Source organism: Dipteris shenzhenensis, chromosome 20 (genome assembly GCF_047967505.1).
Source record: "Dipteris shenzhenensis isolate YYH24624 ecotype China chromosome 20, Dip_SZ_1.0, whole genome shotgun sequence".
Classification (NCBI taxonomy): Eukaryota; Viridiplantae; Streptophyta; class Polypodiopsida; order Gleicheniales; family Dipteridaceae; genus Dipteris; species Dipteris shenzhenensis.
Window position 1 is genome coordinate 30,115,726 of NC_141615.1, and position 144,179 is coordinate 30,259,904.

At 41.8% G+C, this 144,179-nt stretch overlaps 3 protein-coding genes and 1 long non-coding RNA gene across 6 annotated transcripts in view; 3 read left to right on the forward strand and 1 right to left on the reverse strand.

Annotated features, from left to right (window-relative positions):
- Positions 1-1,889, forward strand: part of LOC147889516 (uncharacterized) — a 4,530-nt gene extending 2,641 nt beyond the window's left edge. Inside the window, exon 3 of the mRNA XM_087391266.1 lies at positions 1-1,889. This exon is cut by the window's left edge and continues 1,612 nt beyond it. Within this exon, the coding sequence (XP_087247392.1) occupies positions 1-947 (947 nt within the window). The 3' untranslated portion in view covers positions 948-1,889.
- Positions 1,890-35,661: 33,772 nt separating this feature from the next.
- Positions 35,662-43,461, forward strand: LOC147889517 (uncharacterized). Of its 2 annotated transcripts, XM_087391752.1 has the most exons (4): positions 35,662-35,826; positions 39,148-39,254; positions 42,746-42,824; positions 42,927-43,461. In XM_087391752.1, the coding sequence occupies exons 1-4, from the start codon at positions 35,824-35,826 to the stop codon at positions 42,972-42,974; spliced, it is 237 nt and encodes a 78-aa protein (XP_087247878.1). In that variant the 5' UTR covers positions 35,662-35,823; the 3' UTR covers positions 42,975-43,461. The 2 variants fall into 2 exon arrangements, with proteins under 2 accessions (XP_087247878.1, XP_087247877.1); XM_087391751.1 differs by lacking the exon at positions 35,662-35,826 and having other exon boundaries at positions 39,139-39,254.
- An 8,482-nt stretch (positions 43,462-51,943) lies between these two features.
- Positions 51,944-53,635, reverse strand: LOC147889518 (uncharacterized). Its single transcript, XR_015542833.1, has 5 exons — positions 53,494-53,635; positions 52,748-52,861; positions 52,517-52,597; positions 52,206-52,427; positions 51,944-52,123 (listed from the first exon to the last, which is right to left on the reverse strand). It is a non-coding gene; the product is annotated as an uncharacterized LOC147889518 (long non-coding RNA).
- A 1,490-nt stretch (positions 53,636-55,125) lies between these two features.
- On the forward strand, positions 55,126-109,513 carry LOC147889519 (ran guanine nucleotide release factor, putative (Mog1/PsbP/DUF1795-like photosystem II reaction center PsbP family protein)). 2 transcript variants are annotated; one of them, XM_087391658.1, is made up of 7 exons: positions 55,126-55,300; positions 55,799-55,834; positions 55,924-56,061; positions 57,775-57,864; positions 57,974-58,021; positions 92,507-92,583; positions 108,804-109,513. In XM_087391658.1, the coding sequence occupies exons 1-7, from the start codon at positions 55,211-55,213 to the stop codon at positions 108,943-108,945; spliced, it is 621 nt and encodes a 206-aa protein (XP_087247784.1). In that variant the 5' UTR covers positions 55,126-55,210; the 3' UTR covers positions 108,946-109,513. The 2 variants fall into 2 exon arrangements, with proteins under 2 accessions (XP_087247784.1, XP_087247787.1); XM_087391661.1 differs by having other exon boundaries at positions 57,778-57,864.
- Positions 109,514-144,179: the final 34,666 nt, after the last annotated feature.

A 144,179-nucleotide genomic window follows, 5' to 3' on the forward strand; every position in this document is an offset into this window, starting at 1 on the left:
GCTTCAACCTCCCGTCCAACAGGTTGATTTACAGAGGCCTCTGCGAGCTCCCATACCGCATCACTCATACCGGTTCTTTGCTCGCCTCTGTGAATTCCGAAATGGAGCTCCTCCTTCTGCAGCGGCTGTATCCCAACGCCGAATTGCTTCTTCGATATCGACCCGATGCAGGCTGTGCTGTCATTGAGCACCTATTCGTCATTTCCAAAACCCTGAGTCTTCGCGTTGTAGGCGTGGCTCTTGATCTTGCATGGGATCGCATTTGTTGTGACGATGGGATCAGGGCTGCACGCAAAGCCTTCGAAGCTGCATGCTCGCTGGGGCTTCCTCCGCTAAGATTGCTCGACGTGGGCGATGTGTTCGAGCGCAATTTGGATGGAAGGTGGCTGGAAACCGCAAGCTCGATGAATCTGGCGGTGGAGAAGTACTTTCCATCGGCCATGGGGGTGGAGGTGATTGCGAAAGTAGGGCGAGTGATTGTGGAGGAAGCCTTGACGCTGGCAGGTGCTGTGAAGGGTGGGGGGGAGAAGGGGAGCGAGGTGTGGGTGAACGAAGCTGTGAAGGAGGTGTTGGGGAGGCGGGGAGCTGGGGAGCAGACGGTGAGGGTGATAAGCAGGGGGGGGGGAAGCTATGGCGAGGTGAATTCATTGATGATCAAGGCGAGCTCGAGGAATGGAGCGATGGCGGAGCAAAGCGGATTGCGAGAGGGAGATTGGATCGCCATAGCCGGAGCAGCAATGCGAACGCGAGCAGTGGATGAGGAGCTTGATTTCAATGGCGAAGGGGAAGCGATTCCATCGTTCTATGTGTATTCGACAGCAGGAGGAGGAGGAGGAGGCAGGAGCTATGGCGACAGCGATTCTGAAGCGAGCAGCTATGGCGGAAGCGATTTCTCAGTGGCTAGCAGTGTTGTGACGAGCGAAGACGAGCAAGAAGACATGGATTGAGCGCTGAATCAGAGCTTGATCTCTCCGCCATAGCCATTGTCGAAGCTCGTACGTCTTCCGCGATAGCCGCAGCTCAAGCTCCTCGACCGCCATAGCCATAAGCTTCTAGTCCGCCATAGCCACAACCCGTTGTAAAGCTTGAATCCTCTTCCATTGCCAGAAGTTAACCACCATAGCCAGCCTCCCCGTTGCGAATATCCGTGTAAAGCTTCCGTCCGCCATAGCCACGCCCTTCATGCTTTACTGTTTCACCTCTGCATTGCCCCCATCAATCAATCATACAGGCTTTCCTGTGTATGTATATTCACCCCCATCATCTCAGAGATCCTGTAAAATGTCAATGCGGAGTTCAACTCGGTCGCCCTGTCTGCCTGCAAGTCGTCAATCTGCATGCTTTGATCTCCGCCATAGCCACCTTCCTCGTAATAAGTTTATCTACTCTTCTCTTATGAATCTTTTGTTCTGCCACCTTCAACCATTGCCATGTTTTCTCAAGATTCCAGGAAGCAACGATGGCGAGCCAGTCGCGGTTTTTTGCAGTCTCGGCGGAGTTGATTCTTGTTTTGTCGCCTCATCTGAGCAAACGCAAACACAGTACACTCTCTCCTTGCAATCCTTCATCTCTCCCCCCTCGCCAACTTTCTGTGTCTCTCCCCTTTTTCCTCCAGCTCCATACTGCTCAACCTCCCCCCTCAGAGGCTTCGTGTATCACCCTCCAAGCATCAGCAGCAGATGCAGAGTTTTGTGCATCCTCCAAGCTTCCTGTATCTCACCGTAGAAGCATGATGAGCAGCCGATCCAGAGTTTGGTGCAGCTCGAGTTTTGTTTTTGTTGTGCGCCATCGCCCCTTCGCGTTCAATGTACATTGTCCTATACATATCGCCCTTTTGTATAGACTTGACTTATACGTTGCAGTTCAAATATGAACTTCTACTTTCTTTACATTAGACTCCCTTTTATTTTTTTGCCTTTCCCCAAAAATTAACAATTATAGAAATTACTCCTCGGGAATTAAAGGACCTACTCTGTATTTTATTATGAATTCATTTCTTTTATAATGAATTCTTTTGTCCTTCCGATCTTCTTTTAATATAGGCCGAGCCAAAGCAAACAAGGGACGCATGTAGTTTATCCCCACATTGCTCCTATTTGGGACACATGCACTTTCGTTGCACACTACTTGCATATTCAATCATGGCTTTCTTATCTCTACACTATCTTGATCAAGTTGATGAATTGAAACTTTATTATTCATTTTAATGGATATTAGAAATTTAAATAGATTTGGGAGTACATCTTATGTTATTGTTTGTAATAGTGTTCCAAGGATAACATATTGAAAGGAAGCATTTCTTCATAGAGTTATTCCCATGTAAATAGAAAATATGTATTACCCTTGTAAATAGCACATTTTTGTTCATTGCATCAAACTACAATTGCTAGCTTGTTTTGTGAGGTCAACATGCTTCTCAATGATTTTGCTTGCATGGAACCAGTTTGTGTTAGGCACTCGGCACTCGCTTTGACATGACGAAGCTCTGAAAATGTATAACCAACTTATGCATGACTTTTGTACTAGAGGGATCTGTCTCTTGAAGACGCCCATTCGTTGACTTAGAAAAGTTGTTCTTTAAGCTTTATTACGCTAAGGCTAGTTATCAATTAGCAAAATTTTGAGTCTTAAGTAGGTGGCATAGCGTTGTGAAAGGGGGGAAATCCTCAATCTTTTATCAATAAAATAATAAAATCTATGGGAGCCTTTTTATCTGTTTTTAGACAAACTGTAAAATTGTAATTCTCAATTATCCCACTTTCATTCATTTAGCAAAATGTTTTTGAATATATATTAGAGGATTAATACGTATGAGATAGAGGGGCATCCATTATTCTCATGACATACCAATCTAAATATACTTTCCAAACTATGTTCCCCTCATTTTGCACATAGATACCCAAGTTTAGTCTAATTATTGATGTCCAAGAGCTACTAGACCACTGACACCCTGGGGATTTTAAAAGAAAGGAGATTAACCACTTTTGAGGAAAGCATATATACATCACTGAAAAAGCAAAAAAGACAAATCTTTCCAAAACTTAGCTGCTCATGTTTTCCCCATGTCCCTACTAGACCACTCACACCCTGGAGATTTCAAAAGAAAGGAGATTAACCACTTTTGAGGAAAGCATATATACATCACTGAAAAAGCAAAAAAGACAAATCTTTCCAAAACTTAGCTGCTCATGTTTTCCCCATGTTTTATTCTACATTCTTTATCATAAGAGCAATATCTAATAAAAGCACAACAAAATAAAACTGTTAGAGAAGATAAAGAAAACATTGTGATGAAACCATTTCTTTATCTTTTGTTGAATGTACTTAGATATTAGATTGTCATGTCTTGCTACCACAATTAAAAAGCAAAATCCAAATATGGATGCTTTGGGAGGAAGAAACAAAAAAGAGAGCTCAACTAATGGGCCCAAAATCTTGGAAAGATATGTTTTTCCCATGCCTTTATCTAAGCATTCATCGGATAACATGTCTAATAATAACTTAATTATCCATAAATAACTAATAAAATATTTAATTCTATGAGAATTTGTATGTATATTTGCAAAGAGGGGCCCGAACATCCGAACACCACTCTCTCTCCCATCTAATATTTTAACAAACATGGCATTGCTAAAATCTTAGATTGGATGATTTCACATTAAAATTCTTACACTAACAATTGTATCCCTCTCCTCCTATGTACTTGTGCAACTTTATTCATGTGACACATCATTTCATTGAGCCAAATCCAAAGCAAAAAAAGAAAGATACAAAGCTATAACTAGTTATACTTTTGGTTTGGTTTAGATGCATCAAAATTAAACAAGGACTTTCGAGTTCATTATAATAATATATAGTTTATAGTCAAGCCACATACAAAATATGTAATCATCATCATGTTATGCCAAATACAATGAAGGTGAGTTGTGCCTAAATTACTATTGAGAACATTATCCATTTTTAAATGAGATATCCTATATAAGTTTACATGAGAACATACAAAAAGTTGTTCGAAAGTAGTATTGAATGCTTGCCTTTTGCCTTTCACCTCTATTTTTAGAAAATAGGATATTCACTTTTCAATATAATAGATAACACACCAAGTGTACTTCTTATATGAGAACATATAAAAATATGAACACGTCAACTTCAGAAGTACTATTGAGTGCTTATCTTCTGTCTTTCACCACTAGATTTTTAGTCAATATGATATCCACTTGTCAATACCTAGATAAGATACAAGTGTACTTCTTGTATGATGATATTAAAAAAAATCAACGCATTAACTTTGAAATCGCTAGCACATTCTTATTGTTTACCTTTCACTACTTGCTTTTTAGAATATCCCCTTGTCAATCCAATCAACTAATTGAGCTTCTTGTCTCCTTCTTGTATGATTCCATTGTAAGAAAGGACACACGACTTAAGGCTATAGGCTGATGACTGTAAGGAGGACTTAATTTCTAGATTCTAAAACAGGTCCAAGCCTATTTTCTTACATAAAAGAATGCACAAATTTTAAGGGATTACATATATTCTATTAACAATTATTCTGATTTTAAGCTAGCAAACAAAATGTCTACTTTTGATGTTATAATAAGCACATTGGCATATTTCTTTATGCATTTGATGTTTTCCAAGAAGATCAAATATGTTCATAGACTTCTCTACTCATGTTCACATGAAGATTTCAAGAAAGAAATCATGAAGTATTACGTTATTGAGTTATAAGTTGTATCTTCAACCCATAGCATGAGACAACATGATAGACAAGATTTATTAAGCATGCTCTATACAAAATTGCTTAACAAAATCTATGATTTAAGTTCCTAAGAGTGAATAATTAATGAGCATCTTGTTCAAAATGTTTTTATAACATTACTTTACTATGTGAAAATGATAGCATTAATTACATTACAGACCAACTCCTAATGTGACTTTGAAAAGAAATAAAGAAATGAATATCCATTAATATATGCTTTCATAAGGACGCCGCTTTTCCCTTTACCTTTCAACGAAGAAATAAACCTTGTTTTAAGATGTTGACCCTAAGGAAAAAAGAAATATAAGACTTGTTTTCACATTTCAACAAAGAAATAAGCCTTGTTTTTAGATGTTGACCCTAAGGGAAAAAAAGGGCTGAGGAGGACAACTCAAAGATATGTAAGCATGCCTCATGAGTATAAGCCTAATGTCACCTCTCACAAAAAGTTTACATACGAATTGCTATGTGTATTTATCATAAGAAATTTTTGAAAAAATCCAATGACCATGAGCAACCTATTAGTCTAGACCCTAGTAGTTCACACACAAGTCAGGTCCATATGTTATTAATGAAGGCCATAGTTCTAGAAAGCACACCTAATGATGAGTCATGTTCAATACTTCAAGATTTGTTGAATGGAGGGTGTAGTGTGGAAGCAGCAAAAGGCGCCATCAACAAATGTTGGATGGAGCAATGTTTTTTTTTGCTCTCATTAACATGTTGAACATGATTTTTGAGTTCTTTTTAATGTCTTTTCTCTCATTAATGTATATGAATATTATTGAAGAGTTAGTTTTTGTACTTAAAGGGCCACAAAGGTGTATATGTACACAACCCCTTTAAAAGAATTGGTCATCCGACGATGTTCTTAGGATCATAATTACTTACATTGTTTATGTGCTTTTCTTATACTTAAAGGGTGTATTTTTACTCAAAGAAGGTGTATATGTACACGACCTCTCCAAGAGAACAAGTCATTTGTTCGTGTAAAAACATAATTACTCTATGGAATTGGATGCTAAGAATCATACAAAGTAAAGTGTTCATGGCAAGTATTTAGTTATAGCAAATATAATTTTTAGTTTAAAAGATAGATTAATCATAGCATCATTCATTATTAGCAAGCATAATTTTTGTTTTCAAAAAATAACTTAAGCATAGCATTATTCATTATTAGCAAGTACATTTTTTGTTTTGAAAGATAGAATTAATCATAGCAAATATTTGTTTAATCATAAGGAGTATGGTATTTGGTTGATTACAATAACTATTTTAGTGCACTTCGCAAGCATTTGGTTATTTTACTACATTTTTGTTTTGAAAGTTAGCTTAAAAGACCGCATTGGTAGAATATCCATCATTTTTGGACTTTTCACTACCTTATGTGGTAATACTTGTAGTGTGTGTACTTATGTTTATGGAGATTCATTTGGGGCTTTATCTCTCACCTTCTAGTTTCTAGGAAGTTCCAAATAGAATGATATTTGCTGAAACATTTAAATCAAAGATTTTTTTGCTTGGTTTTGTCATAATCCTCTATTTTTAAAAGTGAATATCTTTGTGTTTATTTCTTGGATTGTGCTTGAGAATCCCTCTTTTTAAATTTCCCCTTGTTTTTAAATCGAGAAATTTATTGAATTTGGGAACAAACTACTTTATTCCATAGTTCCACTTGTGGGGGTTAAAGGCCACTGTGCCTTAACCTCGGCTATGTGCAATACTCAAACACACACACACACACACACACACACACACACACACACACATACACACACACACACATGTATGGATGACATAGAAGATTAGGGTGCTTTGCACCCAATAAAACTTGTGTGGTTCTCTTCTGGATCTCCCTCTCTCTCACCCTCTTCTATTCTACTTTCGTTGAGAGCACTCTCAACTGGTATCAGAGCCCGGGTGGTCTATCTGATGCTTGTGGGTTGTCTAAATGAGCCGTGTGTGCGCCTGGAGCCTAGAGTCTACTACTACAGCTCTGTGGGAGGGTAGAGCAAGCCTATGGGTACTTGTTTGAGCTGTCCAAGTGGTATTGGAACCTTGTAGAAGCCTGCAAGTGATTTTTGGTAGTCTCGGAGTTTTTTTTGCAAGCCCATGTGTAGTTTTGGTGCAAAAAAGACGTTTTCTAAGACAGAGTGACGAATTTTTTGTCTGGGTGAGCCGAGACTTGTATAAATACCCCATAATGGAATGAAGCCCACACTCTTTGGGGCATTGTGTTCAATTCTGCTTTGGTATTCCAAGAAATTTTCTCCAAGTGTCCATGCTTCCTTGCACTCCATGTCCAAATGCATGTCCTAACCTCCCAACTCCTCCACCCCTCTCCTCCAACCTTGCAACCCCTCCTCTCCCTCTCCTCATCCCAATTCCTCCTCTTCTCAACTCTTGTGAGCACTGTCTCTATGGGAAGCAAACTAAATCAACCCATAAAAGAAGGGAAAAGAAAGAATTTAAAAGGCTTGATTTGGGGCATTCAGACGTATATGGTCCCATGCCTAAACGGTCATTAGGCAGGTGTGAATACTATGCGACATTCATTGAAAATGCAACTAGGAAAGTGTAGGCTTATTCTATCGAAAGAGCGATGTGTTTCAGGTATTTCAAAAATGGTTGGATTTGGTTGAAAATCAGTTAGGTAGAACACTTAAATGCCTACTGACTGATAATAGTGGAGAGTATATCTCTCATGACTTTCAACATTTCTATACACATGGGATCAAGAGGGAGCTCACGTCTCCTCATACTCAAGAGTAGAATCCAGCTGTAGAAAAGATGAACCGCACTATTACATAGATTCAGACTATGCAGGGCATGTGGATAGTAGGAGATCCACTTCTCGTTATGTGTTCACCTTTGTAGGTGGTGCAGTGTATTGGATGTCTCACGCATAGAAGTGCGTTGCTTTGTCTACCATAGAGGCCAAGTATGTTGTAGCCATAGAGGGTTGCAAGGAGGCTATATGGCTTGATTGGCTAGTGGGAGACTTGGGGATTCATACAGGTGTACCAACATTACATAGTGATCCCATGAGTGCTATTCAACTAGCATGGAATCTGGTCTTTCATGCAAAGACTAAACACATTGAGGTCAGGTACCATTTCATCAGGGAGGTACTAGAGAACAAGCGCATAGAGCTTATCAAGGTTCATACAGATGGTAACCCTACAGATATGCTGGCAAAGATTCTACCTAACCTGCAGTTTGAGTATTGTCATGTATTGATGGGCATTGGATAGAATGATCACTAGCTGTTCTCCCTCAAAGGCACATTGGCCTTTAAGTGGGAGGTTGTGGGGGTGCCTTTAGCCCCGGTTATGTACAATACTCAAACACACACACACACACACATATATATATATGGATGACATAGAAGATTAGGGTGTTCTACACCCACCATTTTTGTTGGCTCTCCTCTCTCACACTCTTCCATTCAGCTTCCCGTTGAGAGCACTCTCACCACCACGAGATCTCCCCATTGTATTGTTGTATATTTAGGCATCCTTGATAGCTTCTTTAAATTGTTTGGGACAATTTCTTCTCACCTCACCCTTATACTTGTCTTTTAACCCCTCACAAAATTTCTAACTCTTTTGAGCTCATCAAGACCCTTTAATTTAAGGGATGCCTCTCTATAATTGGCTATATATATGATTAGAGTATTGTTACCCATATTACAATTATCTCAAGCTTCCCATGCCATTTTAAGCTCATTTTCAAGAGAAAATTCTTTTGGAAATGCTTGTTCAAACTCAGCTGAATACTCTAGAATTTTATGACTGCTCTATGTCTTGGCCTATGTACCTGATTTCCTTCATTACTGCTCTTTCTTCTTCTATTAGTGGCACTCTATGTAGGCCGGTGGTTGCATCTTCCTTCCTCTAAAGGTCATTCTGGCTATGTGATTGTACTAGCATAAAGGACCTGCCAGCATCTGCCTTAGCTTAGACTATGTCACGCTTCTTCTTTTCTCCTTGCCAAGGACTTCCCCCGATCCTTGCATGCACTATGCCAACCCAATTGTATTTGCATCCATTTTTTGCTTATAGAATAAGTGAATAATTTGATTCCGACATGTAATCGTATTTAGTAAGAAACATTATACTTTCTAGAAACCATAAGAAATGTTTCTGTCTTACAGTGCTCCTACAGGTGGTTGATCATGTGATGAAGCTTGGTTCTTTGTGGCATTCTGAACTCTTCTACCATCTTTTGTGAGGTACATTTCATTTCTAACCACACGGGTGCATTTGAATACCATGGTAAATTGAACACTTGAGAAGAACTTGCTCCATTACCTGAACACTTGGTGCTGCAAATCCCCCAAACTCTTGCAAGCGAGGAAACTGCTCGTTAGCCTGCATATTTATCTCCCACTTCCACCAGTGATAGTTGTGGTATCCCTCCAATTCCATCTTCTTTAACCATACCAGGATCTTGGATACATTGTCATCCAAATAAAACTTGAAATCCACAAATAGAGACAATTAAGCCACAAAGTATTGGCTTACTCTTTTGCATGCTTTAGGTCAGACTCCACTACTTGCTCTTCTAGCTCCTCTAGCTTCTGGGCCTTAAAGTGCAATGTCTAGGATGGTCCAAAGGAAACCTTTCTCTTCCCCATGCTTTTTTATAGGGTTTGCAAATTAGAAACAACCTATGTTTCAGAGGTGGTGCTTGCAATATCTAATGTTGGCAATGGTCGGTTTGTGCATAGAAGGCCTCACATGTTGAGATTTGAATCAATGAAGTCGATCCTAAATGTGCTCCAACTGATTTGAAGGACCAAGATGATGGTGAATTGATGCAAGGAATTAATCATGTGATACTTAAACCATCTCTTTGATGTGATCCACATGTGCAAACTGTCACTCCACTGGTTCATGTACTCCTATAAATGGCTTCATGTGGAATTTGTTGATTAGTATTGGGGACTTGTTGCCACGTAGATCCGTGATCTGAAAAGTCCCCTGTTTTAGGTCCCCCACAATCCAGAACGTGATACCTCAATTAAAGTTTGCTTATGAATCTTCCCAGTCTGGAATTATATACCAATACCAGATCTCCCACTCTAAAGAGCTTAAACTTAATATCTTGATTCACCCATGCTTTACACCATTCTTGAATGACTTGAAATGTATACTGGCTTTGAATCTAGCCCTCTTGCAGTCGAAGTAGCTGCTCTTGTCAGAACTGCACAGATTCTTGTGGGCTCATCTTTTACGTTGAAATCCACAAACTCGATGCTATGAACTCCATTGGGACAACAACCTCCAAACCTTATACCAATTGGTTTAGTGTCATGCCTGTGGTTACTTTAAAGGCTGTTCTATATGCCCACAGCCCTGAGTTAAGCTTTACATCCCAGTCCTTTTGACTCTCTAATACAATCATCTTCAAGGTCTTGTTGCCACTCTCTGCCTCCTCAGTTTCCTTGTGGATGATATGTCTGACAAAATATGAAGAGGGGAGAGGAGAAGAGTGGAGATGAGGAGAAAGTGAAGAGCTAGAGAGCACACCACAAATGACTAACTATACACTAGATTTAGTTGAAAATGTAGAATATATACAAACCCATTTAGGTTAGCATTAGGGCATCTAACCCTTTTCTTTATAGCACCCTATATCTGTTAGTGCTATGCACATGTAATCACATGATGTTGAGCGTAGTCTCTCAACACCTTCCCTCAAGATCAACATCATGAAGTTGGCCTTCCCTCAAGATGATGATTCTGGGGAATCGAAGAAGGACTAAGCATTACATTCCATCACACCCCTTTAATAGGAATTTCCTTCCTCTGAGTCAAACCAAGAGCTTGTCGGTGTTTCTCGAAAAGCTCTTTACCGAGTGGTTTGGTAAAGATGTCTGCAACATTCTCTTTGCTATCACAATGCTACAGTGTGATGTGACCAAGTAACACTCTTTCTCTAATGAAGTGCTTTCTGACATCAATGTGCTTTGTCTTGGAGTGATATACTGGATTCTTGTCCAATGCTTGAGCCGATTAATTATCACAGTATATTGTTGTTGTCTTTGATTCATCAAAGTAATCTGTTTTGCCAATAGTCTTTTGAGCCATATAGCCTCACATGCACTTGTAATGAGAGATCTATATTCTGCTTCAGTTGAAGACAAAGAAACAGTTGGCTATTTGTTTGACAACCATGATATAGCACCTTGACCAAGTAAAAATGCAGATCCCTGTGTCGATCTCCTGGTCTCATGATCTCCGGCATAGTCACTGTTATAGTATCCATGAAACCTTGGATGACTTCCTCTATATTCTATTCTAAACTGTCTTATACGGTGTACCTATGATGTATCTCAAGACTCTTTTGCCTACATTCCCATGAGACTGCTTTGGATTTGTCAAAAACTGTGCTAGTGAGCTTACTGCATAACATATATCTGGTCGTGTGATAGTCAGTTTTATAAGAGATCCAATGAGCTACCTATAGTACTTGTAATTGATTATAGGCTTTTTTGAATCTTTTGTAAGTTTCAAACTCTATTCCGTGGGAGTGGTTGCGATCTTGCAATCTGCCATATGAAACTTCTTCAAGAGATTGTCAACATATTTGAGCTAACTCATAAAGGTTCTGTCTGAATCTCTCCATAACTCAATTCCAAGACAATAGTGCATAAGTCTGAGATCTTTCATGTCGAACTCTACAGATAGTGATTGCAATTCAAAAGAGGATTTTAGTTATCAAGTCGACCAACCAGATCAAGATCCTTGGTACATCGACAGTGGTGTATCATCTCATATGATAAAGCATCAGGAATGGTTCATAGAGATGAAACCATTAGAAGGTCAGAAGAATGTCATTTACATGGCAAGTAATACATTGAATCCAGTTCAAGGGAAAGGCATTGTCCCTATGAACAATTTCACTGGTACGAAAGGATTGGTGAAAGATGTACTCCATGCTCTGAAGCTCAGCAAAAACCTTTTGTCAATAGGTCAAATGACATAACACAACTACTAAGTCATCTTCGACGGAGATGAATGCACAATCAGAGACAAATCCAGACGATTTTAGCTAGTAGGAAAAGCAGTCAAGGAAGGACGCTTGTTCAGAATGCTAGCCACAGTACCAAATTCGCATGCCATGTCAGCTCAACTACAACTGATGCCACTATCCACAAAATGGCACAAGAGATATGGACATGTCAATTTCAAGAGCTTGATTGAGCTCAGAAATCAGAATATGGCAATTGGAATTCCAAAACTTTAGTTTCTTGGAAAATTTTGCGAAGCAAACAAAAGCGAAGTACCTCTCGAGCAAGAGGTATTCTTGATTTGATTCATACAGATGTATGGCATTATGCCTAGACCCGCAGCATCAATGGTTCACTTTACTACTTGACTTTCATCGACAGCTACAACAGATATTGTTGGGTCTACTTTCTGAAAGAGAAATCTGAAGTGTTTTCCAGATTTCAAGAATTCAAAGCCATGGTAGAAAACCAGACAGGCAGAAAGATCAAAGTCATGAGATTAGACAAAGGAGGTGAATACATGTCTTCAGCATTCATGAACTTTTGCAGAAGTCATGGCATTCGAAGACAATTCACTTGTGTAGATACTCCTCAGCATAATGTAAGAGCTGAAAGGAAGAATGGTACTTTAGCAGACAATGATAGAGCAATGCTTAGTGAGAAGCATCTTCTGAATCAGTATTGGGTAGAAGCAATAGCCACATTAAACTACTTGCTTAATTGACTTTCGACCAAACCGATTTAGGGCATGACACCTTATGAAGCATTCACTGGACATAAGCCATGCCATGGGCATCTTCGCATATTTGGTTGCATAGTATATGCCCACATACATGAGACCATTGCATAAAATTGGATGCAAAGTCACACAAATGCATCATAGTTGGCTACAGTGAAGAAAGCAAAGCATACAAGCTGTATGATCCCATCAACCAAAAGGTCATTATCTCCAGTGATGTAATCTTTGATGAGGAATCTGAATGGAAAACCTCAAAAACATAGGAGATAAACGCATCGATTACACAATCATCTACAAAAAAGGTTGATGAGGAAGAGCAATAATTGCCAAAAGCACCTCGAGAAGAACCCAGCAACTCATATGGTCTACTAGGGAAAGCAGACCTCCATCCAAATTGACATCTGCTTAGAAAGGCAAAGCAATTCAGGTTGAAACCACCAACTATGCTCTTATGACTACCATCATGGCTATAGAAGAGCTAGTGTACTTCAAAGATGCAGTAGACAAGCTAGAATGGCAAACTTCTATGAATGAAGAAATGGATGCTTTGTACAAGAATAATACTTGGGAATTATGTGACCTTCCATAAAGAAAGAAGGCCATAGCAAACAAATGGGTATACAAAGTGAAGTACAATCCAGATGGAAGCATTAAAAGATACAAAACCAGACTAGTTGCAAAAGGATTTGAGCGCAATATGGATAGGATTATGATGAGGCTTATGCTCTAGTAGCAAATATGGATTCGATACGGTTCTTGATATCAGTAGCAGCACTCAGCATATGGAATGTGTATCAGCTCAATGTCAAGAATGCATTTCTCAATGGTTACCTAGACGAGGAAGTCTACATGTAACAACCAGTAGGTTATGTTAAACTAGGAAAGGAGAATCAGGTTTTCCATCTCAAGAAAAGTCCCTACGACTTAAAGCAAGCATCCAAAAGTTGTACAATAGAATCAACAAGTATTTTGCTGATCTGAGATACATGAAATCCAATGCAGATCATAATATCTACTATAAAGTTCAAGGAGAAGACATTACTATTGCACTTTTGTACGTAGATGATCTGATTGTGACAAGAAGCAAGGATAGCTTCATCAAAAAGCTAAAACAAGATACACAGTATCAATCTTTTGCATATACTCGCTTGCAAGGAACATGTTCTCAGGTTCATTTGCATAATGACTATGACTAGAATGTCCACCATGATGATTTCCTCTTCTGCGGGAATTTCCTCGATTGTTGCTGGGCCTTGGTCGCACTACTTGTGGCAATCTCTTTCATAGTGTCCAAACTTATGACCGTAGTTGCACTGAGTGTTTGAAACATTGGTGGATGCATTTCCTCATCCTTGGAATCTTCCTCAATTGGAATGATTTCCTCTTTGCTGATTTTGATGTTTGCTAATGCTGATTCTGACTTTGATATTGATTTTTTTGCTGATGATGACCACTTCACTAGAATGATCTACCTCTACCTCTGCCTTTGCCTCTACTTCTATCTAAAGCTGTGAATGCTTGATCATTGGAATGACCTTTGCGTGGATGAATGGCTTGCGTCCTGAGTTCTTCACCAAGTAAAACTAACTGAAGTTCTTCCAGTGTCAGAATTTGCCGTTGTGAATGGCAATACTCTGGACTAGATTCTTGTATCCCTCTCGTCCATTCAGAATGATTTGAACCATTTCTACAGGATTCATGGTCTCTCCTATTGTGCTGCGAGTTGATTGTTGTAATCCTTGATTCTAAGTACATAAGTATGACCAGTTTCACTGTTGTTGCAAAAAATCTGGTTTATCTGGTTTCTTAGTGTGAGAATCCTGGAAGTATTCTTAGACTCATAGAGAGCTGCGAACACATCTCATGCTTCTTTCAATGTCTTGACGATGTTGAGCTGTCCTAACATGACATCTTGCACATTTTGCTTGATCAGATGATATGCATACTTGTCTTTCTTGTCCCATTCTACCTGTGCTAGGGCAATGACAGAATCTGCTACTACTGCAAAAACTGTTGGTGTAGCTAGAGGTCCTGTTGTAGATCCTGCTATTGGTGTTGTGACAACAAGTGGAGTAGAGCTACTATTAGCTGGATTGTCCAATGGTCTGGTTTATCTGGTTTCTCAGTGTGAGAATCCTGGAAGTATTCTTGGACTCATAGAGAGCTGCGAACACATCTCATGCTTCTTTCGATGTCTTGATGATGTTGAGCTGTCCTAACATGACATCTTGCACATTCTGCTTGATCAGATGATATGCATACTTGTCTTTCTTGTCCCATTCTATCTGTGCTAGGGCAATGATAGAATCTGCTACTATTGCAAAAACTGTTGGTGTAGCTGGAGGTCCCACTGTAGATCCTGCTATTGGTGTTGTGACAACAAGTGGAGTAGAGCTACTATTGGCTGGATTGTCCAATGGTCTAGGTGTAGATCCATCGACATACTCCCATTTGTCCTGAAGTACAAGAATGGTCTCCATTTGATATTTCCATGTGCCATAATTGGAGTTGTCTAGCTTAGTAGATGCCTCCAGATTGAGGTTGCTAGTCGTAGACATGGACCAAGAAATGTACTCAATGTGTCTGTGAAATCACTATCTGAATCAACTGCAAAATACTGACTGTATCAATTGTAAATTGAATTGTCGGTGAAGATAGAACTACAATATATATTCTAATCTGTTACAAGGCTTGTGGCAAATGATGCTAGGAATAGCCAAGAGGCTTTACATAGCTTGAATAAAGTGCAAAATGCTCAAAAATAGCCAAATAGGCTTTACAATGATGGCATGTGTGTGTGAAATCAAATCATGTGCAATCTACCCCCACTAAACAATCAGTCAATGTCTCTGAACACTCTGAAGTCTGCTCACTAAACTGTGGAATGTCAGGTTCAGGTAATGTGATGATGTGAAATCGCATGTGAGCGAATGGATTGACTTCGAGTAGGAACTATTACGGAATTTTTTGGCATGGCTTCGATTGGGTGCTTTAGAGTTCTCTTCGCTATGGATGATCTAATCTACTCTGAACTAGATCTAAAAAAACCATCGAGTGATGCAAAAATAACAAATAATTTATTTTCTTTGTTCGTTTTAGTTGCTAGGTCAAATGCATCGATGTAGAGGCTGATGTGCATGAAGGAAGTGGATTTTTTTGATGAGGCTCAAAAGTGAGTGAAACTTGCGTTGAAATATGCATGTGATATGATGAGCATAGAACATAAAAAATTGAGCAATTTTCTTGTTTGGAATGCCCTCAAATTCTTCCTGAATCAAGAGATACGACTTGATCTATGTGGAAGGGCAAAAAAAGGGAGCAAATGTGCTTAATGATGATGTGGCACTCAGGGGGGTCACATGCAGTGACTATGTTGAGCAAGGACTGTGCTTGTGGAGCATTGTGCTGATGTGGCAGGTGGATTCACATGCAGTGTGTACGATTTGCCTGTAGAGGACAGTGCCACAAGGTGATGTAGTAATTGACTGGTCAACCCTAATGGCATGGCAAATGATGTGGGTGTGCTGACATGGATGATGATGTGGCATTGCTGATGTCAGCCTAGTGACATGGTAGAATGATGATAAGCTAGCTGATCTAGTAGGCAAGAGATGATGTGGCCTCGTGCCCGAGGTGGTTACATGGCACTTAGACCTGGTTTTGCTAATGTGGGAGGATAGGGTGGCACGTGTCAATGATGGCCACGTGTCACTAGAGTGGCCAAGTGATAAGGCTATGGAATCTACTAAATTTTGTCAAAATCTAGTTAGATTATGTCGACTTATTATTTTCGTCGATCAATGGCAATGGAGGCAGTAGGGTCGCTGGAGTCGGTTAAGTTGATAATGGCAGAATTGGAGCCGTGTTGATGGTAGAAGGATTTGGCTCTCCATCCAACAACAACGACCTAGCACTCAGCCTAGCTCACGATTGGCGCTTCACCCAAGCTCATATCAAATGATTCCTTCAAGCCCTCCAACGCCTAGCCGACTAGTGCCCATGATCCACAATAGCCTGCAAGCACCTCTACAATGAAACAGTAGTTAAAGATCGATGAGCATTGGAGTTTCGGATCGATGGGTGATGGTGGGTGAGAACTGCTATTGTAGAGGCAGCCATTGATGGAGGAGGCTGTTGCCGCAGTGGCTAGTAGCAAGAGGGCCTAAAAGAGAGATAGGAGGACTCAACCTGCTTAAGGTGCTCGTTTGGTAACAGCAAATCCAAGGGCTTGTGGATTATAGATGTTGGTGAGGCACTTGAGGCAGCTGTCCCGTGGCTCATTTGCAAGAGGTGGTCCATTCATGCACTATTGCAGCCCGTGGCTTGTTTGCATGGCTTGTGATGCAGTTGGTTGTTCACTGATGGCTGGATGGCTGAAGCTCTATTGTCAATAGTTTAGGGTGTTCATTAGGAGTCAGTTGGGAGCTGTGATCGTTTGATGCATAGGAGCCGTTTACATTTCATGGTTGGAGGTTGCGGGCATGGCTGAGCCTCTGTTGCTTAGCCTATGAACATTGATAGCTGGCCGCTGATGTGTAAGAGCGGAGTTTACTAAAGCGTGGATTGCTTGCTTTGGCTATTGGCACCGTTGAAGAAGGAGTCATCCTTCTTTATTGATTCTCATTGCTTTGTTGAGCTGCTTTCTAGAGAGCCTAGCTATAGCTCTAGATATTTGTTATAGTTGTGGATGACTTTGTTGAGGATTCCTTGCAACCAAGAGCTTGTAGATGGATGCACCTTTGCTAGCTATTGCTTAGATTTAGGATTGCAACTCAGACGCTTGTAGATAGGCTAAGATCTCAGCAATCTCTCCAATTACCTCTCAGCAATCTCTTTCAAAGTCGGCAAAAGGAAAATCTCTCTCTCAAAAACATATCTCTATAGCACTCTATATGTGTCAGTGCTATGCACATGTAATCACATGATGTTGAGCGTGGTCTCTCAACCACGTCGTGTCCATTTTATGCACTAAAATATGTGCCTCTATTAATTGTTTCATTGTGGCATTCAGAAAATGAGTTCCTTGATCCGATATAATTCAATTGGGCAACCAAACCTTGTGATGATGTTCCTATATATAAACTTTGATGTGCTTGTTGCTGTATTGTCCCTTAGCACCTGCACTTCCACCCATTTGGTCAAGTAGCCCGTGGCCATCACTGCATATATGTTTCACATATACTAGGCTCCTTGTTTAAATGGTCCCTTTAAATCCAGGCCCCACTTTTGGAAAGGCTCCAATGGTAGAATTGGGTTCAAAGGCATCCTGTCGGCGTTCACTCAATGACCGTCCCTTTGGCAATACCAACACTACTTTGTGAATTCATGTGCATCCTTAATAACTATTGGCCACCACAAACTTGCTTGGAAGACCTTTTTTGCCGTAATTTCTCCAGCAAAATGACCGTCGGATACTCCCTGATGTGCCTTTATTGGCACTGAATTCTGTTCATGTTTTAGAACACATCGTCGTAACACCTGATCCGCTCCTCGTCGAAATAGCATCCTGGCAATCACTACAAAAGGTTGGGTTTTTAGTGCCATCCTCTTCCTTTGATCTAGGGACATTTATTTCGAGAAAACCCCATCGGTCAAAACTTGTATCATGTTATCATACCAAATACATGCCCCAAATTGGTTCTACTGCAAACAAATCTACATCCAATAAATCATCTGAAATGCCCTCCAAAGGTATTCCAACCTACTAAGGTAATCTGCCATCAAATGCTGGCTTCCTGGTGTATGTACTACCATGTAGTCAAATTCTTGCAAGAGAAGGGTCTCACCCAAGCTGCCTTAAACCAAGGCCTATACCCAACAACAGAGGGTAATGCACGTCTTCTTCCTCCATCCATAGGATTACAAAATTGATGTGAAACACCATACCTTGCATGTGTATCAGCTGATTCTAGATTATTCCTATTGGCTGAATTCCCCTTTGTTCTGCCATGAAAACCTAAAATGGGCCAGGCTCCAACCCAGAAAGTCACAACCGCCTAAACATATATTGTGGTAGAATGTTGACTCCTGATCCCCCATCTAGCAACACATATGTCAGATTCTAACCTTGAAACTGAACTTTTACTGCCAACACCATATAATCCACATACTTAGGTTCCACCCGACATATTATTGGTGCTTCCTTCTCTAGGCGACTTGGTGGTATAAATTCCTGAGGTTGAAACTCTGGGCTGGGCCACATCAGATCCATCACTAGCCTTTTCCTAACTTCGGGGACCACCTATCTTTACTTCTTCCTTCTTGAGGGCCATCAATAGTCCTTCAAAAAAGCTATCCAATCTGGGAGTTTAGTCCTGACTTTGAACTATAAGGCTTTCTTTTGTATCCTTCCTTGGTTTTGGTCTGGCTTCAGGAGAAGAGAATCCTACTTGCTATTGACCATCATTCAGACCTCTTCCTGGTCCTTCCACTTCAAAGATTTCTCCTTCTTTGATTTCACTTCCTCTGTAAGCTCTCGAACTAGACCCATGGATTGTGTGACCGCATACACATTGATATTTTCTAGTTGAACCCACAGCAATCCGCCCTGCTTTGTCGACATTGAGCAGTCGCACTACTGCCACTCGTAGACATGGATTATGGATTTGGCTTGGCACATAGATGTATCTCCCCATTCTTCAATCAGTACTGCATTTGTTTGTGCTTGTGGTTGGTCTTGTGGGGGTGGTCCCCATCTTGGCGACCAATGCGTGATCTCCAATCCTTTCTCCATTTTATGTTTGCACCACAGTGGGCAATCTGGGCCTTATCTATGTCCGTTTTCCCAGGCCTTGCAAGTTCCACTTTCCCCTCTAGTTCTAGTTGCCTCTCTGATTCCACTTATTTCTTCGCTAGATCTGGGCTACGATTTATGTTGTTACTAGGTTAATGGCCACTTAAATAGCGCCAATTGTGGGCGAGTTACCTATTGTACCGAATTCATTTGCACATTTGGGTTATACCAACAGACCCTGGTTGGGTGATTCTTCATGCAAATCTTGCACTTCGGCTGAGCGGCTGACTTCATTACTCCTAAGCCCTTCAGTTTCTCACCCAAGAGTTTCTCTATCTCACTTGTTTTCTTCTTTGATTTCCTCTTCTCTTTTTTGGACTTCTTTGTCTCTTTCTTGCCACTCAAGGTACCTGCAGCTATAGCTTTAGTAGATCCCCAAACATCGTGTCGAAGCCACTCACCTACCATTGGGTCTCAAATTGTGCCACTTGGCTATCCAGATCATCCTTCTTTCAACCCCCTAAACTCCATGAACTTGCACTTTAAATTTGCTGCATTCGGATCCATTGGGTTGGCTGGTAGAATCGATGGTGTTGATGGTATTGGCACTTGCAATACTACTGGAACTTGTGGCACTACTGGCACTTGCGCCACTACTGGAACTTGCGGCACTGCTAGCACTTTCAATGCTAACTAGATGATTAGATTAACTTGTATTCTTGGATTTGTGTAGGCTTTCATATTCCATGGAGTAACTGAGTTTTCTCAACTTACCGAGATTATTGGATCATCTGGATAGAAATGTTTGTCATTAGAACTATCTTTCTAGATCTTTCTGCTTGTCTGGATTGAATAAGTTTGCAATATTCGATGCTTTAATAGTGAACTCCTAAAATGGGTTCAGTTCGGTACTGGGTGTTGCTATGTCTTTAGGTACTGAGTATGCTTCCTTTTGTGCTAGCCTCTCCTTTCACCTCAATTCGACTCAATCCAACACTTCCCAAAGGGTAATGGTTCTAGTTCTTGCTTCGGTTGACACTGGATTTAGATACCACAGACTACTATGCGTATTACTGAGCTGCTAATTGACATCAGGTTCTTCGGCTGCTTCTCCAACTATGGGTTCCAATCCCTCTACTAACATGTTAGCATACGATTTTACTCGTCTTCAAATTCTATGGTCATATTTTTTTGTCCAATCCCTCCAACTTGAAGTGGGTCATACCATAAGCGACGGTTGGTTTGCCACATAGCCAATGTCACAGTTTTGATTACCAAAACCATAGCGCACTGCAAATGCTCGTCCTGCAAAGCCTTATAGCAATGTCATCCTGAGACATCCTTGAGACATTTTTGTCCACCCTAGAGGGTTCTGCTACCTTTACTATTGGTTCAACAGTACGTGTATCTGCATCTGGTATTGTAAAGGCTCTTATCGCGACCGTGTACGTGAAGCATTGGGTCCAAATTGATCTGTGGAATCTGACATGCAGACCGTCACCCATTGCTTTTCATTCCACCCATATTATCAAATTCCCTTCGTGGATGCTTCTCCTTTATGCCGTATCAAATCTTCATCAATCTCATAATAAAAATGATTCCACCACATAATTGTGGCTGTTATCCTTCATCTTTTGCCCAGAACATTCCTTGCTTCAGCGACAACTATGGTCTTGGAGTTAGCAAGGTACACGTACAGTAGGGTTTCCAGTAGTTTGGGGTTCATCTTTGGAACCCACAAAAGTATTCTAGACTAATAGAAAATCAAAGTGTAGTGCTACACCATATACAGAATCTAGAATGATATTATGGATAGCGTAGAAAATAAATCATGGAAATTTAGAAACTCACAACACTCTTTGGATTTGCAAAGAACATATCAACAAATACGGAAGAAGTAATTGTCATTCTGAAATGTAAAGTGCTTATAACAACAGATCAAAATCTCTCTCCACACTCATAATCTCTTAACATTACATTTTGGCTCTCATATGTTTCCAAGTGTGGGATTGAAGAGGTACACCCAACAAGTGATGACCCTTCGTATTTGTAAGCACTTAACTATGCATAGATACTTCTAAAATACTATCTGGATATTATTCACCTATCACTTCCAAAATCCAGTTCACTTTCCTCCATAACCTCAACTTCTTCCCCTCTCTATGTCTTTTTTTAAAATTGTTTTTCTCAATTCCCCCATGACCCTCCATGCTCCCCAGGCTCTCCATGCTCCCCAGGCTCTCCTAGAAGTTGGAACATGCACAAGTTTTGATCCCTGGCATAAATCTTTTAGGAGAGTCCTTGTTTTTCTTCACAAATAGCTATCTAATAACATAAATTTTTTCTCATTTCTGCATTCTCTTTCTTCATTTAAACTAAGGAACCACATGGTGTGATGCAGTTTATCATGGGTTGTAAGAGAACTAGATAGAGGCTGTGAGATAGGAAAGTTGATACACCCAAGAAAGGTATGGGGAGGAGGTTGAAGGTGATGGAAATTAATGATACAATATCCAAATGCCAATGGAAGACATATTTGCAATGAATGCACAGGGAGAGAAAACATCAGGAAAAATGCCTCCTTGTTGAGTAGCTAGCCTTGGAGGCAGTAGATCCGAGTAGTGCCATCAAAATGAAAAACACAAGCTGTGGTTTCAAAACTAGTGGGAGCATTTGAGGCATCAACATCAAGTGATTTGGGGGAGTACTAGGTTCGTGTCCTCGGAAGCTTAGCCTACACCCAAGGATTCATAGATTATCCATTCTTCCAATGCCCCCATAGTTGCATGCCTAAGAGGTCATACTCTCTAGCTTGAGGGATGGCCTCAACAATGTGAAAGGGGTGCATAGATTAGATAAGCTAGCTACAAAGAGGCCAACATTTGCCATATTATTTTCATATGAAACAAACATCATCTGAAACAAACATGAAATGCACAACGTTGAAGGTGTTGTCCATTAGAAGAACTAATGTGATTCTAATAATTGGTTGTCAAGTGGAAGTAATGTAGTATAATGTGAGAAGCCAATGGGCAGCAACTAATTACAAGAAAAGGAGAGACTACCTAGTGAGGAAGTCATCACTACAGTGCATTGTTATGGCACAATAACATGAGTTTCTCCAAACAAAAAGTAAGAAAGTCATCGTCATTGCAGTGGCATTATTCTGGAGCAAAATATGAGATTTTCTCCAAACAAGAAGGGTGTCTGTAGGTTGCAAATTGGATGCAAGCAACAAGAGGAGCACACTATATACATTCTTGGCACATCTAAGGTCAATATAGTCGTCAGACTTCTATGGCTATCTTTTTTTCTAAAAAATCCTTATGCTAGTACATTTCCATTTGTGTGTGTGTGTGTGTGTGTGTGTAGTAGACATTTACAACACCCCTTTCCATAGTGAAGAGTAGACAAATTTAGAGTAGGAAAGAGAAATGTTTACTAGATAAACTTTGAAATAAACATCCACAAAAAATGAAGTAGCATCATTAAAGGATGAACAATTTTTTCTAAAAGAGGAAATGTGAGCAGTAGAGCTTTGATAAGTCGTTGGCAGCATCACTTTTATTGAAGAGGGGAGTCTGCCTACCTGCCACCATCTAACAAGAAAAACGTGGTAAGAACTAGCTAAAGCTTAGTTGGGAAGACATGTGTCATAAACACCCCTCCCTTGTTATCGGAGTCACAATAAAAATAACCACTTAACAACGGACTTACAAAGCAAGTTGTAAAAATTATGAGTGAATAAGTTTTGTATGGAGTAGTGGTGTGATAACTGAGGCATTTTTGTAGACTGAAGAACAATTTAAGTTTTATGAACAAAATTATAGATATGAGAAAGAAAATGTTAAGAGAAATCCTTTAGATAAAAATAAGGGGAGGGATAGTGCAATGGAGGGGTTAGGTGAATGTGTGATAGGTGGGGAAGAAATAAGTACAAGGGGGAATTTTGCAAGGAGTTAAAAAGGAAGGAAGGGGAAAAAAGAGAGAATTTAAAGCATAAAGAAATAGTGTGGGGGTTGGGTTAAGGGAAATAGAGAGATAAGGAGAAAATTGGGGGATAGGTATAGGTATTATAAAATAAATTAGAGGGGAATGTTAGCATAAAACTAAGGGAGGGAAAGAAAATGGGGTAAGGACGCTTGTTGAGGAAACTAAAAAAATTGGGAGGGGGACATTAGAACAAAGAAAGATGAGTTAGGATTATAACAATTAAAGTGGGAAAATGCCAAAAAAAGAGAATTTTGAGGGTAAGGAGGGAAATAAAAAAATAGGAAAAAATGCTAAAAGTACTTTGGAACTAGGGGGGTTGAGGAAAAATTAAAGTAAGAGTAGAGGAAAAGAATTGAAAAAAAGGGGCGAGGGGCCAATTAACTACATAAGAAGGGAGAGGGAAAGGTCAGAGGGGGTTGTGAAATAAGAGTAATCAAGTGAGAAGGAAAAGGGGGGGGCAGGGGGGGTAAGTGAAGTAGATGAGGGCCTTAAATAGGAGGAAGTGGTAGGATAGGGGATTGGACCTGCGAGTCCATGGTCGTGGAAGGCATCGAGTTGAGTCCTACGCTCATCGGTACATGAGTCGTGAGGTGGAGGCGAACAAGGATCGAGAAGGCATCTTTTGGGGAGCCTTAGAGCTGCAGTCATTAGCCACGGTCGAGGGGGTGGAGTGATGAGGCAGAGGTAGTGAACAGAGGAGCTGGGGAGGTAGTGCCCTGCGAGCCAAGGCAACGCATAGAGGTGGAGGGCAGAGATGCAATGATGAGGCAGAGGTGCAGTGATGAGGCAGAGAGCGGGGCTGTGGGGGCGCTGAGAGAGAAGCAATGCATAGGGCAGAGTGCCAGTGTAAAGAAGAGGGGCAACGAGGAATTGGGAGAGCAAGAGCTCAGTGTACGGGTTAGAGCGCATGGAGGCTTGAGAGGCTTGTGGGTAGAGGTTGTAGGTAGTGGGTAGAGAATTACGATTAGGAGGGTCTTAAATAGGCTAGTCTTAGTAGTTAGTTAGGTAATGGGAGAGTCGAGGATAGGAGAGTCGAGATGGGAGCTAGAAACAAGGAGCCGCCATCGTGGCGCACGTGGGAATTAAAAGGGGTAATTTAGAAGAGTGTATTTAGGCTAATTTCAATTAGGAAAAAAGCATTAGTGTAGCTTCTAACTAGACCTAATCTATCGTAGGGTAAGGGTTAAGCTAGGTAGAGTTTTAAAATAAAAAATAAAGATTTTAAAGTTAAAGAAAATTTTGAAAAGTACTGGAAGTTTTAGAAAAGAAAAAGTAGATGAAATTTAATAGAGAAACTAAAAGGAATTAAGGATAGGAAATAAAGAGAAGAAATAAAAGGAAAAAAGGTTAAATTGGAGAAAATAAAGGAGGATTTTGAAAGGGATTTTTAAATGAGGATTTTAAAAGGCAGGAAATTCAAATTGGAAGGGGGAAAAAAGGGGGGAAGAATAAATGTGAAAGGGGAAAGAAGTTGAACGTAAAAAGGCAGGGGGGGGGGAAGGATGTATGTATAGTAAATGTGAAGGGGGGAATGAAGAGGAAGTGTGTGTATGTGTGTGTGTGTGTGTGTGTGTGTGAGAGAGAGAGAGAGAGAGAGAGAGAGAAGAGAGAGAGAGAGAGAGAGAGAGAGAGAGAGAGAGAGAGAGAGAGAGAGAATATTCGTTTCCAAGCCCGATGGTTGAAATAACAACCACCATGTTGGTTCTAGATGGGGATCTATGTAAGTGTGACACATTGAATGTGCTATGCATGCAGTGTGGTCTTAAGTCCCAATCCTAGCACATGAAAAGAAACCCCCAACCTAGCCATAATAGCTTGTGTTGCTAGTTGCGAATCTTGACTATGCATAATAATAATCAGTCACTTGAGATTGTTTGCTTTCATAACTAGGGGGCCAATGCATAATTGGGTGTTGCCATTTTTTGTGAAGTTCAAGTTGATGATGGAGAGCCAATATTCGTGCGTCCATTTGTGTGAGGGGTGTGGATGAAAGGCCACGCAATTCAAGGCGGAACATGTATGATTGTCAAAGCTTTGTGGTGGCACTAGAGGTGGCAGGTCATGGTGACTGGTGTTTGTAGTTTACAATGTAGAGAATAAGGAAGGATTGCCAAGGTATTGAAGTAAGTGCACACCGTGTGGTAAGGCATGCATAAATGAAGGTCCATGAGTAGCAACAGTGGACATCAAACTATAGGTAGGTGCGTAACATAGATGTAGGTAGAGTCGCAAGGGGGGTAATGAGTATAGGCGATGGGTTTGGAGGTGGACAGAGGAGAAAGGTGTTTAGGTTTAAATAGGCTTGGAGGGTGGGTAGTTAGGGAGTCAGGGAGATAGAGAGATAAGTAGAGTAAGGGGTGGAAAAGCGTGTCAAGAGTTTGTAAAGAATGTAGAATGGTGGGGAGATGTAACGCACGGGGGGTTGGGTTTAAATGAAGGTTTTTTAAAAAGAAATTAAATTTATTAAGAAAGAAAATAAGGGCTTATTAGGAATAAGAAATTGAAAAAATAAAATTTATAATATATAGAGGGAGGATAAAATTAGGGAAAGAGGTATGAAGTAAGAGAGGGGGGAAAAACTTTGTTACGAAAAATTTAAGTTAGGGAAAAATAGAAAAATAAAATGAAAGAAAACAAGGATGGAAAAATAAGGAGTAAACTAGGAAAAAATTAAAGATAAAAAAGGAAGTAAGAGGTTAAAATCTAGGAATAAATTAAAAGGAAATTAGTATTAAAAACTAGGTAGGAGAAAATAAAGAAAATAAACAATTGAAAATAGTAAATAATTTAAAAATATAGGGAAGAATTAAGGAAAAACATGAAGAAAAATTAGGGAAGATTAGGAGAATTTAGGAAAATCAAAGAAATTAGGGGAAAAAAGAGGGAGCAAAAAAAAGGACAAAATTTAGGGAAATTTTCATTAAGGAAAATTAGGCAAAAAATAGGGAGAAATAATTAGGCAAAAATTAGAGGGAGTGTCATTAAGCTAGGGAGTGAAAAGGAAAAAATAGGACTATGAAAAATTAAGAGAAAACTATGAAAATTAATAATTAGGGGGAATATAATGAGCTAGAGTAGGGGAAAAGAGAGGGGATAAGTTGGAAAAGGGAGAGGATTTTTAGGGGAAATTAGGTAAAAGAGGAGGAAGAAGGGTAGAGAGAGAGTGGGGGGAAATTTTGAGAGAGGGAGAGGTAGTTTTAAAAAAGGTTTTCAAAAGGACTTTAAAGGGAAGAAAAGTAATTTGCAAGGACAAAAGAGAAAATGAGGCTTGTGTGTGTGCATGTGCACACGTGCGTGCGCATGTGTGCATGTGCACACCTGTGTGCATGCATGCTCAAGATACCTCACTAATCTCAATCTATGTTACAATTTGCTTTGATTTTAGCACCGTCTGTGCTTTATCACAAACTGCTCACATATGATTTTAGCACCGTCTGTGCTTTATCACAAACTGCTCACATATGATTTTCCACTTGTTTTTTGTTATTGCTAAAAAATTTATGTTAGCTTAGTGTTTTGAAAACTAGTTATTAGTTTTAGGATAGTCTTTCAAGTACACTGTTACATCAAACTTGGGCACTTGTACTTCCATGATTTTTCTTTTCTTTATACTCATGATTGGGTATTTTGGTCTCCAGTAGACGGTAATAGAATCTATCTAATCTCTCCCTTCATCTCTCCATTGGCCCCCCATACCCCAGCTCTCTCTCTCTCTCTCTCTCTCTCTCTCTCTCTCTCTATCTATCTATCTATCTATTTGTTCACTTGTCAAACTCACATATTGGCCACAAGCATTAACCCTGGGGAGATCACACTTGTGCAATAAACTATGACTTATGAAGATTCAAGCTAGCCATGATACTTTTTCAAAAAAAGTGTAAACCTACCGACTTCTATTATAAGAAAAAAGTAGGAAGAAAGGGGGGGTTAAACCCCAAATAGACTCTAAGCAAAAAGTGGCCAACAAAAAGGACTAACTGCTAATAGCCTACATAGATATGCTCGATTTACATATTGAGGAAACAATCCCCCATGTCTTTTATGTTGAGATTAATGCATCAAGGTGTCTAGAGGGGTGGAAATCTACATTACATTGATTGGTTGGTGTAAATTATGGATAGGATTTGGATTGGATGATAGAAGCTTGTGAGCCTATATGATAGGTGGTACCTTGTGGGTCTATTGTGGATCACAAGGAGCCTTGTATGTGAGGTTGATAGCTGATGTAGACACTTTGTGCTTTGGCTCTTATCTTGCATCTCCTCAATCTCTCTCCTCCCTATGTTGTGTGAGCTATCTTCTTCCACTTGAGCACTCCCTTGTTATTATTTTTTTTCCAAAGAAAGGAACCTTCTATTAACTATTTTATGAGGTGTTTGTGACCACTCGTACTATGTGGCTCTTTTTCAACTATAGTCACTTTATGATTTTTTCCTTAGCCAATATCTCCGATTACAGATGTTTACCATTTATCATTCTATAGCAGCTTCCTCAGTTCCCACATTATATACTGCAACATTTCTTTTGCCAACAAATCTGGATATATTGCTAAAGGTGGAAGATTTCTGAAAGGGTTCCATATTTCATGGTTGTCTGTTGCCACTCCCTTATTATTACAACTAAGTATGTCTTCCTTTTATTTGCTTGCTAAGTATGTCTTCCTTTTGTTTTTCATAAAGTTTTTGTTTACCTCCTTTTTCTTCTCTTTCATTTTCCCTTTTATTTTTTGTGTAGATTTTTTGTCTTTAAAACAACAAAAAATCTAAATTTGTATGATTGGACTTATTTTAGTCTTACAAAGGTATATATATATATATATATATATATATATATGAATTTCTGTGTTATATCTCTATTGAAACTTCTCTAGTTGCTCAGTTGACATTTCCAATGATTTCTTTTCTATTTCTATGCGTTATCATTTTTTGAGAATGTGCTAAATGACATACTCTTAGAAGGATTCGGCTCAATATCTATATGTTGACCTCACTAGTTGAAAACCTCTCAGTTGCCCCTCTTGTGTAGCTCCTTGATACTATCTGCTATGGAGCTAAGTTGCATTAATTTGTTTGTATTTTTTTAAATTAAAAAAATGCTCATATATGCATTTTTAACGATTTAAAACGTTTCAAACATTTTTTGCTATTTTATTCAGACGAATAACTTATTCCTAGTGAGTTCCTAGTATAAACATGCAGCCACTGCCATTTTTTGTATTCGTACAAATACAGCCACTTGCCTTGCTTGCCACCTTAGCCACTTGCTTGCCAGCCTTGCTACCTCTTGCTTGCTTACCTGCTACCTCCTGCTTGCTTACGGTACTTACCAGCTCTCTTTATAGGTACCTTCGAAACCCTTGTTTGCAATTGACACTCATCTCTCTTGTGAGAGATGTGTGTTGTAGTCTTTCGTTAGTAATTAATGTTTGTTTTGTTTTGTTTAGTACTAGCAGTCATCTGTCTTAGGAGAGTTGTGTGCTGTGGTCTTTTTTAATTATTTAGTATTTGTTTTATATTGTATTTTAGTGTGTAGACAGATTGGCACTCATCTCTCTTGTGAGAGTTGTGTGATGTATAGTCTATTTTTGTTAATTAATGTTTTTGTTTGTAATGTAATCTTTTTAATGTTTGTTTTCATTTTATGTTTGAGACTGGCACTCATCTCTTGTATGAGAGTTGTGTGTTGCAGTTTCAATTTTAATATACATAATTGTTTTTTACCTGAGGCTGGCACTCATCTCTCTTAAGAGAGTTGTGTGTTGCAGTCTCAGTTTGTATAGAAATGTTTGTTTGTAGGAACTCTTGTATTGGCACTCATCTCTCTTAAGAGAGTTGTGTGTTGCAGTCCAAGCTTAGTGGTGTTTTCATAGATGCTTATTCTGGCACTCATCTCTCCCTTGAGAGTTATGTGTTGCAGTCTAAGTTTAGAGATGTTTTCAAGCACACTTAGTCTGGCACTCAATTGTCCCTTGATAGTTGTGTGTTGAAGTCTAAGTTAGATATCATGTGATGTGCTCTTAGACACTTAGTCTGGCACTCAACTATCCTTTGATAGTTGTGTGTTGTAGTCTAAGTTAGATATCATGTGATGTGCTCTTAGACACTTAGTCTGGTACTCAACTGTCCCTTGATAGTTGTGTGTTGCAATCTAAGCTAGATATCATGCGATGTGCTCTTAGACACTTAGTCTAGCACTCAACTATCCCTTGATAGTTGTGTGTTGCAGTTGAAGCCTAGTGTTAGATGGTGAAGTCCACGGTTAGGGTTATACCTAGGTCATTTTTTGTGTAGGTTACACACTTAGTTTTTGTGTTTTGATTTTCTGTAGTCTGTTACATGATGTGAGCTTGACTTGAGAGATTATACCAAGGTCATTTTTGAGACTGCTTGCATTGTTAGTTATTATGAATTAATGAGCTTGTTATTGCACTCACTTGGCATTGAATTCTTTTTTGAATTCTGTGTTGCAGCTTATTACATATTAGATGACTCACGTGGGTGAGAAGAGGAAGTTTTAGCAACCTAATCTTAGTAAGGCTTAGAGAAAGGTGCTGAAAAATGAGAATGTACACTTCTTAATGAATGTTGATCAGGACATCATTAAGACAGCTTTCAACAATGGTGAAAGCGGTGTACAGAATTTGGTGAGGATAATGGCAAACCATGGAGGGAGGACCTTATGTGATCGATTTTCAGATGTATTTACAGTAGAGTCTATATACCAGTTCATGCACCACTACATGTTGGAGAGTCGATGATGCCTCGATCAAATAGATCGAGACATCAACTCCTGTGACACAAAGTGGGAGGGTCTTGCTGTAGAAGCCAGGGTCACGTACATCAAGAATGTGTGGTGAGGTTTCAAAGGCAAAGGAGTCGCCTCATCTTCCCTTCCATTAATGCACCCACACTCCCAAGCACAACCGCAGCCACAAGCACCAGTGCACCCACATCCCTAGTCACAAGCTGCATTGCACCCATCGTAGCCACAAGCACCACTATAGCCACACCACGCATATGCACCAATGCATCGACCACAGCCTATCTTCCCCCGTATCCCTTTCTTCCATATCCACAAGTAGTTCCTCCCCCCGATCCATGTCTCCCACCACATGCACGCCCACATTTTGCCACTTCTTTTGCTTCTCCATTTGTGCCTCCCGCCTTATACACAAACCAATTTCCATCCCCTTCATACTCACCTGCACCAAGAATGCACAATATATCTGCACAAGCAAATAGATTTCCATCTCCTTCATTCTCGCCTGCACAAGCACCACCCACATCACATGGCTTGCATGATTGTGCACCAGTGGCAAGACCCATGCAGCCCATACTACTTCAGCAACGAGACATTCGATTCATGCCTAGTGCGGCTATGGACACAGGCACACGTGGAACAATCAACATGTGTAATCTTCTTGTCGCTCCATTTGATCTGCACAAGATTTATGCATGTAAGGTGCTGAAGCTTTCTATGCCCACCAATGCATTGGAGGCCAGAGCCTTGGAAGAAGCCACGTGCTTGGGCGATGTCATACATATGGACATCATCCGAGCTATAGGTCTAGTCGATGACGATAATCCAATGATACAATTTTCGTTTGCAAGATTTCACCACGTTGCTCTAGAGTGCCTCTGCACCAATCCCCCACCTTTCGATGTTGCACAAGATGTGTACGCTATGTCTCATCACATCTTGAAGATCATACACATTTGTGCACCATCGACCAGTACTAGACCCGTAGAAGTGACCTTGATCTCTCGAAAGCAAGTTCTTACAAACCTCTCAAAAGTTACTTATGACTTCTGGATTCTGTGATTGAGCATGCATTTGATATTATGGATGTATTGCAAATGCAGCTCATGCAAAGGAGTGTGTATTTGCTTCCATCTCTTATCGACCAAATATACCACTTGTTGCTTTTCCCTAGGTTCAAAGCACACTAATTCTTACATCTTCTTTTATTCTTTCTACATTTTTCCCGAATAATGATGATTGTACAAAATGTACACACTTACTGCCTGGTATTGCATACCACATCTTTTTCTCGAGCCAATTCGCCCATCGTCTATCAACAATAGTATCGACTAAAGCTTGATGCACTTCCAACAATCTAGCGAGAACTAGAAAAGAAGTGGCAAATCTAGTTTGACAAAATTGCCTTAGTTGCTTCACAGAGTGCTCTCTAAATACTGCATGCAAGTATTGATGGCTCTTTATAAAACTTAGTACGGCATTAGCATCTTGTAGCTCTGGTTGCACAAATGGCAATTGTCCAATATCCTTCAACAATGAGTTGAGAGTATGAGTGCCACATGGCACCCATGTTAGAGTGGGATACTTTGCCATGACCATCTCACCTGCGGTCTTGTAATTTGATGCATTATCTGTTACTAATGCAGTAACATTTTCACCGCCACCAACTTTACAAATTGCTCTTTCATATATTTTTACAATATATACTGAAGTTTTTTCTTTTAGAGACGTATGAATACTCTCCAAAAACATTGTTCCCTTGGGAGTAATGCACATTACATTTATCAAGGGTTTGACCTGCTTGCTAGTCCATCCATCAAAAGCAAGAGTGCACCCATATGTAGGAATAAAATCAAATATCTTTTTTTTCAAGCAGTTTGCCACAGTTTGTTTAACTCTATCAAGATGATCTGTACACATTTTATTATAATCTAGCAAAACAAATCCTGGTCTAGCACATGACTTCAAGATATTACAAAATGTCTCATCTCTCATCACATTGAATGGTATACAATTTTTACAAATGCTTCTGCCCATCTTAAGTGCTCATCATGCATTTGTTGTCGAAGAAATCCATCCTCCATAGATGATTGTTCTCCCTTTTTTCTCTTCTTTACCTGACATACATTAGCCGCATCAAAACTCACCTGTGACCCACTTGCTAGCAAATCTACATCACCTTCATGTATTGATACACACCTTGCATTTATTGGTGCTTCTCCTTCAACCATCTCATCAACCTCAGGGCTCACATCTTGTTGACTTGGACGATTCCTTATCAAGGTCGCGGATTAACCACTTTCTTCACTTTCTCTAAATACGATATGCATAACGAAAGAACATCAGAAGGAGTGCATGAGGAAGCTTCAACATCACTGCCTATTCCGAGAAAATGTTGCTTGATGTGAGTAGAACCGCTTATGAACTTGTGTCCACCATATTTACACTGCACGAAAGAGACCGAGGCATGTACTTTTCATATCTCCGTCACATATGACCAAATCTTGCTACACACCATGCTTTTGAAGTTGTAAAAAAAGTGTAAGAACGAGTAATGAAAATTAAGAGACACGGATTCATTTCTATTGAAAGAATACACTCAAACTGTAAATCATTCATTCACATTCTATTGAAAGAATATTAAATATTCATTCAAAAGAAAGTGTAAGAACGAGAAATGAAAATTAAGAGACACGGATTCTTTTCTATTGAAAGAATACACTCAAACTGTAAATCATTTATTCACATTCTATTGAAAGAATATTAAATATTGATTCAGAAGAAAGTGTAAGAACGAGTAATGAAAATTAAGAGACATGGATTCATTTCTATTGAAAAAACATTCATTCACATTCTATTGAAAGAATATTAAATATTGATTCAGAAGAAAGTGTAAGAAGGAGTAATGAAAATTGGGAGACATGGATTCATTTCTAATGAAAGAATACACTCACTATAAATCATTCATTCACATTCTATTGAAAGAATATTACATATTCATTCAAAAGAAAGTGTAAAAATGAGTAATAAAAATAGAGAGACATGGATTCATTTCTATTCAAAGAATATACTCAAATTGAAAATCATTCATTCACATTCTATTAAAAGAATATTAAATATTCATTCAAAAGAAAGAGTAAGAATGAGACAAGTGTTCTAATAACCTTTAAAACTTTAAATTCATACACCTTTAAAACTCTTTGTATTCTTTCACATTCTATTGAAAGAATATTAAATATTCATTCAAAGAAAGTGTGAGAATACAAACACAAAGTAAAATCATATTTCTCACAAGAGATCTAAGGAACTCAGCAAGGAGATCCTAGCACTCCCACAAACAAATTTCATAGACACAAAAACACCAAAAGCACATTTCTCACAAGAGATCTAAGGAACTCAACAAGGAGATCCTAGAACGCCCACAAACACACAAGAGATCTAAGGAACTCAACAAGGAGATCCTAGAAATCCCACAAACAAATTTCATAGACACAAAAACACCAAAAGCACATTTCTCACAAGAGATCTGAGGAACTCAACAAGGAGATCCTAGAACTCCCGCAAACAAATTTCATAGACACAAGAACACCAAAAGCACTTTTCTCACAAGAGATTGAAGGAACTCAACAAAGAGAACCTAGAACTCCCATAAATGAAGACACAAAGGCCAAAACCACAAACCTCACAAGAGATCTTAGGAACGAACTCAAATAGAGATCCTAAACCTCCCACAAACAAAATCCATCTTATTTCAGACCTTCTAGATTGCTTTCACAACCTTGAAGGACCTTTCTTCTTTCTTTTCCTTGTTTGATCTCTTATGCTCGGCTAGGGAACCAAGCATGGACAAGAGAAATTGGCAAACAGTGACCTTATATACAGAAACATAGCCACATATTCGTCCTAATATAGGTTTATTCGTATGAATAAAATCTATTCGTACGAATATGCAATGATGACGTGTCAATTTATGTAAAAAACATGACATGTCACCACTTTTTTACCCGATTTTTTCGTTCATTTGAATCATTTGAGCGATTTTCCCGCATTTTTCGAATCACAAATTCAAATTCTTCTACTTAGCTATGTAGACATGCCTCATGCTTTGTGAAAAACCAGTTGCAAACGTGATACAACTTGACATAATTTTTGCGAGAGTTGGCGACGCTGTGAAGGCTAAGGGTGCTTGACCTTCCCATCACTTGACACATGGCATTACCCTTCACTAACGTTCCAAAGTCTCTTTTTAGTCAATAATAACATTGACTTGTCCTTTTTAAGAGCTATTGGTCATTTTAGAAGCGGCCATTTCTTCTCACACACATAGGGGCCATAATTCATCCATTCCTTTAAGCCAAGTGGGGCAAGGTGTTTGTGTTTTTTCATAATCATTTTATTGAAGCAATTTGCTCCAATGGCAAAAGAAATTGCATCATTGAACTTCCTTAAAACTTCTTGAATGCCATTAAGCACAAGGATCTTCCCCCCTCCCAACCACGATGGTAAGTTAGGGAGATTGGGCACTCCTAAAATATAATGTCATCCAAGCTAAAGGAAGGGCTACAAGGAATAACACCATTGGAATGGAAATCACAAGAACTTTACCCACCAATTCATTCCTAATGGCTTTTGTAGCACATAAAAGAAAGGAAGAACCCTCTTCCCATGAACTTGATAGAATACGCACTCGTCGGAATATCGGATTCATATATCGAGAACTCACCCAACACCACCATCGATAGAATGCGTTTGGTGAAGAACAAATAGACCTTTCCTCCTGTGATCTTTTCAAGCTCGGACTAAACCGCCTCCAAAGGGATGTCGTACACAACTAGGTCTTTCTTACTTGCATCAAGCCACCCTTTACGATCATCTTCTTTGTTTCTCCAATCCACTTCTGCATGCATCATTGTAAATCTTCATCATCGGCTAGAGGAGAGAAGCCCCCCTAGAGCTTCCAAGCTAGAGCCTCAATGTATGAAGGTACATTGGGCTCCTTTGCAACCGTCCCATCACCCTTCACATTGGCATGCACAATGTTGTCCCTCTTCTCAAGCGATCCACTCCTAGAAATCACCTGATCCTCGAGAACCTCAACAGGGATCTTCACCACGTCGCCTTTTGGCACATTGACTAACACCTACAGATTGACCCTCCCTTCACGACTTGACCAGCATGCACAGGAATCAAGGCTTACATCGGGGGTCATTTGAACCAATTTTAATGGGAGATCCCACAATCCTAGCTCTTCAAACTCTTATGAGTTGAACAAGCACTTGCAATTCAACTATGTAACCACTATGTATCACTCCTACTTAGGCCCTTTTTCGCTAGCCATGATACGCAAGGTGGGTTCAAACCACTCGCCCGGACATTGAAGAGGGCCTTCGGCCTACTTGACCCAGTAAGTTAGCATGGCTCGGATGTCTGACAAAAAGAATCATGTCCCCATATGAAGGCCGCCCACGAGTGAGGGGCTGGAAATTTTTTACCGCAAAATGTTTCCATGCATAACCTGCACCGCTTGACCCAGGAAATCTCCAGTAGACCAATCATATTTTGTTGTAATTCGATGGCGTGTCAGATGAGCGCTAGGTTGTGAACCACCCCACCGGCCGGCCATCTTCTCACTTTGTTGCCTTCTAAGGAGGAGGGTAACCGCGTCTTAACTATGCACATGACATGGCTCTAGTATTCAATTTTACTAAATAAAAATTTCGCTAGAGTATTGGCTCTTATATCAACCAAAGAGGATTAACTTGGTCTTTTTTTGTTGCTCAGCCGTCGAGAACCGTGATAGCAATCTGAAGCCTGTGATCATGGTAAGAGCTTTAGTCATGGATCCGACGTCATTTTGCATTCAGTCCTTCTTTGGAAGTTTGATTGCCATGGATCCGACTTCATTTTGCATTCAGTCATGCTTTTGAAGTTTGGTTTGCCTTGAACAATTTAGGGTTTGCTTAAACTTTCATGCCCGTGTGAGGAATAGTGTGACTCCATCGATGTTGAATTTTCATGCGACCTGGAGATCACAGCGATAGTATGTGCCGCATTGAACTTCATAAAATGTCACGGCTTGAGATAATCGCCGATATAGGATAAAGGTGTGTCGCACTGCGACGTAGCTTCCTTTTTCGAAGGCTATTTTCTAGAGCTGTCACATTCAGCTGTATCATGTTAAGCTCTGAACCCACGAAGAAGGTGATGCTTATAGATCGGTCCATAGGTTAGACGATGGCTACGTAAGGGACTTTCTTTTGGTGATTGAGCGTTTCTGAGCGGGGTAACGGATTCCCCCGTTAACTAAATTATGCTCTTGCTGTTACATGATGACTTGGGTCGCGTTCATGGAAATAAATGAAGACTATAGAAAGCAGATAACGAGGAAAAAGAAAAGCAAATTCCATTGAGCTTCTTATTTAAAAATGCTTTTCTTTTGCGATGAACTCAAGGCCATTTTAATCCCTTTCAAGAGTATTAGTCTCAAACAATACCAACTCCCTTTGAATTGCTGGTTCAGTCCATTTTTGAACTTCAAAGCATGCATATTCACTTTCTTGAACATCCAACTTAGTTGGCAGTTTGTAGAAAGTATAGTCCTTGACAATTTGATTTATCCTTGCCTTAGTCTTTGGTAAGACGTATAAAGTTGCATTTCATAGTCAAATGAAAGAAATTTAGTCTTCAAGATGTAAAGTTGGGACGTTCTGGCTTGTTGCATTTGTTTCGACTAGATTACAGCATGCTCTTTTATTTTGAGAGTTGCAATTGAATTCCACTCAAATAAACCAAGCCTCGAGCTTCGAAGTATTGCTCTAGATTGAGCAACTAATCCATCAAGATATTGGCATCCAATGGTCGGTAGGTTGCCAATTGAGCTTTGTGTCAAGTTGATTGAGAAAGGGGACTAGATTGGCTTGGTCTGTAAGGTTCACAAATTGGTCAGGTTGGCTAGTCTTGGACAACCAGCCTCTATAAAAAGGGAGGTTTATGGGGGGAAGTATTATATTGCTACGTGCACATCACTAGCGGTTCCTATCGGGAGTGAAATCCACATGTAGGGGGCATGCTTATCCCTAGTGTTTATTACTAGGATATACAGTTGGAAGTGTGTGATGAAAAGGATGGCGACACCTCACAAACCCAAACCTTTGACTCCATTCTTCTGGGGTAAATGCCATCCATGTGTACCCATGTAGTATGTGTAGGCTGCTCTCAAGGCTGCAATGTATTTTGGTGTATATTATGGGATCCTTCCCTTGGAAGGGTTGGTGGAAATTGCCCAGTGAAGACCAAATTGTCCCATTCCCATTCCAGTATGCTAAGGCCAAAGTGTTATTGGTCTCATGAGTTGCATACCCTTGTTTTATAAGGGCAAGGAGTTCCCGATTCTAGATTCTGTCTCGTCTTAGAAAACAGTCCATTGGACCTTTTTGACACCTTCTTTACGTTGCTCTATGTTAGGTCTCCATTGATGAAGACTGGGCTGACTACATCCTCCTCCTTCCCGATCATTTTGAGGTTCAAGGCTTTGTTTTTCCTCCTTGTATCCTTCTTGAAAGTCTTTTGGATGATGTTCAAGGGTTTGTGGCCCTTTCCACCTATGACCAAGATTGAGCCTTCTTGCAGTGCTCCTCCATCTTCTTGGATTCCTCTAGACTTGCCCTTGACCAGCTTTGAGCTCTAGACTTGCCCTTGACCAGCTTTGAGCTCTAGACTTGCCCTTGACTAGCTTTAAGCTCTAGAGTCCAAGCATAATTTAAGTGCTGCGTTTTCATCTTTCAATAGTTCCAATGGCTTGAATAGAGTGCCATTGGCTTGCCCTATTTAAGTTCTGAGAGGAAGAGAGGGAGTGGGGGGGAGATGTGAGATGAGCTTAAGTAATTAGGGAGAGAAGGAGAAGATATTAACGTGGGGGAAGGATGGGACAAGAAGAAAGCTTTATTAACTTCTACGAAAGTAAAAAAATGTCTATGAGACCAAGAGGCTCCCCATGAAGGAACTAGAGGTGTCTATTGCACACCCCCAAAAACAAAATTAAAATAAAATATTGATGATTGGAACTACAAGAAAGACTATGTGTAGGGAGTAGTTCTTGTCATGTCGTAACATGAGTACAATGAGAGTGAGGGTCGAGCTATATAATCTTCTCCCCTATATAGGGCATTTTTATCTTGATGTATTCCTTTATACTTCCAAGCATTTTCTAACTACCCCCTAGCATTTCCAGTGCTAAACCCCAAAAGTTTAGCTATTTCCCTCTTTGTTACATAATAGGTTTTAGATTTAAACAACCGGTTTGTGTCTCATTTAGGCTAGTCATTTCCTTCAACATCTCAATTACGGCAATGGAACTATATTGCTTATGATGTCCCTAAATCAAAGATCAAGTTATGTCTGGTTTAAGAAAGGAGGACGTTGTTGGTGTTTTAGTTAGACTGGGCCTTCACTAGCCAATGAATAGTATTTAATCAATGGGGCTTTGCTCCGCTTGATAGGCTCTTGGCTGATTTAATCTTATTACCAATTTCTCCTCAATGAGATTTCAATTAAAATAATTGTGATAGTATGAGTGTAGGCAAGGAAAATATAAAAGGAGAAACTTGTTAGAAATCAACCGGGGCAGCGTACTTGATATAGCACCATGACATTTCCTTTTCCACTTTATAAATTTATCTCATAAAGCATTGACAGATGTGGTGAAAAGCAAGAAGAATTTATCGATCCACTTTGCATGTATGGCTAGAAGGTTTTTAAGTCTTAGTACCTTTGTGAAGCCTTGGACTTTGACCTATTTGTAACAAGCACATGGACTGCATTGGCTTCTACACCCTGCTGTTCTTTGGCTGCTTAAATGTGAATGAATGATAAGTTATCAGTTCTAGATATAAAAAAGGTTGCAAAGTTTCAAGCATTGAAAACTCAATTCATTTCTATTGGTTGAAATCTATATTGACAATTTTTGGCCCCTCACATATGTGGAATTAATCTCTCTCTCTCTCTCTCTCTCTCTCTCTCTCTCTCTCTCTCACTCACTCACTCACTCACTCACTCACTCACTTATAGAGGAAGTTGGAAGGGATGTGAGAGGGGTTCTTTTTGTGGCATATGGATGGTTGTTCTTATGTTTTGGTATGATGCAGGCTGAAGCAGCAGCTGCCATATACAGTCCTGTGCCTGAGGGACTGTACCCATTATTTGCTATTTTTCTTTTAAGCATCGGCCTCATGATCTCTGCATATTTTTTCATGTGAGTATCTTCCTTGATCATATTCCATGTTTGCATGTCCATTTGTTTCTTGCCTTCGTGAATGCTTATCAATTTTTATGTCTGTATCACCATAGGGAAATTTGAGAGATGCCGGATCTGTCAGAAAGGCTTTATATGTATCTGATTCTTGAGTCTTTCCTTTTATATAATGTGAGGTATCTGCTTGTTGAGAAGGACAGGCTCTCATGAAGGTTAACAGTAAGGTAGCTTGTGGACTTACAGCTGCAAAGATTATCAAAATATCATTCAACGCTGAGATCACTCTGGAGAAGCCTCAGTATCTCTTTTGTCATGTGGAATGATTGGTTCCTCTCCAGCAGAAAGGACAGCAAGCAGATTTCTATAGGAGAATCAAGTTGCCGTTTCGATGGTAGTCTGCTCTATGGTTTTGTGGATGAAGCTGCCTGAGTTTTCCAGCTTATCAGCTAATATGTGTGAAAATGGCTGCTAGGAATAACCATAGACAGAGCAAATACAAATAAACAAGCTGGGAGCTTTCCTCCACAGACTCAGGTACCTATCCCCAGTAAGGGAAGGGTGTGCAGAGGTTGCAGTCATGCAGCACTCAGATTTTATATGAGAGCCTGGTACTTTTTTGGTGTACCTCCATCCCCTGAGGTTGGGGCAAGGGTGTGGACAACTACACCCTAAGAAAGGGTGCATAGTAGAGACTAGCCCATTTCTCAAATTTTACCCAGGATTCCTCTTCCAGGAAACTTAGAAGTGTTTGAAACCAAGGAGAGACGTAGAATTAAAGGTTTACTTGTTGGTAAAAGAAAAGTCACTCTCACTTTGTCAAACAGCCATCTACTATATTGTCCCCATACCAGCATCCCCCGCATGTGTGGCATTTGGGGTCTTACTGAGCCCCCCTGCCATGCCCCTCTAGGATGGCCTCCTCAATCTTTTGCATATTTCTACTGGATCCTCTCAAGTGGGCAAGCGCGCCCAGCCTCTCCTTGGGCTGCTCACCAAGACTAGGATGCCTCTCTCAAGCCCAGTCTTCCTCTGTCGTATCACCTATATGCACCGATGAAAACTACATGGAGCATCATCTGCGAGTATTAACCCCCTAGCACTAGATCCAGGAATTCAGTACCTGCAGATCAGGATTTATCAGCCAAAGTATACCACATCCAGTCACCTTAAATCAGCACGAGGGGAGGGCACTTGCATACCTTAGTTTGAGTTTCAGCAGAAGGGGATGTCACGGGCATCCACAGCCCATGGCCATGCTGGACTGCCATGCGGGGAGCCAGCTCAGCAGCAGCCTACGCAAGCAGCCATGCAGGCAGCCATGTCAGCAGCTGCCACGTAGTCAGCCAGCAAGGACAGGGTGCAGTTACAGTCACAGCAGAGGCACCAGCTCAGCAGCACCACGTCAGCAGCCAGTGGGCTGCCACCTGGACTGGTCGGTACCACGTCAGCAGCCAGTGGGCTGCCACCTGGACTGGTTGGTGCCACGTCAGCAGCCAGTGGGCTGCCACCTGGACTGGTCGGTACCACGTCAGCAGCCAGTGGGCTGCCACCTGGACTGGTTGGTGCCACGTCAGCAGCCAGTCGGCCACATCAGCCCAGTCAGTGGTGCAGCAGCAGGGTCGGCCCTGCTGGTCGGTATTTTTGGAGCTCAAGGGGGCCTATAAAAGAAGCTCCGTTGGTCCTCATTCATTATCCACGCCTCAGGCCTTCAAGCCTTCAGAGCAGCAGAGCCAGGCCTCCCCGCAGTAGACCAGCAGGGTAGCCTCAGCCTCTTCATGGATTTAGTGAGGATTCACCTCCTCTAGGTAATCTAGTTTATTTCCAGTTTTGCTGTCGAGGATTTCAGCCCGTCCATACAATTGTATTCTGCCCTTCGGGCATTCATACATTTCAATTCTATTCTCTCCCTCTGATTCTCTCACTCACATCCACAGCATCACTGTGTATTGAGAGCATCATCTTGCAGTTTGCAGTTAGTGATCAGGAGAGAGAGTGAGGATAGTTTATCTTCCGCTACATCTACATCTCTGGATTGATGATACTCAAGCCTTTTTTGCTTGGGATAGAATCACCGTCTTCTAAGTGACCCTCGCTGAAGGCGTCTCTTCTACCCCATGCGACCCTTTATGAAAGCACCAACAAGAGGTGATATACAAGGCCATCGCCAGATTGACTTGGTTCACCACCAACGCTCTCCCTGCCAATGATAGTCTGGCCAAACTCTAGTAAATGATCTTGCACTGAACTCTGGGACGATGTGTTTCTTTGCTGAAATATCAGGCCCACCTGACAATCCAAGTGTTCGTCGTCTGCCCTCGGGGATCCACTAAAAGCTGAGGTCAACACCCCATTCCTGGAGCTCCTGGGCGCCTGTCTAAAACCAACTGGCTTATTCCAATTGATCTTGGCTAGCCAAAGCCTCTCTAGACTCTTGATAAGCCCTCCACAAACAAGATTGTTGTATCACTTGCAAACTACACCAGCTCATCCTGCGGGATCAAAAGGCGCATATCCACCACTAGGCCTGCAGCTTGTGAATAGAGGAAATACCAGATCGCCTCTGCCACAAAAGGGAAAAGGAAGGGGGATAGAGGACAGCCCTTTGCACCGATTGAAGAGTGAGAATGCCTCCCTTGTGTGCTTCCCAATGAGAACCCGGTTGGAACTGCTTGGGTAAAGGGCAGGACTCCTCCCACACCCATTGGTCCAAAAAGCCGTGCCTCCACATGATGCCCTTAAAAATACCCATAGGCTGGTCCTTCTCACATGCCTAATGTACTATCTCCCAAAAAGTGAAGATGTTGTCCAGGATACTCCTTTCCTGAATAGAGCTCTAGAGGCAGCCTGTTTGCTGCCCACGTGGCAGCCCAAATACATTCGTCGATGTGGCAGTCTTCTCTTCTGCCCACATACATCTTCGAGATCTGCCCATGTGGCAGTCTTTGCTTCTTGCCACATAGCTTCTGTCCAAGTCTTGGCCCTTCTAATGGTCTGACTCCTCCTTTTCCTCCTCATATGGGGGCTCACAGGTGGACTGTTGACCAGTGTTCACGAAAAACCGAGGTTTAATGTCTGGTGAATGGCAAATTTTGGAAATTAATGAAAAGATAAGATCTTAAAACCTGCAAATTTCAAGGCTTTAATTGAAAATTTGGAGGTTTTACAATATTAAAGCCTTTAAAATTTTCAGCTAGACGGTTTTTGTATTTGTTAAGGAAAATGGTTTCTGTGAAGACTGGTGTTGAACCCTATATTCCAACAGATCTATGCTTTTTTTTGTAATGCAGTATATGAGTTCCGGTTATTCTTCAGTATGCCCTTTGTTTTTGCGACGAGTATTACATTGTCTGGAAAATATCTTTTTGCCCTCAATTCGGCCTCGTGCGTGGTTATTTAATAAGCAATTGTTTGCTGGATGCTTTACCACAGTTTGCCATTTCTGTAAATTCACAATCGTTAATTAACTAACAGGCTCTTGCATTGTCAAGCAGTTATGAAGTCACTACATCAAAATTCAGTCGCAGTATCTTGCACGAACTGACTACAGGCACCGTGGCATCTTTCTTCCTGGTTTGTTCATTGCTCTGCTGTAATGAGAGTAATAAAGTATAACTTGCTCTATTTGGTTCAGTACTGTGTACTTATGTACTGAGATTGTTTATTTTGTGGCAGGGATTTGGTTCATTGTTTCTGCTCTTGTGGACTGGTGTATATGTATAGAGTTAGGAAAAGATCTATTGAGGCAGGGATGTAATTTATAGTATGCCAGCATAGTACAGGGGCCTTAGGAGGATTTAACTCTTTTGAGGATCTTTGATACTGAATGAGGATTTAACAAAAATGGTTGGGAAATCTAGATGTATCCTGGTGGACATCTTTACAACGTGCAGAGGGAAGGATTGACTATCTTACAGACCCTGACTTGGCACTGGACCTGTAGGTTTTGCTCTTCTAGCTTGCTAGATGAAACCTTCAGGTTTGGACTAAAATTAAATGAGATGATTTGTAGTGCACTTACGCATGGTGGGCTGATGTGTGAAGTTTAGATGTAGTGAGGGATAAGCAAGGATGTGAAATGTTTTTAATGTCTCTCAAGGTTGGGAGGGATATTTCGGGAAGGATTGACTATCTCACAGACCCTGACTGTCACTGGACCTGTAGGTTTGGCTCTTCTAGCTTGCTAGATGAAATCTTCAGGTTTGTTGAAGTTTAGGTGTGGTGAGGGATAAGCAAGGATGTGAAATGTTTTTAATCTCTCTCAAGGTTGGGAGGGATATTTCTAGTTTACTAAGGGTTTTACCAAATGAATATTTTGTGAGAATGGTAGCTTTTCAAATTCCTTTTAAAAGATTTAATGTCTCGTAGAAATGCTATGTAGTCTTACCATTCCTGCAGGATGGTTTAAGACTGTCAAGCCAAATGCCTAGGAGATTGCAATATGCCACTCACATGCGGTAGAAAAAGTGAGCAATCTTCTCCCACATGCGCAAGGAAAAATGTAATGGGTGATCATGTACAAAAGTAGCCAAGAAGGCACTCATTGGCAACAAGAAGAGATTTTAGGCACATTAGACAACACATGTTTAACTAAGGTATTCTATTTACATTGCAATGATGTATTGAATTTAGAATATGATGCATTCACCTTGATGTTGATCTCAAGAGGTTCAACTTCACCTTACCATGGAGCACAATATTGGAAGGTCGAATGATAACTAAGGGAAGGATAGGATACAAGGGAATTGAGTGTGTGCACAATGATATTTGGTATGATGAGCATGCATACAAGCTTGTTGAAGGAACACAAGTGAAGCTTGCAAATGTGCAACAATCATCACAAACAATGCTTCAAAAAAGAGAGATAAGAGAGGAGATAAAGAGTAGGAGATGGTGTAACAAACAATACAAGCTCAATAGTTGCAATTGCCCTTCATAAAGACACTCATGCATGTGATGCGTTGTTTGGATGTCAACAAGGTCCTCAAATGGGAGAGCGACCATTGTTGTGAGATGATCCAGTACATTTAGTTATCCTATCTACAATTAAAATCTCAATTTCAAAAGTAATTTTATTATGTTTAATATTTGATTTTGAAATACTATTTTTACTAGTGTCTTCATTGGACGCAAAAAATTTCGTTTAATTTTTGGTAACACCAATTTCATAGAATAAAATTTAAAGAGACTCTATTGAGATAAAGAGGCCAAGATCATCTCAAACTTGTAGCAATTCTTCTTATCTTAATCTAATTATGAGGAAACTATTAATTGTGCTTAGACCTAAGTGGCATCCATTGTTAGGGACAAAGCATGGCTCAAATAAAGGGCATGCTTTTCTTGTTTAACATTATTTTGACATTTTCATTCTAAATTATCCTAATTTTGGTCTAAGTTGCTTTCCACACTTCTTTGCAAAGGCAATGTAATGACATCTTCAAGGCAAGAGGCAAAGTAGATTTTGACTTCATGGGGTAGGCAAGTCTAAACAATTGTATATTTTACATGTTAGCATGCACTTATTGTTCTTGAGTATGGTATAATATAGGCATACCATTGCATTGTAAGCCCTAGGACTTTAGGTGAGTGCCAACGTGCACTCAAGCAAATCCAACATACAATTTTCAAATGAACTAATTATACATGTATTTCCTTTGGATTTTGAGAGTAGGAAGCAATAAAGTCTTCCATGGAGTCAATTCCATTCATGAAGATGTAGCAAAGTAAATGCATGTTGGGAAGAAGTTTTCTTCTTTGGGAAAGAGGAATGTATATTGGTATCATGCAACGTAATTGTCCCAATGGGGATATCACGTTGTGGCCATCTTCAAAGCAATACACCACCACGATTTCAAGACATGGACTTTATTATTGTAGACTCAAGGATAGTGCAATTGTACCAGGAGAAGACTATACAACCTAGGCATGGCCTTGAAATTCATGTTTTGTTTCAAATAGGCACGGATATCTTGGTTTATGCCACTTTAAATTTTTGTATTTTGTTTTCAAAATATTTGTGTTCGGAAAGCAAGGAGGGATAGGAGGAGTTGTTGAGAGCACATGAGACAATTGAAAAAAGAATAGTTGCCAATATCATAAATCAATTTATACATAATCTATTTGTTGATTCCCTTATCCACGATATACTCTACTCACACACTACTACATGACTATGAAAGCATTATATTGACTATTCTAACACTTCCCCTTTAGTTGAAGATTTCAAGTCTATAATACATAGGATTTCCTTGAATTCTAAAATTTCAATTGTGGCATTGCCTTGCAAAATAAGTTTGCCAATTGACCTTCAAAGAAATGGTGGATAGGTCAAATTTCTCCCCCTTTGGTTGATGCCAAATGGGACGATAGGAGATAAGGATTGCTTGGACTTCTCATATCTTTTGGATTCTTTTTTTCTTTTGTGGGAAGAAAAAATCTTGGATTAAAGAGATAAAGGAAAAAGAATTATAGCTTCAAAGAAATTGTTACAAAGGCAAGGCCCGAAGGGCTCTCACGTCTTGGGTGCCACGTGGTGCATTATGCGCTTACATGGTATCAGAGCAGGTTTTGGAGGCGCCTGTCATGTCTGTTGACATGTGGCAAGGTGCGTAGTTTCTGGAGTCTAGACACTTGGGTCTGTGCGCTTGTGCAGTGGCATTGTGATCTGCATGAGCAGGCGTTAAGTGCGACTCATCGCGGAGTGCCGTGATTCATGGTGAGCTATGGACAACACTACAAACTAAGTACTATAAAACTATAAAACATCCATGATCTTAGCTTTCAACATGATAAGGACTTTGGATAGAATCGAGATTTTGTTAAACACCAATGCATCCCTATGGTGCCACAAGGAGCACAAAACAACAACTTGTACCAAACTCCATAGGCTATACTGCAAGTCATTGAATTTACCCTTGTCTCATAGCACCATAATTTTCCATCTTACTTCCATATGAATATTCACTTTCTATAACCACTGTTGGATTCCATGCCACCAACCTTTAACCACATTTCAACCCCAGAGTAGGTGGTAATGTGATTCAACTTGCGTCCCACAAAGCAAGCATAGTGGATTAATAGGCTTCCATTTAGATATTTTGTCCTTCGTAGATAGTTTCTGGATTAACACTCTCCATAACATGAAATTGAGCTTGGCCGATGGCGTGCTCTTCCATACATTGTGCAATCTATGTATCCATACTTTAATTGAGTACAAGGGCACATAGGATCTCCATCCATCACGAACAATGATTGCTATTTGCTAAATTCTTCACATTATATCGCAGTAGCTTTCCCTTGGACTTACCTAAAAGCCTTTGGAACCATATTGCTTCGCAAGCACATTTTGGTTAAACCTATTAACCTCTAATGGCTACACTAATTCAAAAAATTCTACAACTTTATGCTGGAACATCGGATTTGCGTCAAACTTTTTACATTAGGTTTGTAACAAAAGTTAGAAGATTTCAGCGCTTCGTTGAAAAAATTCATTGGTGATTTAATTAAACCATTAACCTAAGCTAAACCCACTAATGTAAATTAATCTACATTTAAATTGAAACCCCACAAGTTAATTAAACCTCCCTCTCCCCTCCCCTTCCCTCCTAGCCACTCCCCCGCCCTACACCCAGCCACTCCCTCGCCCTACACCCAGCCACTCCCCAGCCATCGTCCCTGCCTCGAACACTCCCTCTCCTCCACCGCGTCGCCCCCCCCTTTTCACTCCCTCTACTCAGGCTGGCTTCTCCCCTTCCCACAGCCCCCAACCACCTCTCCTCCTGCCTGCACTCACCTCCCCATAGACCCCAACCCCCACCCCTCCCTCACCCTCGAAGGTGCTGGACATCATAAGTTTTGACCATCACAAATTTCCAATCGTGATTGTGTCCATGGCTTTGGCATCACAGATTTCTAGCCTCCAATTGACCTTCCCTACTTCATAACTTTGATTATAAAACTACCCTCCATCCGCTCCCTCGCCCTCGACGGTGCCCTCAAGTGCAATCGGATCTCTTGGGTCTTTTGCTATAGTATGCAAAATCAAGCATCGGGCGTAGGGACAACGGAGGACACAGCAAAGGGAGGGAAATAGTAGTGTCGAGGCTGGAGGTGGATATGCGAGGAGTGAGCTTGAGGCTAGAGGTGGATATGCGCAAGGGACAGCAGAGGCAGGGAGAGACAGCTGGAGGCGAGGGATATGCGTATGGGACGATGGAGGGAACATCAGTTGGAGGAGGCCAAAAGGTAGCTTGCATCAAGCATGGAGAGGAAGGTAGTGGGCGATGTCATATCGAGATTTTTAAGGGATCTTAAACCGCCATCTAGAAAGATCGTTAATGTTTTGGTTGTACCTCGGATTATGATCACTTCCTTTTCACTAGACAAATTAATGGATTTTTTTCTCTCATAGACCCCCTATTTTGCATTTGTTATCAACAAAGAAATTGTATCTTGCTTCTTGCTTCTATGAGGAAGCATATGAAAGCATAATAAGCATGAGTACTTATGACACTGTAGATATTTTAAATTGGTTGCTTCTTCAAAAGATATTGCTTCCTTGATGTTTGATAAGAGCCAACACTAGAGACCTTGATCTCTCAATTGCTTGTCCTTGAAAGAGTCTTTTATTTCTTCCACACCCATTTGGATTGAGGTTTTGACATTCACATAGGTGGGTTGACCTTTTATTTTGAGGAGGGCTTGATGTTCCCTCACTTGTTGACTCTGATGTATCAAGTTGTTGCTAACCTAGCGATACATCCACAGTTGTCCATTCTTCATACATCTCTTCATTACTTCTCCTATTTGTTCAATTACACCATTCCACTTTGGTGTGTCTAGCGTAGTAGTCTGCCTCAAAATGCCATTACACTTGTAGTACTCTCAAGCATTTAAGTGTTCTTCACAATTGAAGCTTTTGCTATTGTTTTCAAGGCCTTAAATATCTCAAAGGTTTTAGATATCTTCTTCATAAAACAAACAAATAATTTTTTGGTGTAACCAACATTGAAAGTAACAAAATATATGTTGCTTGCCAATGAAGGTGTGTTTAGCATCGATCTTGCAATATTTGTGTAAACCAAATATAATGGATCTCCTTCCCTCATTGATTGATTGATTAAAAACAGTCCCCCATGTTGTGAAACATCCTTCACAAAATTTATAATTTTTTATCCTAGGTAAACCACACACCAACAATTGTGCACCCTTTTTGCCAGATGCATCAGTACTAACCTATATAATGCAATATCTATTATGTGCATTCCCTTCAGCTGGATTGCATCACTGCTAAACTCTACAATGTAACGTCTCTAGCATCATGTGCAAGAATTCCATTTTTGGTGAGAATTATGTACATTTCCTATTGATAAAGTGAGTCTTGATTTTTTATTAATTATCCTTAACACAAATATTAAATTCTTGGTTAGTGGTAGTACTTATATCACTTGACATATTTGTAAGATTTATTGTGATATCTACAATGTCTTTTGTTGGTAATTTTCTAGCACCATCAAGCTAAATATTATAGGATTATTATCCAATGGCTTGATGGCTTTGAACCAATCCTTTTTTAAAGATCATGTGGATAGATGCTCCAAAGTCAATGTACCAAAGGTCAAAATCACACTATCTAGTAGCTAAGCACACTAGCAATGCTTTTTGTGATGTCTAGTACATTCTTTAGTCAAGATTAGCATCTTTGAATGCTTTGATGTCATCTAGCACAATTGAGAATGGTGAGCTAAATCCCATAAGCATAACCATACTAGGGGAGAAATATGCTAGGGTATATTTTTCCTTCCACCTACAAAATCAGAGAATGGAAAAAAATGTGGCAAAATCAAGGATGTGGAGGCTTAGATCCCAATAGTCATACTAGAAATGTAGATGATTCAAGAATCGTGCCATTTCTTTGATAGTATCATTGTATCTGTGTGTCAATGAGTTGGCATAATTTGAATGATGTGATATGAGTGAATCTAGTGTGAAGAAACATGAAGGGAAGCAAGGGTATGCATGGAGATAAGGGTGTGAGTAAAATGCATATTGTATTTGACATTAGGGCCCATACTACATTGCCTCCATTAGGTCCATTTCTTTTGGCTTCTTCCGAACCAAAATTTCCATGAGTGCATCAAATTTGATTTGAGTCTAATGATCACTATAATCTTTATGTTCTCATATGATGGGATTAAGGTCCTTAGGATCTACTCCACAAATTCTTCATCATCAATCTTTGATCCAATATTTATGATCTTGTCCTTGACAATATTCACATAAATTAAATGTTCAATGATAACTTCAGCTTTTCCCATTTTCATGGTTTCCAATTGTGACTAAAGGTTCAATCTATTCACTAATGACCTCCCTTTAGAGATGGTTGCCAATTTTGGTTCATGTGTTTCATCCTATTTCTCTCAAACAATGTGCTTCCATTGTTCTAATCCAATGTGAATCTTCTCTTCTTAATGATGGAGTTGGTGTAGTGTTTTTCTTTGTCCATCTCTTCATTGGTGGTCATATTCTAGCATGGCCTCTTGGTAATCCATAATCTACAAGCCTATTGGCTTGGCTTTGATACTTTACATTGGACCACCAAGTAGTGGTACTATAATGGATTCAAGTATTGGTACTATAGTAGCCATAATCTACAAGCCCATTGGCTTGGCTTCAGTTATTTACATGGGACCACCAAGTAGTGATACTATAGCGGATTCACTAGTCATTTGCTAAACCCTAAAGATCAAGGTTGTGGAAACAACACTAGGAAAAACAAGTACATTATCATGGAGAGTTCGAAATAAGGAAAGGAAAAGTAGCCTATTATAGAATCAAAAGGTGAATGCAATTATCCCATCGATAAGCAAGGACCATGGTACATTAATAGTAGAAAATCATCCCCCATGACCTATGCATGAACAATCATAAAAAAGGATCTCAACTTGCTAAAAAAGTAGTGAAAGAAGGTACATTATTCAAAATGATATGTAAAGTTAGCTGAGTAATCAGTCTAGGTTTTTTTTTTAAATATGGCACAAATGATATGGACATGTGAACTTTAAGAGCATAATACAACCAATCAAAATATGGCAATTGGTATTTTGAGACTCAAAATTTATAGAGAATTTTGTGGAGCATGTTGCTTTGGAAAATAAGCAGGAAGTAGGTTTGGTAGAAGCATGACTAGAGTAAAAGGTGCTCTTTATGTCATACATTCTAATATACAAGGTTATGCACAAGCCAAAATCCTCAATGATGTGCTATATTTTTGCCTTTATAGATGACTATAGAAGATATTATTGGTTCTACTAACATACGAGGTTATGCACAAGCCAAAATCTTCAATGATCTGCTACATTTTTGCCTTTATTGATGACTATAGGAGATATTACTGGTTCTACTTTATCAAAGAAAATTCAAAAGTTTAAGACAAATTCAAAAGAATTCACAGCTATGGTTAAAAACTAGACACTCATAGCTGCACCTACCCTATTTCACACAAACACAATGAGTCTACAGTGAGGTCTACAATGAGGCTAGTACTTGGAGGAGGGGAGTGGGTTATGGATGATGGATAGAGAGTGAGCGTGCAAATGTGAGGAAGAAAACGTCAAAGGGAGAGCTTGCCTAAAGTAAACAAGACTGCACAAGTGTGCGTGGGCACTGCCTCCTAGTATAGTGGTAAAGCAGGTGCTTCTAGATGCAAAAGAGAAAGAAAATGATTTTTGAAAGGGTGTTGGCTATTAAAACACAAATTTTGTGGGATGATGTCCATAAATGACACACAACTTAATTAAATTTTCTAAAAACTACACGAGGAGGCAATGCTAATAAAGGGGGGGTGAAGAGTGGCAAATTAGGCGGTTGGGCATTCACCCATTTGAGCTAGCTGCCTGTGTTTGAATCCCTTGGGATGTGTAGGCCTTGAGTTTTAATATTCCACTATAGCACTTCCTGAGGAGTCAATGCTAATGAAGTTGGGGTGAAGAGTGGAAAATCAGGTAGTTGGGCATTTGCCCACTTGAGCTGGTTGCCTATGTTCGAATCGCTCGGGATGTGTAGTCCTTGAGTTTCAATCTTCTACTATAGCACTCGCTCTAAGGATGCAATGCTAACAAAGGTGGGGTGAGGAGTGGCACATCAGGCAGTTGGCCATTTGCCCACCTATGCTAGTTGCTCATGTTCGAATTCCTTGGGATGCATAGTCACCCAAGTTGACTAAGTTCTGCTAGGCCCGAGCTCGGGTTGGTGTGTGCACGTCTTACAGAAGGTTCCCTTTCACACTTTCTTGTTCTTTAAATGACCTTCTAGTAATGATGTGAACATTTTGTAGTATTTGTTGATTGTTATCATATCCGTTTCAAAGCATGTTGGAAATAGAAGCGTAAATTGCATGGTGCCTGCTTTCAATAGCAAACAAAAAGAATACAATATTTTTACATAACATGATGCAAAGAAAGACATTGTTGGGTTCGAGAGAAGAAAATGTCTTTTTTTTGCAAAGGTAATAACATTGCTTGAACCGCATAAACTAATATAATTGGAACATGTGCGTATGCAAGGGTGTATTAAATGAGATCTTTTAAGGGCATAAACAAGAAATGGACGTTGGCGCACTGCAAAAAAAGTATATTTCACTTTCGTAATAGTTTCGCAAAAGATGGGTGAACACATGCGAATGTGTATACCGTTGCAGTGAATACTAGAAAGTAAGCTGCATGTACAAAAACATAAGTGGGTGCTACTAGTTTGATGGTACTCGTTTGTAACTTCGAAGGTGCCCTGCTCCTCAAGAATCGGTGGCCTTATGTTTATAGTTATTAGGCATTTCAACTTAAGGTTGCATCCTTTGTCACGGATTATCTGCCGAACTGAACAAGTGAGGTCAAACATGAATATCTTGAACGTACATGAATAATTAATGGCAACATCAAGAACAAAATAAAACCCCACCTTTGGCACAAGCTTGCTTAGCAGTAGCAACAAATGCGCTCTTCAATGTCTTCTTTGTGTTCTTTCGAATACCTCCTTCTTTTGTTGGAGCCAACACTGAAGGAAAGCTTGTTGTTGAACGAGGTGGAGGCACATAGGTCTTTATTAAACAACCTCTCGAAGCCGAGATAACTTCATGCTGGGCGAGTGCTCAAACTGCCTCTTGCATTGGTGGGCCAAGGCCTTTCATAAATTAAAAGAGGAAAAAACTCACACAAGGGAGATTAATGAAAAGACATTAATAAAAGTAACACCCAATTTTTACTTTGTACCTTCCATCGGGTTGAAATGTTCATGTGTAGGCTTTGCACTTGGAAGAAATCTTTTTGAGATGCCGATGTCTATAAGGATTTCTGCAATGAAGAGAATATATTAAAGAAGCACCAAGAAAGATGGAACCATAGAAATAAAACAATAAAGCCATGAAATGAATAGAGAAATAGAAGAACAAAAAGAACAACTGCTATTGGTATGAATGGATTTTGGAACTTGGTCTGCCACACATGAATTCCTTGGCTGGGGTTTGGACTCGTCTTTAGGCGTGGTCTTCAGTGCCCGTAATGCTTCATCGCTTTTTTCGATTGCAGGGCTCTTTAATTTGCATTCGTCAACTGCCTCTATAATGGAGGAGGAAAACACAAATAAAAGGTAGGACAATCCAAACAAACCTTCGATGAATCAAATAAATCTATCTAAAAATGAACGTTTGCTTCTACGGATATTATCCTCATGGTCGCGATATCAGAATGGTCATAATGCAGCATGTTATTGCCAACAGATCCACTCTTCTCGACACTACTGGCTTGCATGGCCCTTTTGGGAACGATTTGCCGATTGGCAAGCTGTGAATCACATCCAATTATCTAGATTCGAAGGTGGCTCAGGGAAAAGGTCGAAAGAAAAAGGGCAAGTAAGGAACACAGGGCTTACCATACGGGTAAGTAAGGATTGTGAATCTGGTGCTCAATGTACCTCCTGTGTCCCTTGCCACTAGTGTTTGCATTGCCTGATTGTAGGCCAACGACAGTTTGCGAGAACGAGAAAGACATGAAAACAATAAGAAGTAGAATGAGACGGAAGGAACGTAATGATCACCTCGACCATTTGAATCCACATTTTATCTCAAAACGTTCTTGGATTCTCGGCCATATTCATGAGACCTTCACATAGTAATCCCAAATGTAAGATCACGAAAAATGAAGGAATATTTGGATGGCAATTTGCAAAGCAAAGATCAAGTATTACAGACCTCTTTCGAATTCTACAAGTACTTGTATCCATAAATTCTCCAGATGCCTCTGAATCATCTTCGTAAGCATCCTTTTGTGGTCGTGACATACTTGATAGCAACTCTTTCCAAGACGATCCACACGCCAAGACAGATGCATAGAAAAGAGCACGACAAAAAAGTGACGAGCCCCCAGCATGCATGCAGTGAGCATTTTATACAAGAAAGCAAGGATTCCCATTTTGGAGATGGCATACGCCGCCCATCATTTTCCTTTGCTTCCTACCATACCTCTCCATAACTTTCCTTTTCCACAATTCTTTAGAAGACTGGAGTGCCTTCTACAGAATCTACTCATGCACCCAAATCCCCCAATGTTCGCGGTATAAGCATTACACGTACATCGTGAAATCCTCTCGGTATCTCCAAATTGGAACGACACGAGATCCATACAATCCGCATAGTAGGAGACGAAGCACAGATGGACACCTAGCCACACGGAGCTATTCGAGGTCGATCACTAACGCAAACGAAAAGTTCTACGGTTAAAATAGAACACTAACTCGCAAGGGGTAACAGGAGCTTAGGAGCATAACCTTTTAGTTGCAGGGATCTAAACGAAGCAGTGGAGGCGCTGATTGAAGAGGCAGAGCAAATGGGAGGTGAGATGGAGATGGATCACAAGACCTTTCCTTTGTCAATATTTCTTTCCCACAGGGGGTAGTAGGATAATTCTCGATCAAGAGCGACTGGCAGTGCTTTTTCCTGATAAAGAACTTAAAACTATTTCGAATCTTCGATACAACTATAACCCTGTGAAGATGGTAATCGACCGGAGGAAGAGATGAGAAGAAGAACATGCAATCATGCGCTAATAACCTTGCAGGATAAGAGGGAACAAAAGGTCAATCAACACCTGTCACAAAGGGGCCATGCGCGATCCGCCAATAACCTTGCAGATAAGAGGGAGCAAACGATCGACCAACACGTGTCATGAAGGAGCCATGCGCCAATCGCAAACCAAACAATTCCTAGGGAATGCATTTAAAAATTGGCTATTTTCGCTTCTGTGAACGACATTGTCTTCACTTAGGCCTTTCATGTGGCAAGCCAAAAGTGGTGAAACAAGGTGAATGATATATCTATCATTCATTAGGCTTGCCTGTGTATGGGTGAAATGCCCAAGAGAGCGCATAAAATTGGAGGCCCAAGGGAAGGAGATTAAGAGTGTGCAAAGAGGAGTAAATGAGAATGACCCAAAAGTCATACAAGGGGACCCCAAATCATCAATACTCTACAAGTGTACCAACCACAAATGAACACCTAATAAGAGCATAAATAATAACAATGATTTTATTTTTCCCATCTCAGAACCACTACGGCAGGCCCAAAAACAAGGGGCACACACATGCCTAGAGCTCTGCTTGAGTAGAACTCGAGTTGATCTACTTTCAAAGGGCCTCTAAAATAGAAACTTTGTACTAGCTAGAGCTTTGCCAAGTGCCAAGTGCTAAGAAGAAAGGTATGTGAAAGGAGGAGGATGGAGGCCGTTGAGAGCAAGTTGATGTGGCCAGCAGTCGAGAAATGTCGTTGGGGGTTTCTTTTCTTTTATTATTATTATATTTTACATCTACCTTTTTAGCAGCACCGCGTAAATAGCTTCATTGTCTGCTCTGCTTAGTTTCAAAGCGGGCAATTCTTCTTCTCCTTCTTCTTCTTGTACCTCTCAGCACTCGCCATGCCTGACCTTGCACCTCACGTTGAGCCTTGCTCCGAACGCCTTCTCTTCGGTGGTGCTATCACTTGCTCTTTCCCCCTCCGACTCCAGGTTTGTCGCCATTTCGCCTTCGTTTCTTTCGTTCTTCCGACACTTGGCAATTGCATCGGAGCTTTCGGTGCGAGCGTGATTGGGATTGCCTCGGTCCAATTGTATGATCGCCTCGATTGGTAGGTAGGTTGTTAGAGATCGATCACTTGGTAGGTTATCAGCGTTTTGAATCGTGGCGTCAATCCGGGAATGCGTCGTCTTCGCTTCGACTATCCATTTTTGGATGCCTAGAATTCTTTTGAATGGTCGACGTGAAGCTTGTATGGCGGACATAATTTGAGCGAATCCAGTTCGTCGCTCTGATATTTGGCAATTGACGAATTGATGAGTTTGGCTGTATCTTGATATTTGGCCATTTGCTTGACATTCTTTTACTTCGAGAATCTCTTCTTGCCCCCGAAAATTCCGACCAATATTTTGTTGAGCGATTACATATATTTTGTCGTAAATTTGTGGCTACGTTTACTCATGACAAATTTTTTGTTGTGGTCACTGAAGGACGTGAGCTCTATCAGAGATGTCCCAGACTATCAGGTTGAAATTGTGTCTCTTCATGGTCTGCCTTCTTACCTGTCTCGAATTGTCCTTATTGCATAAGTATGAGTAATAGTGTGGATTTGCAGGAGGTCTTTGCTGATCCCAATCGGGATGAGAGCATTATTGTGGAACTTTTAGAGTTTGAGCAGGATGTGGCAGACGATCAGAGTGCTCTCTGGTTTCTTCAAGACCTTGCCAACGAGCAGGATGCTGGCCAACCTCTGGTATATATACTGCTGGAATCATGCCATTCGTTTTCTGTGGTGTTGCAAACTTTTTCCGACTAAAGGCGTGCTCCATACTTTTAAGGGCTGTATAGTTACAAATAGAAGACGGGCATTAATTTCTCCTGATCAATGAAATATGTTTGTAGTCATCTGCTGACAACAATGTAATCTCCCAAAGAGTGCACAGCTATGCTCTTCAAAGAATTTAATTAATCCCTTAAATCCTTATAGGATGAGGATATAATCTTATAATGTTTGTGCGGACATGTTGTGTGGAAAATAGATGAAATCTAAAAGGAGAACTCAAGCATGATAGGCACCAGAGATCTTCCTAACTGTAGTACACTGCTTTATTTACACTAATGGCATACAAAAACTTGCCTAACTGCGACTGTGGGAGATGGAGCTATGCTATTGAAACAGGCTGCCAAACCTCGACCATATGTTGTCCATCCCGGAACCCTCGCCTTCCATTGCAATCTGGTACGGCTGCTGTATGTATGGCTGTTGTGGGAGCAGACAGAGGCATGACACAAGGGCTGGAACTGTGGCTGGAGGCTGCAGGACTGATTGCCAAAAGAGGGGGCAAGGGCCCCCTTATATAGGACTGTAGGGGCCCGACTTACCAACCAAAATGGCCAAGTGGTTGACCGACCTGTTTGCTTGGGTCAAATGACCCGACCTGGTCAAGCTTTTTGGCTGACTCTGGGCGACTCAGTTGGCCTTCAAATCATCTATAGGAATGGCAAAGAAATCCGACTTTGCAGCCAGTTGTCATTGCCACGTGTTTGGCACTGGTGCACGTGACACATAACATGACATTGGATTCTCATATTCAGGAAATCTTTAATTGAGATTTCACAGAAAGGTTGATGTCCTATATGGTCGACACTGATGATATCTCCTACAATCCTCCCAACTTTCATTGCAATTAGTTTGCTAGAAATTGCTTAGAGAGTGAGCTGACCAAAGTCACCTTCTATAATCTCCCAACTTTCAATGCCATTACGTTGTTAGAAATTGCTTAGAGAGTGAGCCGACCAAAGTCACCTTCTATAGTTGGATCTTAATGGGCCACCATAAGTGCATAAGTGTTGTTGAAAGCCATGTAGTTGGTCTCCATATCTTGGCCACATCCTAAAATGGTGATTCAGAACCTAGAAGAGGTGGATCTAGAACCCGGAATAGGTGGATCTAGAATGTGGAATAGGTGGATTTGGAAGCCGGAACAAGTTAATTCCGAATCCAAAATAGGTGAATTTGGAAGTGGGAGCAAGTTAATGCAAAAACGCGGAACAGATGTATCCAAAACTCAGTGGATATGCGGAACATCTTAATCTCATGAAGCATGCGACAGAACACACACTAGATGTCTTAGATGTAATAGAGGTTTAGATGAGGTCATATAGATTCATGTCACAATTTTGGATGAGTCATAACCAAGGATGTAAGAGATTTAGATTAGATTCATATAGATTCATGTAAATGACTCCAATCTTTCTCTTGCATATCATTTGACATTGAGTCATGAGCTGAGTTTGTTCTTTTTTCCTTGTGCTCATGTTGATATCAGGTGTTAGAAGATTTTTCTCAATTCAATTAATGGCCCAAAGGACACAATTGAACATCTAGGATCCTTGGTAGAGATAGAACTAGCTCAAGTATGTCTTTATGTGCTATGCTAATCTATTTTTGTTTGGAGGATGTCAGCAGGTTGTTGAATCTGTAAATTGCTTGACTTCTTCTGACGCTCCTTTTCTTGGACCACTGATATCAATCAGTGCAGCTGTTGGTCAAATGGTAAAAGTTTACACCATTCGCAACATTTGAAACTTTGTGAAGGTACAATAGGTAAATCAGGTTAATGAAGGTTTTTTGGCTCACCTTGGATGCGTTTTCTATACTGTAGGCGATTTCAAAGGGCAGGCAAGGGATAGAAGCTCAAAACCTTTTGCGGGTATGGAACTTGTCCTTATTGTTCTTTGAATATGCAACAAACCAGTTAAAAAAAGAACCTTGATAGTTTTGTTTCATTTTGTCAAAATAGGTTGCACAATGAGTAGGTGGGGGTAAATTCTTTTTCCTTGGAAGCTTATTTAGGGTATTGTGGCAAGGATATAAGAGAGCCAAGGAGTTGCTTGGAGTTAACACAGCTCTAAAGGAGGAGAGTTGAAGAAATGTTGAAAGATTCACACTTTTTTTTTGGTGAGAAAGGTTCACACACACATGCACGCACGCACACACTCACTCTTACTTTTTATGGGGGTTTAATTTTTATGTAATTTTATATTATAATGAGTAGTCCCTAGAGAGGGAACATGCAATTACATTATAAGACAAGTATGTGTTAGAAAATACCCAACAGAGGGTACACGCAGCGGAAGACTTATAGTAATGCCCAAGAGCTCACACAGTGTGCGGTGTGGGTGTGGAATCACAGACTTCTTTACTTATGTGCATACAATAGGTGTGCAGACTCATCAATAGACAATGAACCAACCAGATAGAGAAACCACCAAAAATATATATTTCCGTCCACAAATATGGACACAATACAAAAGAGACAGATCCAGAGTCCCACCAATGATGTGGTCCTCTGATCTTACCACAAGGTACTTCTCCTATCTGCTGGCTATCTCTAGACTCGAGCCCGCGTGCTCCACCTCGAGCGTCTGTAGACTTTCCGTCTAGTGTGTTCTTCTCTACCTTACTAGTAGCCTGTGAATCAGCCTAGGTGGGCAGCCCCTGCCAAGCTTTGTCTGCAGCACACAGGTCCCTGTTCCACTGCTCCAACCTGCTTGTGAATGGCTGCTCCAGAAGGTATGATGATCACAACACCTTGCTGCCCTAGAAGACAGCCAAGGTCCCAGCCCTTAGGGAACTCAGTCTGCAGCACTCCTTCAACTCTCCTGAATGCCTTCAGGCTGCTCCACTTTTCTTGCTGGATAGTTGGATATTGAAATGAGGCCTGAGCCTCTCCTTTTATAGGCCCTAAGGCCTGGCAAAAATACCGACTGGTCAGCCCTATTTTGGCGGACTCAGTCTGTCTGAAAACCGACCCCACAGCTCCCCATTTATGGGGCTGTGGGCTGCCCTTTTGGGGCTGTGTGCTGGCCGACTTTGATTGGCCAGCTGACCAGCCTGCTAGCCCTATATAAAGGGCAGGGTACTGCCTTATTTGCTTATGCAGGGGGCATTCTACTGGCCAGCCCATAACCAGGCCTGTCTGGCTGGCTATACCGAGTCCAATCAGCCTATCTACACAGGCCGACCCTGCTGCTGCCATATCCAGAGCATGTTGCAAGCCATGTGCCTGCCCACAAACCTCGCTCAATAGCTCTCCATGTAGGCTTTTGTACCTCGGGATACCCCACCAACCATGAATGCTCCAGATCTGTTCCGGATCCACACATCTAGGTAATCTCTCTTTGGGCACATCCTGCCCTAGGTCTTCCTCCCCCACGCACTCCTCATTTGGGGGCTTACAGATGGGGAGGTGACCTTTCCAACACCCCCTCTCACCGACACATCTCGGCCCAATGCCAACACGTCGATGACGATGCTCCAGTAACTCCCTGGTAGTAGTCCTCTGGAACTCTTCGATGTTGAAATCTTTTCCTGGCTTTTCATCCAGTGGCTCCTGCTCCACCAGGTTCGGTTCCGCTTTCGCACACCATCCTGGTACACAGGTCCATCTCTGGTAGCACCTCCTGGTACCACCTCCTTCAGTCACGTTCCTGCCTCTGAACTCGAGCAATCTAGCTGTCACGATCTTCCAGTCGTCCCCCTCATAATGAGTGAACAACCTGGAGTCTTCCAGGAACCATGCTCTGAGGGTCTGTTTCAACCCGTCCTTCCTTTGGCAAGGTCTGCAACCAATGAATATTTCTAGATAACCTGGACCATGAACTCTCGTTGAGTTCTCAAGCAGGTACTTTTCTGGTTTCAGTATTCTTTGTCCATCACCTTCTAGCAATCTGCATCCAAGATTTGAAGAAGCACCAATACTTCCCCTTCTGCCTTCGAAGAAGGCCAATTCCTTCCAATCTCTTATCACTTGAGACAAATGAAGAGCACAGTCTCTCCACAGCATGCTATAAAGGCTCAAATGTAGAATATCAAATCAAAGAAAAACAAGAATCTCCGTGCGGAAAGCACGTGTTTTAGATGCAGAAAGAGGGGCGTGTGGTTGCCTAGTGCCTCGGAAGGTCTGTCGGCCAAAAGGAGTAGAGAATGCCACAAGACTGATCTAATCCAATAATCGAAAGTTACCAGATTCCAAGATCCACTTTAGGTGGAAGAGAAGGAGACCGTGTGTACCACACAAAGAAGAAAAGCACCCAGAGGCAAGTTTATCTACGGGTATCTTGCTAAGTACCAGAACTATTAGGCAATTGATGCCAAGAGAGGAGGTATCCCCACGTTTTACAACTGCATCAAGAAGCTTTTCAATTGAGGGCAACTGATTAGAAGCCGAGGGGATGTCACCAATTGGTATTTCTCCCAAGAAATAAATATACCTTTGTAAGACTAGAATAAGTCCAATCATACAAATTTAGAATTTTTGTTGTTCTAAAGATCAAAAATCTACAAAGAAAATAAAACAGAAAATGAAAGAGAAGAAAAAAGAGGTAAACAAAAACTTTTATGAAAAGCAAAAGGAAGACATACTTAGCAAGCAAAGCAACACTTATGTCGTCATCAGTGCCCAGGCATAAGCAGCTATATTGGGTTTCTAAAGACCCGCAGAGTCTCTTGGGCAAACCCAGTGCTTACTAAAATACGTCAAATAAACAAAAGAGAATGAAAACAAGAAATAAAGAAGAAACGAAGCAGGTGACTTAAGCAAAAATAAACAAGCAAGTCAAGAAACAAAAACTTCCAAAAAACTAGAATCTCTCTCTCTCTCTCTCTCTCTCTTATTTAAAACATAAAAAGTTAAATGGCACTTTACACTTATGTCTCGTTTCTCCCAAGAAATAAAGAAGAGTCTTTATCAGATTGCCTATGGTCAAAGAAAATTGACTTTGGTTCACTAGAATAAGTTTTACTAGGGACTAGGATTAGTCCAAGAACTAGGAATGCATGCATTTCGCTAACCTCTAATGGGTTAAAGTGTTGGAACTTGTTTGTGCAATGTGCAGGACCTAAGAGAGTGCAAAAAGAACCCAAGAGTGGGGAGAAAAGCACAAAAGCCAAGTCCCACGAGGCATAAAAGCATGGACAAGGGGGGCACCTCTTTAAAAGGAGGGCCCACGAGATTAAAAAGGCACCAAAAGCACCAAACTTAAAAAGAAAGCCTAAAAACTTTTAGACACAGGCCCTAGCTTTTTGCTAGGCCTACTCTATAAAAGGAAAGACCCAGGCCTAGATTCATTCAAGGTACTCAGCTTCATGCCCTTTTCAAAGCCAGTTGTCAAAGTATTATTCTATTGCAATAAAGACCTTTTGGGGTGTCCAGCCCTTATTTTTGGGCCCTAGTGTTGCGTGTGCTGCGTCTCCTTCTCTCCCTCTATTCTATCGCGAAGAATCTTTGAGATAAGTACTGCAAATCTGAAATTCAGATTTCAGTTTGTGTTCTCCAATTGCTATCACGAAGTTCTTGTGAAATATTGCAAAAAATATTGCGTGGAAGTAGCAATCTCTGTTCTTTCTCTCCCTCTCTCAATTCGTTTTGATTCCCTGAAGAAATCTGCTGCTGCTCCTCGTCGAGTGAAGCTATTTGATGTTTTTTTTAACCCTGTTATCTATGAAATTCGAAATCTATCTTGGTGGTTATCTGCTGCGAAATGAAGATCCAGGCTGCACTTCTACCAACAGTGATTCGTTTTTAGAGTTTCAAAGCTGAATACAGATTCGTTTTAGGTTTTTTGGTCCGGTTTCAAAAGCTGCCGCCATTCTGTCTTGAGATACTTCTGATCAATGGACTCTCCATCGTTCAGTACGTGAGGGATGCTCTCTTAGTGCATTGATGCATTCATAGCAACTCATCCCATGCTTCGATACATGGATCATCTTGTGGCTACAGATACTTTACATGGTTTGGAGATTCATGCAAGAAAGCCCGTGATTGCAAAAGCTTATGATTCCGTTGCTTCCGTCTTCACTCCTTGTTCATTCCTGCTTATGCTGATGATTCATTCTTCACTCCTAAAGTTACTAAGAGGGAGCTTTCGCAACTCACGCGTGCTTTATCATTATATAGGTTGGCCGCTGGCATGCATGTGAACTTCCAAAATGTAACTTCTGCCATTATTTGCTAAAGACCGGCATCATATTTTGTGGCTTGGGGAAATTGTTTTGCTAGGTTAGCTTGTTAACCATCTTGGTTATCCTTTGGGGTGGATGGTCACTCGTCGCCAACAAACGGATTCGGTGCTCACAAAGCTTTAAAAGAAGTTGCAATATTGGAAGCTAGCTACCTTGCCGACATATGTTCGACTTCGTGTTTGGCAAGAAGAAATTGCATGCTTCATGTCCACTCTTATGGAGATATTCTCACAGTCCAAGCATGGCCGTAAGAGCGTTGGGCTACTCTTGATGGAGCATCTTTGTTCACCAAAGATGCATGGTGATCTCTATATCTTAAATGCTCATATATACATTTTAGCAGATATAGGAAAAATGATGCTTCTTTTTCGCAAGATGATCAACCTTGGGCCGCTATGATGCATCACTTGCTTTCAAATTGGACCACTCATGCTTTTGGCCATTGCAAAAAATGATAGAGTTAAGGGCTGACCTTTTGTTTCCAAAATGTTTTCAGATTAGAAGGACATATACTCTCTCATCTTAAATGGCATGGCCGTGATTCTCTTGATGGCAGTTCCTTGCGTGCTGATTGGTCAAAGGTGTTTGCTCATCCACTGGCTTTGTAGAAGCCCAAACCTTTTATTAGTTTCAAAAGGATTCAGTTCGTGCAAGATATGATCCATGCTTATGGTACTTTGTTCTCTCTTCCACCTTACGGATTGGGCCTTCATTGCCACGGTTCAACATGTCGTCCCTTGCTATTGGCTAATATAACGATTGCTAAAGTATATAAGGTTTTGATGCCTAAACCTTCGATTTTAGATAAAGCAAATCAGCTTTGGTCTATGAATTGTAATATAAAGTGGTGGCGGAAAAGACTGCAACAACTTCATATTTGCAAATTGCCTTTTGTCATAGATGTCTACCTTTAAGGAAATCTTTGCCTCACCTCTTTTGGAATTGTCTAGAGACTCTTGACTTTCTTCATTTTCTGCAACATCTTCGAGCTCAGTTTCCTACCGCTTGCTCTGGCAAGCATTTGTGGTTATTTGGAATCCACCCACAGAGGTAGGGGTTTGATCCTTTTTTCACTTGGGTTCGTGATTAGGACTCTGGACTCTGTGGAAAGATAGAAATCATAGAGTCTTTGGGATCCCACTTTCATTTCTTCCGGATGTCACTACAGCAATCTTTCTATGATTGTCTGTCTGTTTGTCACATATATTACCCTACATACTGTTGGAAAGGTCACCTCCCCATCTGTAAGCCCCCAAATGAGGAGTGCGAGGGGGAGGGAGACCTAGGGCAGGATGTGCCCAAAGAGAGATTACCTAGATGTGTGGATCTGGGACAGATCTGGAGCATTCATGGTTGGCGGGGTATCCCGAGGTACAGAAGCCTACATGGAGCGCTATTGAGCAAGGTTTGTGGGCAGGCACATGGCCTGCAACATGCTCTGGATATGGCAGCAGCAGGGTCGGCCTGTGTAGATAGGCTGATTGGACTCGGTATAGCCAGCCAGACAGGCCTGGTTATGGGCTGGCCAGTGGAATGCCCCCTGCATAAGCAAATAAGGCAGTACCCTCCCCTTTATATAGGGCTAGCAGGCTGGTCGGCTGGCCAATCAAAGTCGGCCAGCACACAGCCCCAAAAGGGCAGCACACAGCCCCAAAAGGGCAGCCCACAGCCCCATAAATGGGGAGCTGTGGGGTCGGTTTTCAGACAGACTGAGTCCGCCAAAATAGGGCTGACCAGTCGGTATTTTTGCCAGGCCTTAGGGCCTATAAAAGGAGAGGCTCAGGCCTCATTTCAATATCCAACTATCCAGCAAGAAAAGTGGAGCAGCCTGAAGGCATTCAGGAGAGTTGAAGGAGTGCTGCAGACTGAGTTCCCTAAGGGCTGGGACCTTGGCTGTCTTCTAGGGCAGCAAGGTGTTGTGATCATCATACCTTCTGGAGCAGCCATTCACAAGCAGGTTGGAGCAGTGGAACAGGGACCTGTGTGCTGCAGACAAAGCTTGGCAGGGGCTGCCCACCTAGGCTGATTCACAGGCAGTAAGGTGGAGAAGAACACACTAGACGGAAAGTCTACAGACGCTCGAGGTGGAGCACGCGGGCTCGAGTCTAGAGATAGCCAGCAGATAGGAGAAGTACCTTGTGGTAAGATCAGAGGACCACATCATTGGTGGGACTCTGGATCTGTCTCTTTTGTATTATGTCCATATTTGTGGACGGAAATTTGGTGGTTTCTCTATCTGGTTGGTTCATTGTCTATTGATGAGTTTGCACACCTATTGTATGCACATAAGTAAAGAAGTCTGTGATTCCACACCCACACCGCACACTGTGTGAGCTCCTGGGCATTACTATAAGTCTTCCGCTGCGTGTACCCTCTGTTGGGTATTTTCTAACATGGTATCAGAGCCCAAGTAGGAGGCTCACAGGTGTGGGAGCCTGAAGGCAGGGACCTTGCTGAAGGACGACCCTGATTCAAAAGCTCTAGGGAATCGATTTCCACGACTGGAGGATTGTGCCCTTGCGAGAAGGAGGGTGACTCAGGTTCAGTCAGGTGCGTTCAGAGTTCTGGTTTACTGAAATTGAGTTTGATTGACTTTGCTATGTGGTATAAACAGCAGAGATGTCGACCTCTACAGCCTCTTCAGCCCCTGCTTTCCCTTCCTCCTCCCCCAGTTTTCTCTCTTTCACTATCCCTAATTTTGGAGAGTCTGGGAACCTGGACGGGACTAATTACCCGATCTAGAAAGTGAAGATCCGGAGTCATTTAGTGGCTCGGAAGTTGTGGAAGCTGACCACGGGAGAGGAGTCGAAGCCGGAGGACATGGTGGACAGTAAAGGGGAGGTACTCATGGCAGTAGACAGAGAGGAGCTTGAAGCTTGGGAAGAAAGAGATGCCCATGCCCTGGCAATAATCATAGGGACTACGGCGGACTCCGTTCTTCCGCATATCCAGCTGGCCAAGACGTTAGTAGAGGTGTGGGCCACCCTGAAGGATCTGTACGAGACAAACAATACCTCCCGGATCGTGCTTCTTCAACATCAACTCTACAATCTTGATATGGAAGAAGGAGATACGGTACATAGCCATTTGACGAAGGTCAAGGTGGTGAGGGATGAGCTGGCGGCAATTGGTCAGAAGACAAACTCATGCCATCTGGCCTTGATGGTACTGAGGAGACTGCCTCGGAGTTTTAAGAGCTTTGTTACGGCTGTGACAGCAGGACAGAGGACCAAACCTCTGACGTTTGAGGAGTTGTGTCCATTACTGCTACAGGAGGAAGCTCGGGAGAAGCTCTACAACGAGGATAAAGATGACAAGGCGATGCTGGTGAAGGATTCCGCTGGCAAAGGAAAGGGCAAGCCTAACGGTGGCAAGTCCGATAAAGATGACTCTGACGACGAGGGGACTTCGAAGAGAAAGCACAAGAAGAAGTGTTTCTATTGTGATATGCCCGAACATTTTGCAAAGGACTGCAAAAAGAAAAAGGCGGATCTGAAAAACAAACAGGAGTCTGACTCAGATTCAGAGGGAAAGGCCAAAGCAAATGTGGTAATCGAAGAGTTGTTCCTAGTGACATCAGCGAGTGTTACCGAGGTCAGATATGTTGATCCAAAAATCACAGTAAGGATCTCTGACATAGAGATGTGGGTCGACGAGGAGTCAAATGCCTTTGTGAAGGTGAAGGACAGCATGGAGCGCTTGGTACCTTCCAGGTGTGTGGCTGTTGACACTGACACGAGGGTGGATTCCATGGAAGGCCATGGGGTCTCATGGTCAAATGGATGCTGGAGTTCAGAAGGGGACAGTACAGGATTACACAAGCGCTTGGTGGGTGCCTCAATGAGAGTTTGCTTTCAGAGCGAACATTCAGGCAGTACAACAGTCTGGTATGTGCATTTCCTGCTCTTTAAGAGCATTGGCAGCCATAGGCCCTTCTTTTTCTTGCCGTTTCATGCTCTTTAAGAGCACTGGGCAGCCGTAGGCCCTTCTTTTTCTTGGTGTTTCTTGCTCTTTAAGAGCACTGGGCAGCCATAGGCCCTTCTTTCTCATTCTGATTTTGGGATTGATTATTCCATCCATGCATTTTCCATGCCACTGCTATGCAATAATCCTCTTGCTATGATCAACCCACCCGAGTCCTTTCGATCTGGTGCCATTCTTGGTCCAAATTCCTTGGAATGACAAAGCTCTTGACATCTCTGTTTCTAAGAAGCAACATAATGTCTGTAGATACACTTAGAGAAGTTTCCCATCCTGTACTTATAATGTCCTTTCTTGGCAAATCCATGCCCCTTTCACTTGGAGTTGACTACTTCTTCTTTGACTTTCACAATCTGGACTAGAGATAGTTCTGAGATGATTGCTTCTTCCAAGGGCTCTGTATTCCCCTCGGTTTCTTTGGCTGCAATTCCATCTTTAAATCTGAATGAAAAGGAAGCAATAAATCACATGGCCAATATTTGGGTATATCGTATTCATTGACTTCTTATTCATGAGATGTGTCTTCCTGAAACAAATTCAAGAAAACAGTCCACTTTTCTCCTTGTATGGAAATACAAGGGTTAGGTCTTCTGTTAGAAAAGTCACTGCCCCACTTGTGAGCCCCCATTTTGAGGGGACAAGGGGGCAGGGGACTGTAGGGGGGTAGGGGAGCAGAGGACCTACCAGGCTGGAAACCCGTGCAGCAAAGGAAGAGGGGCAGGGCCCTTCTACGCAGCTTATGGAGCAGGAAATGGTGCGGCATCAGCAACCCATGTGCTGGGCACATGGGCCCATTTATAGGGTTGGCCCAAGCCAGCTAACTAGGTCGGTGGAGGCGGCCTACAGGTCGGTGCTGCAAGCAGGGGGTCGACCCCCTGCTGGTCAGTTTTCTCCAGCCCCAAGCAGGGCCTGTAAAAAGCCCCCTCTCCGCCCCTCATTTCTCATCACCGCACTTACAGCCTTGCACAGGCAAGCACGCAGAGGGAGAGAAGTAGGCTCAGCAGTTGACAGCATCTCTTGGCTGTTTGTGCACACTCACCTGTTGAGCTTTTGTCTGCCCACGATTGTGGAAGCATATATCTGAGTTTTTTGCTATCTATCTCTCTGTCTCTCTGAGTGTTGTATGAGCTAGATCAGGAGTGAGGTATGAGTGATTCTATCCTGAATTTCCAACATCTTCAAATAAACATAAGGCAAACTTTATCAACATGAAAGAGATACTTAGCCTTGTATATTTCTCGGTCTTACCTTTTGGTCTTACAAAGGTATATTGTATATTTCTTGGAACCTTTCTTTGACTTCTTTCTTGAAAGATCCCTCGAGTTTTCTCTCATGGAATGATTTGCATATACACTGATACTGTTTCCAAGTAGTGTGAACCTCTTCTTGGAATGGCTTTAGAAAGAACTATTTTGAAATAGATTCCATTCACTACACAAGTGCTCCCAATTCTCAATGGTCTTCTTGCTACCAAACACTTACCGTGTTGGTTAGACACAAACTCGGAGGGTTCTCAAACTTTCCAAAAGGACATATAACTGAAATATGACTGTAAAACTCTGTCGTTTTAGCCATAATAATCCATGAGAAACCATAAGTGGAAACTATTGAATAATAGAATCCTGAAGAAAATACTGGGTCAATAATGACCATAAAATGCTGCCATATAGAAGGCTGGTACTTGAGCACGTCATGCTCCATAACAAGAAAACAAAATTGAATTCCATAACTGAAACTCCTCTTAGGAACTGAGATAATATAATGACCCATGGAATTCCGCCATAAAGGATCGGATACTTGATCATCTCATCCTCCATAAGAACATAACTGATTATCATGACTAGTTATCATAACTCAATTCTCTAATTGAAGATCATAAACGCAGGTGCATGACTATCAACTTGCCAGACCCATGGAATTCCGCCATAAAGGATCGGATACTTGATCATCTCATCCTCCATAAGAACATAAATGATTATCATGACTAGTTATCATAACTCAATTCTCTAATTGAAGATCATAAAAGCAGGTGCATGACTATCAACTTGCCAACTTTGGAAACAACACACAAGGATTATATCTTTAAATAAAGATAAATTGAACTTTTCAATCGTGAAAGAAATACTTAGCTTGAGATTCCCATAACACCTCTGAAAGCACTTTGTCCAATGACAAGCTTTCACTAAGAAGTGGTTCTTTCTTGCTTTCCCCAATTCAGCCAATAGTTCTTGATAGGAATCCTCATCCTAGGACCTTCTCCTCTTCATCTCGCAATCTTGCTTAGGTGCTTGTACATGTTGTGAGGGCTGAATGGTCACGTCTATGATAAGAAAAACGACATAGCAACTGCCGCTTTTTATTGCTTTTCGTTGCTTTTTGCTGCTTTGACTGCTGTTTTTAAAAACACTGCTTTGGAGAAAAGAAGGTTGTGTGTGCACAAAAAGAGGTTGCTTTTTGTGGAAAGTAGGTGCTTTTTTGGGAGAAGTAGCTGCTTTTCGTGAAAAGCAAGTGCTTTTGGGTGTGAGAATTCTGAGCAAGAGATTGGAAGCACGTCACCAAGGATGACGACAAGATGAGTGAATGTCTTTCCCACTTGATAGATCACAGAGAAGAGAAGAAAAGAGATAGGGCGATAGAGAGCGAAGAGACGTCTGTCCAATATGGATTTGTGCCTCCTGAGAGATGCACCTCAGCTCCTAGCCTCCAAACAGGAGTGCCCCACTTTCCTGGATGTGTATTAGCTCACAAGCAGGAGCACCCCACCTTCTCGAGCAAGAATCATGTCACAATTGGTGCACCTCACCCTCCTAGCACTCGAACTGATACAAAACAGGTGCACTTCACCTTGATTCACTGCTGTGTGCTAGCCTTGGACCGTTTCCACCAAGGAAAGTGAAAATCCTATGCTCTGATACTAGTGAAATCAGACCAAAAACCCTAAAACGAATCTGTATTCAGCTTTGAAACCCTAAAAACGAATCACTGTTGGTAGAGACGCAGCCTGGATTATCTATTGCAGCAGATAATCACCAAGATAGATTTCGAATTTCATAGATAACAGGGAAAAACAGCATCTCATAGCTTCACGTGACGAGGAGCAGTAGCAGATTTCTTCTGGGAATCAAAACGACTGAGAGAGGGAGAGAAAGAACAGAGATCGCTACTTCCACGCAATATTTTTGCAATATTTCACAAGAACTTCGCGATAGCAACTGGAGAACACAAACCGAAATCTGAAAATCAGAATTGCGCTTATCTCAAAGATTCTTCACGATAGAATAGAGGGAGAGAAGAAGGAGATGCAGCACATGCAACACTAGGGCCCAGAAATAAGGGCTGGACCCCCCCGAAGGTGTTTATTGCAATAGAATAATACTTTGTACAACTGGCTCTGAAAGCTGAGTACAACTCTTGAATGAATCTAGGAGGCCTTGGTCTTTTCTTTTATAGAGTGGGCCTAGCAAAAAGCTAGGGCCTGCTGTCTAAAAGCTACATTTACAAAAAAAACCAAGCTTTTTAGGCTTTCTTTTTTAATATGGTGCTTTTGGTGCCTTTTTTATGTCATGGGCCTCCATTTAAAGAGGTGCCCCCCTTGTCCATGCTTTTAGGCCTCGTGGGACCTGGCTTTTGTGCTTTTCTCCCCACTGTTGGGTTCTTTTTGCACTCTCTTAGGTCCTACACATTGCACAAACAAGTTCCAACACTTTTAACCCATTAGAGGTTAGTGAAATGATGCATTCCTATTTCTTGACTTATCCTAGTCCCTTGTGGGTGTCCCCACAGGTCTCTTTTACCAATGCAAAGCAAAAGTAAAAGTAGTAAAACTTATTCTAGTGAACCAAAGTCAGTTTTGTTTGACCATAGTCAATCTGATAAAGACTCTTCTTTATTTTTTGGGTGAAATGCCAATTGGTGATAGCTTTACTGTCACTATATAGGCAATAAGTAACATACTGCATTTTCTGCCCAAATCCCAAACAATGCATAGTTTTCAAAATGACGTCCCATTGAATAGTATCAAAGGATTTAGCAATGTCAACTAGTAGTAACAATACATCTTGCTGAATGTGCTTTGCATATTCTATCCCAACATAAGAATTGGCAACATTGTCCTTGATGTGTCTACGAGGAATGAATCCATCTTAGGCAAGATGTAGACCAGCATGTAAGAAAGCTTTGATTCGAGTTACCACCATTTTAGCAACATCTTATAAATGATAGGCATAAGAGTAATAGCAACAAATGATTCACACACGTGCTTCTACGGGAGCAGCTTGACCGACCCCTTTTTCAAGCATCTGGCATTTACCGATTTTGCCAACAAGCATAATTGATCATATGCAATAGAACATGCGTGAGGGCATCCCAATATGCACGAAAGAACTCTATAGTGAGACCATCTCGGCTTGGAGACTTTTATTTGCCACATGATATTACTGCATCAATCAGCCTCCTTTATGTGAAAGGTTCTTCTAGCTGCATAACCTCTGCAGGAGAGAGAATAGGGCATACATGCTATAAAAGCTCCTGTCGTGCTGACATACCTTCTGTGAGTGGGAATCCAGATGCCCAAAGTGCTAAGCAAAGTGAGTCACAGAACCATCAAGTGTCAACTCGACAAATGTTTGCAGATTTCCTCTTATAATGTAGACTTTGAAAAACTCTTTAGATGAACACCCTTAATCAAGGAAAGCCTTTTGCCTTGCTTTAGTCTTCCATTTGGCAATCTTTTTGTAATCATTGCATTGCAAGAAGTGCTTGGCCTGACATAAAGATGCACTCTTTGTCAGAGTCAAATCCTAACCTCTATCAAGTTTTGACAAGCAATTTTGGCCTTAGCATCTCTCTCAAGTCATGCATATTAGAGAAGGTAGTCACGCATGCAAAGAAGGTTCCAAGGGAGGTGAAATTGAAGATGCAGCAGAGCAGCAGTTCCTAGGACGACTGATCGTGACAGAAGCAAATGGTCCCAAACGAGGGCTGTGGAGATCCTAGGGGGAAGCGACGTGCGTAGGCAATGCTCTAAGCAGCCTAGTAGCAAGCTTCCATCATAGTCTTCTCTCTCTCTCTCTCTCTCTCTCTCACACACACACACACACACACACACACACACACACACACACACACACATACACATACACGCACACCCCCCTCTCCCCCGCGGCCTGTTAGAAATTACCCAACAGAGGGTACGCACAGCGGAAGACTTATAGTAATGCCCAGGAGCTCACACAGTGTGGTGTGGGGTGTGGAATCACAAACTTCTTTACTTAATGTGCGTCACATAGATGTGCAGACTCATCAATAGACAATGAACCAGCCAGATAGAGAAACCACCAAAATATATATTTCCATCCAAAATTATGGACACAATACAAAAGAGATAGATCCAGAGTCCCACCAATGGTGTGGTCCTCTGATCTTACCACAAGGTACTTCTCCTATCTGCTGGCTATCTCTAGACTTGAGCCCGCGTGCTCCACCTCGAGCTTATTGTTGGGGTTAAGGCCCTGTGCCACCTCATATACACTTTTTATTACAGGTTACAGTGTGAACACGGTTCACTCTGAACATACTCTTGAGGGTTGTGGTGTGCCCTTGCTTCTGAATTCACACCCACCACTCTTGTGGTTAGTCTTTCTCTCCCCCACGTGTTTACGCTTCAATTGGTATCAGAGCAAATTCGGAGAGTGTGGTCTTGGTTGAGAGAGTGTCTATAGTCTTTGCCTACCTCAGAACGTAGAGCTTTGGCATGCGTTGCTTTGGAGCATAGCCTTTGCTGCCAGGCTCGTAATAGCAGCTGCAGTAGCGAAGTCTGTATAGTATTCCATCGTGCTTGGAAGAGCATTTGCAAGCTTAGACTGTGGAAAAAGTCAGAGAGTCTCTCGTCCTATAGCTTGAAGCAAGCTTTGCGCACTCTCATGAAGCAAGCGGATTCTGGAGAAAGTCAGAGAGAGTCTTTCGTCTTCGCCTATAACCCCATGAAGCAAGCTTTGCGCATGCTTTGCCTCAGTTGCTCCTACCCTCTTGCTCCTTGCAAGTTACCACACTGCCGCTTCCTGTGATGCCCTGCAACGGCTCAGACCGAAGAAGCTCGATGATTTGAACTCCTCATTCGCGAGGTCCGCAAAGCGGGTGAGGCCCAGCGCTTTGAAGATTTCGAAGGGTCTTTCCTTCTCCGGAGCCCTATCAGCCACGTAGTGCTTGCCATGCTTTCCGTTCTAGGCGTCAAATAGCGCGGAGAGCCTGCTCTCTGACTCGAGGTCTTCAGGGGAGTAAGGCAAGTGATCGGCTGCCGCAAGTGCTGCTGCGCAGCAGAGCAACACACAGAGAAAGAGCGCCGAAGCCGGTTTGGTCTTCACTTTCTACGCTACAGTAGTGGATCCCCGGTCTAAAGAGAACGTCTACAGCTTTGCTCCTCTCGCTTATGGAGCAAACCATCTCATGGCTGGCCCATTCGACGGAGGTTCGATGAACCCCGCGCTTTCTTTTGGCCCAGCATTGGTCAGCTGGAGTTGGGAGCACCGCTGGATATTCTGGGCAAAAACTTGAGGATTGGGTGCACATCGTTGTGCATTCTCCGAATTTGGAGAAATTGCATGCAAGAAATTTGGGGCTTTTGACGCTAGAGTGCTTGTACGCACTTGTGGGTGCCTATTTGACGAAATTTCTCTTCAATAGACGCCAAAACAAAGGGCTTTTGCTCAAATTGGTGTTATTGGCCATTGTAAACAGTTTTGGAAGGGGATTTACATGTCTATGTGTCAAATGCAGTGACAAAAGACGAGATTTTGCAATCAGTTTTGGAGAGTGGACAACATTGCATTAAGTCACAACACGTGACTTTGAGGCTCTCTGTGCCTTAGGTGTATTTATTTGCTTCTACTTCAGCTTATCATTATGTCTTCAAGCAACGAAGGCAACTATTGGAACATCGAGAAGTTGGAGGGGAATGCAAATTTCTCTTATTGGAAGAACCAAATATATAATGTGTTGGTCCAGAAAGATCAAAATATGCCTATCAAGTATAAAGGGATCAAGCCCGATGAAGTTAGTGACCTTCAGTGGGAAACCATGAATGAGAAGGCCAAGAGTACCATTCTTTTGACCATCTCAAAGAAGATCTACTTCAATGTAGAGAATGAAGCCACCGCTTACAGCATATGGAAAAAACTTGAGTCCCTTTTCGAGAGTCAGAGTGCAGCTAGTAAAGTGTTTTGGTTGAAGAGGCTTATGAAACTAAGCATGAAAGAGGGGACAGCCCTCTCACTTCACCTCAATGAGTTTCACTCTATATTCAGCCAACTCACAAATCAGAAAATGAATTTTGATGATGAGGTGAAGGCCATTTTTCTCTTGAGTACCCTCCCTGACAGTTGGGATACTTTTGCTACAGCCATAAGCAATTCAGCCCCTGCTTTCACAGGATTGTCATGCCAAGATGTGGAAAGCGCTCTTCTGCAGGAAGAGGTGAGGCGTAAGAATAGCAGTGAAAATAAGAATGCAAGTGCATTGGTTGTGGGCAGAGGTAGGCAGCAAAATAGAGGGGAAAACCAAAATTAAGGGAAATCTCGCAGTCAGTCCCGTCCTCGGAAGGACCTTGAATGCCACTACTGCCATAAGAAGGGGCATATTAAAAGGGACTGTTTTCAGCTGAAAAACAAAGGCAAGGATAAGGAAAGAAAAGAAGAGGACAAAGATGCGAAAAGAGATGCCAAAGACACCAAGGGCAAGGCTAAACTTGAGGAGCGCAATGCAGTGATTAGCAGTGATGAAGATAATGACGATGTCATACTTGTTGCCTCCTCTGGTGATAGTTCTTTTCTTGTGGCCAATGATGGCTCATATGCACAGGATTGGCTATTAGACTCAGGTGCATCCTATCATGTTACTCCTCATGAGAAGTGGTTTGCTTCGTATGATGCAGGGAAGAAAGGATGCGTGAAACTTGGGAATGATTATGCCTGTGACGTTGTTGGTATTGGGGATGTGCATCTAAAATTCCCAAATGGTTCTGAATTTGTATTGCACAATGTGAGACATGTGCCACAGCTCAGGAAGAGCTTGATATCCACTGGGCAGCTTGATGATGCAGGGTATCTCACCCAATTTGGTCATTCTATGTGGAAGGTGCTTAAGGGAAATATGGTTGTGGCCAAGGGCTGCAAATCAGGCACCTTGTATCCACTGTATGTTGAGGGTGTTGATGCTAATGTAATCCATGTGACCGAGCAGCCACACACTTCATTGTGGCATAGCCGGTTGGGCCATATAAGCCAGAAAGGAATGAAAGTATTGTCTTCTTTGGGTTACTTGCCGAGACTTAATTTTTCTGATTTTTCAGCATGGGATCATTGTATTTATGGCAAACATAAGCAATCAGCCCATAAAAAGGCTGGAAATGTTAAGCAAGAAGTCCTAACTTTGGTACATACAGATGTATGTGAAATGCCCAATCTTTCTTTGTGGGGTACCAAGTATTTTGTCACCTTTATTGATGATGCATCAAGGAAGATATGGGTCTATCCCATTAAGCATAAGAGTGATGTGTTCAAAGTCTTCAAGACTTGGTTGGCACTTGTTGAGAATCAGACAGGAAAGAAGCTCAAATGCCTCAAGTCTGATAATGGAGGGGAATACCTCTCAAGGGAATTTACTACATTTTGTGATGAGAAGGGGATAAAGAGGGAGTTGCCCGCTCCCTACAATCCTCCACAAAATGGCGTGGCTGAAAGGGCAAATAGGACCATTCAAGAGAGGACTCTTAGCATGCTCTCACAAGCAGGATTGACCCATGGTTTTTGGGCAGAAGCTGTTAAGACAGCAGTATATCTCATCAATAGGTCACCCAACCGGGCCTTGGATTTGAAGGTACCTGAGGAGGTGTGGTCCGGAAAGCCACCCTCTTACAAACATCTCAGGGTGTTTGGCTGCCAGGCCTTTATGCATATCAGAAGGGAAATACGCAGCAAATTAGACCCAAAGTCACGCATGTGTATCTTTCTTGGGTATGGTGACAATGGAGAGATGGGTTACAGGTTGTGGGACCCTGAATCTCACAAGATTGTGAGGAGCAATGATGTGATTTTTCGAGAAGATAGGATGCAAAAACAGCCTATCAATACCATTGGAGTGAGAAGAGTCATTTTTGAGGAGGAAGGACCTTCAGCACAACCACAAAATGCCAATCAAAATGCTGTCCAAAATGGTCAAAATCAGCAGCCACCTCCGGCTTTTAATGCTCCATATTATCCTCCACAGGAAGAACCACAAATGCAGCCTGAGATTCAGCAAGATGTGCTTCCAGAGCAGGCTGTACAGCCCTAAAATATGCAGGAACAGCAAGTAAATCAGCCTAATCAAGATGGTTGGGTTAGGCGGAGCACCAGGGTGTCCCGGATGCCTGACAGGTTTGTTCCAGGGGTGAATGCACTTGATGATTACATCATGGTGACAAATTGTGGTGAGCCCTCGTGCTTTAAAGAAGCCATGAAGAGGGAAGACGCAAAGAATTGGCAGAAAGCCATGGTTTCAGAAATGCAATCTCTTGAGAAGAATCAGACATGGAATCTAGTGCAGCTGCCTGCAGGCCAGAAAGTCCTACCATGCAAATGGGTTTATAGGTTGAAGATCACTCCAGGGGATGCTAAGCCCAAGTACAAAGCAAGATTAGTTGCTAAGGGGTTCAAGCAGGAAAAGGGAGTTGACTTTGATGAAATCTTTTCTCTTGTAGTCAAGATGACTACATTGAGGACTGTTTTAGCTTTGGTTGCTTGTCAGGACATGGATCTTGTCCAAATGGACGTGAAGACGGCCTGCCTTCATGGAGACCTTCACGAGGATATTTATATGCAGCAACCAGAGGGATATCAAGTCAAGGGAAAAGAAGGGCTTGTATGCAAATTGCAGAAGAGTCTCTATGGGCTCAAGCAGGCACCCAGAGAGTGGTATCACAAGTTTGATGTTTTTATGAAAGCACAAGGATTCAGACGGTCTGATCATGATCATTGTCTCTACACTCAGAAGACAAAAGATGGTAGTCTTCTTATACTCATTCTTTATGTGAATGATATGCTTATTGCTGGGAAGTCATCTATTGATATGAATGCCTTGAAGGCAAAACTGCACAAAACCTTTGACATGAAGGATCTTGGTGATGCAAATCACATTCTTGGTATGCGGATTGTGAGGAACAGGTCAAAGGGTTTACTCTATCTTTCTCAAAAAGAGTACATTGGCAAAGTTCTGGAGGTTCAATATGGATAAGGGGAAGGCTTTGAGCACACCATTGCCTCCATATTTGAAACTTAGCCAAAAGGACAGCCCTCAGTCAAATGATGAAAGGGCTAATATGGCCAAAGTTCCTTATGCTTCTGCATGTGGCAATCTGATGTATGCCATGGTTGCTACTAGACCAGATATTGCTTTTGCAGTGGAAGTGGTCAGTAGATATATGGCTAAACCCCGGTAAGAGGCATTGGAGGTAATTAAGGGTATATTGAGATACCTTAAGGGGTCTCAAGATGTGTGCATATGTTTTGGCAAGCAAGATGCACAACTGCATGGATATACAGATTCAGATTATGCAGGGCATGCAGACAATTGTAAGTCCACCACGGGCTACGTGTTTACTTTCACAGGTGGTGCTATTTCATGGATATCCAGGTTACAGAGATGCACAGCATTGTCTACCACGGAGGCAGAGTATATTGCAGCCACTGAGGCTTGCAAGGAGGCCATATGGCTTTCACGTCTGGTGGAAGACTTGGGTTTTTCAAGGGATATTCCTTCTTTGCATTGTGATAGCCAGAGTGCTATTATGTTAGCAAAGAATCTGGTCTTTCATCAGAAGACCAAGCACATTGATGTTAAGTACCACTTTATTCGTGAGGTATTGCATGACAAGTTGTTAGCACTTGTCAAAATCCACACTGATGATAACCCTGCGGATCTTTTCACTAAGACCTTGCCAGCAGAGCGGTTTGCACATTGCAGGACACTGATGGGTGTTGGATAGGCCTTGTACATTCTATATGTACTTGCTGTAATTTCTTTTTTTTGTTTTGAGGCACATTGCCTTCAGGTGGGAGGTTGTTGGGGTTAAGGCCCTGTGCCACCTCATATACACTTTTTATTACAGGTTACAGTGTGAACACGGTTCACTCTGAACCGGTTCCACCTTAATGCCTATCCTAATATACTCTTGAGGGTTGTGGTGTGCCCTTGCTTCTGAATTCACACCCACCACTCTTGTGGTTAGTCTTTCTCTCCCCCACGTGTTTACGCTTCACTTATGTGGACTCTCCGTCCTTTGACCTCAGCTCCTTGCTGCCCTAGAAGACAGCCAAGGTCTCAGCCTCACACTTGAGCTATGTCTGCAGCAACACTGGTACTCCTTCAGCTTCTGGATGTAGGCTTCAAGGGTTGTGCTCTGCTGCTCCTTTCTGCTCTGTTGGAAGCTGCACTGCTGGATGTGAAATGAGGCCTGAGGCCTGTTTGGCCCGACCAGTCTGCCCCAAAACCAGCCCTTTAAGGGCTCCAAAACTAGGGCCCTTTGGCCCACACTTCTAGGGCTTTTGGCCCTCCAATCTAGGCAGGGGCCCAGCCTAAATAAGGCACACCACTGCCCACTGGCAGCCCCATTTGCTGCTCCACCAGGCCCCAGCCATGTCAGCGCCTGTTCACCCTGCTTCTGCTGGTTCTGCCCTCTGCCAGGCTCTTCTCCAGCCACGTGTGCAGTGCCGTTCTGAACCGTACTGCTGCTGATGTCATTGCACCCTGCCAGGTCAGATCTAGGGCTTGCTGTCCCTGCCTTCTGCTCCTTCCACAGGTTCTGTCCTTTGCAGCCATGCTTGTCTCTGTGAGGTGCTGCCCATGTGGCAGCCCCCTCTCTTTCTTCTCTCTTGGGCACATCCTGCCCTAGGTCTCCCTCCCCCACGCTCTCCTCATTTGGGGGCTTACAGATGGGGAAGTGACCTTTCCAACACGCGCCCCCCCCCCCCTACTCTTTCCTTTTTTTTGGGCAAATCCATTTGTCACTATATTACAAAGATCAGTCTCATGGAAAGGGACAGCCACTTACAAGCATGAGAAGATATCATCATTTGACAAGAAGACATGATAGTCTAGATCCTGCGCATGTAGACAAATGTAAAATGATTGTCTTAGAGATGCCTAGAAGAATTGATAATTAGCCAGGGAGGGATCATCAAAGACTTGATGGTTACGGTCGTTCCATAGAGTCCATAGTGCCCAATAACGAACCCACTAAAAAAGAAGATCATATCCCTCCCTTACCGGATGAAAACCAAACAGCCAGAATTGCTTGTCAGAACAAGCCTGAAGCCTTTGGTGTAGTAAGAGCAAAAAATCATAAGATTCAAGGCCCGACACTCTTTTTTTTGTAAACAAAAGTATGCATTAAAAGAAAATGTACATTTAAAGTTGCTCCAAAAAGAAGCAACTTCTACTGACAACCAAAAGCAGTTAAAATCCCTGAATATATGCATCCTGAAGGGAACGATGCAGGGAGGATCTGATAAAACTATAAAGATCCATAGAGGCAAACCCATACAGGCGAGAGTTATGGGCATGACATAACGACCATAAAGCCCAATAATGACACCGTGCGAAAACGTAATCATAGTCTAGTGTAGAAGCATATCTCCCAAACAACCAGAAATGCCTGCCAAAAGAAATAACAAGAAAGCGAGTATGTAGGTACAACCCTAATCGAGGAAGAAAATATCTGGTAGCTGGGAAGGTCCAAAGCAGATGCAGAACCGTCTCCTTGGGATGGGAATAAGATGGGGCAAGACGATGATGCTATGAGCCTGGCAGCCAAGACACACGCTCACATGCACGCACGCACGCATGCACACACAAACATCTATACATACATGTGTGTGTGTAGCGGGAGATAGAGTATCCTCACTCTCTCTCCTGCTCATTAACTGCAAACTGCAAGATGATGCACTCAATACACAATGTGATGCTGTGGATGTGAGTGAGGGAATCAGAGGGAGAGAATGTAACTGAAATGTGTGAATGCCCAAAGGGCTGAATACAACCGTATGGAGGGGCTGAAACCCTCAACCGGAAAACTGGAAAGAATAGACTACTTAGAGGAGGTGAATCCTCACTAGATCCCTGTAGAGGTTGAGGCACGCTGCTGGTCTGCTGCTGCGGGGGAGTCTCTCTACTACTGCACTGAAGGCTTGGAAGGCCTGAGGTGGGGATGAGAAGTGAAGGCGAAGGGGGCTTCTTTTTAAGGCCCCCCTTGGGCCTCAAACTGACTGACTAGTAGGCTGCTCTCTCACTGACCTGCTGCTGTTGCCGAGCCGCTTGCTGACATGGCAGCCGATTGGCCACGTGGCAAGCGCTAATGTCAGCGTTGCCACGTGGTAGCTCCTGCGCTGCCTGTGTGTACTCTGCGTTGTCTGCATGGCAGTCAGCATGGCCACGGGCTGTGGATGCCCGTGACTGTGTGTGTGTGGGGGGTGGGTGGTGGAGAGCACTGCAGAGAGATTGGCTATCGTGAGTGCAACTTGTGAGGCCCTCTAGGGCTGAGCCTGCTTGCTGCACCACCCTGCCAAGGCATCCCTAGCCGATCTACTGCTTCTGCGAGGGCCTGCCATCCAATCGCGACTGCTTACTAGGGTCTCATGCAGATCCGGACAGCCTCTATGAGGCCTGTTTTACAGTCGCAACCCCTCGGTGGGTCTCTTGCAGATCCCGCATCAGGTTTCTGCAACCTTAACCGGACCCCAGCTCGATGCAGCAAACAATTAGCAGCTCTTCTAGTTAATTCACAGCTGTGGCAGTATAACTCAATGATGAAGATGGAACACGATTTAGAAGACATAGTTCTAGGGCCTGGAAATAAGGGCTGGGCCTCCCCAAAGGACTTAAAAGTTTATTGCATAGAATTTTGTACAATCTGCTCACAGAGAGAGCATTAGGCTGAATATAATTCTCAAGACAACTTCTAGGCCTACCTTGTTCTTTTCCAAAAGTTGGACCTGCTTTTCTAGCCTACTTTTTACAAAAAGCTGTCTTTTACTGCTTTTCTCCATAGAGAAAGTGGTTTCTTCCAAGTTGGGCACCTTTTATTGGCTTCTGATCCTCATGGTCCCACCATAAAGTGGGGCGCCATTGATTCTTGGGCTTTTGCTCTTGTGGGACTTGCTTTTTGGCGGTTGCCCTTTGAATTTTGGGCCTTTTTGCACTCTTCTTGGTCCTACAGATTCAATGAGCATTATCCAACACTTTAACCCCTTAGAGGCTAGTCAAATGCATGCATTCAAGTTCTTGGACTAATCCTAGTCTCTTGTGGGTGTCCCCACAGTTCTCTTTTCCCAATACAAGCAAAATAAATAATACTTATTCTAGTTAACCAAAGTCAACTTTTTTTACCGAAGTCAATCTAATAAAGATTCCTCTTTATTTCTTGTGAGAAGCACCAATTTGTGACATCCCCTTGGCCTCTAATCAGTTGCCTTGAATTGAAAGCTTCTTGATACAATTGTAAAACTTGAGGATACTTTGAAAAGAACCCCTCATTTACTCATCGTTTGCCGAATAGATCTTGAACTTGACAAGGTACGTGCTAGTAACTTTGCCTTTGGGTCCCTTTTTCTTTGTGTGATAATATGTTTTGGTTGGAGATTTTTTTCTCTGAATAAAATACAAAAATAAGAAAACATGGGTAGAAATAGAAAGGAGGAGCAAGAAAAGCTAGAAAATAGTAAACCAATAAATATTCTAATTTAAATAGGGTAAAATAAATAGGAAATGAAAAATATAACTACTTTTTCTAGCTTTTCTTGCTCCTCCTTTCTATTTCTACCCATGTTTTCTTATTTATTCAGGCCTAAGCTTGCTAGCCCATAACTCATGCTAGACCACTCGGAATCAACCCAAATAGAAACCAATGGTTTGGCCTTGAGGTGCCTATCTGGTGTGCATTTGAGTGATTCAAGTAATTACAATGTGAAGACACTCGAGAGATATGTGGTTTTGGAGATTATGCTTGCCTCACAAGATAAATTAACCAATCTCATTCTAAACTTGTTATAGTAAGCATGATTTCCTAACACAACAAAGCTCACTCCCAAGGTTTAGTATGAAGGTGTTAAACCCTAGTAGTTCTTGTGAATGTGTGAATCATCTCGTTCTCGTGTGGCATGATGATAATCTAAGATCAATGGGAGGATGATCTGGTAAACCGTACCAGTCCTACGGGCTGAAATATAATCTTTGTAGAATCCACCCTATGCACTAGCTTCCAATGTCCTACGGCCTACAGTGATTTGCTGAGCACTGTACAAATTATCAGCTATTGGCTACCCTTGTGAAAGGTGCCACTACCATAGCTAGATTGTGTATTGTCATGGTGAAAACCATGGAAAGCGATTATTACCAATGCATTGGCTTTGTTGATGATAAGAAGACGATATGTGAAGGTATGAAACATGAACTCACACAAAACTCACACATGTACTTAGTAGCATGTATACATATATAAGAATAATAACTAAGAAATAAGTGTGTTGGAAAGGTCACCTCCCCATGTGTAAGCCCCCATATGAGGAGAGCATGGGGGAGGGAGACCTAGGGCATGTGCCCAAAAGAAAAGGAGAGGAGGGGCTGCCACATGGACAGCACATGGGCTGCCATATGGGTAGCACACCTCAGAACATACCTGGAAGGTTGGAGGGGCTTTTGGAAGCCTGGATCTACATGGATCTGCCACAAAGGGACTTACAACAGTACGGAGCTTTGGAACTGTTTGTACAGAACAGTGGCATGGGATCAAACAACTGGAAGAGCTTGGAACAGAGGCGCGATGACGTCAGCCACTGTACGGATCAGTATGGGCTGCTGCAGGGCAGTGTACAGAAGGTGTACAAGCAGGACATGGTGCCAGCAAAGAGCTGCAGCATGGTGCAGCATGGCGGGGGTCTGTGGGCAGGTGTACAGCCTGCAATAAGGTCTCCAGCAGCAGCAGCCCAAAAGAGCCTGACTAGGGCCCTTATATAGGGCTCTGGTTGAGCCAGCCAACCAGGCTGACCAGCAGGTCGCCTGGTTAGGGTTGGGCCAGCCAACCAAGTCGGCCAGAGGGGTCGGTTTATCCCCCTGCTGGGTCGGCCATTTCTCAGGGCCCTTTGGGCCTATAAAAGGAGGCCATTATGCCTCATTCACTTATCCAACTATCCAGTAAGAGCAGGAGCAGACAGGAGCAGCCAGAAGCCACTCCCTTGGGCCTCACATTGGGGGTGAAGGAGAGTGGAAGGTGTGCTGCAGACTTAGTTCCCTAGAGGCTGGTGTTGGAAAGGTCACCTCCCCATCTGTAAGCCCCCATATGAGGAGAGCATGGGGGAGGGAGACCTAGGGCAGTACCCAACAGAAAAAGAGAGAAAGGGGCTGCCACATAGACAGCATCATGGCTGTCATATGGGCAGCACATCTAGAGCTGTTATGGGCAGGTCAGAGGGCCAGGATAGTGCGGAAGCATGGCAGATCTGTACGGATTACAGACGCCTGCTGTACGGCTGGTTTCAGGGACACGTACGGAGCTCAGGCAGGAGCCCTAGAGCTGGAACAAGCCTGGAGCAGAGGCAAGATAGTCTGGGACAGATTGCGATGGATCTAGGACATGGAGGCGCACTGTTTGCAGTAGGTTTGGGGGGGCTAGACCCTGAATATATAGTAGGGCATCTGCCCTTGAAAGGAGGGCCAAAGCCCTAGTGTTGTGGGCCAAGGGCCCTTGTAATGAGAGCCCTTTAAGGGCGGTTTTCCAGCAGACTGGTCGGCCTGTTTGGGTCGGCCAGAATGATGCTGCTGGTCGGTTTTTTGGAGCAGCCCTTGGGGCCTATAAAAGGAGAGGCCCTGGGCCTCATTTCACATCCAACAGTTCAGCAGAACCAGCAGCAGACAGGAGCAGCTAGAAGGCATTTTCTTGGGCCTCATCTTGGAGGTGAAGGAGAGTAGAAGGTGTGCTGCAGACTGAGCTCTCAAGGGCTGAACCTTGGCTGTCTCTCAGGGCAGCAAGGTGTTGTGATCTGGACGGAAAGTCTACAGAAGCTCGAGGTGGAGCAGGCGGACTCGAGTCTAGAGATAGCCAGCAGATAGGAGAAGGACCTTGTGGTAAGATCAGAGGACCACATCATTGGTGGGACTCTAGATCTCTCTTTTGTATTGTGTCCATAGTTGTGGACGGAAATATATATTTTGGTGGTTTCTCTATCTGGTTGGTTCATTGTCTATTGATGAGTCTGCACACCTATTGTATGCACATAAGTAAAGAAGTCTGTGATTCCACACCCACACCGCACACTGTGTGAGCTCCTGGGCATTACTATAAGTATTCCGCCGTGTGTACCCTCTATTGGGTCATTTCTAACATGGTATCAGAGCCCAAGTAGGAGGCTCACAGGTGTGGGAGCCTGAAGGTAGGGACCTTGCTGAAGGACGACCCTGATTCAGAAGCTCTAGGGAATCGACTTCCACGACTGGAGGATTGTGCCCTTGTTAGAAGGAGGGTGACTCAGGTTCAGTCAGGTGCGTTCAGAGTTCTGGTTTACTGAAATTGAGTTTGGTTGACTTTGCTGTGTGGTATATACAGCAGAGATGTCGACCTCTACAGCCTCTTCAGCCCCTGCTTTCCCTTCCTCCTCCCCCAGTTTTCTCTCTTTTACTATCCCTAACTTTGGAGAGTCTAGGAAACTGGACAGGACTAATTACCCGATCTGGAAAGTGAAGATCCGGAGTCATTTAGTGGCTCGGAAGTTGTGGAAGCTGACCACGGGAGAGGAGTCGAAGCCGGAGGACATGGTGGACAGGAAAGGGGAGGTACTCATGGCAGTAGACAAAGAAGAGCTTGAAGCTTGGGAAGAAAGAGATGCCCATGCCCTGGCAATAATCATAGGGACTACGGCGGACTCCGTTCTTCCGCATATCCAGCTGGCCGAGACGTCAGTAGAGGCGTGGGCCACCCTTAAGGATCTGTACGAGACATACAATACCTCCCGGATCGTGCTTCTTCAGCATCAACTCTACAATCTTGATATGGAAGAAGGAGATACGATACATAGCCATTTGACGAAGGTCAAGGTGGTGCGGGATCAGCTGGCAGCAATTGGTCAGAAGACAGACTCATGCTATCTGGCCTTGATGATACTGAGGAGATTGCCTTGGAGTTTCAAGAGCTTTGTTACGGCTGTGACAGCAGGAAAGAGGACCAAACCTCTGACGTTTGAGGAGTTGTGTCCATTACTGCTATAGGAGGAAGCTCGGGAGAAGCTTTACAACGAGGACAAAGACGACAAGGCAATGCTGGCAAAGGAAAGGGCAAGCCTAACGGTGGCAAGTCCGATAAAGATGACTCTGACGACGAGGGGACTTCGAAGAGAAAGCACAAGAAGTGTTTCTATTGTGATACGCCCGGACATTTTGCAAAGGACTGCAGAAAGAAAAAGGCGGATCTGAAAAACAAAAAGGAGTCTGACTCAGATTCAGAGGGAAAGACCAAAGCAAATGTGGTAATCGAAGAGTTGTTTCTGGTGACATCACCGAGTGTTACCGAGGTCAGATATGTTGATCCAGAAATCACAGTAAGGATCTCTGACATAGAGATGTGGGTCGACGAGGAGTCAGATGCCTTTGTGAAGGTGAAGGACAGCATGGAGCGCTTGGTACCTTCCAGGTGTGTGGCTGTTGACACTGACACGAGGGTGGATTCCATGGAAGGCCCTGGGGTCTCATGGTCAGATGGATGCTAGATTTCAAAAGGGGACAGTACAGGATTACACAGGATCTTGGCGGGTGCCTCATTGAGGTACAGGGTTTGCTTTCAGAGCGAACATTCAGGCAGTACAACAGTCTGGTATGTATTTGATATTCTGCATTTCAGCCTTTATAGCATGCTGTGGAGAGACTCTGCTCTTCATTTGTCTCAGGTGATAAGAGATTGGAAGGAATTGGCCTTCTTCGAAGGCAGAAGGGGAAGTATTGGTGCTTCTTCAAATCTTGGACGCAGATTGCTAGAAGGTGATGGACAAAGAGTACTGAAGCCAGAAGAGTACCTGCTTGAGAACTCAGCAAGAGTTCATGGTCCAGGTTATTTGGAAATATTCATTGGTTGCAGACCTTGCCAAAGGAAGGACGGGTTGAAACATACCCTCAAAGCATGGTGCCTGGAAGACTCCAGGTTGTTCACTCATTATGAGGGGGATGATTGGAAGATCGTGACGGCTGGATTGCTCGAGTTCAGAGGCGGGAACGTGACTGAAGTAGGTGGTGCCAGGAGGTGCTACCAAAGATGGACCTGTGTACCAGGATGGTGTGCGGAAGCGGAACTGGACATGGTGGAGCAGGAGCCACTTGATGAAAAGCCATGAAAAGATTCCGACATCAAAGAGTTCCAGAAGACTACGACCAGGGAGTTACTGGAGCATCGTCATCGACGTGTTGGCATTGGGCCGAGATGTGTCAGTGAGAGGGGGTGTTGGAAAGGTCACCTCCCCATCTGTAAGCCCCCATATGAGGAGAGCATGGGGGAGGGAGACCTAGGGCAGTACCCAACAGAAAAAGAGAGAAAGGGGCTGCCACATAGACAGCATCATGGCTGTCATATGGGCAGCACATCTAGAGCTGTTATGGGCAGGTCAGAGGGCCAGGATAGTGCGGAAGCATGGCAGATCTGTACGGATTACAGACGCCTGCTGTACGGCTGGTTTCAGGGACACGTACGGAGCTCAGGCAAGAGCCCTAGAGCTGGAACAAGCCTGGAGCAGAGGCAAGATAGTCTGGGACAGATTGCGATGGATCTAGGACATGGAGGCGCACTGTTTGCAGTAGGTTTGGGGGGGCTGGACCCTGAATATATAGTAGGGCATCTGCCACCTTGAAAGGAGGGCCAAAGCCCTAGTGTTGTGGGCCAAGGGCCCTTGTAATGAGAGCCCTTTAAGGGCGGTTTTCCAGCAGACTGGTCGGCCTGTTTGGGTCGGCCAGAATGATGCTGCTGGTCGGTTTTTTGGAGCAGCCCTTGGGGCCTATAAAAGGAGAGGCCCTAGGCCTCATTTCACATCCAACAGTTCAGCAGAACCAGCAGCAGACAGGATCTGTAAAACCATGCACCAATGCATCCTGCCTACCATAGCATATGCACAAGTCTTTGGTACCCTTGAGATACCTCAAGACACCTTTCACTGCTTCCCAGTGCCGCTTGCCTGGATTTGCCATATACCTGCTGATGACTCCCACCGCAAAAGCAATATCCGGACGAGTACAACCATGGCATACATCAAAGATCCAACTGGAGATGCATACGGAACCTTGGCCATTTCAGCCTTATCATCATCTGATCTGGGGCTGTCCTTACTGCTGAGTTTTAAATGTTGAGGCAACGGGGTACGAATAGACTTCCCCCCCTCCATTTTAAACCTCTGCAGTACTTTGTCAATGTACTCCTTTTGTGACAGAAACAAAAGTCCCTTGGACCTGTCACGAGTAATCCGCATGCCAAGAATATGATTTGCATCACCCAAGTCTTTCATGTCAAAAGACTTATGCAGTTGTTTCTTCAAAGCACTAATCTCATGCTGAGATTTACTGGCAATAAGCATGTCATCCACATATAGAATGAGTAGCATCAAACTGCCATCCTTTGCCCATTTGGTGTACAAGCAATGATCGGTCTCACACCTATGATACCCTTGGGACTGCATGAAGGCATCAAACTTCTTGTACCATTCTCTTGGCGCCTGCTTGAGTCCATACAAGCTCCTCTTGAGCTTACACACAAGCTGCTCTTTACCTTTAACAGCATATCCCTCTGGCTGACTCATATAGATCTCATCATGGAGATCTCCGTGAAGAAAGGCTGTCTTCACATCCATCTGACATAAATCCATGTCGTCATGAGCAACAAGAGCTAACACTGCTCTCAAAGTAGTCATCTTGACTACAGGGGAAAAGATCTCATCAAAGTCAATGCCCTTCTCCTGCTTAAATCCCTTGGCAACCAATCTGGCCTTATACCTCGGTAAAGCATTTGAATCCACTTTGACTTTGTAAACCCACTTGCATGGCAAAACCTTTCTGCCTGCAGGTAGCTGTACCAAGTCCCATGTATCATTTTGAAGTAGGGAGTCCATTTCTGACTGCATGGCTTTCTCCCACTTCTTTTTCTCTGTTCTTCCCATAGCTTCCTTGAAGCTAGAAGGCTCACCACAATCTGTCAGCATGATAAAATCAGCCACATTATTGGCTCCTGGAACAAACCTGGCAGGAGGCCGTTGTACACGGGTGCTCCTCCTAACAAAATGTTCCGGATTAGGCTGCTGTCCAGCCTGTTCGTCATGCATGACGGGTGGCTGTACCACCATATCTGGTTGTTCTACAGCCCCATCTGCTGGCATATCCAGTGGTGCATCATTGGCAAAATTATCTGGCTGATTTTCAGCCTGTATACCCTCTTGAACAGGGTTATCTGCAGCAGCCTGCTGCTGCATATAAATGGGCATTCTTTGCTGTCCAACATCATCATAGATAACCCTCCTGTATTCCACAGGTTGCACGGGTTCCTTGTGTACACTATCCTCTTTAAAGATGACATCATTGCTGCGTATAATCTTCCGTTTAACGAGATCCCATAACCTGTACCCCATTTCACCTTCGTCACCATAACCCATAAAGATGCATCTGATAGACTTTGGATCCAGTTTGGTGCACAGTTCTTTGCGTACATGAGCAAAGCACTCGCAGCCAAATACACGTAAGTGCTTATATGAAGGTGGCTTGCCAGACCACACCTCCTCTGGCACTTTCAACTCCAAAGCCTTGTTTGGCGACCTGTTAATAATGTGAACTGCTGTTTGCACGGCTTCTGCCCAAAAGCCATGGGGTAATGCAGCATAAGACAACATACATCGAACCTTCTCCTGAATAGTTTGATTCATACGCTCACTTGCACCATTTTGAGATGCATTATGAGGGGCTGTGAGTTCCTGTTTGATGCCCTTAGCTTGGCAAAACTGCACAAAAGCATGTGACACATACTCACCCCCATTATCGGATCTGAGGCATTTCAGCCTGCGACCTGTCCGATTCTCAACCTGAGCGACAAACTTCTTGAAAGCATCTAAGGCATCGCCCTTATGCTTCAAGAAATAGACCCACACTTTGCGTGTGGAATCATCAATGAAAGTAATAAAATATTTTGCACCCCCTAGTGATAACTGTGGCATCTCACACAAATCAGTGTGCACTAGATCAAGTGGTGCTCTATTCTGGGGAGTTCTCCTCTTATGAGGAGTCACAGAATGCTTGCCAAATATACAATGATCACAAGTAGGCAAATCTGAAAAAGAAAGAGACGGCAGATAACCCAAACGTGACAGTTCTTGCATTCCTTTAACAGACATGTGTCCCAACCGGCTATGCCACAATGAAACCTTTGGCAGCTCGGTTATGGCAACAACATGATTACCCACACTGGAAACATAAAGAGGGTACAAGGTATCACTCTTAAAACCCTCAGCCACTACAGCCTGGCCATCAGTAATCACCCATTTGGAATCCCCAAATGTGGTGTGGTAACCACTGTCATCCAATAAGCCAGTGCTAATCAGATTTTTCTTGATTTGCAGCACATGGCGAACACCATCAAGCATAAACGTGCGTCCATCAGGGAACACTATCTGAATACTGCCAATCCCTGCAATCTGACATGCATAGTTGTTCCCAAGATGAACAACTCCATGAGTACCTGTGTAGGAAGTAAACCACTCCCTATGAGGAGTAACATGAAAAGAAGCACCTGAATCCAAGAGCCAGGTGTGCATGTCATGGCCATCAATAACCAAAGCATGTGCTATTACAGCAGAAGAGCATAAAACATCATGTATGTCACTGTCACTGTCCTCTGCTGCAACATTCACTGCATCCAAGTCATCTGCCTTGGCCTTGCCTTTGCCTTTGCTTCCATTGCCTGCATCCTTTGTTTCAGCCTTCTTGGCTTTCTGATCCCGTATGAACTTGAAGCACTTAGACTTTACATGTCCCTTCTTGCCACAATAAAAGCATTCAATATCCTTTTTGCCACGGGACTGACTGCGGGATTTGGACTTACTAGCAGATCTCCCCTTCTGCTGAGTCCTGCCTCTATCCTGTACCTGCAAGGCATTTGAAGACTTGCTGCTCGCATTATTCTTCCTGCTCATCTCCTCCATAAGGAGAGAGCTCTCTACATCAGCATAAATAAGAGTGACATTCGAATTTGACAGGGTGGTCTTGAAAGTGTCCCAACTCTCAGGGAGGGTACACAGCAAGAAAGTAGCCTTGAACTCCTCATCAAGATTCAATCCCTGTGCAATCAGCTGTGTAAAGATGGCATTGAACTCACTCAAGTGTGAGGTCATAGCTGTACCTTCCTTCATGCGAAGATCAACCAGCTTCTTCAACCAATAAACCTTACTGGCTGAGCTCTTTTGGGCATACAATTCTTCTAGTCTTTGCCATAGACCATAAGAGGTCTTTTCAGCCTGAACATTGAACACAAGAGTGTCAGAAATAGTGAGCATGATAGCTGCCCTTGCGGACAAATCAAGCTCTTCCCAGTCATCAGCTGCCATGTCAGATGGCTTGACACCCTTCACCCTTATGGGCTTAGAAATCTTCTTTAACAGAAGTACATTCAAGCACTGTTCTGCCGATAATGCATAATTGTGTGCTCCTTCCAGTTTCTTTATGTTCAGAATTGAAGATTCACTTCCCCCTGATGCCATATCAGATAAGGAAAGTATCTGATTCCCTGGAAGTAAAAAAGACTGAATAAAAAATTCTGATTTCTCAGAAAAAACCTGCTCTATCAAGAGCCAGGAGCACTCACAATAGTGCTGTTTTTTACTGTCAGGAAATCTGCAGCAAAACAGAAAATTCTCCCAGTTACTGTACCTTCTGAAGCACTGTACCGTGCTCAAATAGGCATAAAAAATAGTAATTTCAGACTGCTGCAGCTGCTCAACAAGTGCTTAACAGTGCATAATCAGCTGAGCCCTGCTCGATGCCCGCGCCCGCGCCCGCACCTTGATCCGTGCCCGCGCCCGAGCCCGCGCCCGCGATGCAATGCCGTCGCTGCTCGATGCCCGTCCGTACGGATGTACGGACGACGTACGTCCGTACAGCGCTGTCACCTGCTGGCTAGGTAGAGGTCGAGGGGGGTGGGTAGGCAAGGGTAGAGGGGAAAGGTGGCTCTGATACCAGTTGAAGGGCCAGAAGGGGGAAGAAGAGCAAGAGGGAGAGAGTGTGAGAGAGAGAGAGAAGACTCAAGTGTGCGGGTGTGAAGTGATGAGCCACACCACAAACTCATTAGTTTTATTAGGATTAGGTTTTTACCCTATGACTGTCTTAAGACAGTCATAGATGTCTTATCTTTAATAAAAGGGTGGCAATGTGCCTTTACCCCAACACACGCAGACTCGAGTCTAGAGATAGCCAGCAGATAGGAGAAGGACCTTGTGGTAAGATCAGAGGACCACATCATTGGTGGGAATCTGGATCTCTCTTTTGTATTGTGTCCATAGTTGTGGACGGAAATATATATTTTGGTGGTTTCTCTATCTGGTTGGTTCATTGTCTATTGATGAGTCTGCACACCTATATTGTATGCACATAAGTAAAGAAGTCTGTGATTCCACACCCACACCGCACACTGTGTGAGCTCCTGGGCATTACTATAAGTCTTCCGCTATGTGTACCCTCTATTGGGTCATTTCTAACAGCTGGACCTTGGCTGTCTTCTAGGGCAGCGAGGTGTTGTGATCAATCTTTTGGACCAGCAAACCTACAGCAGACAGGAGCAGCAGTTAAGGCATTCTTGGACCTACTCCCAAGAGGTGAAGAAGACCTACAGAGAGCTGCAGATTGAGCTAGCAAGGTGCTGCCCACCTAGGCTGATTCACAGGCAGTAAGGTGGAGAAGAACACTCTAGACAGAGTCTACATTTGCTCGAGGTGGAGCACACGGGCTCAGAGATCTAGAAGTGCTTGACATCTAGTAGGAGAACCTTTTGGTATTGTATCTTGTCCTACTTTGTGGACGGACGGAAATATAAAGTGTTGCTTCTATATTTGTCTCTGAGCATTGTCTATTTACTGGCTTGCACATCTATGCACATTAAGCTAAGAAGTTTGTGATTCCACACCCCACACACACACTGTGTGAGCTCCTGGGCAATACTATCAGTCTTCCGCTCTGTGTACCCTCTGTTGGTTCATTTCTAACAAAGTGATCCAATGAATAACCCATGGAAAAGGTCTGTTACATCTCATATGTGACACAAAGGCCATGGCTATCCTCCTACACGAGGGCACTATGGTTCCTCATGATTTATTGCCTATTTGCATCAATACTGCATGTCGCAAATGTTTTAGGATGTCAATGCCTCTATTGGATCACCTAATGTGGATACTTGCACCAATTGTGATATCAATCAATAGGAGTTGTGCTTTGTTTGTGTATGGGGGGCTCTCTAGTCTCATGAAGGCGGTAACACAACACCTACCCCTAGAAGCATGAGTATTGAATTGGGAGAAATTAGTTCCTCTGCTTGATGTGCAGCTCTCATAGAATTTATTGGTGATTGAATGAACGAATTCAATAGATGAGAGCATTCGTGCCTTTGCTCTCTTTGAAAATCGAGTCTGGTCTTGGGGCCTTTTTTACATTGTCTCATCGCCCTCTTCTTAGATTTTTCTGTCTTTCTGTTCTTTTAGTTTCATACTTGTGCTTTCAAGATTTCTCAATTGTTACACTAGATATATCCTGGCCATATACTTCTACAACGATGGGTTAAATTGCAGATTTACTTGTACATGGTAACCTTCATTCATGATTGAGTTTGTTTTTAGCATTTAAACCAGTTAAAAAACATTACTTTAAAATGATTCAGCTTGCAGTGTTTTGTGTATAACTATATGAAGTCCAAAATGGGAATCTCTCTAAGTTTATGGGTAACGTCAAGGCTGCAACTTTTCTTGTTAAGTTATAATGCTAAGTGGGGAAGTTTGTACATGCATGCATGTTGTTTTCAAAACTATCTGCAGGCTTTTGTGTATGATGCCACCCATATTTTGAATGTGGGGTGCCAGCTCTCTGCTTCTTTGAGTTGCATTTGCTTGGTGTGTAGGTGTATCTTGCCAATGTACGGTTACGAAATGCCAATACAGACATTCTGATAACTGTGCATGAGCCTCTAATGATAAGGTAACTCCAACCATTTCAAAATATCTCAGTTTCCTTCAATAATGGGGACACCTGTATGTTCATTTGCATGAATCTTCTTGACACTTGTGTCCTGGTTTCAACCTGAGAAATTTTTTAACGAGGTAAAGGTGATACTGAGAGCTTCTTGTATTGTTGTAGGCCACAAGCTTATTCAGGTTTGGTCATTGGATTAGCTCATGTTGCGTTATTATATGTCTAGGCTAGCTTATTAGGTTTGTTCTTTGACAACAGTCACTTATTGGCAGCAGCCATGATACCTTTACATTATGCATTTTGTAGGTGATTCTACAGAATGAATGATGCCGCTTAGCCTTAGACTCACCTTATTGTACTGCGATTAGGTTTCTTTCCTGGGCCTGGGGCATAACACCTCTAGTAGGTTTAGTATCACCACATTAAAGGTGATGTAACACTTCTACCCACTTAATTGGTTCTCACATCCCCGAGACACTCTTACGGAGTCTTTTCTATTGTTTGCTCACACTTTACTTTGTCACGGTTTTCTCCAATTTGTCCATTCACTTAGATCCACAGTATGGCATGCTTGTCTTTGTCAAACATCAAGGATTCTGAGATAGAAGGGTAGGTCAAGAATCTCATTTCCTAACTAGGTTGTCAGTACCCATCATTGTATCCAGATGTCATAAAAACTTAGTGCTAGCCTTTGTCATGGCTGAGTCTGCCCTTCACCTCTGGAGTGCTGACAGAAACTCAATACGAAAAACTTTGTATAAATGGGTGTTCGAGTATGTGTGGGAGCATATATGGTCTACACTTATTGTTGGGCACTGATGACGTCAGTGGGGATGTCATAGTAGCTAGTCGCTGCTATGCGTGATGGAGTTTATGGTTTTCAATCTTATGAGTGACTATCGTGAGATTGAAACTGTACCATGTGTTGTGATTTTAGAGGATGAGTTTGGGAATGTTCCGGATTCGTCTAGACATATATACGTACCCTACAGGTGCTTGTTGCCATTCACAAAATTTTGAATGTTCCATAGATGGTCCACACTGCCTAAACTGTAGCTTAGAACATTCATTAGTCTTTACGATTTAGATCATCAATTGTCTGTCTCACCATATGGAATGTCACATAAGGTTCAGCCTTATCTTGATCTTTTCTATGGCACAGAGGCTTCTTGATGTGACAATATCTTCGTGAGAAGAGCCTTTGACTATTGGCTTGCATTAGTATCATTGCCTACGTCACGGTTGGCAGAGTGGTTGGTGTAACGAATGCGTTGGGGTGGGTCTAGTAGTGGGTGTGCACATCACCTCATCATCGTCAACATTCATGCATCAAAAGATGAGGAGGTGATGTGCACACCCGCTACTATGCTTATTGCAGCCCTTTTAAGATGAAAATGGATCGACATACTCACATACTTTCTCAGCCATTTTAATATGAAAAGGGATCGCCCCACACACATACTTTCTTACCCAGTAAACTTTCTCTAAAACAGAAAAGATGGATTTGTACAAAGCTATGCCTTTGATATACAGTACAGAAGTGTTGGATGCTTTATCAAGGATATGGCTTGTGAGTGACAAACCTTATCCTTCACTAACCGTAGTTAGTGAACTAAGTGTGGTTAGGGGGAAAAACCTCTAAATGAGGGAAAAGTGCCCCTAACCCACTTATTGACATTACATTGGTCATTGCCTAGAATTTATCAATAATTCTAACACCCCCCTATAGTGCCAATGTCATGTACAAGGAAATGATCAATCACCAAAAGGAGATAAGTTCAGCGCACTGCGAAATGCCTCAAACTTCTCGCGTGGAAGTGCTTTGGTGAAGATGTCTGCAACATTGTCATGTGTTGACACATAGATCGTACTAATCTCTCCTTCATGCAACTTCTCTCTGACATAGTGATAGTGAACCTCAATGTGCTTCATGCGAGCATGAAACACAGGATTCTTTGCCACTACTATAGCACTTTGACTATCAGTGAGAATCGGAGAAGGACACTCCAATGAAAGATGAAGATCAGCAAGCAAACGACGCAGCCAAACACACTCAACTGTCGCTATGAAAGCTGTCCTGTACTCAGCTTCACATGAGGAAGTAGCCAGAGTAGATTGCTTCTTGCTCAACAAAGAAATGCAAGCTTTGCCCAAAAAGAAACAATTACCACTCGTGCACTTTTGTGCCTTGCAAGTAACGGAAGATGTGTTTTACAGCCTGCCAATGTGGTCTTTGGGTTGTGCATATACCTACTCACCTGAGATACTGCAAACTGAATATCGGTCTGTGTATTGCACAGATATATGACACGTCCCAGCACTCCTGAAACCCTTGATCTGCAAACAAACCACACACAACGTCAGATCTGAGCAGGCTGCTCACCACCCAACCATGACATCTACGGGATGTGATCCCGAATCAGAAGATGTCTCCTCCGAGCCACGAGCTGAGCTGCTGGCACGAACTCCCAATCAGATCCAAACCAGCCTGGTGTCCCATACCACCAGGTGGCACTGTGAAGCCCTGGATCTGCCACTGGGCCTTGGGCTACGCTAAGATGCAGGCGCGCGTCCGCGACTCAATCTAGGAACAGACGTGGCACCTGGGAACGAGACTTGCTCCCAACTGCAGACTGAGAACTGAACCCCTTGGGCCTCTTTTATAGACTCGGGCCCCGAGCGCCAAAAATAGCGAAGACCTATAAATAGTTCGTACCCTTGCCACTCAACCCGAGAATCAAGCCTGCCTCGCTCTAAGCCTCCCCAGGCTAACCTGAGCTAGTTCTGTGTACCTACACGTCAGATACCAATCCGTGCACATGACATACTCCCCCTCCTCTAAGAACTCACTCCTGAGTTCGCTAAAAAACCCAAAATGTTCTTTGGAGGTTTTGTAATGTCTCCCATGTTGCATCCTCCTCAACACGATCCTTTCACTTAATCTTGTATTCCGTGATAGTACGATTACGAATCTGTCTTTCACGAAATTCAAGAATACACTCAGGTTCGTGAGGAATAAAAGTCAAATCTGTAACTTCTATTATCTCATGAGGAGAAACAAGTTGATCATCTGCACCCAAGACTTCTTTCAGTCTACTGACATGAAAGACTGGATGTACTTTAACATCAGGAGGCAATTCTAGTCGATATGCAACTGGTCCAATTCTTTTAATGACCTTGAAAGGACCATAGTATCTGGGGGATAATTTCGGAACCAAACCAGTACTTAGGGTCTTGGATTCCTTAGGAATTCGCAAATATACCATCGTTCCTTCAGAGAACTCTCTGGGTGAACGATGTCTATTAGCATAAAATCTGTCCCGATCTTGGGCACTTCTAATAGACTCCTTGGCAAACTGCAACATTTCCTGCATATCTAGCAAGAAGTTCTTAACAGAATCATTTTGAATCCCTTTTAATCCAACCATAACTGGTGACTTAGGTTGAAACCCGTACATAAGCATAAAAGGACTGTAACCCGTACTAGAATGCTTTGCACTGTTGTAAGCAAATTCAATCATAGGTAGGTAATCTTCCCATGAAGACTGTCTCTTAGATACATATGCCCGAAGCATGTCTTCAACCAACTGGTTGACCTTCTCTGTACTGCCATCGGATTGTGCATGATCCGAGGAACTCATACTGACAGTAGTTTCCAACTTCTCAAATACAAGTGTCCAAAAGTTACTTGTAAACTTTGAGTCCCTGTCACTGACTATGTCAGATGGCAAACCATACAGCTTAAACAAGTGGTCCACAAACTCGTGAGCCAGCTGAACAGCTGAAATAGTTGTTCTAGTAGGTAAGAATCTAGCCATTTTTGTCAAACGGTCGACTATGACCCAAATGGAGTCATGACCCTTGCACGTTCGAGGCAAACCAGTAATAAAATCCATGGAAATACTTTCCCATTTATTACCTGGAATCTGTAATGGCTGTAATAAGCCCGCACTTCTAAGGCGTTCTGCCTTAGTAACCTAACAAACTCGGCAACCTACTACATAGTTCTCAATAAATGCACGCATCTTAGGCCAATAAAAGGTATGCTTCACAAGAGACAGAGTCCTATGTATACCCGGATGTCCAGCACTAGGAGCATCATGACACTCTCAGAGAATCTTGGATTTAAGGTCCAGAACATCAGGCACACAAACCTTTTCATTCCGGAACAGCAAGCCGTTCCTAATCATCCACTGACCTCCCGCCGCCTGTACCGTAGGTGGCACAATCCCTGAGTCCTGGTCAACCATGGAGCTTCCATCCTGGACTCTCTGCGAATAAGAACTGAAATGACTATCAGTTGCGTATAGCCCTCTCAAGGATTGAAATAGGTCTGAGGATATTTCCGTAAATGACAGAGCATTTACAAACTTAACTCGACTTAAGGCATCCGCCACACTATTCAACGAACCCTTACGATAACGTATCTCAAAATCAAAATCCTGCATTAATTCTGCCCATCTAGCTTTCCTTCCCCTCAATTCTGATCCATCACACACATACTTAATTGACTGATGATCAGTCAATACAAGGAACTTTGAACCATACAAGTAGTGTCTCCAAACCTTAAGAGCATACACTACAGCATAAAGTTCCTTCTCGAGTGTGGGCCAACGATATTGAGTGTCGTCTAGCTTCTTACTCTCGAAAGCTACAGGTCTGCCCTCTTGGAATAGAGCTGCCCCAATCGCATAATCACTTGCATCGGCCTCTAAAACATAAGGCCGGGTAGGATTGGGCAATGCAAGAACGGGTGCTTCCTTGATAGAAAACTTCAAGGTTTCAAAAGCCTTGTTCATTGCATCATTCCAAGGGATCAGCTGAGTAGACATGCGTCCACGACCTTTCAATATGTTTGTCAGGGGTGCCGTGATATGTGAATAATCACGCACAGACTTCCGAAGAAATACCGTAAATCCTAGGAAAGAACGAAGTTGTTTCACACTCTGAGGGATAGGCCATTCTAAAACCTTCTGGATACGATCCAGATCAATGCTAATACCTTCAGAAGAAATCTTGTGTCCTAAGTAAATGATCTCCTTCATAAAGAAGTCACATTTACTCATCTTGGCATAGAGCTTATGTTGTCTTAGAATAACTAAGACAATCCGGAGGTGTCCTATGTGATCCTCAAGTGTTCGACTATATACCAAGATGTCATCTAAGAACACTACAACAAATTTGCCCAGGAAATCCCTGGAACAAATCGTTCATCATCTGCTGAAAAGTAGCAGGAGCATTGGTCAAACCAAAAGGTAATACGAGGAACTCGTAATGACCATACCTAGTCCGGAATGCGGTCCTATCTATGTGTTTAGCATAGATACGGATTTGATGATAACCCGTCCGCAAATTAATCTTAGTGAAATACTTCGCTCCGGCCAAACGGTCTATCAAATCATCGGAACGAGGTAAAGGATAGCGGTTCTTGATTGTCACTTTATTTAATCGTTTATAATCTATACACATTCTCCAGGAAGAATCTTTCTTCTTTCTTAAGAGGACAGGTGCACCCCAAGGTGATTTACTTGGGCGGATATAGCCCATATTCAGGTAATCCTGCAGCTGGCTAGCTAACTCATCCTCCTCTACCTGGCTCATCCTATAAGGTGGTACACTGATAGGTTGAGCCCCTGGGACTAAGTCTATGCGATGATCTACTGCCCGTTCTGGAGGTAAACCTTCCGGCAGTTGAGCTGGGAATACGTCCTTAAAATTATCTAACAACATTCTCAATTCACGGTGTTCAAACACACTTAATTCATTTTTGTTAATTACAGAAACAACAAATGAAGAAAGTGGAATCAAAACACACTGATAGACATCATAATGAGAATTGTTTAATATATTCCGAAGCTGCATCGCAGATACAATAGGCCCCTGAGAAAAGGGAATTTTATCACACTGAATACAAAATTGGGTGTCCTTATCTACAAAAGAAGGCGTATGCTCCGTCCATCCGATCTGAATATTGTGGGTTTTAAACCACTCTATCCCGATCAACAAGTCTACATAGATGCATAACATAACATGTAAGAGCTCCCGTGTAGGCCTGAATCCGGATAGGAAGCGCTTCAACCTTGCGATCCCAAAACTGCTTCCCAGCTGGAAGCTGCACCTCATAGGTGTGGTCGCTAGGTACTGTGGACAGCCCCATCTTCTGCACAAATTTGTAATTAACAAAATTGTGAGAGCTGCCCGGATCAAAGAGAATGTGAACCTGTTGGTCCATAACTTCTCCATAAACTCGGAAAAGATCATGGGAACCAAACAACGAAGTATTGAAAGTACAATTACAAGAGAGTGGGCAGGTAATGACATTTATTGAAATACCTGTCATCGCGACTTGGTTCGCTCCCTTGGCTGCGGTACGTGGACCCGCCTGGAGCTTCGGTCCAAGCACCAACTTTTGGTTCTTACGCTTGGGACACTCATTCTTTGTGTGGCCCCGCTCCTCGCAATAGAAGCATCGTCCTTCTTTCTTGAGCCTCAGAGTGCGAAGGAAACGGGCTTTACCATTCTTGGCTGGAGTCAAGTTTTTCTTGGAGGCGTTGTTCGTAGACTTCGTCTCCCCAATACCAGTCGTATGCTGAAAGAACTTGCGTTTGTTCTTTCCACTCGTGTCGGAAACTACGGTTGCTTTGGTACCGGCCATGGTATCATCGTATATGCATAAGTCATGGCCTCTTGCAACGTTGTGCATTTGTTGTTCTTTATTTGCAACTTGTAGGAGTCTGGCAAACCATCCACGAAGAAACCTAACAAGGTCACCGGATCCATCTTAGTGGCCCTGGTTTGCAGATCCCGAAATCTTTGAAGATAAACTTCAAAGGTCAAGTTTAATTTTGACATATTGAGGGCTTTGAGCTTGCCAACGATATCGTAATCATCCTCCTTCTTCAAGAACTCCTTCCTGAAGACCCCTTCAAAATTTGTCCAGGTATCGGGCTTAGGCTGGAGTTCCTTCCACCATAGCAATGCTTTACCTGACATGAACCCCGCTGCAAGCTGGATCTTCTTCTCATCTGGGTATGGGTGGAACTGGAAGTGTACCTGCAACTTGTGTAACCAAGTGTCAACTACTTCCTTCGTTCTAGACTTTTGGTCGCCCGGAAAAGGGTCTGGAGTTATATTCGGGCCTAGCACTGAAGCCATGGCATCCACATGCATGAGTGCCTGCACAGTGCTAGCCAGAAGGGTGAGAGTTGCTTGAATCCCCTGGAGTTGCTGTGTCAACCCTGTTTGATTTGCATTGACCTGCTCGAATTTTCCATCTAGAGCAGTCGTAAATTCACTGAAGGCCTTTTTTGTAATCAGGTCATCATAAAGACCCTGATCCTCCTCTCCCACAGGAGTGTAATCCAAATCCTGCTCTCCCATGGTGAACTCGGGATTTGCAGAATCAGACATAACTGAAATCTGATTTGAATATAAACTGAGAGAAGTAACTAACTGAACCGAAGCGCAAAAAGGAGAATGGAGCAGAGGGAAACCGTCCCAAGAGATGCCGACGGAAAGAGATGCTGGAAACGCGAACCGGAAGCCCACGAATCCCCGAATTTCACTGATCCCGCCACCCGATACACGTGCGTAATCCTGCGGTGAACAGCTGCCGATGTCGCTGTACGGTCAGCAGGCCGTACAGGTGCTGACGGAGGCCGTACAAGTGCTGACGTGGCTGTACGGCGTCCGTACAGTCTGCAGGTACAGGCGCGGTGCAGGAGGTGCTGATGCAGGCAGAGTTCGCAGCAGCAGGTACCGTACGGATGGCGATGGCTGACGCAGGCTGCGTACGGCTGCTGACGCAGGCTGGCGCAACTGTACGGTGCTGTTGCAGGGCTGGCGCAGGTACGGACAGGCTGAAGCAGGCTGGTGCAGGCAGGCACGCGACTCGAGGGGCAGCTACAAGGCACTAGGTGAGGCTGTGGGTAGGCTGGTATCCTGCCCCATCTATATAGGGAGCAGGGCAGCCTTATTAGGAAGCCCTGCTTCCAAAAAAGGCCAAGCTCCCCCAGCTTTGGAGGGGGTGCTTTTTTCGAAAAAAGCACCCTCCACGCAGGCTGATCACAGCCTGTTCGCTGCCTTACTGCGCCTCTTCCTGCACCCGCCTGATTCCGTACAGCCTAGGCATCACCTCTCCGCCTCCCTCGCAGCCTTTTCGCCTCTCTCTCCTACTTCTCTGCTCTCTCTCCAGCTTCCTACCGCCTTCTCTCACAGGCTCCTTCAGGAATCTCGAAATCTCTCCCTCCTTTCTTCTACCTTTTCCCCCACATCTGTCCACCCCTGCTAACCCAGGTACCCAGCAGAAAACGCAGCAACAGATTTCGAATTTTGGGCATACCTGGAGGAAAAATTCGTCAAAAATTCCCGCATCAGAAGTTCCTACCTCTGGAGCCTGGCTCTGATACCAACTGAAACGTCCCAGCACTCCTGAAACCCGTGATCTGCAAACAAACCACACACAACGTCAGATCTGAGCAGGTTGCTCACCACCCAACCATGACATCTACGGGATGTGATCCCGAATCAGAAGATGTCCCCTCCGAGCCACGAGCTGAGCTGCTGGCACGAACTCCCAATCAGATCCAAACCAGCCTGGTGTCCCATACCACCAGGTGGCGCTGTGAAGCTCTGGATCTGCCACTGGGCCTTGGGCTACGCTAAGATGCAAGCACGCGTCCGCGACTCAATTCAGGAACAGACCTGGCACCTGGGAACGAGACTTGCTCCCAACTGCACACTGAGAAGTGAACCCCCTGGGCCTCTTTTATAGACTCGGGCCCCGAGCGCCAAAAATAGCGAAGTGTGGCATCTACAGATTCTCGTGCATCATACATTGTAAGCCTCAGCCCTGGTTCCATGGGAGTAGCTATAGGCTTGCAATCTTGCATCCTGAATCTATCCAAGAGTTTTTGAACATACTTGGATTGAGACATAATGATACCACGTCTCTCTTGAATGAATTGGATCCCCAAATAATAATGTAACATGCCCAAATGTGACATGTCAAAAGTGGCTCTCAATTCAGCCTTGAAATCTGCAATTTTATAACCATTTGGCCCTGTGAGTAGTAGGTCATCTACATAAAGAATGATGACCAAGATTTCCCCCCCATCCTTCTTGATGTAGAGGGTACTTTCAGTTGGAATATTGCTGAAACCCTCGCTGGACAAAAAGGCATCTATCTTTGCATACCAAGCATGGGGAGCCTGTTTCAGCCCATATAAAGCTTTATTCAGCTTACATACCTTACGTGCATCATCTGATACCGCAAAGCGTGGAGGTGGTTTTACATACACCTCTTCCAACAAGTCTCCATTTAAAAATACTGTTTTTATGTCCAATTGATGGACTTTCCAATCCAAATGTGCAGCCATGCCAATAACAGTTCTGATGGTTGTCATATTGGATGTAGGAGCAAATGTCTCCTCATAATCAATGCCCTTTTGCTGAGTGTATCCTTTACCAGTCTTGCTATGGACCCATCGGGGTTCCATTTGACCTTGAAAACCCATTTTGTACCGATGGCATGCTTACCTGGTGGCAAATCCACAACAGCCCAGGTCTGATTTTTCTCTATGGACTGCAACTCATTGTGCATGGCTTGCATCCACAATGCACATTATCCTTTGCTTCTTCAAAAGAGTCAGGCTCCTCTTCATCAAGAAGAGTCCCTGCATAAGCTGTCTCAACTGAAAGAGCCCCCCCCTTGCGTGCCTTACTGCACTACGAGTCCTGCCAGGCAATGGAGCCTCAAGCCTACTCTCCCTAAGAGTCTGAAGCAACCAACAACCTCATCCACATCCTAAGGTGGTACTAAATCGGCCGGTGGCTGAATTGGGGCATGTGGATCTGGAGGAGATTGCTGTAAATTCTGAGTTTCAGTAGGGGAACCAAATGCGATAGGAAGCATCCCTTCAAACACATCATCTGACGAAGGTGGAATCTGAAATTCAGCATGTGTATGTGCTAAATTTTTAGAGAGCATAACATCTCTACTAACAAAAATCTTGCGTGTAGCAGGATTGTAGAGACGATAGCCTTTGCTTTGTGAACTATATCCCACAAAAATGCATTTGAGTGCCTTATTTGACAACTTGTGTCTAAACTCCACCGGCACGTGGGCATATGCAACACAACCAAAAACTCTGAAATGGTCCACTGAAGGCTTTCTCCCATGCCATGCCTCATAGGGAGTGATTGTCTTTAAAGCCTTTGTAGGAGCCCGATTCAAAATATAGTTGGCACACATGAGGCCTTCAAACCAAAACCTGTGAGGCAACTTCTTACTTGTGAGCATGCATCTATCCATCTCCATGGCAGTGCGATTCTTCTGCTCAGCTTTGCCATTCTGTTGAGGTGTAAGCCTCACTATAAGCTGATGCGTGATGCCTTTCTCCTTCAAAAATGTTTCAAATTCGTGAGACATATACTCTTCCCCTCGATTTGTGCGAAGTGTCTGCACCTTAAGTCCTGTCTCATTCTCAGCCATAGCCACAAAGTGTTTGAAATGCATAAACACTTTTGATTTTGCCTTGAGACCATAGACCCAAGTGTAGTTGGTGAAGTCATCTATGAATGTAACAAAATAGAGAGAACCCCCAAAAGCAGGTGTCCTCATGGGACTGCAGACATCACTGTGAATAAGCTGTAATTTTCGTGTAGCTTTCACTGCACCATCCTTCTTGAAGGGAAGTCTATGCATCTTGCCAAGGATGCAACCTTCACATGCATGTGGAGGAGGCGACTTCAAAGGAGGCAATGCATTAACCATATCATGCCTCTGAAGTGTCATTAAGCTGCCATAGCTCATGTGCCCATACCGCATCGCAGCAGTGGGAGTGCTAACTGATAATGCAAGATCGGATCTTTTTTCATATAGATCAAGCTGAAAAAGACCCCGATACAAAGTGCTAGACAGCTTCAAAGCATAGTCATTCTCTTTGTCTATGACTGCACACTTGTCATCATAAAAAACAACCTGAAATCCTCCTCTATTGAGTGAGGACACTGAAAGCAAATTCTTCTTTATGCCTGGCACATAGAGAACATCTGAAATTCTGAAATCTGTGCCATCAGTGGATGTGAGAATAATGTCTCCCACTCCACACACTGAATAACAAGAATTATTCGCACAAGTCATCTTCTTTTTGGTGGGTGGAGGATGCAAAGATACAAACAGACTCTTCTTGGAAGTGATGTGCTTTGAAGCACCACTGTCAAAATACCAAGTATGAAGTGTCTCATTGACACTAAGAGAGCATGCATCCTTTGAAGGATCATAACTGCAAGTCAAGAAAGCATATGGGTCATCATCATTAGTGGCTGTAGCATCTGAACTACCCACTGAAAAATCTTAAGTGCAAGACAGAAAGGCGTAGTGCTCTTCCACAAAGTTGGTTGCAACATCTCCCCCATCATGAGAATGTGGAGCTGATGCATCTGACACAGCCATACCGGAATCCCTTTTCTTCTCTTTGGCTATGCGCTTCTTGCATTCTCCAATATAATGACCTGGCTTCTTGCAATAATGATAGATGCCCTTCTTTTTCTGCTTATTTGCATCACCCTTTGACTCATAAGAGGGCTGTCCACTTTATACTGATTTGTGGGCTGATTGGCATGTGGCTTTTGCTGCCCTTTACCCTTGGGCTTGAACTTGGAAAGCATGGCATGCTCGCCAGCCCGGGTTGCCATATTTTTGCGTGTCTGCTCCTCCTGCAACAACAGAAGTCCTACCAACTCATGAAAAGAGAGAGGATTGCTGCCCTCCCCATCAATGACAAATGCAACGAGGTGTGGAAACCGAGATAGGACTTAGGAAGAGAGTTCAGAGTGGTGGTGATCATCTCTGAATTCGGAATGACTTCATCAATATTTAGCAACTGTTCCCTTAAGTCCTGAAGCTTTGTGAGGTGAGAATTCATGGAATCTCCCTCATCCATATGCATATGGGAAAGCTCTCTCTTTAGAAAGGAAACTTTGGCATCATTTCTTGCTGCAAACATACTCTCTAGTATCTCCCAAGCTGCCATAGATGTCATGCATGACCGAATATGAGGTATAATGAACCTCTTGACAGAAAGAGAAATTATTGAAAGAGCTTGTGCATCTCTAGAGTCCCATCTTTTCTGCTCTGTTGTGGGAGCTCCTGGAGCGGCTGCTTCAACTACTAGTGATGCATTTGCACCTCTACCCCTGCCTCCAGCTGTAGGAGTGACAGGTGTAGCCGCTGTATCTGGTCTTGCTTCATCTCCATTGACATAATCCCGATTCCCAAAGATGTCTGCCAACCAAGATATTGCGAACCATGAAACTCCACTAGGAGTAGTTGGTGCCATTCAACTTATCCTCCTGTGTGAGAACTCCGAACACCTCATTGGGGTTGTTCTAAGCCATTTTCACCAGATAATCTCAAAAAATACAGCAAACTGACCAAGTAAAATCCCTTTCTGGGATGTAAAATGCACAAGTAACATCTGCAAAGAAAAATCTGCCCACAGTGACAAATACTTTCACAGCCTATCAAAGGCTCAAAATGCACTTAATTATCCTGCAAATGCTCTCCAAAGTCACTCAAAATGAGCCCAAAATTGATTGCAACAGTCCCAAAATGCTTGTACATGCTTGTACACTGCCAAATTGCATTAGAATGCCAAAAGCCCCAATTTCTTCAAGGAAATTGCATCCAAAAGAAGGCAAATTAACTAAATGTCCCAATTATGCAAGAATTTGCAGTGCAAAACCAAAGCCCCAAATTTTGAGGTGAAATTGAGTTGAAATTGGGGCAAATCCATGAAAAGCTTCAAATTTTGCAAAATGCACAATTCAAAGAATATGCTCAAATCTACCAAAAAATCTGCTTTGCCAAACAATGTCTCAAAATGCACCAGAGTAAAATATCTGCAAAAAATTCCCAAATGCTCAAATGTGACTCAAATTGAGTCCAACAAGCCTACAAAGCTCCCAAATTGCTCTTTCACTGCAAAATTGCAATCCAATTGCAAGAGCCCCAAGAATTTCTTGCCAGAAATTGCAACCAGAAGCCCCAGATTTTTGTCCCAAAAAATGCAATGTGCCTGCCAAATATTACCTGCTGCAAAAATAGAAGTACCTGCACCTTGTGTCTGCTGGTGGCTGTATGGACAGCAGCGCAGTATAGACAGACGCCGTACGGATGTATGGACGAACTGGCTGCTATTGGAACGGGAGTTGCTTCCGTATGGACGACCTAGCTACTGTTGGAACAGGAGTTGCCTGCGCACCTGTGTGCGGATGTACGGTCAGCCTTCCTGCGCAGTACGAGCACATACGGACCGTAGTACGTCGAATAGCTTTGAAGCGGTGTACTACCAAGCAGCCAGTAGGTTGTGTGTATGGCCAAACGGCTCACAACACGGACGAGCAGTAGGTACGGACAGTTGGCGCCTGTTGTACGGTTCAATGTACGGACAGGCACACATACAGACAGCAGGTTGTGGCACTTGGAGCAGGGGAACGGCTTCACAGCAGTCGCGTGCAGGTACGGAATCCATACGTCTGTACGGACAAAGCTGCTGCACGTGTGTGGGTGTTGTACGGAGATGATGAAGCTCGAGGTGGGATTAGTGAGCAGGGAGCAGGATGCAGGAGGCAGGAGCTTGACAAGACTCTGATACCAAATGATGGAAAAGAGAGAGAGCAGGAAACATGAAAGTGTAAGCTGAACGTCGAATATGCAATAGAAGAGAGTGAAGCAATACAAAGGGGGGATAAGGTTTTGTCTAAGTGACAAACCTTATCCTTCACTAACCGTAGTTAGTGAATTAACTGTGGTTACGGGGAAAAACCTCTAAATGAAGGAAAAGTGCCCCTAACCCACTTATTGACATTATATTGGTCACTGCGTAGAATTTATCAATAATTCTAACAGCTTGCAAATGCAGTATCATTTCCAACGATTGTGTCCACCTCATCCAAGAGGAAAACATGAAGGATCCTACATGTCCATAATATGGCTCTTCAAGACTTTTACAATCTTGACTACGAAGGATATGTCTAGCTGAATTCTGCCACAAAACTGCAAAGCACACTTCTATTGTGTATGAGCCAATAAATTGAAGCTTTATTCTACTATGGTTAATCCTCAAGTGCAAGATGTTGGGATAATGCCGAACAATAGATTGAATAGTAATACCCTCACGGGACATAATAATGAGTTAGTACTAAGTTACAACTAGTGTAACCGCCAGTATTTTCAGTCCTAGTCTCTTGGTAGGGTTCAATCTGTAGAATTTCGACATGCACTTGTAAAAAATTGCACCATACATGTGAAACTTTGCCACGTGTCACTCTGACTTAATCTGAGTTTTATATTTCAGGATTTTTCACAGTACCTATATCACTCTTCCATTTTGGGCAAATGTATTCTCTCCTTTCACAGTTCCTCTTCATTTGATATAAAAGCCACCCTCTGAAAGCAGTCCAGCACAAGCCATGAACTTCAGAACGTCCAGAGAAAGGCCTCATGAAGAGAACCTGCAAGGACACACAGTTTTGGAGAAATTGCTCTAAACAGGAGGCACTCGGCTGAAGGAGTCTCACACAGCTACTTGCAGCCCGGACAGCAACTGCAGCAGCAGAAGCAGCCCAAGCACATCCAGAAACAACCCATACACAGCTATACAGACAGCTGCGACCAGCTGTATAGGCTGTATGCCAAGTCTATAACAAGCAAACTGCCTAATTTTTACAAAAGCCGGAGTGAAGCAACTCCACAAGCACTTAAGAGCACCATGGAATTTTAAAGATCAATCGTAAAGTGTTCATCAAGTCGGTTCTCACCCTTGTGGCTATGCATGTTCAGGTTTGATGTGTAAGCATGGATAAATGAATGCTGGGGGAAGATACTTGATTTAAGAAAGAGAACTTGACTGGTTTAACATGTGAATTTCCTGAACAAATGTTAAACATGCTACAGCAGCTGTTATACAGCACTGGACTCCAGGGTGGATGCAATTATCTACAAGAGACAACCTAACTCCAATGTGTGTTCAAGGGTTTTATGAGCACACTCCTGTTATCTTGTTTTCATATTATTCTTTTGAGATAGTGTGTACTGCAGCTCTCCCAACTGCTTATTATGAGCATTGGATTCTGTAGGAGTAGGGAATCGGCATCGGGAGCCAATTCCCGGGAGGAAATTGGGCACACTGGCGACCGGCCGGAGGGTTTTATGAGTGCACTCGGGGTTAGTTATGGATCTAGAATAGCTTAGCAGACTTGCACAGGAAAAATTCCATTCTTAAGGAAATGTTGGGCAGTGGAGAGCTTCATGGCATACTGCATCCATGGTTGCTCAGCCATTTCCAAGTTCAATATCCATAATGTTGGACCATTTCTAGTAGAAGCTCATGCCTGCTTATTCACTATCAAGATCCAACTAACTAAGATAAGAAATATGCATAGTTATTGAAATCGTATGTGAAGGCATTCTGAGCACATATAAGAAACAATCATGAAGAAAGGGCGAGACCCCCCTTCTTTTTGACATTTGTGGTACCTATGTCCATGGATGACAATGGTTCGGGAGCTGGGTGACTTTACGTGAGGTCATGTAAGGAACGGTGCCATTGGTGTTGATTATGGGACACTCCATGGGTAACAACTGTTTGGGAGGTGGGTGACTCAAGGTGAGGTTATGTAAGTAGCGGTGTCATTAGCACCACAACTTCAATCTAGCTTTGTCAAGTAGGAAGTCTTCCGACTTATGTCACGTCTACCTGATATGTGGTGTTAGGAGCTAGCCCGGTAATTTTGACAAGATAAGATTGAACTTTGTTGTGTCCTAGTTGTGACAAGATAAGATTGAACTTTTACTATGTGAGCAAGTGGGAGGCACCGTCTCCTCTGCCATGAGTGGCAAAGATGTTGACGCGTGATAACTGGGCTAACAGGTGGCCTTTTTCCAGGTACAGTTATTGCCCCTTGGTGCTAACTTGGTAGGAGGTACCTGAAGTCGTTAAGAGACCTGACATGATCAATGGACTCTACTTCTTGTAGAAGCAGAAAATGACATTGATGCAGTAGTTGTGTTTGATGGAATAGGCCTTTCCTCAATGCTGTCACCTGCACTTTTTGATAGTTTAACAAAAAATTAAAGTGAATTCTGAAACAAACAGTTAGTGTTAAAAAGAAGAATTGTTTTTATTCAACTCATTTGTATGTCTGTGTACATTTCCTTTCAGCGAGCGTAGCGAAAGTGCAAATATTGTGGGCCCTGGAGCTGCTATTCCTGCTGAAGTGGCTGGAGTCATGCCAGCCAAGGAAATTTTTCGACTAGTGCTTGCTACTTTCAAAATTCGTGACTGGTCCCTCTTTGGTTGCTAAGAAATTGGCGCTCTTGCAATGAGAGTGGTAGTCAGCTTGAAGCAGGAAATGTTTATGGGAGGGTCGAGAATCTATGGTCAGAAAACAGTAATACAATTTTGGAGAATAGAGAGAGAACCCACTCAGAGAAAACTAGTCAGAGAAGGAAAATCATGCTTGAATGAGAGATCGGTTATGCTTCAATGGGTGAGAACAGATGAAAAAAAAGAGGCTTCTATATATTTCCTCCTGTGAAGGTTTTATATCATTCTTGGGTATGGATCCACTATTCAAATTAAGCAGTCCTCAAGAGTGGTTGAAGATTATTTCCATCTGTGTGGATGTTTCTTATGCTCTTGTGAATAATACACTGACCTTTTTAGGGACATGTTAGTGTATATTCAGGATCAGGATAGAGGATGTTTACATAGGCACTCTCACTCTTTCGAGCCAACACTTGGATAGTTATAGAACACATTTATCAATCTCAAATATTGCGTGGCATTATGTCTCTTCTAGTGGTTGCTCGGACGATGTTGTATTAAACTTTTTGGGGAGTACACTGGATCTAATTTTTTGTCCAACGTTACTCTGGATTTTTTTAAAAAAAGAACAAAGCAAGTGGGGGCAGTCATGTTATTGATGGACTCCAAATATGGGGCCTTTGATCTACTTGGTTCTTTATTAATATGGCTAACAGATTAGGCTCCTCATTTGTGCTTTTTGCAGTGTAACATGGAAACATATTCATTTTGCATCACCCCTATAGAAGGGTGATTTTTACTTTTTGGAATTTATTTTCAAATCATATAAAACTAAAAAATATTGATCTCCTTTGGATACTAGTTTTTGACCAAGGATGAAACTAGAGACTTGATGGCTTTTGAATGGTATTTCTTTTCCTGTGTGTCAAACACAAATGCTAATATAGACTTTCAAGGGCAAGTCATGCATGCTCCACATACTAGTTGGACTGGTATGAAATGCTTGTCCGCCCCATACATCTGTATCACACGTCTCCATATGTATGATTGATCTTCACTAGTGTTGAATTGCTCCTCTTCTAGAAGCAAGGCTGGGCTTCTCTTTGTGGTCTTGGCGGGTCCTTACTTTATTGTATTATACTTACTTTGTGCTTGCCTTAGGTCTTCTTTGAAGCCCATTGATAAGACAATGGAAAGTCTCAAATAAAGTAAATATTATTAACCAATATAGTCACTGTGTTTAGGTCTAAAGTTTCCTCTTTTCAACTCCTCCGACATAACAATGACAATTTAATCCAGCCTTGCTTTAGAAGAAGCAAGGCTGGGCTTCTCTTTGTGGTCTTGGCGGGTCTTTACTTTATTGTATTATTCTTACTTTGTGCTTGCCTTAGGTCTTCTTTGAAGCCCATTGATAAGACAGTGAAAAGTTTCAAATAAAGTAAATATTATTAACCAATATAGTCATTGTGTGTTTAGGTCTAAAGTTTTCTCTTTTCAACTCCTCCGACATAACAATGACAATTTAATCCTAGGTATCAACCATATCCTCAAGTTCTTGTCTTGTTAGAATTGCATGTATATAAAATCTGGGTTCTTCACCAAGAAGGTACCTTGGTGGTTTATTGCACTTAAAGGGAGCTTAATTGATCGTGGTTAAGCCTCTTGGAACAATGGGCTTATGCTTTTGTGAATGGTGGAAAACTTGGAATTGTGGGATATGGGGTTTGGCCTCTTTGTGTGTTTTGAGATGAGAGTGAGCATTGGTGTTCAGTGGCTCCCAAGGCATGAACATAGCTACATTTTGGTTAGCGTATTTTGTTTTTTTGTCTCGTCATGCCTTAAAATACCCAATAGTCGTTTCTTATGTAATTTTAAAGGCTTATTTTTTGTATATTTATTTTCATTAAAAAGGTCATCCCACTTTGCTACAACTTCCTGCTAGGTGCTAGTAGTGATGGATGGAGTTTGTGTGATGGCATACACCAATTGATAGTGGTTAGGAAAGCATCGAGTCTCTTATCTCAATTTAGTGGCATTGTTATGGCCTAACTTTTCATGTGGTTGGTTTAACTTTGACCACTCTCTCGGTTTTGGAATTTGATTTGATGAATTCTCCAATTGTGCAACATGTCACGCCCATTCACAAAATGAAATATATCCACATAATTTATCTATTCAATATTTGTTTAATCGTGAGATGATCCCATATCTTTCATTTTATTTTGTATTTGCTTGTAAAGTCAGATAAGGACTTTAACTTGGATAAAGCCTATAGGGTGCATAGGGGTAGAATGTTGATGAGGTTATTTAGTTTATACCCTTTCGGTGGGAAACTCTAAAGGAGGGCAATGCCATACATCGGTCTCTCATGATGTGCAAGTCATGCATACAAATTGGTTGACCCATGTGTTTTGTGTCACTCAAGGGAAAGTTTGTTCTATATTATGGTTATGAGATCCAATGTCCTATTCAAGTATGGCACATTTGCTCAAGTATGTACAAAATTGGGTAGATCGAGTCTCCAAGAAGGGGGTAATTGGGGTATGCCATCCATATGTTTCACTCAGAGAACCCAAGCACATGAAGAACCCTTAAGAAAGGAGAAAGAAATGCCACTAGAGACACTCTTCTACTCTAAACCACATTGCATCATGTGAGGATCCTCAACCAAGGCTTGATGCACATAAGCCACCTCAAGTCTCTCACATCAAAGGAGCTCACACATGAGACGAACACAAGCACTCATGTTAACACAAGGACACAGAGAGTGGATTCCAACTAGGGCTAAGGGAATGAGTACTCTCATCACCTAGCTCTCAATATATGGATCAAAGAGGGTAGCCTCTATGCCATGTGTCATATAATGAGAGGTCACATGGATTGCAACCAATGGGATGTAGATATGTCCATCATGCCACTATCATACGGTCCAAACCATGTGCTATGTGTACAAGAAAATGTAATACAAAGGTGGAGCAACATGTGCATAGAAGCCTAGCTAGAATGTGACATGTATGGCAAATTTGCTAACCCATAAATTTGTTAACATGCCCCCATCTCTGAAGTACATTCCGTCCTTGGAATGTGAAAATGAATAGAATGAAATACAAGGTACAAGGGATACGTAAATGTGTCTCAAGGGGATAATGTTGGCCGATGAGGATATGTGGATGACATGCAGATCCATGTCGATGATGACTGAGGTGAGGGGTGTGCCCCCACCTCTAAAGAAAGTACCACTCCACCCAAAGGAGGACAAGGAAGTCAAGAGGCTCCCGAAGTGTAGGGGCATGAAAATAAGAGGTCGCGAAAGATGGTGTCGAAGAAGCACAAGATGGAGCTTCAAGACACATGCCCAAATCCAACATATATATATGCTAAGATCTATTGCTTTAGCAATGCTGGTGATAAGCACAAATAAAAAAATATAAGGCCTAGTGACATGTCGATGAAGAACGAGATTGCACCTCAAATGATGTGACAATAAGAGGGGGAGAATTCTCTATAGCATCAAGAAGTGAAAAGATGCCCGAAGGTAATATTTGGTATCGATCGATGGAGAATCATGAAGGCTCAAAGGGGTACTCGATGATGAGGATAAATCATGGGGTGCCCCACTAGTTGGAACATGAATAGGATCATATTGCATAACATCCCATTGAAGATCCAGGTGAAAAAAGTTTAGATGATCTTGCAATCATGGCAAGAAGCGAGGAAAATCTTGGACTGCCATCATGAGTAAATCCAGTCAAAAGATGTCATCATGATGTGCAGCTAAAGTGTGTCACAGAGCTCATCATTTGTGTACTCGAGAAATGGTATCCTCATAGCTACAAAGAAAAAGTGATATGTAGCTAGTAATTGGTGTCATGCTGTGGAGGTATCATGTGAGGGGATACATAAATGACGGGAGGTACCCCTTTCAAAAAATTGTGGGCAAAGTGTCCAATCTTGTGACAGACAAAGCAAGAGTCTAAAAATCTCCTGAATCACACTTCTTGTGTGTGTAAACTAGATATTCTAAATATTTGACATCAATACAATCAGGCACCTTGAAGATGAAGGAACCAACAATCCCTCCTATGGCACTTGGATCTCATCCCAAGAGTCGGCGCATCTCTAGAGGACAAAGTGACCTTAGGCATGCACAAAATACCTCTCACATGCTCACCCATGAAAGAGAATTCTTAATTTCTTTGAACATGTTTTTCCTACATCTTAGCACTTGGCTTTATTCATCCATATCTTTGTCACATATTCAAGTTTTGGAATGGGTACTATTGTTTAGAAATCCAAGCCTGTCAAATTCCTTTGAGCAATGCATAAGTTATGGGTCGGGCAAGTTAGCTATATACAACAAATGCCTTGAACCTTAAAAAAATGGTTACACCCAAGCTTGCTTTGGCCCACTCATTATTAAAATTTCTTGTCATTTTAGATATTCAAGAAGTGTTTCATTTGACTTGATTATCTCCATATTTTTGCTCAGGACATTTTTGCATCATACATCCAACATGTGGAAGAAAGGTTTGCAAGCATTTCATTTAATCTATGTCGGGTGCTTTGTTTTTTTGAGAACAAATGTAGTTTCCTCCAATGGACTCAATCATTCTAATAAAGCATATGGATCAATCCATAAATGATCTCCATACATTTAGTAGTGCTTCCATTACATTTCTAGACATCATCATGCATGTTAAACCAGAAGTAGTTTGTATTTGTCTTCCCTATTAGTGCATCATCGCCTTGTTTTGAATATGCCTCTATGAATCATCTCCTATTTACCATCCTTTCTATGGTAGCTACTTTTAATTCTTCCTTTTCGAGAAAATCTAATTTGTTTCCAATTTGATATAACATATCCATCATAGTCAAAACATCCCTTGACTTCAACTCTTTAGAGATAACACTAAAAGTTTAATTTATGTCTTCATGGGTATGGCTGACAAGAAGAAAACTAACTTCCACCTCTTCAAATGTTTTCAAGCCAATCAGCATAGAGCACAAACAAAATATGTATCTATTCTTATTTTCTCTCCAACAATTATTAGCCTATATATACAAGATGTGAGGTAAAGATCCACATGCATCACCTAATTGTGTAGCTTGAGGCATGACCAAGTGTCCTATGCCACGTCATTTATCATTGTGTTCTTTAGCCATTGAATCTCCTCAAGATGTGCTTTGTTCTCATCAAGTTAATGATGGTCAAGGAATGCTTGGAAATTACCCTCTGGGTTTTCAGCCATGGATGCAATGCAATGTATCTGGGAATATGCAGCCCGCAATGCATAACATGATGTATGGCAATATTGGCATGCAGCCGGGAATGCAAAGCAGGGACCTTTAGAGTTCCTACAATAGTTTTGATGATGCAGAGCCTCCGGAAGAGCCACCTCTTCCTAAAGTTTATGCCCCTACAATTGGCCGCAGTTCCAGTCAAGAGGTCGGAGTCACAGCTTTCATTGTAGCTTCCATACTCGCGATCGCGAGACTTTTGAAGAACTATCCGACTCCTCCCTTGCTCCATCTATTCCTCCAGTATATAGACTTTCCCCTGATGATCAATACTCCGGTCCATCTGTCTTTCATCCCCCTCATAGTGTACATGATTCCACTTCTCACTTCCTTCCTCCTCCCTTTGGAGAAATCCTGTAACTACTCTCTCTGCACCAGTTCCTCCATCCCGTCCTTCCCGTAGTACTACTTTACAAAGCCTTTGCAATTACTCCTCCATTGTCTCTCATGCTCCGACCAATGCATCTGAGAGCATCCCTTGTGTTATTGTGACATCTGTGTGAGGCCTTACACATCTATTACTGTGTGAGGAGAAAGCTAAGGGAAATCCTTTCATAAAGTGCTAAAATAACATCTTTGTGAGATATAGACGGACATCCCTTTGATGAGGCTCTTTGCCATACACATCGATGTAAATATCGCGTGCCCATGCTCCTAATCTTTGGGTTCCTAAAGTCACTAATTTTCCATCTTCCATCATGCTCAATAGGCTGAACACTAGACACTAAGTGCCTCCACCTTCTTGGCTTCCGTCAATGTGAGAATGCTCTGCCTCTACCTCTACCTCTACATGTATTGGACAGATGGTCAAGATATCCTCTGTGGACACCAATATTTTGATGTCATTCCATTGTGAGGCCTTAGGATCCATCCACTATGAGGTAATCGTTCATTTGATAATGGGCGGCAAGTTCTAAAGGGGTGTAGTGACAATCATTTACATCTCTTCATAATGTGGGTGGATTGCATAAGCACGGTCCTCTTCCTCTGCTCCTCCTCTCGTGTCAAAGGTCTCTTTGTTGCTCTTCTAGCTCTGCCATCATGACTTGCAACAATCATGTGTGAAGGTTGAAGGAAAAGACACTGGGTGCTTGCAAGGTATTCTAAGAAATTTTGCATACATAAATTCACGTAAGTTTTAACACACGATTCTACAAATGCTCAAAAGGTACAAGTGCAACGTGAAACTCTCATGAACCTACAAATCCTTGAAAACACAATAAACACTATACGAAAATACGCACAAACTTTAAAAACTCACAAACAAAAGAGACGGAACAAGTGTGCTGGGTGCAATCTCCCCTCATAGGAGTGGTGCTCTCCTTCAATTGCCTATGCATTTGATTTCTCACTTATTTAATAGCTTTCGAGAAAAAATCATACAAGCTCCATGTACATCTTCTCTATGCACGAATTACGGTAAAGCCCCATAAGCCACTTCCAAAATAGCTTGTTTTTTTTCAAATAAAGCTGCCTTTTTCCACTTTAGTTAATACACCTAGGCTAAGCCTCTAATGTTCAAAAGTTTGAATATGTACATGAGCATTCGTAATATCAAAAATACGCTAGCCTCTAATGTTCAAAAATTCAAATATGTACATGAGCATTCGTAATATCAAAAATTAGGCTTAGCCTAGTTCATCATTGCATCATTCGAGTTGCGCCTATGTGCCAAAAATAATGGCAAAACGTGCTCTCCAAATGTCATCGCCAAATCAATTACTCTTCCCCTAAATTCACAAAATCAATAATAATGAAATATTTCAAGCATAGAATAAGATTGGAATTAATCACCATAGATAATTAGCCTTTTAGTATTTCAGTAACTCAAAATCAATAAATTATAGATGGATGGTGCGCACATGTGACACATGCCATCAGATGGTGTACCTCATGCCACACATACATAACATTGCATGGATGGTGCACACATGCTACACATACAATCATCACATAAGTGGTGCACACAATGACACACATTCATCCTATTGTAGCCATATTATCTAGCCATATAGGAGCACACATGCATCACTACAAACAACAAGCACACATGCATCAGCTACATGACAAAAATGATAGATCTCACTCAACTAAATACTAAAGGATTAAATTAATGGGATGATTCCAATTCTCTTAAGCCTCTCTTGCTTGCGATCACAATTTTTCTCAATTGCATGACAAAAGGGTTGTCATTAAATCACAGTATTGACAAAAAAATCGCTCGAGCATCCTCTCAGCATCCTCAATGGGGTGATTCTTGAATGTAACAAGATAAATGGATAAGAATTTACACGTCTTGTTGAGTGATTTGCCTATCAATGATACAGTCTAGCTTTAATAACTTAGTCTCTCCTTGGAGAAAAGATGCATCCTCTATAACATGTCGTGTCGGTGGGTCTCCATGGAAAGGTTTCAAGAAGTGCATATGAAAAGAGTCGTGAATGTGCCAATGTGGGGGTAATTCTAGATGATAGGCATTGCCATTAATACACTTCAAAATCTTAAAGGGACCATAGGATTTATTGACAAGCTTAGGGTCTCAACACCCTTGAGTTGGTTCTTCTCAATAGGTAGCATGACTAGGTCACCTTCAGTGATGAATAAAACTCTCTCAAGAAGTGCATATGAAAACAATTGTGAATGTGCCAATGTGGGGGTAATTCTAGCCGATAGGCATTTTAATTAATACGCTTCAAAATCTTAAAGGGACCATAGGGTTTATTGACAAGCTTAATTGGAGGATGGGTCTCAACACTCCGAATTGGTGCTTCTCAATAGGCAGCATGACTAGGTCACCTTCAGTGATGAATAAAACTCTCTTTCTACCCTTTTTTGCTCATGCATTGTAGGAAACATAAGCATGCTCGATGTTCTTATGGACAGTAGTCAAAATGCTAGAGAAATCATCATGAATCGGTCATAGTAGCCTCTACCTGATGCCTAAGATAGGTCAACAGAGTAGGGATGGTCTTGCCATATACAATTTGAAATGGAGATTTGCCTATAGTGGCAGAGTACTTAGTGTTGTAGGCAAATTGTAAAATGTGTAAATATTTGTCTCATTTTCCTAGCTAACCAGATATGTAACAATGTGACATGTCACAAATAGTATTTTGTGTGACCTCGATTTGACTGTTGGACTCCTGATGAAAGCGGTGGACAAGTCTAACTTTGTACCAAGATTGTCAAAGAGTGCGGTCTAGAAGTTACTACAAAATTGAATGTCCCAGTCTTACATGATTATTTTCTGAAGGCCATGGTGTACAAAGATGTGCTTGAGGAACAGATGAGTAACCTGAATGGTAGTCAAAGTCTTCTTACAAGGAATAAAATAAACATGTTTGCTAAATCTATCAATGATAGTCCAAATCATATTAAAACCTGAGATAGCCATAGTAAAGAAGTCCATAGAGATCTGTTCCCGTGGACCGTCAGGGATTGGTGACATGATAAGCAAACCTTGACATTTGCCCTTGTAGCTCTTGACTTTTTGGCAAATAAGGCATTGTGCAACAAAAGATGCAACATCAACTTTAAGCTTAGGCTAGAAAAAATCTAGAATTACAGTCTATTACATCGTAGCAACACCTCTATGTCTGATGTAGGGTAGTTGATGCACCGAAAAAATGATGCAGTGATGCACAAGCACTTTTTGAGAATAGTCATCATGAATGGAGTATGAGGCAATAGGGGTACCATTGGCTTGCTTAATTTTGTGCCAAATCTCAAAAGTCTTGATCAGTGGCATAGGCCTCCTTCATAGGCTCGAAACTATTGCCCTCAATGATTGAGATATTATGTATGCTAGGTTGTCGGCTCAGTGCATTGGCAACTACATTGTCTTTACTTGGTTGGTACTAGATCATTGGTTTAAAGCCGTCAATAAAGGCAACCCATTTAATGTGTCGATTCAAAATCACCGAGCTGAGTAAGGCTAGGTCTAAGACTCTCTGGTGATCGGTCTTATTGAGTAACTCAAAACCCATAAGATAGTTCTTCTATAGTTTAAGGGCATGAACCACAACAACTAACTCTTTATCATAACGAAATTCAACTGAGTGACTCAAATGCAATTGGATGATTGTCTTGCATAAGCACAATCTTGAAACCTTACCCACTAGTGTTAGTGACCATGACAAAGAAAGGTCGCATGAAGTCTAGCATGGTCAAAACTAGTGTTTGGGTAATTGCCTCTTTAAGTCATTGGAAAGCTAAAGTGTGCTGCTGGCCGCAAGAGAAAACACGAGTCTTACATAGGAATTTGGTCAACCGATGTGCCTTGTGTGAGAAGTTCTTAACAACCTACAATAGAAACTACAAACTAGAAAATATTGTAACTTGTGGATGTCTTTAGGCTATGGTCAGTTCACTATCCTTGGGATCTACTCAAATTCCTCAAGCTAAAATAATGTAACCAAGGTATTCAATTTTCGAACTGGAAAATGAACTTTTCTTCGGGTTGGCATACAATTGGTTCTCACATAAGAGAGAAAATGAAATCCAAGTGTTTCTCGTGCTCCTCTCAACTCTTGCCTATAAACCATTATGTCATCAAAGAAACCTACCATGATGTCTTGATAGGGTAGGAAGATACTATTCATCATCCGACTAAATGTGGCAAGTGTGTTTGTCAGTCTAAAAGGCATAACGATGAATTTGTAGTGGCCTATTTGAGTGCTAAAAATAGTCTTGAAAATATTAGGCTTGTTCACTCTCACCTAATAGTACCCTCACACAAGATCATATTGATGATCAATATTGATACGACTTCCATGCAATTTGAATCTGTCTTTTTTTTATAAGCCACGTTACATGAAAAGAAGTAAGACTATGAGGTTGAATGATGATGGATGTGATGCAAGTCTGATGTTTTTTTCTAGGGACGTAAATATGAAAAGCTTCCTTATGTAAGTAAAGAGAGAGGAGAAACATAACTGATGCTATGGTAACTAAAGTAATTGTGTTACTAAGGTTTCTACACTACAACTTGAACATCATGTCACTCAACAATGTATGGTGGGCAAATGCTATATGATTGATATCTCTTGTCTTTCAGCTCTATTCACATTTAGTTAGATGCTTTGTATTCACTAGTACTACAATATTTTGTATGAACTCACTTTCCCTTTTTTGCAAAAAACTAAGCTGAGGAAAAAAGTCTAGCTTATGCAACTATTTGGGAATATGGCGAAGAAGAGCTTTAAAGGCCCTGTTTGGCAACTAAGTTGAATGCATATGTTGTGGGCATGTGCTCTCTTTCCAAACCTACAACAAATGATAAGCAGATAATTGTAGCAATCTTGTGCATTGCCCAAGTGATTTGGTTTTGTTTAGTGTAATCAAAAGATTAATTTTCTAATGCTGAAGCATTTTCACCTCTCGCTCCCTCCAAATTTGCAACAATTTGGGGCAACCGTACCATTATAATCATGGATCCTTATCTAGACACAGTCATAACCCAAAAGGTCATGAATTTTCCACCATTTGTTTTTAGTTGTTCTCTAAATGCTTCTGCATTAGAATTATGTAGTTAGTTGACATATCTATCTTCTAAGATCTAGGTCTAATCCATAGAGGCATGGGCAATGATGTTGCATTTAAAGAGAAGGAAGATTTCTTGCTTTACTTATCTCTAAACAATTCCAAAGTATTTCATGTGTTCAACATACTTTTTTCAATACTTTCAAGTGACTCAATCATGGTGATGAGCAGCAATGTAGATAATCTGTAGAGCGGGGTATGAAAGGTTGTATTTGAAATAAGGCTAAATACTTGCCATATATTTGAAATAAGGCTAAATATTTGCCATGTATTTGGTAGCATGCCAAAGCATGAATTTTCATGAAACTTATGATTTGGGTCTTGAGAAGTAGAAGGTTGCCTTGACGTTGAAATTGTATGTACAAGTCTCTCAAGGAGGTGTCTAGTTGGACACATGAATCTTTTGTGTGGCATTTATAGAGAACTAAGTCACATTCACAATTTAATAATAGAGAATCTTGTTGTGGGGATTATTGGTGATAGTAACATGGAATTTTTTGGAGATACTTTTATTTTTCTCTTATAGCTATATTAATATGATAATCATTTTTATGGGGAGCTCTTTGTTTCTTCTACAGACTATTTTGTAGGATCGAGCCTTGGGACTAATATATCAAAGGATATGCTTGCAATTGACACAGCATTGGGCCTTATGCAAAATCATAAGCTCTTTAAGTCATATCACTCTGCAAGGATGCTTATGCCAAAGGGTAATCTCTTTAAGTTGCATAATTGAATAGCCTATTCTATTTTACTAATTTAAAAGTTGAAATCCTAGGCAATCTACCATAGCCACACTTGAACATGTTTGTTTTCTAGTCACATCACACTTGTGTATACTAAATTTGAGTACCCTTAATGTTAGATTCATGACACTCTAGTATGTCATCTTGTTTTAGTCATACCCAAGATAACAAAGTTGACTATTACAAATTTTATTAAAATGGATGTGAGGTAAGTGAATGAGCTAATTTATGTTATTCCTAGTTTAAGTATAATTGATTATCTATTTATTAGCAATACCCCATCAAACTTCGTAGACTAAGTGCTTTAGTGGAGATTTTGTTTGGGGTATTCTTTCTATTATTGATGTGAAAGAATATTATGAAGCTTAAAATTGAAGCCCAAAAATTGTTCCACAATTGGAAAAACTATTATAAGGCTAGAAAAACTACTACAAAGCCAAAAAATAGACTATGAAGTTGAGAAACTAAATATAATGTTGATTTTAAGAAAGTACTCTCAAGCATAAAATGTGCATTATCTTTTCATGTACAAAACTATGTATTTTAGAGATGAATAGTGCCTAGCATATCTAAAATGACATGATAATTTGAACAATGAAAAAGACATGTTGAAATTGAAAAAAAAAATTTGATTTTTCCTAGGAATCTTTATTATGAATATCAAGGTCATGGGATTATGGCATTGAATAAAATTATTATAAAGTTAGAAGAGAGATAATGAAATCAAAGACATAGTTATAATGTCAGAGAATTGATTAGAATTGCTTTGAAGTTGATTATGATTCTTATGAAGTTAGAAAACTATTTAAAAGCTCAAAGCTTTATAATATTCATCAATATTGGGTTTAGATAAGACGTCTAATCAGGTAGCCAAGCATTAATGATTTCTTGTATATATGTTAGAGCATTATTTAATAATTTCTATATTTGAATTTTAGATGTGGAACTTCTTTTATACTAGATGATACTTTTCCATATAGGTTTCATTTGATTTGACATCACGTACTAGTTTGCCATTGTCTTTTCCTCCAAAAAAATGACTTACTAATATGGTAGGAGTCATTATTTATGCACACCTTTGCACTCTTGTTTCTTCTTCTTTAGTCATCTCTCTCTCTCTCTCTCTCTCTCTCTCTCTCTCTCTCACACACACACACACACACACACACACACACACACACACATGCATGCACACATGCATGCACACACACAGACATCAAAAAAAGAAAAATGTTGCACACATATACACGTGTTGCTTGGGCATGATGCTTCTTTCATGTTTTTTGTTCAAAAACTACTGCCTTTTTCTGATTTCAAATTGAATGGAATAAAAAATGTCCAAGTATACCCTTTGGTCATAATTTCTTGCAAACAATCCTCTTTCCCATTAATTATAATTTTTTATTAAAGAAAGAACTATTTTTTTTTAAGCTAATGAAGGACTCAGTCCCTTTCAAATGTTTTCAAAGATTTATGCCATTTTCTTCTTGGCCAATGAAAATTTATCATATGTGCATCAGTTCATAATTCTAATCCACGCTTTTGAATTCCTTACTATTGCATTTTTTGAAACTCGTGGGGTCTCTTTAGAATGTTTATTAAAGTCAATTTACTTTAATGCGAATTTTGTAAGCAATATAGTATTAAGAGCACTCTACTCTATTGACAAGGAGCACTCTAATCTCTAATGTATAGTCTTTAAGAAATCTAGCCTTAGGAGCACTTTGGTCTCTTGATATGGTCTTTGATTCCTCAGGTAGAATTGTAAAGGAAATCAAGTGGCCTAATGCACAATGTCCAAGCAATTTAGACTCACGAGCACTTTAATATGTTTAACATGGTCTATTATTCCCTCGACAAAATGCTCACAAGAATCAAGTCATCTTATGGGTAGTGTCTAATAATCTATCCTCAAGAGCATTCTAGCCTCTTGACACAATATGCAATTCCCTTAAAAAAATGCTCATGAGAATCAAGTCATCTAATACATAGTTTCTCCTCATGATTACTTCACAGTCTTGACATGGTTTACGATTCCCATGGTAGAATGCTCACGTGATTCAAGTCATATAATTAGTAGTCTCCAAGAAATCTAGCCCTAGGAGTACTCTAATCGATGGACATGGTCTACAATTCCTCAGTAGAGTAATGCATAGTCTCTAAGCTATCTATCCTCAAGAACACTATAATTTCTTGACACAGCCTATGACTCCTTTGGCATAACGTTCACAAGAGTTATAAAGTTTGTAAACAATCTAATGCATAGTCTATAAGCAATATAGCCTCAAACTTCAAGGGAAGACATGGAACATCTAAAACTTTGAGTTGAAAGAGTAGAAATGGACTAAATGGCAGTTTCCCAAAAGAGTAGAAAGGGTAGAAATGGACTAAAGGCAGATTCATGAATAATTAAAATTTGAGTTCAATAAAAGAAGTTATAGTATTCATTTTTTTCACATCATTATGTTTTATATCATGTGTATCTAGAGTATAGTTTGGAAGCTAGGATCTCCATATAATTAGATGTAGTTACATAAATATGAAACTATGTAAATTCAATACAAATGAAGGGGGATACATTGAGAATGTGATAGTAAGCATAGTGAATTGTGTGCACTTTGTATGATCAAGTTTGATGCCGTTCTAATGAGTTGATAGATGTTAGTGTTTTCTCATAGAAAATGTGTCATGTAAGCAACATTATGCTAGTACATGCATCATATTGGATATAAACACTCTAATTTAGATCAGCATAAGCTGTTTGGTCCATCTACTTAGATTCTTTTGTCATTCTATCCATGTTCCAACTCAATTTATTTCATGCGAAATTCTAGTACCTAGTGACAAGTTTAGGAGCATCCAACTAAAAAAAGTGAATATGCAAGAGCAATTTTCAGAACTATGTAGATGCAAAGTTGAAAATACATACTGCTAGGTACTAGTGTGTGCAAAGGATGCATGCCCATGATATAAAAAGCAAAGTGTCTTATTTGATTTCACAACACGACTTCTCATAGGTAGTATCCACTTTGACTTACAATTAAATGTATAAGAGGAAGGTAAAAAATACAGGCTTTCCAAATTTTATATTCATAGAAGGGATATAATTATTGACCCAAAAATTCACATTAGGGGTATATAAAAATTCCCTTTTGAACACACGTTGTATACTTGGCTTACACAAGATGGACCCCCCGAGGGGTGTGTGTGTGTGTGTGTGTGTGAGAGAGAGAGAGAGAGAGAGAGAGAGGCACCATTGAGATTGAGGAAGGAATATGGAAAGCCTTTTAGAGAATGTTGGGAGAATATGACATATGGAACAATATGCCAATAGGTTGAGTTAACGTCAAGATTTATGTGGAAAATGAGACAATATGGAGTAGATAATCAAAGAGCTCTTTGTTAGCTTTTAGATTGTTATCCTCCCATTTTTGTAAATTGAATGTATGGGAAATCTACTCTCAGAGGTATGTAATTCATGAAATGTGCTAGACTATAAGCAAATTTTGTGTTACTGAATCATATATATGAGCTACTTTGGAGAGAGAGAGAGATTCTTATTGTTTTTGTTTTTTATTTTTTAAGTTTTTTTAAATTAAAGTGTTTTTAGGGAAATACCCCATTTATAAATTGTGTTACTAAGTGTCATTTTCACATGTTCACTATTTACACTCCTACGCAACCCTGCTTTCCATAGCCTTCTTTTTTGTCTTCCCTAGCAAAAAGAGAGAGATTAATTTTTATTGTTTTAATTTTTTTTAACAATTTTTTAAATTAAAGTATTTTCAGGGCAATGTGCCCTTTATAAAGTGCATTACTAAGTGTCATTTTCACATTGTCCCTATTCACACTCCTACGTAATCTTGCTTCCCATAGCTTTCTTTTTTGTCTTCCGTAGCATCCTCCCACACTTATGGCTTCCCCCTAGAGAAGCCTTTGTCCAATGGATTTCATCCGCATATTCCCATGCCTTAGTAGACAAGATTTACCCTACCTTTTGCAAGCCATCCCATCTCAAATCACACTTGAGATCTTTCCTTCTTGCTGATAATCCCACTATTTAGTTTATCAAGATAGATTTATCAATGGGAAATCTGTCATGATTTCTACCTCCCCTCATCAATGGATCCAATTGGATATTTTGAGCTCTCTTGACCACAGTGCTAGCTTCAACAAGACTCTAGGTATGGCCATGGTGGATAATGTCCCTTTCTCTCTCCATGAGTACTCTATTCCGCTTCATCAGGGCTTCATCTTGCCACCTTCATTTGATAGAGGGGGATGCATCCCTTCTTGTTCCCCTTGCATTCAGAATTTTTGGTGAGGATGTCAAACAACAACCTAAGGGTCCTTCTGCATCCACAATGGTGGACTGAGTCCATCCACAAGTGGTGGAGTGGATGAGCTAAACCTAGAAATAGAACTTGTTAAAAATGTTATAGACCTAGCCAAAGAGCAAGATGAGAGCCAGAACATCCTGTCAACATATCTGAATCATGCATACCCATCTATGATCATCCTCTCAACATATACGAATCGTGCATACCCATCCTCCAGCTATGATCTTAATGAGGCAACAACCAAGACACACCTTGACTCGATTGATCCAATCAATATTGACTCTAAGGAATAGCTTACCCTATTAGAAGTGATGAAGGAAACCAGTGTTCCAGAGGATGAGGTACTATGCCAGCTTGTAGATGACATTTGTGAGGATATCATTGACTTTGGTGCTCCCATCAATCCAACAGTTAATGAGATTGCACGCTTCGATGACTCAAGCCTCAATGATTTAGAGACAATGCATCTCACTTAGAAGGCAATCGAGGATGCCAAGCCAGAGTACCATATGTATGAGGAGGAATTCCTGGATTTGCAAAGGTCGTTGTTCAAGGACAAAGATGAAGAAGCTGGCTCTTCAAGTCAACATGAAGTGCAAGACCAAGTAGAAAAGGGATTCCAATTAAAGACTATAATTGACGCCCTTTGTGATGAGACTGAAAAGGTATGTATCCTTAACAGCTTAGGGTTTAGGGTTTATTTCATCATTTGATTCCATATCATCTATATACTTTTTGTAGGCTCTATTTTAAATGGAAAATCGTTGTTCTATCTTCACCCAGTAGGGAACTAAAATTACGGTTTGGGGTTTAGCATGACAAAGTCCAAAAAATCATGAATATCTTGAACTCAACTCTTTCTATAGCAAATCTAAAGCATGGGGTGGATCTTCAGTCCAAAAAAGGCCTTGTAAAAAGCATGAAATCATACATACAACCAGAGCCTACTTGTGCTGTAAAGCATGGGGTGGATCTTTAGCCTAAAAAAGGCCTTATAAGCATCGAATCTGACATCATGCAACCAGGTCCTACTTGTCACAAGTTGTACAAGGCCTTTTTTGGGCTAAAGATCCACCTCATGCTTTAGATTTGCTATAGCAGCACCTAGGTTCAAGAAAATTCTTTTAAAAAAATGTCTTCACTTGGTTAGACATCCAAACCCTAAATTAGAAAACTAGGATTTAGGGCTTAGCATAACAAAAGTCAATAAATCTCATTTTTTTAAAGCCCATGTAATCACTCAGCCCATCTAAAGCATGGGGTGAGTTCAGACAAAAAAAGGCCTTGGAAGCATGGAATCTGTCATCATGCAACCAGGGCCTACTTTTTTAACCTGAAAACTCACCCATGCTTTAGACTTGCTAAATGAGCATGTTTTCCCAGTTTTAATTCAAAAAACAAGATTCTCACATCCAAAAATTTAGGTGTATTTTTCAAAAATATAATGATAAATCAGGAGTTTAGGGTTTTGATGTAATATCTTGATTCCAGAATGTGTTGTGGCTTGGTGAATATGCTATGCGCAAGGGCGGAACCAAAGGATCTTCTAGGGGAGACATTGCTTTTAATCAGTCACTACTTTGATAAAGTGGCTCAGTACCTACTGGTCTTCCATAAGTAATTATTGTCACCAGATGATGGCACCAATGTTTGTTGTGTGCTCATGTTCTCTATTGCATCTCACACTATGGGCTTCTCAATTTCTTTGTTGTATGGATGGGGGATGTGATGTCGATGTAACCAAAATTTTATGCTTGTATGTCTCTTGGAAATTTCCTTCTAGGCATCTTCGAGTGAAGTTTGTGTGCATGTACATTTGTCAACAGTCCTACCAAATGTGGTAGCTCATGGAGACTATTGTGTGCATTTGAAACCAATGTTGCATCTAGAAATTTAACATGGATTTGTAGAAGTTGTGGGTAGAGACTCGTCTCTCTAAGTGTGATGCTTCTGGCTATAGCTATTTCCCATAGGTGGCTTATTTGTTGCTTACAAGTAGTGCATTCCTCTATGCATCCATCTCTAAGAATTGTCTTTTGCTCTACCAACACCTTGTCTAGAACTCAACTTCAAAACAAAAGCATCCTTTTTGTTCTCTTGCAACCTCCATATACAAAAATTATTATTGACTCTTGTCTTCACATGAGCATTATTTTGTAGAAAAACCAATTGTTCTTACAATAAACATTTTTTCTATGAAACCAATATTTACCTTTGAAATCATTTTGAAACTTGCTTGAATTTTGAAAATGATTAGCAAGACTATATGTAAACTGTTAAAGATAGTGTAAATTGCACTATCCACATAGGGCATAGGGGCAAACCCTAACCCTAACCCTAAGAGGTTCACATGTATATCTTCATGTTCATTGTCAATACACTTAGTGTACAGGCAGCTATATCGTGTGCACTCCTCTTTCTCTCCCTCTCTCACTTTTGCTATCATGGTATTAAAGCACCAGGTGCTCCCAAGCCCTTGCATTCCGTCAAGGCACTAAGCCCTCCGTGTGTGAGGCATTCTTCGATCCTTATGTGAGAGATTTCCGTTGAGAGAGAGTCCAAGACCTTGTTCCATCAAGGCATAAACCCTCCAACTGAGGCATCTCCATTCCATCTTCTCAAGCTCATCTTGTAGAGCTAGTCTTCCTCTTCATTTTGGTTTAGGAAGCTCTCCATTCCGCTTCATGGAGATCAAGTTATGCTCTTCTGAACTTCCGAGAGTTTCTTGAGAGGAGATGTTCTTTGAGGGTGAGAGATTTATAGGCAGATCTGTAAGCACAAGCAGCTCCTCTCACAACAACGGGACCTCCAAAGCAAGCAAAGTTTCTAGGTGACTTCTTTGTCCAGCTCTACAACTCTCGCAGCAAACGACTGCTACTTCCCAGGTCTAGGCTTGTGCTAGCCTCTCAACTCCTTCCTCTCCACCCATGGGCAACACCCGCCTCACTGTCTCCAACGACTTTCATAATGACTGTGCATCCTCAGCAGACGAGTGGCCTCACAGACGACTAGCGACTCCCATCTTCACAAAGTCACAATGACCACATATCTCACGACGCACTCGATTGGCAGCTCCACTGTCAGCTTCCATAGTCCTCCATCACGGGCTCCTACAACAGCCTGGCGGCTCATAGATGCCCTCAACAAGCACTACAAGGCCCAGCAGTCTCTCCAAAGCACTGAGCTCCTCGACACAGTGAGCCAGCCGCCTACGAGTCTCCAACGAAGAAGGCTCCAACCACGAGTGCCACCTCCAACACACGGACATGCAGAGACGAACGACTCCTAGCAACGACCTCCTGCCGACCCCAAATGAAGAAAAGATAAAACAGCTTCTACCTACAGGAAAATGCCCATGCAAAGGGAACGATGGCCTTTATCAAGCCCCCAGCTCGTCTCAGTCGACCCGTGAAGGCTTACGCGCTGCCTTTAACTGTCTATACCATCTGAGTACCAGCGAGCAACCACGAAACCAGACGACCTCCGCCACGGCTCACCAAAATCCGCCTTCAACGCTAGACTCCATCATGCCCACAGCTACGCACGAGCCAATAACCTGCATGCTTTCCACGCCTCTGCAACAACGATGTCCTCGACGCAAGTTCACCAACTGCCTTCTACAGCTCCTTGGTAGCTCAACTGCTGCAGACAACGCTTATCTCCACATGGGACTGCAACGACACGGCCAAGCTGCAAACTTGAAACGACCAAGGGTCTCCTACTAATGAACGGCCAACGAACGGCCACCTCCAACAAAAGCCTTGACGACTGGCTCTCCGGCTCTAACCCTCGAGTGGCCCCCATCTGCACGGCATAGTGCAAGATAACAGTGACTCAAACTTCCAATGGGAGCACCCAGTAGATAGGATCGTTGACTAGGAAGCGACGCTTGACTAGGAAGAGACGCCTCACGCACATCGATGGAATCCTGAGGTTCCTTCAAATCTCAGAGATTCCGATCACCTTATATCAAGGGGTAACCATACACCATGGGGTAGTCCAATTATTGACACGTGGTGGATAAGAGCCAGGCTAACCCGAGTATGATTAACCTGGGGTCAGCCATTTACATAAGGTCCACTATGGTTTGGTTTGCTCTTCCTATGGTCAGGTTTTTGACATGTGTCGACCTTATCCACATGGCAGTCTTATCCACAAGTGCCATGTCATCATATGACTGGCTCACTTACCATCCCAATCACTCTCCAAGTCAACCAACTCAGCATGCCATGTCAGCAGTACCACAGTGCCAGCCAGGCATAGTTGCCTCTTCACAGGCACACTTTGCTTTTAGCATGTCACCTCAGCCTGCCTCATCATCATTTTGATCACCCTCTTGGGATTCCGAGAGCCATAACTTTTAATCCAAGGGGAATTTGGAGGTGATCCAAAAAGAAAAATTGATCGCCAGCTTACGCTCTACGCACTGATCACCTCATATCTGCCATCTAACATTTCCATAGGTCACCATCTTTGATTCCTCATCATTGGAGCCACCTCCTGATCCATTGTAGCACACCCAGCACATAAAATGAACGAACTAAAACTTATTTTTTCTACATTTTGTGATTCGACGTGTAGTCTAGCTATAGACTAGCACCCACGTAGAGGAGATCCAACTCTACCAAGCCAAGTAAGCCATTGCCACATTACACAATTAGTTCTCACCGTCATCAGTCCATGCGGTTTTATCATCAATAACATCTGACACCAACTCAGTACACCTGGCATTCGGCAGTTCATCACTCAGTGTGACACTTGGCAAAGTAATCCTCTCTCGGATTCAGGATTGTTGCATTCTTCTTGCACGCACACATGCCATCCATGTACAGTCACGTTTGTTGACTATTTTTGGCATTGGTTCCTACACACACACATCAGCCTTGTACAGCCTCGGCTATCCAAATACACAGTTGTCATCATTCGACTATAGGCTTGATCCTTGGCACACATCAGTTCTCACATGACTTGGTTTTGATCGTTCAACATAAGCCCCGCAATGGCAGCTCTCACAGAGTGTTTAGACACTCTCGTCGATACACGGGTAAGCCTCTTGCATAGAGCACCAGATTGCCTCCAGCATGGAGTTATCCACATCACAAAATAGATGATACGCCAGTCATGACTCCGGATGAGATCCGTGAGTGGAAAGAGAATCTTCTTCGACCATTTATTGCCACAGGGTATGTTCCAGTGTATGATGCCGATTCGAGCCTCATTGGCCTTAACAGATCAGATGCAGACGCAGATGCTTCAGATGTTAGCATGGATCAGCCCGTAGTTTTTTATCATGCACATTTTTCAATAAGCCCTCAGCACGAGACGTACTTCTCGGTAAACCCTCAGCACGAGGCACATTCGACCATAAGCCCTCAGCATGTAGGCAAATTTGACGATAAGTCCTCAGCATGAGGAAGTCTCATGTACATCAACACAGTCTGATTCTAGTGATGTACATCCATCACACTTACACATGGATCTGACTCCATCTTTTGCCACATATACTACGGAGTTCACCAGTGATCATGCAGTTATTCAGCAAGTAAGTCCTCAGTACGAGGCACTCACATCTCCAGCTGCATGTAGAGATTTATACCACAACACATCCAGCTCTTTAGGTGATACCATTCTAGCATCCATCACTTATGCTTTCACCTTTGACATAGAGCATACCATGGGCTCAATTCCCTTCAGCACTTCAGATCAGTAGATCAGTCTTTAGGTTATCTCAACATCGGCTCACTTATGCTGCATTGCACCCTTGGATCCAGCGATCACCACCTCTTTTGATCAACAGATCATTCCTCAGTATGAGGATACTTATGCATTAGTGCGCTCCTACCCCAGTGTAGTAGACATCATCAGGTTCAGCAATAGCACAACCTGGGGAGACTCAGTGTTTCAACATGCACTTATGAATGTAGTATATAGTCCATACTTGATGCATATCAATGGTTGGATCCATGACTACAGATTGATCCCTTCATCAGCATTTGGCACCTCATTCGCCTCAGGGACATCTTATGCATTCACAGTTGTACTTCAGCCTTTTAGGCCTTTCTACTATCATCTCCTTCTTGACGAGCCTATGATAGATGCTACATCCCATGCCGATGGATGTTTTGCTATGCACATAGCAGATGACCTTCAACTCATGACAGTTGAGCATACATGTTTGACAGGTTGCATTCACAGTTGTACTTTAGGCTTTTAGACCTTTCTACTATCATCTCCTTCTCGACAAGCCTATGATAGATGCTACATCCCATGCCGATGGCTATTTAGCCATGCACATAGCAGACACGACCTTCAACTCATGACAGTTGAGCATACATGTTTGATAGGTTGCCATACCTTGTCATTTGTAGGGCCTCTTCATCAGCAAAGCAACATATCACACTTGCACCTTCGGCCCTAGATTTTTAGCCTGTGCATCACTCTATCCTCATTGACTATGTGGTATTCTTCGACCCCGCATCATTTGACAGAGATTATTCTATTGCAGCATACCTCTCACATTGTTGTCAATTCTTTTGGGCTGGCGACACCCTTGTATGTCACAACCTATCGGATCACATTGCCATAGCTACATCGACTCGCCTTACATCCAGATGCCTCTTCTTCAGAGCAGATGCATAGTCCACGATGACTTATGACATGTTCATCATGCAACCATACGTACCGTTCTTCACACAGTCATCATTCAATCAACCAGTCTTTGATCCAGGTGGACTTGACTTTCTGCATATTTCCTTCCTCTTCCTTTTGGCCTATCTTCTGGGTTTTATTCCTAAAGGCGAAGGATGACCCACAACTTAAGAGGGGGGAATCCAAATTATGTATAGGATCGTAAGTTGTACTCATTGTACATGCTTCTGCTATGTAGTCACTGTGCTCACATACACACATACTATTCTGATTTCTTTTCAGTTTTGGATGCTATCATATGCACCAAACGAAATCCACAAATAGGTCTTGCACATGCACCCTCTACTTATCTAGTGCAATTTAAGAGGGGGTATTGAAGATAGTGTAAATTGCACTATCTACATAGGGCATAGGGGCAAACCCTAACCCTAAGGGTTTCACATGTATATCTTCATGTCCATTGTCAATACACTTAGTGTACAGGTAGCTATATCGTGTGCACTCCTGTCTCTCTCTCTCTCCCTCTCTCACTTCCGCTATCATAAACCAACTTTGTTAGATCCTTGCAACTACAAAGTAGTACTCGTCCTTGTAGCTGCAAAGTAGTAGTACTCCTTGCAGCTGCAAAGTAGTACGCTTCCTTGCAGCTTCATAAAAAATTTGTTCCTATGTTCATAGCCTCCTTATGAACTGCTATTATTGTTGTCACTATGCAATAATTAGTTCTCTTTTTTCCTCATTGGCTAATCCATGCAGGTCTTGTTGTATACAAACTGCTTCTCCTCCTACCTCCTTTTCTAACATGAACTTATTGTTACTGCATGCCTTCTTGTAAACTATCTCATTATTGCTGCATACTTTTATTTTGTTGCCAAGTCTTGTGGACTGCTCCTCCTCTTCTTCATGGCCTCCTTGCTGACTAGTCCCTTGGTTTTTCTCCATCCTTTTGGACTGGTTCTTTTGTTGCATATCTCTCCTTGATGTTGACAATGTCTTGTGAACTATCCTAGTAACGGAACCAAAAAATGTGTTGTAGATATGTATACTAGCATGTTTGCATGGTAATAATAGCCACAAACTAAAATTATTCATCGAAAAGCCAAAAACTAGTCTAAAAGAAAGAATCTACCCTACAAAGGGAAATAGCCTAAAATCTAACCTATCCTAGTCCTAATTAACAAATGGAAAATGGATAAAATACAAAACTTGCAACCCACCACTCTCCTTCTCACTCTCTCCTCTCTGAACACCTATACTCCCATCCAACCACATGCAAGTCATGGGCATCTTATGGGGTGCCCATCCTAACCATACAAGTTCTTGCATCAAGTATGTATAGAATGGGGTAGATTGAGTCTCCAAGAAGGGGGAAATTAGGCTATGCCATCCATATGCTCCACTAACACACCACCCAAGAAGATAAAGCCCTAAGAAAGAAGAAAGGAATGCCACTCAAGCCACAAGGCACTCTGCTATTTTAATCCACACACAAGAGTGTATTGCATCATGGAGGATCCTCAGCCAAGGCTTGATGCTCATAAGCCACCTCAAGTCTCTCACACTCAAAGGAACTTACACAAACAAGACTTCTAATAAGGAGACAAGAACTCATGCTAACACAAGGACACATAAAAGTGGATTCCAACTAGGGCTATAGGGAATGAGTACTCCCATCACCTACCTCTCAATATATAGATCAAAGAGGATAACCATGTGTCATAGATAGCTCTCAATATATAGATTAAAGAGGGTAACCTGTAAACCACTACACCATGTGTCATAGATAGCTCTCAATATATAGATTAAAGAGGGTAACCTGTATGCCATGTGTCATACAATGAGAGGTCACATGGATTGCATCTAATAGGATTTAAATATGTCTATCATGCCACTATCCTACGCCACTATCCTATGGTCAAAACCATGTGCTATGTGAACAAGAACATGTAATACAAATGTGGTGCGATATGTATATATAAGCCTAATTGGGACATGACATGGATGGCCAATGTGCTAACTCAAAAATGGGTTAACATGATATTCAATGCACAAGGTTGAAGGGACTTAATTTTTGGAGGGGGGAAGGGGGGGATCTGGGACAAGCTTAAATGTAACCCTTTTGATAGCTGAAACCAAGGCATTAGTAACTTTATATTTAACATATGTTTTTCCACACATATATATGGCGAGAGTAATTATTAGGGTGTTGGGTCATGATTATGTATTTCTCTCTATTTTAGTATTTATTTCATGCAAAATTTATAAAAATAATTTCAAGTACAACATGAAATAATACTACTCCCTACTTAGAAAAAAAAACTTTGTATTATTATGTAACCTTATAATATTTATTGACTTCCTGAGTTAAAATTTGTTTACTAGAGTAAAAATCAAAGGCATGCATTTGCAACTATATAAGCATACTGAAAATTTTCAAATGTATATATGACAATATATGCATAAGCACTTTGAAGGAGCCGTTTGTATAAGAATCGACAAAATAATAAAGTGCACCAAAGAGGACATTCAAAGAGTTGATACAGCATGTCTAAGAGGCTAAGATAAAAATAAATTAAGTCAAAATATCCAAGAGTCAAGTAAAATAATTAAAAGGTTAATAAAAAGTGTGTGAATGGCTATAAAAGTCACAATGAGGGGTGTATTGACAAGGAAAAATCTATATATGAGCAAGTTAGTCATGGTAGTGTGTGCAAAAATACAAAATAGTTCACCAAGGCTCAAAATAATGATGTTCAAAGGAAAAATAAAGTGCACATTTTTTATCCATCAAAGTATATGAGCCACTCATTCTAAATCCCAATTAACATATCTATCATGGAGTATACTAAGGACACCCTTGAAAGGTGACAAATTCATTTTAAATTCAAATTTGAGTATTGATCTGTGGGGGTATGGTCCTATGTAGAAGTGGTAGTCTCTCATCACCTAGCACTAGTAGTTGACATCCCAGTGTATGACTTAACATGAACATCATAGTGTATGTCTTAACATGAACATCATACCTTTAACTTTCAATCTCAAGGATTCAAGGAAATGCCACACACTCTCCAAAAACCTTGAGAGTACTCAATAGCTCCAGAATTCTAATAGACCTAGCACCAATTAGTGGGTTACAATGGTAAGATTCAACATTTACAAAAATAAAAAAGGAAATCATGGAACTTGAGGAAACTTGAGAATACATATAAGAGAAAGAATGAAAATCAAATGGAAGAATTGATCATGTTGATTGCATATGTTATATATGTTTGCCATTTCATTCCTCAATATGTAGAAAAATTGGAATATTTGAAGGGAAAATGCCGTTAGTCCAAGATAACGAGGATAATATAATTGGACTCCTTCACTTACCCTACATCTCCATCCATTAGGAAAAGGATGTTTTTTAAATAAAAAAGGGCAAGGATTTTAAAGTATAGCATTGATAGAATTAAGTATCTGGAACATGGAACATTTGGGATGGAAAAAACCAATATATCTAATGTTTTCCATGATACATCGTCCAATGTGGGCACATTGGATGGACTTGATTGCTTGACATTGACTTTGACACCAATAGTAGCAACACACCTATAGGATTCAAGGAAAATCAATCAATTTGGGTGCATTTTTTTGGCGAGCATCTTTTGGTGAGCATGTGCAAAAATGGAATGCTCTCTCTCTCTCTCTCTCTCTCTCTCTCTCTCTCTCTCTCTCTCTCTCTCTCTCTCTCTCTCTCTCTCTCTTTTCCTTTTTCACATTCCCACTGATATAAATTAGTTTTTTGCAATCAAGATTCCATAATTCTTGGCCCAATAACTACCTGGCCCTCCCATTTCTCTATGGCCTGCTCCAAAAAGCATGCCCCTTTTCTAGAAGACATGTTTGCTAAAGGATTGGAAGGCAAAGTGATTATACTGCTACAATATTGAACTTGGCATGCAACTATGGAGCCTGGCCGGAAAGAACACAATGAAGATATACATAAAGGTTTTTATATACTCACTGCTTTCACGATCTACAGTGTCCATGAATCAGGACTTGTATTCTTCTGCCCAGTCTAGCAACAAAATCCTCCATTTGGTGTGACTTACTCTAAGTTAAGATAGTTCGTGATGAACTCGCTTTATCTTTGCTAAGGTACTTTTGAGATATAAACTATGCTCTCTATGTTCTCTTGTTTCTAAAGCTCATTTTTGTGATGACACTTTAGTGGAAGAAATGATGTAGAAACCTTTTTTACTTCAATACAAAGAGATTGCGATAGGAGCCTCACTCCTGTGTGTGGTGGACGAAAAGGTTGCCTAAGGTCTTCACAATGTGGTTCACTCCCAGTCTGGTCAAGTTCTTTCTAGAGATGGAGTGGTCGACTCTCACAAGATGCTCCTATAATATAGACTCCTAAAAGAGCATATAAACATCAGAGATCCCAAGCATAGCTAGTTTTCACTCTAACATCTAAGGGTGAAGCATTACGCTGTATGCGTAGAGTCTTCTACCTTGCAGAGGGGAAGGCCATCTTGCTTATACTCTTTTGGAAGAGGCTATGTCAATAGATTACTTGCTAAAGCTTATTGGTTGGACCTGATTTGCGGGTCATGATATGTAGATTCTACCATGGTGTAGAATAGCTCATTTATTGAAGACATATGACCAAGAGAGAAACTTCCTGCTCTGCCTCAAAAAATGTTGAAGTGCACATCAATGAGCACCTCGCCTAGTTGCCATACATGTTTCCATTACTACACTTTGAAACACTATGAACACTCGAGGTTTTACGTGCAGATTTCCCTTACTAAGACGAAGATTTTGTTAACTTTGTATGCTATGGTCTGGAGGTCCCTGGGTCCATTAACTTCTGTGTGCTGAACTACATCTGGAATTTGCTTATGCTACAAGACAATAATCATCGTGACCTTGACCATTGGCAACCTCTACTTCCAACATAGTTGGAGCTCCTCGTATGACCTTACAGATGGCTCCTAAATGTGGCATATGAGCCATCGCCTGACCTGGCCAGTAACGTTCTCTCTCTCTCTCTCTCTCTCTCTCTCTCTCTCTCTCTCTCTCTCTCTCTCTCTCTCTCTCTCTCTCTCTCTCTCTCTGACATCACTTTGTTCTTTACCTCAAATGGATTTTCTCTCACATGTAGGTTCAGTTGTTGCTTGTGCTAGTATTAGGACAAGGAATGCTTGTATCAGTATTAGGAGAAGGAGTGCTTGTTCGCAATAGAAATCTCCTAGCCATGAAAGAAATCACACTAAGCTTAGATCTTCTAAAATTTTTGCAAGGTTTCTACCCAAAATAGTCTTTACATAGAAAGAGAGATTGACTCTCTCTCTCTCTCTCTCTCTCTCTCTCTCTCTCACACACACACACACACACACACACACACACACAGAGTTCCTATTCCTTTCCCCCTTTACATTCACTTTACCTATGTCCTCCCCCCCCTTCACACACACATAGAGTTAACCAATTGATTAACAATATGCCACCGCTGGTTAGTGATGTCATTTGATGGATAGTGGCAAGTCCATAAAGCTAGGATTGTGCCTTGGATCCAAATAGGCCCAAGATGGTTGTAAAAGAATGAGGAAAGAGAGTGGTATAAAGGGAATAGTGTTGGCCCTCCCTTCAAAATGTGACATGTATAAAAGGCCAAGTGGTTGACTTTGGACTTCATTGTTGGATGCATAAGTTTTGAATACAAGCTCCCTCTTCTCTTACAAGAGTGTTTTTGGGTGTTTGCCACTCCATCCCCATTCATTCTCCTCCCCTTCTCCCTCTCTTCTCCCATCTCCCCTTTCTGTCCTTCTCTCATGGAAAAACATTGTAACAATTCGAAAGCCGCTTGAGTGACAGTTCGAATGACTTATTCTTTGCATTGCTCTCACAAGTAGTAGCTTGGAGTGGAGGTTCCATCGGCATTCCTTGAAGATCCCCATGACACATGAGTCACTTTTGAGACCACACACACACACACATACACAAGTCCCCTTACATAGGGGACCCTCACTTTGTTTTGGAAAAAAGCATGGATAGCAATGATGGGGATACACCTTTTCTATTGCTATTTTATAAGTTTTAGTAAAAAGAAAAGGAGAACTCTAACATTATAAGGGTGAATCTAAATACCTTGGGTCCTTAGAACAATTCCTTACTTTATGTACAAGAACGTTGTTAGGGTTCCCTCATGAGAACCCCCCCTTTATGTACAAGAACATTGTTAGGGTCCCTTCATGAGAACCCCCCATTGGAAACTAAGTTAAATAAATTATTATGCAGAGTGTCTACTACGTCTCACAAGTCGTATGAAAGATATAAGGGCCATGTAAAAGGTTTAGGGAATGTGAGACAAGGGAATATTTTACTTGGACCCTTAAGGGGAGAAATGGGACACCACATGGAGGGCATGGGATAGAGCTATGCTACTTTGGAATGTCCCTCTAGCCTATAAGTTAAGTTCTTGTCCAATTTTTGTGGAGATTTTCTTATGGATATGGGAAGGGTAGTACTATTTACCCCTTTAGGGTTTTTTTTCCATGAAATTGAGGCCATTATATTACTAAATATGATTATCAATTGATGTGTGTGTGTGTGTGTGTGTGTGTGTGTGTGTGTGTTTTCACCCCCCAAAAAATGTGTGTGTTTGGATTCAATAATCCCATCAATAAAGGAACCATACAATCAAATCAATCATAGAATAGCTTAACAACATTAACTAGAAATAATTAAGATATGGAAAATAAATACTTGAAGGAATCAAATTAAGTTTAATTTCAAACGTATTATTACAACCAACCTGGTAGGGCTAAAAAAATGAGTAAATAAGTGTCAAAACCATCAGGTAGTCTAGGCTCCAAGCTTAGGGTCCACTTACCTGCCACCATCCAAATAAACCATATTTTAGAGCAATATAGCTTAATTTGGGTAGACAGGTAATGCTTGAGTCCCCTGGCTTGTTATCACTCTACCTAAGAAAAAGAACATCCCTCCAAATTCTAGCATATAAAAATATAATGATTTCACAAAGGAAAGCATTAATAATAATGCATTAACCCAGTTTTAAAGTAAATGTACCAATAGACTAAAGTTGCATTTAAAGGAGTAAATTGATTAAAGAATTTTGTGTGTGTGTGTGTGTGTGTGTGTGTTATGTATACATATATATGTATAAGTGTATCTAGCCATAAAAAGGACATTGAAATAGGGCCAATTATAATGGCCTTACAAGACCACTTGTAGTGAAATTGGGGGCATTATTGGAAATATGCAAGCGGTTAATTGGAAAACCAAGGTCATTACCTAAATGTTAAGATTAAAAAATGAACTACTTACCATCAACCCCCGGCAGCCTGTAATTACTTGACAAAAAAGTGTGTGTTTAGATTAAAAATGAACTAGTTAGAATCCAAGTGTGTATTTAGATTAAAAAGTCCCATCAATAATTGAGCCATACGATTAATTCCACCAATTGGATAAAAATAAAAAATAGGGGAACATATACGAAAAAAATGTTTGAGACATATAAGTTGAAAAACCCAACAACTAGAGTTTGCAAAAATTTCCAGCAAAATCAAGAATTTGTAATAATATTGAGTTTGACAAACACAGCATTGAAAAACGATGCTGAATCCTCAGATAATCTAGGTTTTGAGGTCAAGGTCCACTTACCTGCCACCATCCAAACAAACTAGGTGTTAGAACATCATAGTTACATTTGGATAGGCAGGTAATACCTGTTTTCCTCGGCATGTTATCGGTTTACCTAGGAATATAGACAATCATATGGATTCTTGGATAATTAAAGAAAATTTAAGTCACAGTAAAGTTTAAGTCACAAGTGGAGTAAGGAATGAATGAGTGCATCCGTTGAGAAGGGATTAGAGGAGGTATAGGAGAATAAGTGTGCTTGGTGTGTGGGATGGTTAAAAAGAGAGTGTAAAGGGGAGATTTCCCAGAGATACATAAAAGAATAATTCATAGTTGGGGAAGTATACATATTTGTGTGTGTGTGTGTGTGTGTGTGTGTGTGTGTGTGTGTAAACATATGTATGTAAAAGTTGTTGAGAGATCACACTCAACATCATGTGATCATATGTGCATAGCACCATCATGTGATCATATGTGAATAGCACTAACACTTATAGAGTGCTATAAAGGAAAGGGTTAGATGCCCTAACCCTAACCCTAAATGGGTTTCTATATATTCTACATTTTTAACTAAATCTAGTATATAGTTAGTCATTTGTGGTGTGCTCTCTAGTTGTGCCCTCTGTCCTCATATCCACTCTTCTCCTCTCCCCTCTTCATATTTTGTCATGGTATCAGAGCTCCCTTTCCTTCCGCTGAGGCATTGCGATCTGTATGAGAGAGTGTGATTGATTGAGAGACTGAGGTTCTCCTGAGTGTTCTCCGTGAGAGTCCACTTCCAGTGAGAGATCTTCATCCATTCTTTGAAAGAAAATTTTCGTCACTTGAGAGAGAAAATTTCCATCCATTCAACTCCATTTCAAGAGTTCTATCATTGAGAGATTGTGACAATTCATTGAGAGAGAGAGAGATTTGTGAGATCCTCTTCTATTCTTGGAGAGATTTCTCTTCACCTTGAGTGTTTTCCATTAAGAGTGAAAGCGGGAGTTTCTTATGCGTTTGAGAGATTTGTTTATTTGAGAGAAGGAGAGCCAGTGGTATTAAGAAGACTTGGAAATTCTAGTCACAATCATTTTGCAAATGAACATGGGAATAAGTTTCTTGCAAATGAGGAAATACAGAAGATTGATACAACATATCTAGACATTGATTGCAATCCAAAAGAGGATTTTAACTATCAAGTTGACCAATAGATCAAGATTCTTGGCACATTGACAGTGGTGCATCATCTCATATGACAAATCATCAAGAATGGTTCATAGACTTGAAACCATTAGAAGGTCAAAAGAATGTCATCTACACAGCAATAATACACCGAATCCAGTTCAAGGGACATGCATTATCCCTATGAACAATTTCACTAGTACGAAAGGATTGGTGAAAGATGTACTCTATGTTCCAAAGCTCAGTAAGAACCTCTTGTGAGTAGGTCAAATGATGGAACACAACTACCGAGTCATCTTTGACGGAGATGAATGCACTATTAGAGATAAATCCAGAAGATGTTAGCTAGTAGGAAAAGGTTTCAACGAAGGATGCTTGTACAAAATGCTGACTACAGTACCAAAGAAGCATGCCATGTCAGCTCAATCGCAACAAATGTCACTGTCCACAAAATGGCACAAGAGATATGGTCATTTCAATTTCAAGAGCTTGCTAGATCTCAGGAATCAGAATATGGCAATCGGGATTCCTAAGCAACAGTTTCTTGGAAAAGATTGTGAAGCACGCTGCTTCGGCAAACAAAAGTGAACCAACTTTGGTAGAAGCACCTCTCGAGCATGAGGTATTCTTGATTTGATACATACAGATGTATGGGGTTATGCCCAGACCCACAACATCAATGGTTCACTTTACTACTTGACTTTCATCGATGACTATAGCAGATATTGTTGGGTCTACTTTCTGAAAGAGAAATTTGAAGCATTTTCCAGATTTCAAGAATTCAAAGTCATGGTAGAAAACCAGACGTGCAGAAAGATAAAAGTCATGAAATCAGATAGAGGAGGTGAAAACATGTCTTCAGCATTCATGAACTTTGCAAAAGTCACGGCATTCGAAGACAATTCACTTGTGCAGATACTCCTCAGCAGAATGCAAGAGCTGGAAGGAAGATGTTGAGATATGGTGCCATGAGCACATGAATTAGAGGCAAGGTGTGGTAAAGGAATGTATTAAAGTAGCCACCCTAGGATGTGGACTAAATGATGTGGAGATGTGGATTGAGGATATCCACAAGGAGAGAGGTGGATCAGAGGATCCCACAGATGTTGACTATTCAAAGGGCACTCTCTATAAGAGGCCTATCATGTATTATTGATATAGCACATTGGAATAGATTGAGTGTTTCATACTTCCTATCTCTCTCCTATTGAGATATCGAGCTCCACTCGTGATATGCCCCAGGGTGACTGTTGTGCATTTATGTCACTGACTTGTTAGCTGCAGATGCGATTGGTACACCGCCAATGAATAATAGTTGGATGATAGCTATCTTTATGTACTCTAGTTAGGGCTCAATTAGTATGCCACCAAGGTTAGTTGAGTTTGGTTTGAGACCCACATATAGGGTTCATCTATTCCTTTTTGTAAGAGAGATTCCTTTTTGTAAGAGAGGTGTTTTTTGGCTTTCACAACTAAGAAGAGGAAAACTGTTTTCAGCCTCCACCTTTGTGTGTATTCCCCCATTGTGTATGTGAGAAAGCTGCAAGTGAGACTCCTTACCTCTCTCCCACTCTCTTCACATGGTATCAGAGGTCAATTTGTGGTAAGGAGCTCAAGGAAGCAAACCAAGTTCGTAGTGTCTTGGTAAGAGGATCAGTGTTGCTTTCCTTTCTCGAGTTTGGGAGAAAATCTCTGCAGGTAGCACAGTCGGAAAGTGCAAGAGTGCACTGTCTCAGATTGAGATGCCCTTCGCGGTGCGGCAAGAGGGTAGTATATGCTACGAGAAAGGAGGAGGCCCTTGGTGACATTATTTTTCTAATTTGAGGCCGTTTCGGGGCCCGTTTTGGTGGTGGAAGTTTTTTCGCAGGAACTCAGAAAAGTGGCCTATTTTGGCTATGCGACCATTGTTCTGCAGGTCGGTGAAAAGTTGCCGCAGAAATTGCATCATATGCCTATGCCCAAAGATATTGGGAGTGACAGTATCATTCTTATTGCCTGTTGATGCAAAATCGTCACTAGGAAGTGACTGTGTGTCAAATACCACTTTCGTCAGTTTTGCAGATTTGCCTTGTGAGGCAAAAGTTGTGTTTTTTGCAGTGACAAAATATTTTGTAGTGTTCTGTAATGGCGTCTGACTCTCTTTCACAGATTGTCAATGAAAAGCTTGACAAGAACAACTTCCAAGCATGGAAGTTTAGAATGACAAATTTCCTTATGGGAAAAGGCTATTGGGAGTTCATTACAGGAAATGAAGAAGAACCGGTTCTTCCTAATGTTCCCAATCAATAGGAAATGCAAGCATTTAAAGGCTGGCATGAGAGAGCCAAAAAGTTATGTACCGGCTGTCTATCAGTATCTCATATTTTATGATTGTGCATATTCAGGATGCAAGCATGCCAAAGGAGGCGTGGGATACCTTGGCAAAAATGTACAGCACAAATACGCAAGCCAGGAAAATGCAGCTCAAGTAGGAGTTGCACAATGTGCAGAGAGAAAATATGAGCATCAATGACTACCACATGAAGGTGAAGAAGATTGCAGATGCACTTGCTTCCATTGGGTCGCCAGTGGAAGATGATGATTTAGTTTCTGTGACCTTGAATGGTCTAGGAAAGGATTATGCACAGTTTCGAACATCCATTGCCGTCCGTGAAAAATTTCCTAATTTTGAGGAGTTGATTGCTCTCCTAATTTCTGAAGAGCAGAGAAATGGTGGTGCATCTTCTTCAGGAGGAACTTTAAAAGAAACTGTCTTCTACTCAAATGCTAGATGAGGTAGAGGCAGAGGTAGAGCAGGCCGATCTGGAGGCCGTGGCATAAATCAAAATATGCAGCAAATTCAAGAAAACCAGTCCTATGGAGGAGGACGTGGTAATCTTAGAGGCAGGGGGAGCCAAAGAGGTCGTGGTGGATGGCAGAGAGGCCAGAATGCAAACACCAATGTTGAATGCTATTATTGTGGTAAAATGGGTCATATGGCTAAAGACTGCTACAAAAAGTAGAATGACATTGAAGCGACGTGCTCCTCATACTAGATTTTTAGAACCGAGTTCCCATACTTCGAACCCCATATGCCTGTGTGTAACTGCATTCATAGAGAAACTAGAGAGTGTGCTCCTCATAGTAGACTTAGAATAGGCTAGCCAATCAAATGGGATACCATTGCATCCTCTAGTAGACAGGGTGATGACAAAAATGAGCATTTGTTTATGGTGCAACACATGACCAATTCTGTGACAAGTGTAAAAGAAAGCAATGATGTGTGGTATGTTGACTTAGGTGCATCAAACCACATGACAGGTCATGCAGAATGGATGTAGGATGCAAGGAAAATGGAAAAACCAAGATTTGTGGAGACTGGTGATGATACTGCACATCCTATTGTGCATATTGGTAAATTTCCTTTGTCTATGCGAGATGGGAAAAAGAAATACCTGTCTAATGTATTTCATGTTCCGAACATCACCAAGAACCTGGTTTCTGTTGGTCAAATGGTTGAGCAGGGCTTGCAGGTCAGATTTAATCCTCATGGATGCTTTGTTGAGGATATGAAAAATAAAGGTCGCTTGATAGTTAAAGGGAAGAAGAAGGGCAGGATGTTTATGTTGGATGCGGACATGCCTGAATTGAGTGCAGCAATGTTTGCACATGGGACCGGTGTAGTTGCAGATATTGATATCTGGCATAAACGCATTGGTCATGTTAATGTACAACGACTTAAATTAATGCAGGCCCAAAATATTATTGCAGGATTGCCCAAGTTCAAGGTTGCAAAAATGCATAAGATATGTGAAGCCTGTCAATTTGGAAAACAAGCAAGGAAACCATTTCCTATACATGTTCAAGAGAGTAAGAGGCCATTGGAATTAATGCACTCT

What these genes read in the sequence shown, in the direction of transcription:
- LOC147889519 (XM_087391658.1), top strand. Translation starts at nt 55,211, where the DNA reads ATGCCTGACCTTGCACCTCACGTTGAGCCTTGCTCCGAACGCCTTCTC. An exon ending in AGGATGCTGGCCAACCTCTG is followed by an intron (nt 56,062 to 57,774) that starts GTATATATACTG and finishes GGAGGATGTCAG; the next exon opens with CAGGTTGTTGAATCTGTAAA. An exon ending in CATGAGCCTCTAATGATAAG is followed by an intron (nt 92,584 to 108,803) that starts GTAACTCCAACC and finishes ATTTCCTTTCAG; the next exon opens with CGAGCGTAGCGAAAGTGCAA.
- LOC147889517 (XM_087391751.1), top strand. Translation starts at nt 39,139, where the DNA reads ATGATGCAGGCTGAAGCAGCAGCTGCCATATACAGTCCTGTGCCTGAG. An exon ending in ATCTCTGCATATTTTTTCAT is followed by an intron (nt 39,255 to 42,745) that starts GTGAGTATCTTC and finishes ATTGTCAAGCAG; the next exon opens with TTATGAAGTCACTACATCAA. An exon ending in CCGTGGCATCTTTCTTCCTG is followed by an intron (nt 42,825 to 42,926) that starts GTTTGTTCATTG and finishes ATTTTGTGGCAG; the next exon opens with GGATTTGGTTCATTGTTTCT.